General features: G+C 40.8%; 8 protein-coding genes across 15 annotated transcripts; 5 read left to right on the forward strand and 3 right to left on the reverse strand.

Annotated features, from left to right (window-relative positions):
• Positions 1–1,610: 1,610 nt before the first annotated feature.
• On the forward strand, positions 1,611–3,906 carry sowahaa (sosondowah ankyrin repeat domain family member Aa). The gene has a single exon (XM_084373400.1). The coding sequence runs from the start codon at positions 1,887–1,889 to the stop codon at positions 3,303–3,305; it is 1,419 nt and encodes a 472-aa protein (XP_084229526.1). The 5' UTR covers positions 1,611–1,886; the 3' UTR covers positions 3,306–3,906.
• Positions 3,907–8,075: 4,169 nt separating this feature from the next.
• Positions 8,076–42,851, reverse strand: shroom1 (shroom family member 1). Of its 3 annotated transcripts, XM_084374455.1 has the most exons (10): positions 42,673–42,851; positions 23,620–23,660; positions 17,481–20,352; positions 17,195–17,381; positions 16,475–16,536; positions 15,478–16,119; positions 14,680–15,273; positions 13,914–14,022; positions 13,155–13,427; positions 8,076–10,808 (listed from the first exon to the last, which is right to left on the reverse strand). In XM_084374455.1, the coding sequence occupies exons 3-10, from the start codon at positions 20,129–20,131 to the stop codon at positions 10,554–10,556; spliced, it is 4,773 nt and encodes a 1,590-aa protein (XP_084230581.1). In that variant the 5' UTR covers positions 20,132–20,352; positions 23,620–23,660; positions 42,673–42,851; the 3' UTR covers positions 8,076–10,553. The 3 variants fall into 3 exon arrangements, with proteins under 3 accessions (XP_084230581.1, XP_084230582.1, XP_084230583.1); XM_084374456.1 differs by lacking the exon at positions 23,620–23,660; XM_084374457.1 differs by lacking the exon at positions 42,673–42,851 and having other exon boundaries at positions 14,680–15,270; positions 23,620–23,907.
• Positions 42,852–45,411: 2,560 nt separating this feature from the next.
• aff4 (AF4/FMR2 family, member 4) lies at positions 45,412–82,291 on the reverse strand. Of its 4 annotated transcripts, none has more exons than XM_084373676.1 (21): positions 81,989–82,291; positions 66,047–66,176; positions 61,654–62,439; positions 61,270–61,308; positions 61,030–61,116; positions 60,579–60,606; positions 59,664–59,727; positions 59,356–59,448; positions 57,908–58,052; positions 56,984–57,716; positions 56,718–56,866; positions 56,042–56,127; positions 55,093–55,327; positions 53,799–53,896; positions 53,317–53,380; positions 51,395–51,531; positions 50,995–51,066; positions 50,757–50,850; positions 50,575–50,618; positions 50,016–50,233; positions 45,412–49,318 (listed from the first exon to the last, which is right to left on the reverse strand). In XM_084373676.1, exons 2-21 carry the CDS (start codon positions 66,170–66,172, stop codon positions 49,191–49,193), a joined length of 3,426 nt encoding a protein of 1,141 aa, XP_084229802.1. In that variant the 5' UTR covers positions 66,173–66,176; positions 81,989–82,291; the 3' UTR covers positions 45,412–49,190. The 4 variants fall into 4 exon arrangements, with proteins under 4 accessions (XP_084229802.1, XP_084229801.1, XP_084229803.1 ...); XM_084373675.1 differs by lacking the exon at positions 81,989–82,291 and adding an exon at positions 70,767–70,973; XM_084373677.1 differs by lacking the exon at positions 66,047–66,176.
• Positions 82,292–83,497: 1,206 nt separating this feature from the next.
• zcchc10 (zinc finger, CCHC domain containing 10) lies at positions 83,498–90,541 on the reverse strand. The gene is made up of 4 exons (XM_084373236.1): positions 90,441–90,541; positions 88,770–88,931; positions 87,498–87,539; positions 83,498–84,282 (listed from the first exon to the last, which is right to left on the reverse strand). Exons 1-4 carry the CDS (start codon positions 90,479–90,481, stop codon positions 84,045–84,047), a joined length of 483 nt encoding a protein of 160 aa, XP_084229362.1. The 5' UTR covers positions 90,482–90,541; the 3' UTR covers positions 83,498–84,044.
• A 1,672-nt stretch (positions 90,542–92,213) lies between these two features.
• Positions 92,214–106,020, forward strand: hspa4a (heat shock protein 4a). Its single transcript, XM_084373940.1, has 19 exons — positions 92,214–92,518; positions 94,566–94,623; positions 94,748–94,888; positions 95,769–95,891; positions 96,859–96,958; positions 97,911–98,044; positions 98,466–98,710; positions 98,979–99,055; positions 99,512–99,663; positions 99,829–99,935; positions 100,659–100,792; positions 100,947–101,128; positions 101,806–101,889; positions 103,487–103,639; positions 103,991–104,116; positions 104,222–104,329; positions 104,500–104,619; positions 104,715–104,876; positions 105,105–106,020. Exons 1-19 carry the CDS (start codon positions 92,412–92,414, stop codon positions 105,303–105,305), a joined length of 2,514 nt encoding a protein of 837 aa, XP_084230066.1. The 5' UTR covers positions 92,214–92,411; the 3' UTR covers positions 105,306–106,020.
• A 1,382-nt stretch (positions 106,021–107,402) lies between these two features.
• On the forward strand, positions 107,403–111,620 carry rnf14 (ring finger protein 14). Its single transcript, XM_084374062.1, has 9 exons — positions 107,403–107,662; positions 108,339–108,497; positions 108,636–108,766; positions 108,889–109,078; positions 109,231–109,613; positions 109,701–109,929; positions 110,283–110,455; positions 111,152–111,282; positions 111,384–111,620. The coding sequence occupies exons 2-9, from the start codon at positions 108,347–108,349 to the stop codon at positions 111,445–111,447; spliced, it is 1,452 nt and encodes a 483-aa protein (XP_084230188.1). The 5' UTR covers positions 107,403–107,662; positions 108,339–108,346; the 3' UTR covers positions 111,448–111,620.
• Positions 111,621–114,648: 3,028 nt separating this feature from the next.
• On the forward strand, positions 114,649–121,058 carry endou2 (endonuclease, polyU-specific 2). The gene is made up of 7 exons (XM_084373562.1): positions 114,649–114,834; positions 115,442–115,617; positions 116,954–117,065; positions 117,786–117,907; positions 118,445–118,557; positions 118,792–118,945; positions 120,695–121,058. The coding sequence occupies exons 2-7, from the start codon at positions 115,516–115,518 to the stop codon at positions 120,947–120,949; spliced, it is 858 nt and encodes a 285-aa protein (XP_084229688.1). The 5' UTR covers positions 114,649–114,834; positions 115,442–115,515; the 3' UTR covers positions 120,950–121,058.
• Positions 121,059–122,376: 1,318 nt separating this feature from the next.
• Positions 122,377–131,639, forward strand: LOC311269712 (NEDD4 family-interacting protein 1-like). Of its 3 annotated transcripts, none has more exons than XM_084374056.1 (8): positions 122,377–122,569; positions 124,349–124,436; positions 126,106–126,236; positions 127,463–127,525; positions 128,139–128,226; positions 128,992–129,116; positions 129,406–129,472; positions 130,480–131,639. In XM_084374056.1, the coding sequence occupies exons 1-8, from the start codon at positions 122,540–122,542 to the stop codon at positions 130,581–130,583; spliced, it is 696 nt and encodes a 231-aa protein (XP_084230182.1). In that variant the 5' UTR covers positions 122,377–122,539; the 3' UTR covers positions 130,584–131,639. The 3 variants fall into 3 exon arrangements, with proteins under 3 accessions (XP_084230182.1, XP_084230183.1, XP_084230184.1); XM_084374057.1 differs by having other exon boundaries at positions 122,378–122,569; positions 127,466–127,525; XM_084374058.1 differs by lacking the exon at positions 127,463–127,525 and having other exon boundaries at positions 122,379–122,569.
• The last annotated feature ends 11,741 nt before the right edge of the window (positions 131,640–143,380 follow it).

The following is a 143,380-nucleotide window of genomic DNA, read 5'->3' on the forward strand; positions in this document are numbered from 1 at the left end:
TGCATAGTTTGATCTACAGAAATACATCATATTCTATAAGATTATCATATTTTTGTAGCATTACTGTCCTGAGTAAACTTCATATCTCCATAAAGTCAAGTCAGTTGCTTTATTTAGACGTTTTTAAAACCCTAAAGGAACATTTGAACCTTCAGTTTATCAGAGTGAAATTAAATTTATAATAACTGCATTTGGAGATACGCATGGCTTCAACGGACAGGAGGGGTATGAACAACTGTAACCTCTAAAGTAACTAGTTACTAAAGTTGTCAGACAAATGTAGTGGAGTAAAAAATAGAATATTTGCCACTGAGATGAAGTGAAACAGAAGTAGAAAGTTGCATTAAAAATACTTCGTACCTCACATTTGTAATTGAGTAGTACTTGTATAAATGAACTTAGTTACATCCCACCACTGAAAACCAGTATGTCTGTATATTGTACTGTTTAAACCTGCAGGCTGCAGCCTACTGTAGGTACCCTGGGGACATGTACTACTTTATTTAGTGATTGGCCGAACAAACATTTATTTCTTTCTGTTCATCAGGAAACTCCATAAATCAGCGAGGGTTCAGGTAAAGCAGCCGAAGGACATTAGAGTGAAAACCAGAAAACATTGTCTCCATAAATATGATCCAGTTTCACACAGATCAGTGAATAAAGACATACATTTGTGTGTTTGTACAATAACCAGTGAGGCCCGGCCCCTGAAACACTTGGCTCCACTGGTGTCTTTCTGACATGTAGTCTTACATACAAAGAAATAGATTTTTTTTATTTTGATTTGTAAATATATTAAGGCTTTAGTAACCACAGATCCTATTTCAGGTATATAAGTAAAAATCAATTAAAAAATAAATAAAATAGACTTTGATATGAGGGAACCAGATGTGCTGATTTCCGGGTTTTAGGACTACAAACTACACCACACTATTGTTGTGTTGCAAAGATACCTACTAAAGTTAGCATGCTAACCAGTAGCCCCAGCCTGTTCCGGTCCAAAGCTCCTGTACTGCCCTGGTCCCTGAGCTCAGATAGCTGTTACCAGTGTTGGGCAAGTTACTTTCAAAATGCAATATATTACATATTACTAGTTACCCTCATTTTAAGGTAATATATTACGTTACAATATTACTGTCTGCATAGAGTAATACATTACTTATAACACTACTTTTAAATTACTTGCAACAAAATGCCCAAATAACCTATATAGAACAATTAAATAGCTTAGACCTTTTTAAATAAATGAGAGACTGAACAAACAACTTATAGGCTCGGCTATATATTAAACACAAGCATAGCCTGTATTAATATGGTCATGTGCAACAATAAACGCTTCACTTCGGTCAGTAATGCGGATTGTAACACGTTACATTACATAACTGTAGTAATACATTACTGAAATATTATTAGTAACGTGTTATATTACTCTGTTACCGCTAAAAGTAATATATTACTGTAACCACAAACACTGGCAGTTCCTATAGTGATTTGCTGCCTCCCATTTGTTTTGTTTATGAATCTCACAGGTGGCCAATTCTTACATATTGCACCTTTAATTCCGTTTAGTTTTCTTTTAAAAAATAAAAACTGACCCAGAATGACTCATTTCAAGTCTTTACTTTCACAGGGAAGAGAAAATCAGCCATAAACAACCTGCTGCCTTGTTGGTTTCAGGTTGGCACTTTGCCTCGCAGGGACACATCTGCATACATTATTCAAATCGTATCCACGTCTGCACTTTCCCCGGAAAGAGCCTCCTCCAGGTGAGGAGGGAGGAGGGAGGAGGGAAGGGAGCGCGCGGCCAGGTGAAGCCCACTGCGCTCCGCTGTCACCGGGACAGAGGTCAGACAGGGTACAGGGTTTCACCTCGAAAGCTTTTCACGATGGCTTTAACGCAGGAATCCATCCTATTTCTGCTGATAACGGAGGGGGGCAAACTCAAGAAGTCCGACTTGGTGCTGAAGTTCAAAGGCCTGATAGACAGCGAGGATCCGGCGGAGAAAGAGCGGAACAAGGAGCTTTTCAAGACTTTCGTCAACAACGTCGCTTCCGTGAAAGAAATCGACGGTGCCCGGTACGTTGTGGTGAGGAAAGTGTATCAGCATTTACTGGACGGGCACCGGTCTGCGGAAAAGACTGACAACGAAGAGATCCGGCCGGCAGGTGAGCAGCAGCGCCCACCTGTGCGGAGAGAGGAGACTGAGAGCTGCGGTGATCGTGACGGTGCGGGAGGGGAGAGATCAGCTGTCTCTGAGGCTGATGGAGAAGGTGGTGAACATCCTTCAGAGCTGCTGTCTCCCATACAGCTGGCTCTGCAGAGGAGCAAGCTCACAGACAGCTTCAGAGTTAAGAGGATGCTGAACTTTGACATCCAGAAGGACAAAAATGGAGACGGCCGCTCAAGAGTCGATGCAGTCAGCAAGCCCCAGAGCAAACCTTACGGCTTGCCTTTGAGAATGGCGCCCAGCAGAGTTGAGACCCGTAAGCTGAAGGTGGACCCGGACGACCCTCCCGGAAGCCCGATACTGGACGGCTACAGGGGCAGGAGGAGAGCCCCGTCGGTGGAGCCCAGCGTCGGCTCCCCCCAGCTGAGGGTGAAGAAGGCGTCAGAGGAGCCCAAGGATACAAGAGTCCCCTCACTGGTTCCCCTGGAGCAGGCAGAGCACGAGTGGCTGGTGAAGTGCGCCTCCGGCCACTGGAGCCAGGCTTACGGCCTGCTGCTGAGAGACAACCAGCTGGCAGAGAAGAGGGACTTCATGTCAGGGTTCACCGCCCTGCACTGGGCAGCCAAATGTGGCAACAGCGAAATGCTCGTGAAGATTGTCGACCTGTCCAAGCAGGGAGGGGTCGAGGTTGACATTAATGCAAGAACACACGGCGGATACACTCCTTTGCACATCGCCGCCCTGCACGACCAGGAGTACATCATGGCCATGCTGGTGGGGGAGTTGGGGGCCGACCCAAGGATCAGGGACAACTGCGGGAAGAGGGCCTACCACTATCTGCACAAAGGTGTTTCTGTGACGGTGAGAGAGATGCTGGGTGGACCCAAAGCCCAGCAGGTTCAGGACAGGGCCCGGAGCCAGGACCAGGGCCCGAGCCAGGAGAAGGAAGAGCTGGACCTCTTCATGGATCTCTCCAAGGGCCTGCATTCGATAAGTCGCCTGTTCCAGCCCCACATGACCGGCCACAAGAAGAAGCACAAGCAGAGGCCGAGCTTCTTCTCCCTGAGCGATGACCCCAGCGAGGAGCGAGAGGACGGCGGCTTCAGGCAGAGAATCACATCAGACGCTTTTATGTGAACTCACAACTCTTTGTGTGCTTATTTGCATGAGGAGTGGTGTGTGTGGACAGAAAACCTCACTGATGTTTCTCTGATTTTCAGGCCACCTTTATGGGAGCTCATACCAGCCGGTTAGAGAAAATAATGATATAAAAAGTTTAAATTATGAAATGGAAGTCAAGATTATTAGAGAAAAGTCATAATTATGTAAAAGAAAGACACATTCATGAGATAAACTGTCACAAATAAGATTAAAAAGTATTTGACAGACAACACAAAGATGAAATTTCTTCTGGTTGTGCGGTCAAAGGGGAGCTGGATGACTGATTCAGATTGAGACAGGTGGGGATATAGTCTGAGACATTACCTGCATGTCTGTGTGCTGTAACTCGAGGAGTGTTTACAGGTGATTCAGACGATATTCCAGAAGGTCCTGTGAGTCGTCGCGTTACTCACCGTCTGTGGCCTCGTGAAGACTCGTCTCTGCCTGCTGAGACGCAGAAATCAAAACTGAACTGAACAAAATCGCCAAAACAATGTGTACGTTTGATGCCTGATTGTTATGTTTGTTGTTCCACATTCAAAACGTGCGTGTGCTCTTGTTGTTCACCTGCTTTTGATCGAAATAAATCAACGCTAACAGGAAATCCACCTGTGACGTAGCAGAGATCAAGACTTGACTCGTTCCCCTCTTCGGTTTCACCTCTGAGTAAGAACTGAAGTCGTCACCTTCTCCGTTTCCAGAGGCACGTATGCCCAAACTGAAAACTGAGGATGTGACTGCCGACTTTGTGTGTGAATCAAACCCCTCGAGGCAGTTCATTAAATTATGAAAAGTGAAAATGTGACGACTGTTTGTCCCTCTGAGGAGGATGAAGAGGACACGTCTCTTCATCATCGCTCCACTTTGTAACAGATGAATCATTAAACACCGCGCAGCTCTTATGAGAAGCAAACATCCAGCTGAAACTGCCTGAGAGAAAACAATTAACTGGATTTTGCTTGGAAAACTAGAAAAGGTAAAAGGTGTGTCATCCGTGGAGGTGTGTGCAGGTGCTCCATAAATCATTACAGTCCCTCTGCGTGCCAAATGGGCTCTGAAATTTGGCTCAGACCCATCCTCCGGCTTGTTGAGACAGCTGTGATTCAGCAAGACGCGCAGCCGACTGGGAATGAGTGCGTGTGGCTGAAAGAGCCGACTTTGCTGCCGTGTTCCCCGTCTTTCCTGGTTCACTTTCCTCTACAGATGCTACTGTGTTAACGGTTAGGTGTCGACAGGAGGAGAATAAAAGTTTGGAGGATATGGGTAAAGTCGATGAAGTCGCTCTCTGACTGTCTCGTCTCATCCCCGCCTGGAGTCGTCTCCCTGCGTTCCCTTTCGTTTCTAATGGTGTCACTTCCCCAGCAGCATCCGTTGTCTTTACGTCAAGTCGATGTTTCATCTCCGAGCCTCAGGGTTTTATTAAGCCAATGTTCTTTTCTGCTGCTGTGAGGAGAAAAGGCTCTCATGAGGTCAGGAACAAGGCCCGGAGTGCAGGAGACGTTATGTTAAATCCTGTTATTAAAGCATCTGTGCGTTAAAGCGCTTGTTAAATAAAAATATGGAATTGTGCTAAAGGTACACCTTTTGTGAAACTGGACCATACGGGCATTAAGTATGGAGCTGCAACCGGGGGCAGTTAGCATAGCTTAGCTTAAAGACTGGAAGCAGAGGGAAACAGCTAGCCCGGCTTACAAAATCTGAACCTCTAGCACCATGACGTTGCCATGCAGGCAACAGATTTTGTCACATTTGGACCGAGCCTGGCTAGCTGCTTCCTCTTTTTTCCAGTCCTTATGCTAAGCTAAGCTAACTGGCTGTAGCTTCGTATTTATCCTACAGACACGAGAGTGGTATCTATGTTTTCATCTAAATCCCAGCACAAAATCAAGGGATGGTGTTTCCCAATATGTCGAAATATCCCTTTAACATCTGCTGAGTAGGATTTGATTTAACTTGTCTTCTCCTCTTGCTCAAGTATTGGACACAATCCAGTGTAAATTTTACGTCTCCGTATCTCTAAAGTAAAGTTAACACGGCACACAATGCCCGCCGGTCATATCTAGGTGAAGACGGCTCCACATAATCACAAACTCCAGTCGTAACTATTACTTTTACGCTTTCTTCTGTTGCAGAGACGTATAACGAGGAATGTGAGGAATGCATTTTTTGTTTTACTGTAAACTGTTATCCTGTCAGGTAGTTACGAACAAGGCTCAAGTCAGCCTTATTACAGTGGAGCTTCAACGGCAACGTCTTCTGTGACAAAGAGGCGATAGATCACGGTGATGGAAGTACAGCTTTACCGTCAGTATTTTGGCTCGAGGACAAGCCTTTGTTAGTCTTCATAACTGAGCTGTGTAAAGACTGCCAGAGGTTAGAGGAGGAGACCGAAAGGTGTGCCGACATTCCTGCGGGCGGAGAGGTTCAGGGTTCAGGTTGAGAAGTGACTAATGTGAGCACCTGGCGCAGTAATCACAGAGTCACGGACATGTTCGACCGCCCTCCTGACCTGCACGCACTGTATATCATTGTGAATTTAACGCTTATTTGGCGGCACGAAGCAAAATAAATCACACTCGCTTCCCAAAACGAAAGCTTATGTGTCTTCCCTGAGACAGAAGGACACAGTCGGTGATTATCAGCAGCAAAAGCTCCTCATTATACCCGGCGCTGTGCTCAGGCCATCCTGTTCCCTCCTGTTTGTTGTCTGCAGCACACACCACAAAACGCTCCATCACTTACACCGTCTTTGTAATGACGCTCAACCTAATTACCATGCAATTAGTGTCTGACAAAGATCTCACTTGTTTAGCATTCCCTGAGTTGTGTTTTATGTCCCTGGGAATCTGATTAAAAGTGTTTGTTAGAAGCAGAAGTAGGCTATATTAAGTGCTCTGTGGTGTCTCTCACTGCCCTCCAGGGGGTTTCCTCTGCCACTTGCCAACATGAAATCTTTTTTTTTTTGTTTTGTTTCTCTCAGTCCATTCGACGCCTTTTAACTAAAGCGTTTGTTATTGCTGAAAAACAAACTGGACGACATTCCTCTGTGAGACTGAACAAATGAGGACACGGAAGAGACGAGAGAAGTGGGAGCGCAACGGAAGCTAACAAAATCTAGCACCCCTAATGCTCGCTAATTAGCACCCACCTTAATACCTACATAAAACTCTTTGGGGTTTTGCACATTTTAAACAAAAAAGTAATAACATTTGTGAACTTTAACGCTACTGCTAGGCTGATTTTGTGGACAGAGCTAGGTTTGCTGTTCCCCCCTGCTGCTAGTCTTTCTGCTAAGCTAAGCTAACTACCTCCAGCTTCATATTTAGGCTAACATTAATCCACATGATAATGGATATAAATCTTGCAAAAAAGCATGTAAAACTATTCCTATAAGTATATTTTACCTGATGGCTGACTATATACATAGGAGCTACCTGTCCGTTCAACTGAAGCTGGAGCCAGCAGACATATAGCTTAGCATAAGACTGGAAAAAGAGGAAAAGAGCTAGCCTAGACAAACAAACAAGATTAAAATGATTAAAAAAGATGTTTTAATTTAATAAGTGAGCTTTAGAAGTATCAGTAGTGGTTTTGCCAATTTAGCTGTCCCTCTGCTTCTATGCTAAGCTAACTGCCTTCCTTACTCCATCTTCATATTACTGTGATGTGTAGTCATGACCGTGGATTCAAATTATGGCAAGGACGTGAAATGATACCTGTCCATTCGATATCAAGTTGGAGCAGGCAGACAGTTAGCTTGGCATTGGCACTGGAAACTAGCCTGGTTCTGTCCAAAGTCAACAAATGTGCCTCCCAGAACCTAGAAAAGCTCACATTTTATCTTTGTCTGTTTGTTTAATCTGTACAAAATACATCCAACCAACAAACAACAAAACAAAAAAGATATCACATTTGAATTAGTATGACTAAGAGGTGCTGGTAGATTGGTTTCCTTAGCAAGCTGTCGTCCTGTTTCCAGGCCTTCTGATAAACTGTCGCTTCACATTTTTGAAGGTGTTACTTCACCTCGTTTCAAGACGTTGACACTCTAAAGTTGCACATTAGCATTTCTTTTGTAATGACACACATCAGTATTAAATATGAGACTAACTTTGTCCAGTGAAGGATTCAATTATGTAACAAAATTTCCCACGTTATATAAAACACTATTGGGATTTCTGAAGAGGAAACATTGCTGACATTCAGTTTCCCCAAACACGAGATATAAAAAATAGTTTCCTTCTTCCGTGTGCTGACAGATGACCCATTTCTATTATCATCCCCATCAACCTCTTTCTGCACAATTCTCTTCTCCCAGGAGTAAAACACAGATTTAATGTTATTGTATGATATTGTTTTTTTCCCACAGTTCAGTGGCCGTAAATGATTGAACTCTCAGAGGCAGTGTGTCGATGTGCCTGCAGAGGGCAGAGACGATCTCTGAGAGGAACAACCGATCCAGGAGAGCCTCAGCTACTGAGGAAACTTCAGATTTTAAGTAGAGGAAAGCCAAAATATGACAGTAAATAACATTATTTGTCAGGTTTAAGAGAAATAATGTGACTAAATATCCAATGTTAGCTGTTCTCACAGCTTGAATATTTCAGAACGTAAATCACTCTTTCTATAAATATTTCACGCAGCCTATATTTGTACTTCTATGTATAGTATCCTGCACGTGACGTGATGCTCCTGCACCAATTGTTCTTTACTGTTGGAAAAATAAGAAATGTGGTACACTTGAAGGAGAGGGAGAGCTTAATTTATTCACAATATTACAAACATCGTGGAATTTACAACTCCAGACAGGCACAAAAGAAACAACTCAAACTCTCAACTGGAAAACAGGTGTGAAACATAGCAGAAAAGGTGGATTTAGAAAATGTCTGTGCTGTCATACCACCAGCTGGGACTCGCTGAAATATGTCTTTCCTTCTTGGCTTTAAAACAGATTCTGTTGTGTATCAATGTCACAGCGTGTGAAACGAAATCCCCAACTAAATAAATGTAATCCTACTTCAAAAACAGACCCCACTTTTTTTCCGGCAACCTCAACAGAACGAGAAATGACTCAGGGAGTTTGTTAGTATGCACACATAGCGAGGACTAAAATGAGTATTTATCCATGTGCTGCTCCTTTGTGGGAACCTTTTTTCACACTTTCTCCTCCCCTCCAGGCTTTTCTTTCTCCAAAACGTTGGGCTTTTGCATACTTTAGGAATTCCAGCAGGCTGCAGGGAACAACATAAGAGTATTTTCTAACCCTTCAGGCCTGCGTCAGCACAAAGGCCAAAACAAACATACGCTTGTTTAGCAAACTGAAGCGGGGCAGAGCTGCAAACCTCCAGAGAAATAGCTGAGGAGGTGGTGAAATTGTTTAGCGAAAAACATGAAAATGTGTTTCAGAGAGGAGGGGTTTCTAAGAAACCAATTTTTTTGACATTGTGAGTTAGTGAATAACGTTTTTTGTGAGTGTGGAGGTTGCTGATGATGCTCTGCCTCTTTGTGGTCATTATTACATAAATATCATATACACAAAAGTCAACCCAGACACTGGATTATTTTTTTTTCAGTACAGCCAACAGGTAGAATTTCCTGAGGGACGATAGCATTTTGATCACTTCATGACTTCATAGGAGTTTTTGTTGAAAACGTACACAGCAAACACCGAGAGGAGTTCTGTCTCTCTGTTCAACAACTAATCTCTACACACACATAATTAAAGACATTCATGATTTCAAGCGCGTGCACACACACAAACACACACACGCTGCACATAATCTGATGTCGTGCGACAGCTCGCATCGCTTTCGACAACTCTGACGTGTCAGGTCAGAGATTCTGTAAAAAGGAGTTAATATAACTATAAAACTAATGACAAATGCAGGTTTTTAAAATGTGAGATTCTTTAAAGATTAGAGGGGAAAGTTATTTGATTCAAAAGTGTGTCTTTTTTCATTCAGGGCTACCTTTTACTAAAAGCTGTGTAAATTTAAATAAACTTAAAGGCTACACGTGTCTAAAAGTGGCTACTCTGTGGAGGTAGAGAAGAGAAAATGAGTTTAAGACACCTGAAGTGAAAATTTGTGGACTTTCCTCCTGACAAAAAAAAAAAGTATTTCAAGTATCACGTGTCACTTCTGCAACAAAGGGACATTGGGAGAAAATACTCAGTGATATAATTGCTTACTTATAATCTGCTTTAAAGAGGTTTAGCACCCCTGTATGAGGAACCATTCCAGCATGAAATCATCGAGACTTAATGACATTAAGTATGAAATTAGCTGGAAGAGTATTAGTACACAATCCTTAATGTTCCTGGGTGTGCTCATGTACCTTAAAAACATTATTTCGACATTCCTATTTAAAGATTCACGACAGAACAAAAGAAAAATAGAAATAAAGTTTGAACGGATGGAGTAAGGCTTTCGCTCGAGATTATTTTGAATCTGATCTGAAGAAATGTGCATTTATGTATCATTACAAAGTGCTTTTTTTCATTCACCCTTTTTGGTTTTTAGTGCCTTAATTTGAAACATTTAAAAATAAGAACATATTTAAAAAAAAAAAAAAAAAGATTAAATCTACTACATCTATTGTACATTTCAACTGACATGATACAGTACAGCGCTCCCTCTCTGGCTACTCTCTTTCACTGAAGCCCCCTCACTGGTCAAAAATACAATCTTAAAGCTTATAATAGGTTTACACAGGTGCAGACACAGGGCTGTAGCACTACCATCTTAATGGAAAGTGAAGTATTTGCTAACAGGGGACGCAACGTTTCCACCCAGCAGCTCTTAATGGAAAAAAACGTTCCACAGCAACACCAATATCAAGGCACGCAGAAAAAACAGTTCAGTCCTCTCGGCGAATGTACAACAAAGTCTACAGATGTACTTTGCGGATTGTGCAGACAGACAATGGGCGGAGATCGGGTGGGTGAGCGTTCTGGGCACCCTCGGTAGACGACAGAAAGGCCAGGAGTCTTTATAGCTCGTCTCATGTGCAGTCTGTAGTTATGAGAGGAAAGCAGATCCTCACAAGCCCTCTTCAAAAGGGCAAAAGAAAGTCATGACAGGGTGCGCAGGGTTGGGGATACCAGCTGGACCACTTATAATCCACGCCTTGTGTGTCTAAGAGCCAGAAAAGTACAACCAAAACTCTGTCTTTTTGAGCATCCTCCTTCAAGGTAAGAATGGAGAAATCAGTGCTTTCATCGCCTCACAGATTGAGGCTGTTGTTGAGAGCCTCCAGCTGCTCCTCTCCCAGCCTCTGCTTCTCCTCCAGGTCCTTCTGCCGGATGAGCAGCGAGGCCTTGGTCTGCACGAAGCGCCGGTAGTCCTGCAGCTGCTCGGCGGACAGCTGGCGCGACAGGAAGGTGGAGACGAGGTTCTCTCTCCGGTCCAGGTTATCCTTCAGATCTTTGGCGTCCTCCCTCTGTTTGCACAGCAGACGATGGCGACTGTCCAGAGATTGCTGAGTGCAGAGACAGAAGACGATAAATGACACCTTATATCTTTAGAAGGTTGAGTTTCCTCTCTATCTTACATGAGTTGACAAAGAAATATGTTCAGGTTGTTATTGAAACTTTAACCCCCTTTCTTCTGGTGTTGGATTCATGCCTTGCAGAGCATTTAGGCCCATGTATGGAAGCCCATTTCTGCCATTTAATCTCACAATTTCGACTTTTTTCTATCTTTAAGTATGAGTTTTTGTCTCATAATCATGACTTATCTCACAACATTGGCTTTAATCTCATAATTATGACTTTTCAGTTAAAATACATGACTTTCAATTTCATAATTTTGAATTTTTATCTCATAATGTCTTTTTATCTAATTATGTTGACTTTTAATCTCATAATTATGACTTACATGGTCATATTTTTTTCTGCAAGCTTTATTTTCATCTTTAACTGGCAGAAATTAGCTTCCATACCACTGCTCTTGATATGAGATGAAAAAGTAAATACCCTGCAGTAAGCGTGGAGGATTGCTGATCTGCAATGTAATCACATCAAAAACCTTTTTCTTTTCACAGCCACAGTATACTTTTTTTTTTTATATGATATCATAAATTTATATGATATGGTGTTTAATGCAAGAGAGAGATGTGAAAGTTTTATGATCATGTTTCTAACAGCCTCAGGACATGAGGTGCAGTGTGTTCTTGTGTCAACAGAGGGCAGGGTATATACAAATGTCACCGAAACCGGGCTGGAGTTTCGGTGAGTCAGTGTAAATACCAGCGTTGCTGATAACAGCAAGAAAACAAATGAGCCTCTAACAAGCCCTCAGTACGCTGCACGTTCATCCAGCTTTCTGCAGATGGACAAACCAACAAGGAGCTCTTTCAGGGAGTAAATCTAGAAATCTAATGCATCCGTGCAAACATAAACTGATGCAGAAAGCACAATGAAACAAAGCAAAGCACAGAGCTCAAGTCAGATCCCGTGACTAATATTTGTCATGATAATATTTGAGACTGCTGTCAGTCATTTAGGTCTTTATTAAAATATAATGTCATTAAACACATTTTATTTGAGTTACCTCAGAGGCAGCAAGTAATTATTTCTCAATATATCAAACCAGAGAGTGCAGTCCTATCAAACTGCAGCATATCCAAAATAATCTTCAATTGTGTGATAAACCATTTGGTTCAAACACAGATAAGCCATTATATTGGCAATTAGACACAGATAAACGACATTTTTGGAATTCCACGCAGTGAGAAACCTTGACTCCATTAACGCCGTCCTTCAACTTTTGGCTTCAAGTGGCATGTTTGCTGTTCTAAAGTAAACAGAGAGCGAGCGTATCGCTGAAGGCATGGGAGTAGCTTCGCACACTCATGGTCGTCCTTTCGCCAGAAGCTCTAAATGAACCACGGTGAATTATAAGATATGCACTGTGACATGACACAATGTTCCCTCAGGACACTCGCTCATAGTATGCTTTTACTCACATGCATTAGTGTGTATGTGTAAACAACTTCAGGGGAAAAGGCAGGAGGAGCGTAATGGGATTGTAAAACATGGAGCACATGATGGTGGATTAAAGTACTTTATCAGTTTGTATATCTAACCGATTCAGTTGACCTTTAACCCTAGAAATCAGTCAGAGCCATGTCAAAGATGTATTCACAATATTAGTGCTCTCTAATGAGAAGAAAACCGATGGATTCATAGTTTGATTTTTGTGGCTCCATGCTTAACTACTTGCAAGGTGACGTGAAATGTGAATAATCACAGCACTCTGACAGAAAACCCAAAGACAAACGAGAAGAAAGGATTAAAATATCCTTTTTTTTGTTATTATTATGTTAATTTGGCTAAAAAGGTTTCTCCCTTTAGCTTTAGAAATCGTGGATGTCGAACTGTCGAACTTTCTTCGCAAGTACAAATTACACACTTGATCATATAGATTGATGCCTCATCCATTTTTTCTTTGGAAAGTAATAAATACAATTGGAAAAAGCCTTTTTTTGCCTGTAATACAACTACCTCCTCAATGATAAGTATTGTTCTTAGTATTTACATAGCCTTACAGACTGATGGCAGTTATGTCACAAGCCGGTAGTTCAAGAATGTGCCAGCACAAAATTGATGAGACACATAAAGGTAAAAATTTAACATCAGCCACTGCCATCGGTGAATCTCGTGGTATCTGTCGATAAGCCACCAGCAGCCAACAAGGAGAATATCTGCCAATAATGATTTCGGTACATCCACAATAAAGTATTAACTGCAATGATTTACTTAAAAGATAGACAGACAGACAGAAAAGACAAGAACAAAGAAAAGAAATGATTTCCATTCCTCACCTTCTCCTCAGCATCTGTGTGTTGGTCCACAGTGCTCAGGGCGTTCTGTACCCTTGCCAGCCGTGCAGAGAGGCACAGCAGCAGGCTCACCACCCTCTCCAGGTCTCCAATGAACAGGTTGTACCTCTCCAGCTCCACAGGCTGACAGCGCTCACGGACCAGCACCTCCAGAGTCTCCCCGTGAGCCACGTTCTCCTGAATCTCTGTCTGGAGGGGATTGCGCATTTCTTCCAGTGAGCGCAGACGCGCCTCGATATAAGACACCAGCAGACCCTGTTAATTCAAGCAGAGAGGGTGAGATGTGAGATGACACTTCAGAACAGATACACATGGTGAAACTGGGCCAAATGGAAAAAAAAATCTGGAGAAATAAACACTTGTCTGCAGGTGAACCATTAAAAGGATTTATTTCATATTTGCTTACTTGCAGTCAGGAAGAAGGAGAGTCTTTGTGCTAAGCCAAACATTAGGCAAGTGGGAGAAACCGATAAGAGGCAGACAGTACATCGTGTGATAAGAGAGACTATCTCGGCCTGAAATGAGTCCACTTAAGGCCAAATAGCATCAAGATGGTATCAATGTGAAGTCACCACATAGTTCAGTACAAAGTGTGTCGTTTTAAAGTCCTGTTTGTTCTGCTGTCCTGTCATTTTTAATGTACAGGCAATAACGCTGACTCAAAGACATACATTTTTGCTACTCACTGGGCTTATTTTGTTTTGTTATGGCATCTTCTTAATGGCATAAATGAATAATTACCTTCTTCTCAGTGATGTCAGCTTTGCTCTGCGGGTCTGTACACTGAGGTTTAAGGCTTTCAGGAGCAGAGGGACAAGGAGACTGTTCAGCCCCTTCAGCCGGTTCAGCACTAGAAAGACAAGCACATGTTTAGGTCAAGCTAGCCATGTGATGCAGCCAGTTTAATTTGCATTTCAGCCGCGCCACGTATAGTCACATTGAGTATTTTCCGAGCAAATGCACCACTGTCATTTACATATTACACAATGATGAAACGCAACTGCACATTCTCTATGAATCTGAAGTGTGCTTACACTAGCAGAAATGTGACTGCATGCACAGCAGTAAGCAGATAGCCAGGTGCGTCTGTGCATGTGATGCAACAAAAGGTAACACAGCACTGCGGAGCTCAGTTCATTGGTCATTATGAACCGGTATCAAGTTTCCTAGAGAAACTGTAAACTAGGAATCCTAATTAACTTGACCTTTTCTGTGAGATGGATTATTCTTTCCATCTAAGCAGCTGCGTGTATACAAGATAAAGTGTTATGTAAACACCTGACGGGATGGGAAGTCCAGTCACATCTTAATTTTTACTATAATTGCACTTGGACTAGGCTACATGAGTAATTATGTAGATGAGGTAGAGATTACGCTGTTTTAGCATTTTTACAAGGTATTGGAATTCAAGAATACTTCAAACTTTAAAGACATTTTAATATGTCATTGGAAACTAGTAGGAGTGTATTTGTGACTGCCAGAGCTGAGTTTAACCTCTAACACTCACGTTTCTGCTGCTCCTTTCTGTTCCTGCTTCTTCTTGTAATGCTCCTCCATCAGCAGCGTGTCCTCTGACAGCAGCTGCTCCATCAACATTAGTGCTGTCTTCCGATTGGCCAGCGGGTAGAGCACTCTAGCCAGTGACTGGTCGGCCTTCACCACTGCTTCTACGAGCTCCTCCCACTGAGGTCTCTCTGCGGGCTTCTCCAGACTCTCCGTCTCTCCCTCTGGTGTCCCCCTCGCTTCCATCTCCTGGTTTTCTTCCGACTTCTCATCTTCCGTTTCTGGAGTTTTCTCCTCTTCCACCTGCTGACTGATGTCTGCGTCCGATACCGAGGTGCAGGGAGACACAGAGGTTTCACTTATCTGCGTCGGAGGGGCCGTGTCGGTGGACTCATCTTCAAAAACATTGTCTGTCAGCAGCGAGGTCTGGAGCTCCTCTTTGATCTCTTCTTCTGGAGGGAGGATCCACAGTGACGGGTCTGTGGTGACGCCGCAGCTCAGAGACACTTCATGATTTGAATCCGGCGGTGGGGCGTCACTGTTGGGTTCATCCACCGACTGCTCTTTCTCCGATCCAGTCACAGAAGTCCGGGCTCTACTGGACGTTAAACAAATTATGGTTACATTTGCAGAATAACAAACACCTGTTTAGAATTTGTTCTTGTTTACTCAGGTGCCTGATGGGTGATACATTCAAATGATGACGATACAATGAGAGTCAGGAAGTTGTGGCAGGAAAGTTAAATTAGTCAAATCATTTCAGAGAAAACAAACGATGCATTGGGACGGAGTCTAATCTTACCTGGAGCTGGGCCTGTTTTCACAAGGAAGCTTTGTCTGGGTGGGGGTGGATGAGGTGGAACTGATCTCCCTCTCGCCGGTCTCTAGACTTCTGGGGGAAGGTGGGTGAGATGTGGTCTCACTGGGCGGCCTGCTGGACCTGAACTCAACCGTGGCAGACCCAGGAGGTCCAGAGTGAACCCTGGCCCGGGAAGAGGAAGAGGAGGCTGGGGAGGTGGATCTACTTGAGTTCCTTGTTCCCATTGAGGCACTATCCCCTGGTTCTGAGTTCTGCTTCAACAACTTCTTCTGGGTTTGGTTTTGCATCTGTCCCTGAGTGTTCTTCTGACCAACAATCTCTGGTTCTTGTCCCACTTGCTCTGTTACGTGTTGTTTCCTCCTTCCTCTTTCCTGCCCCTGGGCTGACCGGACTTCGGCAAAGAATGAAACACTCCTCTTGTCTCTCTCCGGTCCACCTGGTCCAGTGGAATACCTCCCCACTTGATCCAGCTGCTCAGAACTTTTACTCAGGGCTGATGGTCTTGTTAACTTTGATGCCCCGAGCTCTTCCATGGACTTCCCCCTCTGTGCAACCACACGGACACGCTGCTGGCCCTCGGGCGCTGGCTTTATTAAGGACTCGTCAGTGGCATTCTCCTGGGGCCTGACAATGACATGCAGTGTTTTTAAATGTCTAACATAAGTCACTGATTCTACAAACGCATCATACACTAGCTCTGGAAATTTTCATAGCAAGACAGGCGGTAATAATTTGATATTCCTACAAATCACTCTGTAGTTTTAAGAAATAGGCCAGCTCCTCATTTTACAGTCCATGCATAAATCTTTTAAAAGGAATGTCGGTTTGCTGGAGCAGGTGGGTGTTGACTTTCCAGTGACACAATGAATCTAGGGGAGATTTACAGTCTGTGCCACAGCGCACACATCACTGACCTAATACTCTTCTGACCTGAAAACCAACAAAAATGTCCCGATTCGTCTGCAGTGCTGTTACATACCTCGAGGTTTCCATAGAATTAACTGGTAGAGGATCCTTCTCATCGTCATGTGCCTCCAGATCCTGGGGAAAAATCAAAAGACAACACGTTGAAAATAACAAAAAATTTGTGCAAAGTACTACAGGAACAGCCAAGTGGGGTTAATTCATATTTTTTCACTTTTGTAACGCTTATTGTTTTTTTTGACTTCACTAAAAACTTAATTTGATATACTTGTGATTGAAAGCTGATCAGGCACTTAATCTGGTAAAATATACCCCTGAGCTTTGATATTTGGGATTATTTAGGTGACAAGGTTAAGACAACAGACAGACAACACCTGATACTATAACAGGGAACAATGGAAAGCAGCATGGAGGCCAGTGAGAAACTTGTGGTTACATTTATGTACTTTTTTTCTTCAGTCTCTCTTTCAAACGCAACAGTGACTGAATAATGGTCAAGGGCTGTTTGAGCCGCACGGAAAATTATTAGGCACCAACTTCCGTTGGCATATAAAGGGGCAAAAGTTAGTGTGTCCACCCAGGTCTCATGTTTCCATCACTGCTAATCAGAGATGGAGCCGATAAATACTTGTGTTTGATGCAGATTGTACCCTTTCCTACTAAAGACAAACGCTAAATATTAGTGGGTGTTACTGTTTTGCTTGTTTTTGTCGAGTGTGAATAGGTTCTGTTGTCACAGACATATTTTCAGGTATCTCAGTTCGAACCAACTTACCTCAAGTGCATGTGGTGTGGATGTGGATCTGTTCCTGAAGAAACTGGGTGGTTCTGGCTGGTCCAGGAGACTCTCAACTGAGACGGACTTCCCCTGAGATGGACCTCTGCTCTCCCTCCATCTGAGTTGATTCGACTGGCCAGCATATTGGCCTGAACAAGACTGAGCTGAGAAGAACTGGGCATACCTGTTTTGTGAAAATTTCAATATAATGTTTGATTTCATACTTTCAACAAAAAAGCATCAAATGAATGTTTTTCTCTCTGGCTCTGCTTCTCTTTTGTACCTGATGGAGCTGGTGGAGGAATCAAGGATGCGGCCTGCAGAGTGTGGCCTGTGGAGTTTCTTCTTGGTGTTTTTTCCTTCATGACTTGCTGATAAAGGCCTGGGACCCCAGTCAAATGGTTTCTCTCCCAGAGAATGCCTCTGTCTGGACGGAGTTGGTAACTGAAGTGCTGGTTGCTGTGGCTCAGCCACCCTCTGGCCAGTCTTACGCTCCATGTACTCCACCAGAGCCTTGTGTTGCAGATGTTTTAAGTTCGTCTTTGAAGCACTCGAGGCTGAAAGGGCTCGACCTCTTGTCTCAAACAACTTTCTTCGTGATGCCACCAGTCCCTGCTCTCCTTTCTGCACAGGTTCCTCTTCCTCGCATTCAACGGCAAACAGGCTGTCACTTTCGTTGCCAAATGAGCGGCAAGCAGAGTGGACAGGGCCGCCACCAAGCTGGTTAAGTTTGTCTGGTTCTGAGTAGCACATCTTCTTCTGCTCTGGAGTCAATCGTTTCCTGCCTCCGATGCGTGCTACCTGGGGCTGCGCCACCTTTTCTGGTCTCCCGTTTTCCTTTTCAGTCTCTTTGTCCATCTCCCTGTGACTCTCCCTGACTTCTTCTTTAATGCTCCCCTTCTCTGTCTCCTCAGAGGCCACGGAGGGAGTGAGCGTCTCTGTGGAGGTCTCAGAGTCCTGTGATGAGGAGAAAGCGTGAATCACTGTAGGCCTCATCTCAGGTTTTTGCCTGATACGGTGTGGCCATGACAGCTGCAAGTCCCTCCTTTTAAATGATGTCTCACTTAAGACTTTAGACTGGGCATCCTTCAGCTTCTCCTTGTAGTACTTTTTAAATGAGTCATCCAGGGTGTTACAGGCAGAGGTGACTTCCCCTCTATCGTTCTTGCTTGTGTCACTTTTTGGAGGTCTCTCATTATCGTTGACAGCCAAGTCTCCATGACCTGTTTTGTTTTGGACTGCTTCCTTGCCCTTTACACTGAAATCATTCTTTTTAGGCTGTAATGCTGCTCTGTTGGCTCCGGTGAGGTGGTACAGAAGCGGGGTTGTTTCTTTGTTTATCCTCTCGCTGGCTACATCCCCCAAGGGCTGCCGTTTCCCTCTCTTTGCCTGCTCCTCTCTCTTGTGATGGTTAGGTTGTTCATTGCTTATCACTGAAGTGACCTCCTTTGTTGGTGTGGGGCAGTTTCTGTCAGGTCCACAGTAGAATATAGGGTTGTTGGCAGTGTGGCGGCCAATCTCTCGACTCTGCATCATGTCGATGTCTTCTAAGGCTTCAAAGCTTCGAGAAGACTGCATCGAGGTGAGGGATAGTCTGCGATTCTCCTGGTCCTGGCTCCTGGAGGACAGGTCCTTCCCGTGGGACACAGAAGTGAAAACCTCTCTCTCATCTGGAATCATACCACTGGAAGTGCGAGAGCTCTCTTGGAGAGGTCTAAACAAATTATCCATTGTGCTGTGGCATCTTTCTTTCTCTCTGAGCTGATGTGTCTCCAACACAGTAGAGCTCTCACTCCCAGCCTCAGACCCACACACAGATGCTGATTCAGACAGCTTACACACTCCCGTGACGAAGTAGAACTGACCTTTATGCTGGATGCTGCTGTTAATCAAACTCTGACCAGCATTCCAGGGACTGGCAGCTCTGGCTGGCTCTGAACCAAGCCAATCATGAGCTGATTGCGACCTTTTGCGCTGACTCTCAAAATGGCTACTGGGTTTGTTGTGATGGTCTCCATTACATGCAGCACTGCTCGAGGTGTGTCTGGGTTTCAGGTGCTCAGCCTGGCTTGTGCCTCGGGGAGGTGATCGGTTTAGGATGTTTGCTAACTTCTGCTGCTCCGAGGCAGTTTTGTTATCTGTAATGAAAAGATATTCCGGGTTCAATGGCACCCTGGTCTGATCATGAGGCTGGAGGTGGGGGCGGTAGCTTGGTGACTGTTGGGCCTGAGGCTGTTGCTGTTGTGGGCCCCTCCAAACTGAGTACACTGGGTCAGAATTGACGCTCGGGTTGCCTGTATCTGGGTTAGCCGTCTCCAGTCTTGGGGCTTTCAGGCCATGTGGCTGTGGATGGAGTCGATTGTTGGGTCTGGGTTGTTGTTGAGGCTCAGTACCATGCCGGTGGACCCTGCTGTTCTCCAAGTTTTTTGTGGCTATGAAACTATCCATGCGTGTTGGGACTGGAGGAGGACGGACAGGAGGGTAGGCTCCTTGGGAGGGTACCTCTTGTTTAGAGAGTGCTTTGTTGTTAGAATGGAAACTGTCATTGCCATTGCGGTGGTTTACTTTGATGTTGGTATTGTTGCGGTACTGCTGTGAGATTGCTTCCACAGAGCGATAGAGCTGGTCCATGGTCTTTGAGTCGGACTGCAGAACCTGGGTTGGATGGTAAATGGACTTTACGTACTTAAGATCATAGTGGCTGAAGGAACTGGACTGTAGGTCGTCTGGGAGGAAGGGAGAGGGGTAGTCTGGGGCAGTGGAACCGCCAGAAAAGGAGCTGTAGGCGGAGTCTCCTTTGCCGTGTTGGTGATGGGCAAGTTGGTCGGCAATGCTGCTGTTGGACTTGGCTGGGGAGAGCCGGCTGACAGGCAGGCTCAGAGGATGCAGGTCCACGTTGCTCATTCTCTCAAAGTGGAAGTTGTAGGAATCCATGGAGGACTGGGGCGGATGGCAGGAAGGGAAGGGCAGGGTTTGTTAATGTGTTGTACGTGTTTGTGCACTGATGCATGTGTCCTCCTTGTGGGTGAAACTGGGGAAATTACCACCAACACATTTGCGCCAGGTTGTCCGTCACGCTTGTCGCTAATTAGGTCATTTTCCTGCCTTCCTTTTTGTTTATTCAAAGCCTCTTGAAACAGTCTTCTCAGTAGCTCCTGGAGGGAGAAAACATAAACACAACACTGACTGGTTATTAGCCTGAAATGTTGACCAAGGACTCATGCTCTTATTACATATCTTTGGCAAATGGCTACTCACAAGTGAAAAACAAATTGAGAAAAAAAAAACGTGCAGACACTCAATATATCACGTGGATTAGTCTTCACAAACATCCCACTGCATAGCTGTTTTGACTGCTTTGCAACACCATGACAATCTGACAATCTAACACAAACAGGTGTGTTTCTGTTTGATTGTCAACTTGGCATGGCAGCTCACATCATCACATAAAAGAAAAACGCCTTCCTATTTAATTTACACTGTACGCATGGAAGAAAATTCTCTATCAGCTACAGTATGTTTGTGAAAAAGTCCATGGGAAAAAAGATCTGCTATTTTTGCAGGGTGTACTATTAAGATGCCAGAAAACAGTAAGTCAGCACCACTGATAAATCTTTGCCTGGCATTTCTAGGTCAAATTCCTCTTGTGAAAAATCTTGCTCCTTCTGTTATAAGTTGTTGAGACAAATCTTATACAGCCTTGACTGAAAAAATGTTAATTTTTCTTCTTCCAGTAAAGACCCAGCAGGGTGGAGCTCAGAGGGGGGAACCATTTCACTGTCCTAATTATGACTCCAAACATATTTTAACTCCTTATGTTTGAGTCTTTTTTCCCCTTTTAAAGCTCTTTGTCGCTTTGTTTTGAAAGAAGCTGTGCACAGTTTATTGTTATTATTCATCCATTTGGGATTTCTTCTATAAATCATATAAGTTAGTAAAGTATAATTACAGCTGCAGTTAATAATTGTTTTCACCACTGATTAATCAGTTGACTATTTTCTTGATTAATCGATAAATTATTTGGTCTAAAAACAAAAACCACACTGTCTCAGAGTGACCTAATCTTTGTTTTGTCTGACCAACAGTCCAAAATTCAAAGACATTTAATTTAGAGTAATTTACACTAATTAGTTGTCAACTATTAAATTAATCGCCAATAATTTTGACATTCAATTAATTAGCATCTTTTTAAGAGAAGTCTAAAAACAAGGAAAAATTCTCTGATCACAGCTTCTTAAATTTGAATATTTCTGGTTTCTTTACTCCCCTATGACAGTAAACTGAATATCTTTGTGCTGTAGACAAAACAAAGCATTAAAAGACAACATTATTCCTCATTTTCTGACATTTTATAGAACAATCAACTAACTGATTAATTGAGAAAACAATCAGAATTGAAAGTGAGCAAATCTTCATACTGAAGAAGGTGAAATCAGATAATGTTTTGCATTTTTGCTTGACAGATATAGTTGTAGATTGATTTTCTGTCAATCAATCAATCAACCAATCATTGCAGCTCTAGTCAAAACAGTAACCTTATAGCAATGTAGGTTTGGGAATTCTTCATCACCTCCTCTTTCAAGACATACAACTGTTGTTTTCCTGACTCACACAGTATACTGCAGCTTGGTTTTGTAGGTCAGCACAGTTAACCACCTGTTGAAGGAGCCTGTCTGCCGGTTTGCATCAATGAGGCCTCTAATTAAGAGTCTTGAGGTTGGCGGTGCACGTTGCAGCATACACATGAAAAAATGTCAGGAATCCATATGGAACTACAGAAATCTGTGAGGATTAATCATGTGACGGACGTATAATGCCTTGTTATCCAGCACTGCGACCCATAAAGACTTCCCTAACTTTTCCCCTTTCTGTTCTGCCATCAGCTGCTTTTGCTTTTATCTATTTCTTGTCAAGATTAAACTTTCACTTAACTACACAAACACTATATCTGAGGCCATTATCAGGAAACCTTTAGAGGCCATTATGCTGTGGTGTTTTGCAGATTGTGCTGATTATTTTATTTGCTGTAAATGAAAAAAGGTAACGCCTACACACTTACTCGAATATCTTACTTGAATACCGACAACATCTCCATTTCCACCGTTCTGACGGAAAGAGTATTAAAATTGGATCGAAAAAAATGGTATAATTGCTCTTCACTCACTTATATTTACTATAAAAACAACTTTCTTTCCACCTGAGATACAGTAAAGCAAAAATACCTCTTGATTAATAATCTTTGGGCCTTCCAAACTGGATCTGCTGCAGCACTCATACTTTACAGGCCGGGTCATCTTTTGATGAACAGAACCTAATTTACTTAAATTTTTACGTGCACAGCCTATGGTGGGTTACTTTATTCAAGTACACAGACTTTAAACAGATACAGATACAACTCTAAACATTCCTCAACACATGGAAACCTGCTATCATCATCAGCTATCCTGCAAATCTCCATCTTCATCGCAGAAACCAGCCCCTGCAAGTTAATGATAGGTTTAGGTTTTACTGTGGACTCTAATGACAGAGTAAATGTAGGCTTCTATCTCCCATGACCTGCATGCCTTTCTCGACTTGGTCATCAAGCTGAAGCTGCATACCTGTCATGCACACACAAAGGTTGATGTTGCCAATAAACCAGTTAATCAACTCTCACGCTGCGGTATGAAAAGCTTGGCCTCATTATTGATGGAACTGCAAGAATAGACTTTACATCTTTTGTTTTGGAGCTTTTACCAACAAGAACAAGAAATATAAGAAGACGTCAGTAAATGACAATTGAAAACTGCTTTACAAGTCAATTGCAATGAGCAACATTTTCACAGTATTGCCAAGTTTGCTGGCTAAGCTGAAAAACCTGGATCAAACATGATCCTAGGTGGTCGTTTTGCATATACACAAAACCCACCTCCCAGGAGCCTTTCAAACTACAGTATTAAGGGGGATTCCACGTGTTTATGAAGGGCCTTCTGATCTGTGGTGTGTCTGTGTGTGTGTGTCTCTGTGTGTGTCTCTGTGTGTGTCTCTGTGTGTGTGTGTGTGGTTTCCAGCCCTCCTCTTCCCCCTGCGAACAGAGAGAGGCTCCCAAACAGGGGAGCGCTCAAGTGGAAGTGATGGAGGGGACAGGCAGTGACAAAATGTACAGAGGGGAGAGAACGAGAGAGCGAGGGAGGGAGGGAGGGTGAGGCAGAGGGTGACCGGCCCAGACAAATACCCTCACACGCAAACCACAACAACAAGAGACAAGAGAAGAAGTGAACAATGACAGCAGGAAAAGCTGAACACAAGTTGGAAGGCTGGATCAACAGTCACAAGGCCGACTGGGAACGACTTGAGAGCTCAACCACTTGCAGACCGGGTTTGAATGAAAGTTTTTAAACTTAAGAGAGCACTGATTGCAAGACGAAAGTAGAAAAACTCACCCAAACTCTGAATCTAGGTTGCTGAACTTCCTGATTTCCATCTGAAAGAGAGAAAAGTTTCCTAAGTTTCACTTAAATAGGCTTTGCTGAATGATTTCCGCCGTTGTTTCTCACACAGAACTTCCTCTAAAGAGGGACCGGACCAAGTAACCAGGAGAGCTAGATATTAGAGGGAAGACTTCTAGCGAGTCCCTTCTCCCCCCACTGAGACCCGAGGCTGCCTAGCGGGAGCCACTGATTGGCCAGCGGATGACGTCCGGCTTGCCGATGCACAATGAGCGCAGCGGAGGGAATATTTCACTGCCGCAGATAGCTGCTAGTGCTGCCGGCCGCCCGAACAACAGAGAGAGAGGGGAGAGAGAGAGAGAGAGAGGGAGAGAAAAAAAGAGGCCTTGCATTCCTGGCCGGCTTCAAAGACGGAGCACAGCCCGGGCGCCATTCATTCCCAAGGCCCTGAGCCCTGCACATGGAGACTAGCCAAGGCAGGAGGGAGGACGGAGGAGGGGAGGGGGGTAGTGGTGGTGGTGGGGCGAGTGGGTGGACGGGTGACCTCCCAGCCTCCACCCGAAAAAAGAAATACCAGTCACAAAGACTAACGATCCCCCACCATCACTCTCAGTTTTCCCTTTTCTCTCTTATATGTGACACCTATTAGTCTGCCCTTTATTCTTCTATTCTTTACAACCCCTGTAACTAAAGAAGTAACAAGCTAATCATTAATCAACTGCAGATATCTCTTATAATTACAACTGCAATCAGACTGATATGAAGATCAGCATCACTGTAATTCATCATGTGTTCACTCTTCAAAGAAAAAACAATCTCCGCACGATAAGCGAACAACTAAAGTATGTAGTGAAAATATAGTGCTAAACTCATACAAGCTGCCATACACCATAGTGAGATTTTTAATACACTATAAGATCACTGATGCGTCTGTTTCGTGGGTTAAACTCACTCTCAGTAACCTCTTGTGTGATTGTCTAGTATAAGACAAAGAACCTAGTTTCTCTCTCTATTGTTTTCTATTGTGACTGGCACTGCTGGTGCTCAGCTATGTAGAGGTTTTGTTACTGTTAGCCAGATATGTGGACTCGAGTTTAATTCGACTTGCAACTGCTACTAAGGACATGATGACCCGAATGACTTGACTTCAGTTTAGTTTTTTTTTTTCAGTCTTGCTGTCAGTATTTTATCGTTTAAAAGTGATGTGAAAATAAATAAGCTCTATGAAGTTATTTGTTTTTGTGTAATTATGTTTATTTTAGTGAATATCAATAATTATAATACAATACATTTTCATACAGAATAGATCAGGCTCTGGCCAAAATTGCCCCACCCATAGGGATTGGTCTGGCCCGCCAGAAGTTTCTAGCAAAAAAACAAAAAACAACAAGCACAGCGCAATTTGGACAGGAAGTTAGTCAATTAAGGGAACTTGGGATCCTATTTCTTACAGAAGCCCTAAGAGGCAAGTGATATAAAAGAAAAAGTGGAAAGATTATCTTGGCAAAACAGTTTTTCACCTGTTCTTAAATCACAACTACAGGACAGAAAACAATACAGATCAGACTTAGACAATACAACACAACACAACAGGTGCTTGCTTTTTGACCCTTGTCAACCATTAAGTTTAATTTTTGCTGCTCCAAGATAAAAGGTTTAGGCATCCCTGGATTAGATACACTGACCAATAATATTATTAGTAAGACAGATAGAATACTGCATTAATATCTTGTCTCTTCTCTCTATAAAGACCAGATACGACAAGAAAGATTGCAGTATCTTGGGGGAGAAGAAATTACTTGACTTGGAAAAAACAACTTGGAATTTGCTTGAAACTTGAACCAAATGACTGTTGTTAGCAGACAAAGTGTTGCAGAGAGCAGCATCAGTGTAATGTTGTTGGTTTTACTCTGCTAACAGAGGGGGAGAGGCATTTTAATCAGATTACAAAACGAATCTGTTCAACTGTAGCTTTGATGCTATTTTCAAGGTGCAAAATAATCTTGATATATAAGGTTTAATCACAGTAAGACGTATGTATTATAGGATACGTTTCCCCTTAAGTGATCTTCTTTATTCAGAAATATGAAGGTCAGACTTGTTTACACGCAACCTCCAGGGGTCAACATTAAATAGAGATGTAAACAAGGATAAGCTCATGATCACTTTCTGCCTGGCAACTGAGCTAAGTACTACATGATGGTGAAGGGAGGAGAGAGAGAAAGCCTTAAGAACTGCAAGAATTTAAAGACCATAAAAAAAAAAATAATCCAACGTGGTCAGGGAAGGTGTCAGGCGAGGACAGACGCATTTTTTCGTATAGAAGATTGGATTTATTAAACCCATGAATGAGGGCAGCGAACAAGAAAGGGAGGTATGAAGGATGGGAGGGGGTGTTAAATTCTTCTCAAATTCTTTCAGATTTTTTTTTTTTGGTCTTTCATTGGTGATTATGTGTTCCAGTGTGACCTTCACCATCCAGCCACGAGACTGGACCACCAGGCGTCTGAGTAAGAACAAAAAGGCAGAAAGTAGATCGAGAAATAGAGAATACGAAGACGGATAGCACAGGATGACAAAAAAAGATGCATCAGAACCGCAAGAACGAAAGGTTAAAGACACCGTTGAGACTGAGAGAGGAAGATGAAAGAGACAAGCAGAAAATTCGGAGTCTATGGTGGCTGATGTCATGGTAGCCAGCCAACCAACTAGTGAGCCAAAACCAATAAGCTTGTTAGCTCTGCTAAGTCTGTTGATGAAGATGATGATGGGTTGACGGACCTTCAGACCTCTGACCGAGGAGCTAAATGGATACTGTTGCTCTTGATCAGAAGCATTTAGCAATAACAAACAACACTTTAAATCTGCCCAGTAGAGCTCAGACACAACCTTTTGACTCATATTAGCAGGAGAACCACAGGTTTGATGAATAACATCATTAATAACCAGTTTAGGGATGGTTGGGTCAGACTTTATTACTTTATTAGGCTAATCTAGAGCAAAATAAAGACCTATTTTATAATGTTGTGGAGCAAGTAATGAGAAGAGAGAGACTTTTTCGAGACTGCAGTAATGGTTGGAAATATCAGCAGTATGACATCGTCAGTCGTTTTCATTTAGTCAAGAAAACGATCCTGCGCATGACTGATGAGTTAGCTTAAGTACTGAGCCCTGAGCTTTTTTCGTAGACACTCTTCGCTGATTTTTCACAGTAAAAAAAATCCTCGTAACTCGTGAATTCTGAGCTGAGTGGATTGATGTGGTTGCTCGATCAGCCATGTCTTAATTTACCCAGAATTCATGGAAAATTTGTCCCTTATAAGTTAAGAATAACACAACTTGAATTTATCACAAACAGCTTATAAGATCTACTTTTATTGTTCTGTCTGTCTCTTTAACATTCAGACTGATTCAGGTCCAGACAGATCCTCACAATTATCAAGACGGCAGGACCACATCTAAATCGTTAAGTCATAGATCAGTTTTAGATCAGAGGGTGAATCATGTTAGCAATGGAACAAGCTTGAAGACAACTGTCAGGATGTGGTTGCATGCAGACGTTTACTGCCCACAACTCTTATTGTGTTAGAAAATATTTAAACTACACATGTAACACATTCCTTTAGGACAGGTCAGTCACTCGGTTAGAAAAAGTTCAACCATAACAAATAGATCAGACACTCAGACGGCAGAAAGAGACAAAACTGCACATCGAGAGGCACCACTCTTGCTTGTGTATTAATGATTTAAGCTACCTGCTGTATAGAATTAAAATCTTTTCACTTAACTTTTGGACCATGAATTCTTCATCAAAATATGAACCATTATATTCTTTACTCAGCAGTGCTTGACCCTCCATTATAAAACAACTGAGGTGCCCCTAACTCCCCTGAAGAGTCTTAACTCAAGCCACTAGAAACATATCTCGAACATTTACCTGGTGTCTTGAATCAGAACTCTTTTAAAATCTTGAGTGTAAAATTGAGTGTACAACCCTCAATTATGACTCAAGTCTCCCATAGGACCTGAAAGACATCACTCCCATTGTCCACGATCAAACAGAAACAGAGAGGAAGCTGTGTTTGAAAAGGTGGAAGTGGTCGGGTGTCGCGCACTGACAGACCAAAGCATCCAGTAGCGGGAAAAGGAAAGGCTGTGTTGCAATGAAGTGTTATCTCCAATGAGATTCAGTGTGTGTGTACTGGAGACAAACAGTGGCTGCGTGTTGCTGGGCAGTGCTCACACCACTGTCTAAAATCTACAGCTGACCAAGACAAGCTGTCACACTCTAATAAGCTCCGCATTCCTGCCCCGATCTGGCTTTAATACTTGCTTGACAATATTAACATGCAGTCTACTCGATTAATGTTGAGGTTATATGAAGCTGTAGAAACTGCTACTTCTGTATTTGCAGGGATGTAAATGCTAATAGTGCTCCCATTGTTAAACAATTCATGCTTACATAATGTCACACAAACAAAATGCAACAAGGTCAATAGGAATATATAAATAACACTCTCCACTATAAAAAAATCCCTAGTTAAGGATTCAATATCCTCCTTGGTCAACCATTAACCAGGAACTGCACCATGCCAGCAGCATCGAGCTTACAAAATGAACACAGGCCTCTGCGAATGATACACTTCTTCCAAGCAGCTTTGAGAAGACAATTACTTTTGTATTAAGGACCCCCTGGAGGGCCGCAATATGATCTAGTCACGGTGAGTTTAACTGGATACTGTAGGAATTCCTCCGCACTAGAATAGAACAAGGCTGCAGGCGATGGAGTGTTGTTTGTGTGTAGGTGCGTTTGGTCTAAAAATGGGCCGTGCAAATTCATCATTACTGCGGCATACAGTTTTCAGTCTTAGGTATGTGTGTTAAAATCAGAGAATATAGTGATCTGGGTGAGTTAGATGTGAAAAAGGGACCATTATGGAAGCAAATGGACAGGAGTAAGTGCTGCCACATCTCGCCCACTTTTTGTTTAATACATGAATTGAAGTTGTGCAGTAAACATGTCTTGTGCTTTGCAAGCACCTTGCATAAGTATCCACAATCTCAACTTAATGCAAGGTGGTAACTCCTGAGGGAGGATAGGGATGGGCCATCTGGCCAAAATATAATATCACCATCCACCATCTAAATTGCGTAAGCCTTTATGATCGATCACAATCTGAAATCGTCAGGTAAAATAGAGGAGAGAGGACATATGACCCAGGCCTGAGGCACGAACGGCCTCAAGGGTCACATGTTTCACTGGCTCAACAGCATCTTACAACATCTCCACAAAGCAGGAGATTACCTTATTCAGAGCAAATGTGTGATACCACCACCAACAAGGGAGCCATGGTGACAAAAGAGGGCCAGGACGAAAAAAATTATGAAAGAAAGAAAAACATAGAAAGTGAGAAAGAAGAGATGGCCCGGCAGGAAGCTTAAGACAAACACCACAGGAAAAAAAAACACAATAACAAATGACCCACTTCCTGTTCAAAAGGTGGGAAAAGTCTCAATGACTCCATCATTACGGGAAAAAAAAGCTATTGTTCTTTGGTCCCCAGTGTCTCCTAAAGCCCCTAAAGACACACTGTCTGCAGTCTTGGCAGGACAGATAATACAGAGCTCAGTACATCCCTGTTTTTTTCTTTAGCTAACATCATCGTCAGTTCACGCCACTATTTTTGCATAGTTGTTGTTATTCTCAATTAGTTATAGTCCCAAAATTGTGAAACCTGTCACAGTCTCCCAGAGGCCAAGCTGACTTCTTTACATTGCTTGTTTTATCTGTCAAACAGTCCAAAATCGAGATAATTTCAATTTACCATCATAGAGCAATGACTGAAAACAAGACTTTTTACAGTATGTACTGAATACCTACAACAGTGTCTAATGATGTAGACATGTATTTGTACCAGGGGGCACCGAGGTACCCGTGTCATCTCTTGCCTATGGCTGTCTCTGCTCTGCCAGGCTGCTTTGACCATCTCTGTCCTGTTATGTAATGAGCTGTGGTCCCACCAGCTGACCACAGACACATAACAGATGCAGGAATTCACCCACGGTGGCCCCACGAGCTGGTACTGCGTCACCCACCGCGATACTGCATGACTTCACCAGCAGCACATGAGATTTAGCACATGAGAACGAGACTTCCCAGGGAGACGCTGACTTTTCAGTGCACATGTTGTTCATTAGAATCATTAATTCTTTAATTAAATCTCACAGTGACTTCTATCTCATCATTACGGGTCTGTTTTAACTCATCCAAACTGTTGTTTTTCCATCGTCTGAACCAATGAACAGAGCAGATTCTGGCTTTATAAAAGACCAAGAACAAATGCCATTAACAAGTGATTTAGCAACATTAATGTACATCAAGCTGGCAAGAACTAAATCTAAGCAAAGAGGTCTTACCAGACAGAGTAGCGAACAAAGGAATCATTGTGAATATATGTGCAATACATGGAACGTATTACTGCTGGTAAATCCGTGACAAAAGCTGTTAATGGACTTATTACACCTTATACAGACTGGTGTGGCATAAAGGCCATATGATATGACCTGGTTCTGTTTTTCACAATTTGTATTAAGCCCCTGCATTTAATACTTCTGTACTTTTACTTCTGTATTTTTTAAAATTATTTGTATTTCCAGTGTTACATTTTTGTTCAGCACGCTTACTTATCCAGAGAAATGTCTTGAGATGAATTTCATCTAGCTCCATCATCTAGTCATTACAATGGTTCGTTACCAAATAAGAGCAGACAGCGACTTTTTGCATTCATGCTTTCGTCACACAATTTATGGCCCTGGAGAAAGTCTAGAAAGTTTTCCCGTAACAATATAAAAACCATATAAAACAATCTGCTGATACCAAACACCTGACTCTTTATGGCAGCACTCTGACCCTGCCCTTATCACTGATAGTTCGACTGGTTTGGTTCTTTTGGCGGTGGCACACGGAGAGGAATGTACGTGATAAGCAATTAGGGCAGGTAGAGCAGGTAAAACAAACAGGTTGTTCTATTCCTAGCTCTCAGTCTGAAAGCTTAAAACATAACATGCAAATCTTGTTCAAACATTCAAATTTCCAGCTGCTAATGCTGCTTATCTAACACATCTATACTTCAGACTATAGCCAGTGTTCAGTTATCCTTTAGATAAGTAGGTCTAATCCAAACGGATCCCAGTAGCAACATTTGCACTGTTGTCTGCAGGACACATCTGCTCTCACTTTCTACACTAGTTCTTAAAAATACTGTTATTTGTGCTTAAACATTATCGAGTACCCTGCGGCATTCAAATATCTCTTACATAACAGACATTCGACTATGCAGTGATCTCACCAGTTATCTACCGCTCTGTGCAGATGTCACAGCAGGTGAGTATAGTGTACTTGATAAGAGGACAGTCTGCAGGACACTTCCTGGTAGAACAAACAACTGTGCATAAAGGAAAATCACAGGAATATACACCTGTGGGGTTACGTTCAATAAAGCAACAAGGTGACGAACTGCAGAGTGATATTACTTTAAAAGGAATGTTTTTTATAACAAATTATTATTTTCAGTATCAATTTATCTGTCGACTGTCTTCTGGAGTCCAAGGTGACGTCTTGACGCCCAAAGATATTCAGTTTGCTATCAAAGAGGGGAAAGAAAATCAGAAAATATTCACATTTCTGCTGCCATTTTTGCTTGAAAAAATACTTCCTGGTCATTGGGGGCCCCTGTCTTGCATGTTTTAGATGTTTCCTTGTCTCAACACACCTGATTCAAATGAATTGTTTGTTATCAGGCTTCAGCAGAGCTTGATAACGAACTGATCATTTGAATCAGGTTTGTTGGAGCAGGGAAACACCATAGATATCCTGTCCGATCAACTAATCATTGCAGCTCTATCTACAAGCCTATTTTGTGAGAAACAAGCTCAAAGGAATCAAAAACTGCTATCAGACTAAACCGCCCTTTTTCCAACCAAGTCTTGCTCTATTTTGTTTTGCCTTTTTAACATTTGTTTGTCATGTAATGATGGGAAAAACAGGCCTGGATCAACCCAATCACCAGAAAAAAGATGAGTTAAGTACGTTTTCTTTTCTTTATTTTGCAATGACATTTGTTAAATTTTCTATTTCTCTCCTGACACAACGATGTGCTTATTCTCTGATTAGGTTTAGGCAGAAAAAACACTTGATTAGGGTTTGAAAAACATAATTGCTTCGATTAAAATACCTGTTTTGGTCACAGCAAACACGGCTGGAAATGTCCCATGGTCTCCTTAAAAAAACCCAGTTATGTCGCCACAAACATGGTTGGATATGGCCCGACCTCCTGTGAAAAAATATCCACTTTTGGTTGCCAAAAACACAGCAAGAAATTGTCCTGAGTTCTCCTCAAAAATATCCACCACTGTCAAGCTTACAATAAAAAGTAGTTCCACACGTACCTAAACCCGCCTAAGCGCAGACTCGAACTGCCGTCACCAGTTTGTCAGCCTTTGGTGCCAAGGGCGTTTTTTGCAGAGAGATACTTTCACACCAATTATGAATGCATGAATTGCCAATGAGTGATTACTAAAAGGCAAAGTGACAAAGAACATTTAGTTAAATCAAGGCCTCCTTGAGGCATTTTCATCCATTTCGCTGCGCATATTGCATATTGCACACCAACATCTTTAATGGGCAAACACACAAAACTTTACCCCTGTCCTTCTGCAGCCACATAAATCTTAAGTCTTTACACCAATAGACACTCCGACAACACAATTAGAATTGGGTGTCCTCGTCCCCCCCCGTAATCGTTCGACCTCCTGCAGCGGCCAAAGTCACGTTACAGTACTAAATGACCTGCTGAGCTCCAAGACAAACTGCATTCCTCGTCTGGCCTTATTGCTCCCCAAGAGCCATCTAATAAGAAGCAATTACTCCCAATGAATGGACATTTTCAGACCACCAAATGGACAAGAAGCTATACAGGGGCTAGTTTTGAAGGGGAAAAAAAACACACATTCCAGTCTCCAACAGTATACAGCCATATACACTTCAGACATCATGCATAGTAACAGCACACCTGCCCAAATTATCACAGATGCACATGTTTAACCAATAATTAGAGCAAGTTCCAGTCATGCGTGATTGAATCCTTTTGGTTACTTGGAATGGATGAACAGTAGGATAACACATCATTTACGCTACAAGGAGCAGCATACACACAAACTCTACATATCCACTGACGTCAAAGGAGAAGGCTCACTGAGAGCAGGAGTCATTCGTGCATGGAGGTGCTGTTACAAGAGTATGTCAGTGACATCATGTCAGCTGAGGAAGGCGAAACTGAAGAAAACAAAGAGAAATGTGAGGATAAATAGGAAAAAAGGTGTGAGAAACTGGATCACTGTCTACTATCTAATATGGCGTGATGAAAGTGAACAGACATGCCTCTAATCTCTCCTTTTATACCTGCCAGGATGCTTTAAGAGGCATGAAAAGGACAGGAAAGATACACGATACGCTGCCCTGTAGAGCGGCGGCAGCTGGACAACAGGGAAACATTTGCTCAGTGTTGCAGCAGAGATTTGAATTGCAAAAGAAGCCGGCAGGCAGACGGAGACACTGTGTGAGGGCGAACTGTTAACATTCACTTTCCACGTTGACCCCAACATGGCTGCCGCTGAAGTTACTGACAGATCTGAGCCAAGAGAAAGTAGATTTTGATCTTGTTGAGGAGAGTGTACTTGCTCAATGTGATCTGCCAGTATCCGGTGATATTAAACAAATTACCATGTGGCCAGCAGTCTCCGCATTTCTGTTTTCACCCTCATAGAGCGAGGAGAGTAATTCAAGTGGAAGTGATGATCCATAATTAAGCAGATGTGGGTAACAGGTGTCCTCACATGCCTCATGTTACCGTCCTTCAAAATCCGCTAATTTATTGGCCTTGACAGCCTCAAGATCAAATCTCTTTCAGTCTCCTTCTCCTCTATTTACACTTTTGTTTCCCACTTATTCCTCAGACACAGGCAAAAGTTAAAGAATGTGAGGGGGAGTCTTGACACTTTCCTTGTAGAGAAAGCTGAGAAAGCTGAAAGCTGAGTTTCAGTATTTGCGAATGGCTTTTCAACTCTCCACTTTGCAATTTTACAGTCTGAATGAAACACATGAGAGAAATATTGACATTGCCCGATTTAGTTTACTGTGAAACAACAGAGTATAGCACACAAAAAAACTAGGGCACACAAAAACTGGGGCATGTCAACTCACTGGTCAGAGATCACTTTAAGTCTGACTTTGGGTCTCTATTTGTCTTAACGAGTGCTTTAGTTCATGTAGACTATTGAGACATTAGGGAGATTCACCTGACAAACAGATGCTGATTTAAGCACCTAAAAAATGTTAACTTATTAGTCCGGAGCAGACCACAGCAAACATTTTGCCCCTACCTTGTGAGACAAAATTTGATACGGAAAAGGCCATAGCACACACAATAACAGATGGCTTGCTCACATCTCTGAAGTATCCATTTTCACCAAGCCTGCTGTTTTTTTGATGGCCTGAGCTTTTAAATTTATGTCCAAATACCCTCACTGAAGTGGACTTTGTTGCACCAATCTCAATTTATGCTTGAATTTAGTTAAAAACATGGAGTCGTTCCAAATTTTAGGGCAGACTGTCCTTGGCTTCGTACGTCCTTGCACAGAAACACAAGCATCACCAAACATTATCCAAAAGATATGCAAATAAGAACAGAACTAACAACAGGATCTAAATGACTCAGGATGAACAGATGTTATTATAAATGAACATGTATTGCAAAACAGCCTTTGTATTACCCCACATAAAAAAAGTGTTAATTTGGGCTCCATAAAAACAAAAGCAAAGTTTGAGTAACTAGTTCCTCTCTCCTGTTTCTCGCCCTCTCAATCTCCACATCACGTCTACAGGGGGAATTTTTCTGTAAAATGAACCTGGAATAAATTAGATTTCATGGACAGGTTTTAGCGCGAGAAAAAAGAAACTGCAGTTTTAAATTTTATAGTGCAAAGAGCTCAGCTTTCAACCTGTTCCTCAATGGCTTTTCCATGCCCACATACTGTGCAAACTAGTTCTGCTACAGTTTCAAAATCACACCGTGGGATAACAAAAAGAAAAAAAATGTTTTATGGCATTAAAGCACCAATAACCAATAACATCTGTTCCAGATGGAGTTACCATTTAGCTAGTTTTGTCATTCTTCAGGACGTTATGAAGCAAGTGATCAACGCAACACAGCCAACCTATATTTCCCTAAACAGGCTCATAAGTCTCTCAAACTGAGTAATCCTGGGTAAGCGCTTTTTCTCTGAGAAGTTTGCTTTATGCTGCAGAAAGCTATATTATGATAATAATGTAACAATGAAAAAGAAAATTATTATTTTATCCACAATACAGTAGTTCTTTGTTAGCTCGCAGCGCTATTACCACGTGGATCGTGATTTTGCACCTCCACCTCAGTATATTTGACGTAAAACCACATGTCGGAGCTGTATTGAAAGAACAGATGAGTCTAATGTGCTGATAATTACAGTTCCACCTACACCTCAGGCTACAGACGGTTACATCAACGCCTCTGCAGAGACCAAATGCTCGGTGTTAACTTTAAATCGTCCTGCTTTTGAAACATATACAGTCACCTAATAGTACTGATCATCGCAGTCAGGAGTCAAGTGGATTCTAATCTCCATTGTGTTTCGCAGCACAGAGTCTGCCCCCATGGTTAATTTTGGGGGAGGTAATCACAATGGGCTCCTTTTTACTGCTAGCAGCGCAGGTTTCCTACCTCCGAGCAGGGGAGGAGAGGGAGATCAGGGGAGGAGGGGTGGTGAGGCAGTAAAATAAATCACACAGAGATTAAACTTCACCAGAAAACAGTGCAAAACGCTCTGGACTTTGTAACCTGGCAGAGAGAAATAGTGTTGTAGCCCGATATGGTGCTGCCAGAGGAAGCAGTGGCATGACTACTAGAGGCAACATTACTCTTTCTAAGCTAGTTTGAATGAAAAATATACCCTTGCATTCAATTCACTGACCTCATATAAATAACTGTATGTCTTGGCTAAATGTTTGTACATTTGAGTCACATTTTTCTTGCTGATTTCTGGCTCATTTCAGTCAGTTCATAGATTAGTGGTCTCAAAAAGTCCAATGGGAATCAGACTTGGTATTTACTTTTTCCTATTGATTCATGGTAGGTGGGCTGCGAACAATGATTATTTTCATTGTCAATGAATCTGTCAAATATTCTCACGATTAATTGATTAGTTGTTTGATCTGGAAAATGGTAAGAAATGTGTGTGAAAAGTGTGTCAGTGTGTCCACAGAAGAAACCAGGAAATATTTACATTTAAGAAGCTGGAATTAGAATTTTAGATTTCTTTTCCTGAAAATTTACTCAAACCAATTAAATAATTATCAAAATAGTTGGCAACTGATCAGTTCATCTTTGAATCTCCAATTGTCAGTCTATTAAATGGCAGAAAATAAGGAAAATCGCAACTTCTCAGAGACCAAGGGAAAGTCCTCAATAGATATTCAGTTCACAATGATATTAAACAAAGAAAAGCAATAAATCATTTCATTTGACAGGTTTTGCTTGAAAAAACACTGAAATGATTAATTAATTATCGAAGAAGCTGTGATCATCGACTAATCATTTCATTTAATCTAAAAAAAATCTAAAAAAAGGACTTGCTGTGCCGCTATAGCTGAGTCACAAGCTCTGACTGGACACACACAGATAGACACACACACACAAAAAAAAGACATCAAGCCTCTACTTCCCAACATGTCAGACAGCTGTAAATGCCTCTTTTTATTAGTCAATATCACAGCCATATTACTGCATCTGTGGTCAGCTCAGGTCTCAGTGACAACCCCTCACCCACACCTTTTCATCAGGGGCTATGAAACCTGAGAAGGCCCTCCAGCAGACCTGTTAGCACGGTGTATTATGGAGGTACAGTACACACACACACACCCTATAGTCTGACTTTCTTTATTTCCCTCTCAAACACACAAAGGATGAAGGGTTGCAGCACAGTCCAAATAGTGAAACAGGAGCAGCTTCGGAGAAAGTCTGATTCCTTCTCTGTATAGGCCACTTTTTTGACTATCTTAACATCGGCAGTCTAAAACCTTAAAATCTGTGATGTTTTTGTATTTCAGCCAAGCGGTGTGGCTTGGATTTGGATTAAATTTGGTCATTTCCGAATGGACTTTCTATAAGTGGCTTTATATTTGTTGTTCAGCCATTGTAGCTGTTGCTACTCATGCTAACTGAACACGTTTTAGTCGCAGAATCCTGACAGATGAGTGTAGAGTATTACTTGTTGAATCGGTGACGGAGAGAGACGCAAACTTGTTTATTACTTAAAGGTACCCAGTGGACTTTTTGACCTCAAGAAGGGCTATGAAGCACATGTCTTGCCAGCTAAGGTCGGAGAGAAGAAGACTGCTAACTCATAAACATTTATGGAAACAATGCAGGTTTCAAAATATTTTGCAAATGTTCTGTAAGGGATTAAAATTTCTCATATTTGTTAGCTCTCAAGGATCATACCGCCATCTCAACAATACCATATTGTGTTCAGATAACGTGTGCACGAGATGACTTTCTCATCAGAAGGAGGAAGGGATGGTGGTGGCAAGACCGCGAGACGGCTGCCAAGTGAGAGACCACTGTTGAAGATCGTGCAACCAACCTTCAACCTGTAAGCGGAAAACCACGGGACGTCGGGGGACATTTTCCAGCTGTGTTGGTGGCTATTTTTGATGAGATATTAGACCAATTTGCAGCCAAAAACCAAGTATTTTTTAACAAGACATTGTGGCGACAGAAGCCGGGGAGCCAAAACATGATCTTTTCCTAACCAGACTATAAGCGATAAAATTTAAAATTTAAAATTGAACCTAATGAGACTTAAAGTTAAAACACAAAGAAATGTAAAGTTTCAACAAATCTGTGGTTTGTACATTGTTGCAACACTTATATTTTCGGTCCATCTACATTTTCCCCAAAAATAGGGAAAAGGATTAGGACATAGTTTTAAAAGCTGCCTATACAAATAGGTTACTCACACACACATACCTACGTGACATACGACACTGCCATATCCCAGTGAGGGTCCTATAGGGCCATACAATAGTAAAGGTGTGGTCCTGTCAGATAACCAGAATAGGCAAGCAGACAGACACACATAACCATACACACTTTCCAGCCATCCCTCAGGGGGTCTCCCATTAGCCAGTGATAACCTCTGTCAGCCATTTGTCTCCTTTTCATCCATGTGCTCTATAGGACCTGAAGAGGACTCTCTGTTACTCTGACAAAAGAAGGAGGGTCTGACAATAACTCAAAACTGCAGACCAGTGAGTGGTCAAACCCAGGTAAAAAAAAAACAACAAAAAGCCCCCTGGCCCTGCCAGCACAAAAGAGCTCCGCAGTAACAACTGAAGAGAAGAAACTAGACAACAGGTGAGGAAAGAGAGAAGGGAAGGCTGTGAATGTGTGATGGATGGTGTTAGAGATAGTTTTGCCAATGTTCAACAAACACAGAGCGTTTTGAAATCAACCCATGTGCTTCCTGTCTTGGCAGTCTCTCTGAGGAGGACCCCCGCCACGTCTGGAATGTCAGTGAGGTGAAGTGTGCACACAGATCCCACCTGTTACATGCAGGTGTTGCCCAAAGTGAAGGACAAGATGAAAAATATATCCACATCCTTGAAATAATTCACTGAACCAGGAAGGTGTTTTTCCCTTTTGGGTCAATTACTGACAGAATTGGTGATTTTTCTGTCAGATTGCAGATAAAATAAACTGATAAAAAAATAAATAAAATATCTGATTAGTTACACTTCACAGTTAGTAGCCTATAAACACTGAATAATCTGAATCTGCACAGTGACTAGTAACTAAATGTATTAAATTGGAGAGGAAGAAGTAGTAGTAGTATTAATTTGGAGTTGTGTTTCAGTGACTAAGTCCAATATTCACTTTCCTTTTATCTCCGTTAGCTCTTCACAAACCCCTGAGAATAATGTCGGCTGTCTGGCGCTCGGCAGGTAGCTTACAGTGGGTTTTTAGAGCTTTTTTACTGAAAACAATACTGATGAGAGCAGTGAGAGAAAACCAATAAACTGAAAAACGCTAAGAGCTTAAATGCTCTGCAGGGTCCGGTCATAACTTTCTGCAATTTTGTTATTTTTTAATGGCCCCTTTCAAACTTTGCATTGCATATAGTAATTTCATCTATTGTTTATCCAGAAATATTAAGTATAGCACTTTTAGGTAACAGCCACAAACTACTTATGTACCAGCAATCTTTGTCCCCATTATCATTTATGGACTTCAGAGGAAAGCGGTCAGATAATGCGATAGTTCAGTTGTAATCTTTATACTAGGGACAAACAGACAATTATCAACCATGTATCAACCATGAAAAATACCAGTCAGTCGATTCATTAGAAGAAAGTCTTCACTGTGATTATGGACATAAAGTTTCTTAATTCGGCCTCACATTACCTTCACATCTATGACTACCACAATAAACACCTTCACAGGTTTATGCCTGTGACAGAATACACACATAAGCTCATCGATAAGCTCAAGTTCGACCATAATGACGCACTGTTAAAGTAATATTTACTTACTGCGGCTTTTACTCTGAAGTTGAGGATTGATGTTTCCATTCACAGCAAGCCTGCTAATGACAATAACCTCATATTGCGTTCATTCTTTCCTATTACTTATTAACTCAAGGGGGAAATTTTCACTTGAATATGGCATCTTAAGCAGGCTGCACGCTTCCTCATCTGTCTTCTTATTCAAGAGAATCAAATCATTCACTTTGATCGTCTTATCAGTGTTTAAAGTGACCTTCCTACTTATTCCTGCAATGATGTCATATGACCTGCCTGAATACCTGCATGTTACATTCATGCACTTTAAAATGTGCATCCAACGTCTTATCAACGTTTCCAAGGTCAGAGGATGACATCACAATGACTTCACAAAAAAGAACGCTACACCTGTTGCTAACTAGCCTCCATGCTAACTAAAGCTGAATTATAATGTTATATCACCACGATGACACAATGTCCTGACTTTATCTCCAATACGCCACCCTGAACAGTCTGACTTTATTACCCATTAAACCCTTGATAATTAGAGGTCTGTTGGACTTTGGTCAGCGACTGGTCCAAAACGCCACTGAATTCCCCATTCCCTCACCAAGTTAGCTATTTCCTTACTGCTTTTATTTCCTGGAACGAACAATGCAAGTGAAAGTCTTACATCATGCAGGTTCAATGGAAGAAGTGAAATATCACACTTCCATTACAGGACAAGCTAAACAATGCAGGTACAACTGACAGAAACCACAGTCTGTTAACTGATTTATAACTCTGACAGCTTCCTGCTACATCCTTGCGTATTATGTCACTCTGACAACTTAATGACTTCAAACTGACACCGCGCAGAGTGATGATTTAATAACAGCGGCGTTATGTAATGTGATGTTTCATTCAATTTTTAAAACCTCAACTCATCAGTCAGTATCAGTCGTGGGTAGGGATGTGCACGATTGGTTGACGAGTTGATTAAACGTTTAACATTCATATACACATTTTAATTCTATATTGACATTTTGGACTGAAATTTCATTACGTCCTTCCTTCTCCTGACTCCTCCTAACTTTTATTTAATGAGTTGTTGTTATGTTTTGTAGGATAAGGATAGGATTGTGGGGCCACACATTTCAGCAGCATTTAAAATAAGATTTGGTCATTGAAGAATGTGATTAATGGTTTCAAAGGGCTTTTATAAACTGTGCTCAATTTTGACTGTTTTCTGAATGTTTTTTTACTTTAAGACTAGTCCACAAAAAGTGTTTCACTTGTGTTTAAACATCATGGAAATTGGTCATTAGGAACATCCCTAGTTAGTGAAAATTTCAGCATTTTTTTAAAACGCAATTTTTACTCGGCAAGTAATTTTTCATTATGAGAATCCTTGTTGCTGCAAAATTTGTCTGAACTCGTAACCTACATACCATACTACCATAGCCAAACCAGTTAGTCCATCGTTTTAGTGGAAGGCTGTGTGAAAGGTCACTGAAAGAATGTAAACATTCAACTCAAAACCACACATTCGAACACACTAAGAGTAATTTTCCACTGTTAAAAACAGGCCACAAGCCCCACCAGGTCAAACAACGGCACATCCCGAACCCTGACCCCTGCTATTGTGAATTAAACTTTATACATTTATACTATTTTGTTCATCAATACAATGCACATATTTCTTGTTACCTTAAAAGGAAAGAGAGACAGCAAAAGACAGAGAAAGAGATCATGTTTCAACACCTAGTTATGTCCTGTGGCTTTGTGACCCTACTCTTCTTTTATAGCCTCGCCCTTCTGTTTCCTCCATCTTTTGTTTCCTGTTCCCTTTCTTCTTTAATCTTCCTGCCACCTGCTACTCAAGCTATCATACATAAAACCACCTGTATGCAGCAATTCACAAAATGTGTATTGCTTGTCACATTGCTTTGGCTTTGTGTCAAGTCATCATGCACTGTGCACGCCAAGTCCAAACATCCTTTGGTGCATGACTACGCAAGCAGTGCAACAATAGATGAGCTTTGGATCAACAGGTGTTTGAGTTCCTGTGCTTAGTTTGCGTCTAGTCTTTATGAATTACACCTACATGCACGTCTACTCTGCGCTAACATCTCTGCGAGGGTCTCTTCGCAGCCTCCAGGTCAGACTCCGTGGGTGCATCGGAGTCAATCCGGGTCAGCGGCCTGAGCAGGATCAAGATCGCACAGAGAACCCAGTGTGCTCCTCCTGCTCCCACCATCTGACCAACGTACCGCATGAGTGCTTCAGTTTCAGCCACAGCACAAAACACCAGTGTCTGGTTTCATCCCAAAGCAGCCCTGCCACGGCCGTGGCGCCTTTTGTTCCCACTTTAAATAAAACATAGTCCAGTCATTAGGTAGAAAGGCCCTCCTGTGCATAATTCAGGGCCAGGTATCAATTTGAGGCAATGAGATAAGGCTAGGGAAGGACAATAGTGTGTTGTTCTCACAATACTGGCAAACAACAGACATTCACCGTAAAAACTTGTACGTGTATTTGTTTTATTTCTAGTCAAAATATGTACTTAAAGGTGCACTATGTTGTTTTGGGGCAGAAATTCTAAGATCTTCATTGACTGTTTTTTTCATGCCTCATCAAACTAAATGTGTTTATATTTGGCGGACCCTGCCACCTTTCTAGCTTCTGAGTTTGTATTATAACCTCATTTATATTGTAAACATTAAAATTCTGAGTTGGATTTTCTTCTCCAAAAACTACATAGCACCCCTTTAATGTAAGACACTATAATCTAATGTGTCATACAGGGACTTCATCTTAGGGCATCTTATTTCAAGTAAATTTCACCTTGTCTTCATCCTGATTTTGAAGTGGCATTATTTTTCCAGTGTTGCATAAGTAATGTACAGCACAGAGAGCATGGTAATGGCAATTAAATGTGATGAGAAGAGTAGTCTGGGCTGCTTTTTGTCCAATAACCCTAGTTTTCATCATTAATTCAACTGTCAGCTGTGTTCCTCAAAGCCCAGGGTGACAAATAGGCCCACATTTAAGGATAAAAACAATTACTTAACAATAAATATCGTAAATATGAGCATAATACTCTAGAAAATGCAACAGGTGACGTGCTGCGTTCAATAACACGATGAGCACTAGCTAACGTTCCTCCTAGCTTATTAAAGGACGGCGTTTATTTAACTTCACACGCGTTACAACTTTTAAAAACACTACACCTACAAAGAGAGGTGCACATAAAAATTAAATAAACCGTTAAGCTTCCTGAAACCATCATATGTTCTTTTTTTAGACGACATTGTATTGTAAAGGATGACAGTTGACAACCGAAACTGAGCAGCCACCGCAGCGATACTAACCCTGCACCTGCTGCTATTACCAAAGTCCCCTTCACGTACCTGCTGATTCCCGGTCACTTCGCGCTCCTCCACTTGTAGTCCTTGCTCCTCTCGGTTGTGTTTCCCCTTCTCGAAAGAGTTTCAGGTATAATATATAAACTTGACGGGATAAGATTCACTTTCTAGTAGTTTGCTGACGTGCCTCGCATCCCTCGGTAATGAGCTTTCCTTTTTCCTTCGCTCCGCAGTTAGCTTACCTTATTCCCTGGAGAGAGGGAGAAGCGGATGATAGGTAATAGAACGCCGCGTAGACCAATCAGAAGCAGCGGGGGGCGGGGATTGTGGGAATACACGACACCTCATTGGCCAGTCCGTGTTAATGGCGGAAGAGTGAAAACGGGATTTTCTCTGTATTGTTTTGATGATCTTGGATCAAGCTAAAATTAAACAGACATTAACTACTTTACTGAATTCACTGACAGAGACACGTAATCAGTGTTAATGAAAAAAATGTGAATGTGAATATGATAACTATTTAAAATAAAGCTAAATAAAATGTGAAAAGACAAAGTGGCCTTGAAAAAAAAAACCCCATCAGTCTACATAAGAGTTAATGTTCTCAGGGCAGCACAATGTGGATTGAAAGGCGCTAATCATTTCTAAGAGGCTCTGCAATGCAAAGCTATATAAACTACTTTGAATACCTTTGTTTCATGCACAGAAAGATTAACCCGGGAAGGTCTGTTTCTTATTGGAAGTGACAAACAACTGAGGCTACACTATTTGGGTTATTTTATAATAAAGTAATAGAATATGATCATTTACCGGGCCACCACCAATGCCAATTGGCAATACTTATTACTCCATAATCAATCAGTGTTAGACAGATTGGAAGATTCAGGAACACATGTTAGATTAACATTTAAAGTAGGCTATTATTTTTAAGGACAGGGTGACAATATGTTGCATGTCACATACATAAAGAATGAAGCATTGGTAATATAGTGAAAAAGACTGATGTAACTTGGATCCAGTTTTGTTTTGTTTTTCTAAAATGATTGCAAATTGTCTTCAGATGAGAGAGCAAGAACTATTTTAACCTTGTGATTTGTACATGTTTGTCTTTAAAACATCTACTACACTGGTTTGTTTTGCCTAAAAGCTTCCTTATCTCTAATTTCATTAGCCAGGAAGCCTTTAAATATCACAAATAAGACGATTAAACTCATATATTTTTTTTTAAATCTCATTTCTTTCTGTTCAAGTTGTCATTGGTGATGAATTAGTGATTGTAAGGCTCAAACTGATGTGATGACAGCAACGACAATAGCAGCTCATGACCACTTGGTGGCAATTTATTCACAGGTTGGGCCTGTTGACAGCAGCAAGTATTTATTGGAGTATTTTCATTTTATGCTTTATAGTTCTACTTCTCAGAGAATATAGTACATTTACTCCATTACATTTATTTAACAGCTTTGAAAATTAAGCTTCTATATAAAAAACACTTATAATGCATCACTAACACTAACCCAGTAATTCTTACTGTATATAATAAAAAAACACAAAGAGAAGCGATTTGTACTTTTGATACAGTGAGTATATTTTGTAGCTAATACTTGTGTACTTATGTATGCAGAACCATTACATGTAATGACATATTTATACATTGAAATATGGTCATTGACATTTTGCTCTTAGGCAATAAACCAATATGAAAAATATTTTAAACTGGGTATTTCATGTGTGTTTATTAACATTCTGAAAGAGTGTTACTTAGGTTCCAGTTGTGCACCCAAAGGAACATCAGTTTCAGAGATAAAAAGGGCGATCTTGACCCAGTTTTTTGATGATAGCAGCATGGCTTACATGGGGATGCTCATACACCTCAGGGATACAAACAGTGTGTTTTGTTGCGAAACACTGAATGCAAAAACAACTTTTGTTTGCTTAAAAGAAAACTCCACAGGGAATCTCTAAGTTTACCGTTGAAAAAAAAAGTCAAATTTTCTGTCCTAAATAGGCATTTTATTTGTCTTATTTATTTCGAGTTCTACTTTAGTATTCCCAAATATCACCTGAAGCAGTATATCGCCTTGGAAAAAAAATATTTCAAGATAAGTTAATTCACAGTTACTTCATACATGAATTGATATGCTTCGAGATGGCTGGAGAACAGGTACTGTTCTGCTGTCAGAGAGGCTGAGCAGATGCATGGGTCTTAAATAAAGTTTTATGTGACTGGCATCCATCTAATTTTGGTCGCAACTAGTCTATGAGGTAACTGTTGATCTAGTAAGATTCAGATTCAGAAAACTTTATTATCCCACAGTTTTGAACAGACAATATTCGGAAATGGAAAACATGTAGCAGGTACTAGCAATGGCTATGTTTGTTGTTTATGTTCAATATGATAATATTAGGTGTTTACTTATAGGTGAATGAGACATGAGGTAGCTACTTGTAGTGAGATGATATGATGAAAAGGATGCACTGATACACTCTCCTTCTCACCGCTTGTGAGGACTCGGACTCCGTCGGCAGTTGTCTGACAGTGCGCGTTCATGGTTTCAGGGGGAGTGGCTTCAGAGAGAGGCCTGAGTGCAGGGGGTAGGGTTTAATGGCGAGTACTTTCAAAATCTAGCCTGGTCTTTTACGGTTTTTCCAACTTACCGACCCCAGCTTTAATGGATTCTCTGGCTGCATTTTTAGAGTTACACAAATACATTTTGAGACAAGACATGAGATGTTTGAGTCAAGCTGGCTCATGCTGCTGAAATAAAAGTAAGTAACACCCCATTAAACATATCCATATATATTTTATTCTCAATACGGCAAAATACAAAGAATATTCAGGACAGACTCTCATTAGTCACAATTAATACTCACTTCACAAGAATGCTTTTAAATTACATAAACTAAGTTTGAAGATCAAACTCAATGAGTACCTTTAATCATATTGCATCCATCATATATAGTATCTCTATCATCAGTTCTCTTAAAACTAATCCAATTTAGACTATTGTACATAGTGTATGCTGCTGGTCTCACTCCAGAGACAACTTTTAGAAAAAAAGGTGTTATACAACATACTGTATAAACTGCTACAACTGTTTTGACCTGTAGAGAAATACCTCTGTTTCAAAAGACATGTTGGACCAATTGTTCAAAAGGGACAAATAGTAAATACATCTCTCTCATGAGGACGAAAACAGACGCGGTTTTACACAACGGACTGTACACACCATCCATCCATTCATCCATCCCATGAGATCAACAATATACATTTCATGAAAAGTACACGCCTCCATATCAAATACAGAGAAGACAAAATATTCGCACTTGGATCTAGAGACATTAATGATTATTTGGCGACCATGATACTGAGAGACAGTGAAGCAGAAGACAAAGAATACGAGCACGGTAAGAAAAAAGACTGAGAAATCAATCTGATATACAGTGTTAAGAGACTGGGATGTCGTCCGTAACAACTTGGAAGAAGAACACAAAAGCCCACAGAGGAAAAAAAAAAAAAAAAATGTGCATAAAGTATCTCACAAATGTATTTACAGCATTTTTAAATTTCAATAAAAATGTCAACCTGTAGTAGAAATTCACCCTTAAAGAAATGTTATATTTACAATTTATACATTTGTATTTAAATAGAAACATGCAAGTGTTAACATCTTCCTACTGAATGTCAAAAAAACTCATCTTACCCTGGATTCTTTCAAGTTAGAATTAATATTAATCACTACTTACAATGAAATCTCATCATGAACAACCCCAACACATTTACATCTTCCTATTTCATAAAATGGTACTCCTTAAAATGGCAAAAATAGAAAAAAATATTAAGCAAAGGGGCAGAAAAATAAATAAGTGTGAGTAGCAAACTGTTAAAAATTATTCTAATGCTAAATTTTGTACATTTTGACTACAAGATAGTGTAGGGAACACAAGGCGCGGACCTGTACTTACAAAGTGTACCAGTGTATGAAGACATTAACTGGGCTGGCAAAACCCACAGAGGAATTCCTATGAGAAAAGTGGCCTCCAGCTTTAAGTACAAAATGGCTCATGCCATCTGTGTTTGGTTATAAAAACAGATCTATATACACATATATACTAAACCAGTACACAAAAATTGCAAAAAGCTAAAGGCATCGGACACTTGAGTTCAACAGGTTTCTCACTGAGGCGGAAAAAAAGGAGCGGGGGAAAAAAATCCCAAGCCTAAAAAAATTAAATCTTTTCCACAGAGACAGATCTTTTAATTTTTTGTAAAAATCCTGCATAGATTAAAATAATACCTCCTCTGACTTTTCTCTTCTTCAAGTGCAAGAGGAAATAACAGTATCCCCTCCTACGATAAAGGCCAGGGAGCCAGTGAAGGAAAGAAGAGACAAAACACAACAAAAAAGGTAAAAACCTGGGTCAAATAGTAATTCTTCGGATTTGTTTTCTCTTGAGATGAAAAACAAAAAGTGTAAGATGAGGTTTTGACTGTGAAAAAACACAAAATGTTTGAAAAATCAAAGAAAAGTACCATAAAGTTACAGAATATCACAGGTCGGAAACTTTATGGTAATTTCCCTTTACAACAAAACCAACGAATACTTGTTTCCATGAATACTATTTGGGCCAGGCTTTAATATTTCCAGCATGTTTTAGTCGGAAGTGGGCTGAAAAAAAAAACCATACACAAAAAGAAAAAAGAAAAAAAGGCCATCCTTCATGTCATTGACGATTACCAAACACCCCAATGTTAGCTGAGATCTTGGGTGTCGTGTGTAACGTCTTCATTCAAAACCACCACCACCTATATTCCCCTTGATGACAACCAGTAATTTTAAATAACCAACAGAAATGTTCACACCTGGACAGCTGACACGCACCTTTACCCCGCCTGCTGTACCACGCTATGATGCCTTTCTTATCTACCGTCTATGATTAAGATTTAAAAATTTAAATAGGAACAATTACACATACAAATACTTTGCATCTTATAACCCTTGTTCAACCCTGTTTTACAAGAATGCATTTGAAAAGTTATACTTCTGCTTGGCCAGAAGATGAAAAAAGGAAAACAACTGCTTGGTATATAAATAAAATCTATATTGGCCGTTATATTTTTGAAATATATAAATCATAGATTTAAAACTCTTTGTTCTATAAATGCAACACTGCTAATGACTCTAAAAAAAGACATCCTTTCTTTCAAGATGAATTTGCTTTAGTTGTGCCAATTTAGTGGTCACTCAGGCCCAGTTTTTATTATAAACTGCAAATGTGAGTAACTGCATTGCGTACGTGGAAATGATTTCAATACTTAAGACACTCCCTGCTGTTCCTTAGAAAAATACACACTGAGCAAACAAAGGGGATCAAACATGAATAACACTGTGTGGAAGTGACTCACCCTCGAGGAAATTTCTCAATGAACAATGTAGCTACGAGCGTTAAAAACATTTCATAGGAGGAGATTTGTATTCTGGAGCTTAAAAGACAGCAAATCTCTTAGAGAGAACATTGACATGATCAATTTTATTAAGGCCAAGTGTCTAAAAGCTCCTGCTAGCGGCCTCTAGAGGCCATGCTGCTCCTTACATCAAGCCAGACCAACCAGCAGGGCCACAAGAAGTTCATGATTGTGGGAAATTAAATTACACTGATCAATAAAGAGAACATTTATAAATACATGTGAGTCAGAAGTATTAATCTGCTGTGCACAGTAGCCCTTCTACAGTCCTTAAAATCTTGTGGGCTTGCTCCAAGATTAACCTTTAATGACAAGAAACTTTGAAGGAAATCATGTAAGGTATCGTAATTTGTGCCCAACAATCTGTGATCTAAAATGACTGGCATAAAAAACATAATTGTCACCAGCTTCCATCAACTGCTAAGTGTTTTAAAATGCAATGAATGAGTTAAAGCAAAAAAAAAAAAAAGAGGAGGAGGAGAAAACAAAAACCATGTATTCAGATATGACGGGTGGCTGTTTGTTTTCCTGGAGCTCACATACAAGGCACAAAAATGATAAAGAGAAACCTTCATTTTAAAGCACCTTTGGTGTTCATGGGAGGTACTTTGGTGAAACAAAGTCAAATAAAAAGTTAAAAGCCAAAGTAGCCTAAAAACCAAACCCCATTTTTAAGCAAATTCATAACACGCTTCCATGCCGAATAGATAAAAACATGGCCTTCGAAGGTTTTTGTAAGAATGCCGATCCATGAAGCGTGGCGGTAAGCTCTTTTTGTTCCTGTGCTGCAAGTTTGGATGCTTCTCCCTGTGTGGTGCCGTCGACGGTGTGAGATGCTTAATTGCTCAGTATTTTTGGCAAGCTGGTGTAGGAAATGGACACAGTGTTGGAGATATGTCTGAGAAGTTCATCACGTGTGGAGGAGGACTGTGTGTGTGTGTGTGTGTGTGTGCATACAGTACGTAATTGTATGTGTGTGTCTGTCTGTGTGAGCATGCTTTCGTGTCCTTGAGCACATGTTGCTGAACACACGAGGCTGAGGTGTGTGTGTGTGTATGTATGTGTGTGGAAGCAGCGTGCAGGGAGCCAGTCCTCGCTAGGGAATAAGCTTTGCGTCCAGGCGCAGCCAGTGTAGGCCCTGCCGTGTGTAGCGCACCAGTTCTGTCATGCTGCTGGTGTTGAAGATCAGAGGACCCATCACCTTGTCCAACTCCAGGAAGAACTCTGAGGAAACAAAAGACACAATGTCAGTTTGAAAGCCGGTTAACTCGGGGCAAATCTATTATTACTTTCTGCTTCCACAAAAGGACAACGCATCTGAAGTTTGCAGAACTACAGTTATCTTTTAATCTGTTCTCTATTCTTTCAAAATCAATTATTTGTTCTGTCTATTAACATGATGCTAAACATGTACGTCACTGACACGAGGTATTTTACAGAAAGAAAGAAATATCTTTGTGTAAAATGTTTAAATAATTAACAGGAAGACCCATACAGTTAACGATTAGTCAATAAATCAATGAATTGTGACAATAAGCGGCAGATTCATCAATAATGAAGATAAGTAAGTTGCAACCCTAGTGCTGAAAATATAATAATCAGGTCATTACGTCCAAGTCTAAATCTAACCTGTACTCATTTTTAAAAAAATGATATTTTGTCATGCATGTCTTCCTCTATTAGATAGTGTAGAGAAGTGACAAGAAGGCAGGGTAGAGGTGAAGACACACGACTAAGGTCTCAATTAAATGTTCAGACTTTACTCACTTATGAAACTTCACGTACTGGAATTAGCGTTATGGTCTAATTGTGAAAGTGTAGCCGTGCAACAAGTGAGCACAAGTGCAACACACCTCAGCAACAAAGACCAAAAAAATCTCATATTTAGTGAAGAAAAGCAAAAAGCGTTTGAGTAATTTACCCTTCTGCTCCTTGGATAGCTGCTCAGCCTGGTCCCAGACCTCAGTGGCGTACAGGAAGTTGGAGGTGACCTGGACGTAGCTGGCAGCCATCTGGTGGATCCGCTGAGGGATGGTCACAGACGAGCTGGCGCTGCTGCTGCTGCTAACTGCCGAGTAGCCACCGGCCGTGCCCGGTGAGAGCTTGGGAGACACCGGAGAGGGCATACCCGCTGCCTTGCTGCGATAGGAAACAGAAAAATCGGGCAGATTCGGTCATGAGAGAGAGTGGTAACTGGTTTAGAAACAGCGTGGTAAATGGATAAGTTATTTACAGAAGTCAAACAAACACCTGTGACCACATGACATATAAAAATACTGAAAATAATCATTAATGGGAGTGTTGTGTAATATAATTGCTGCCCAGTATGATTCAGGAGCTTAAAATGTTTTTCACAACAAGATGTAAAAAAACAGGTGAAAATACAGCAAGTCAACAAGTGCTGATATTCAAAAAGAAAAACAATTAATGATATGTCTTACAATCACTTTTAATCTCTGAACAGTAAAAAGAGGACTTACTTTCCCATTCCAGGAGAGGGAGCCTGGGTGTTACTCAGTGAATTCTGTCAAAGAAAACAAGAGGAAGATCATTATGCACTCAGTCAAGATGCAGGTTTAGCATTCTCAGAAAAGCTACATGACGTTGAATTTACACTGAGTTCATGAAAGCAAATGTAGATTTCAGCTGCTAGGAAACAAACCTTTAAGTGTTCTGTGAGTGTTTTGGAGTATTTCAGTGCGCTGTCTTTCCTCAGCTTGAATAACCGCAGGTAGAGGAGAGACTGGCATCGTAGGCTGGAAGGAGAAATGGGTTAGTATTGATCTAAAGCCGGTGATATGTATAAATACATTCCTTAATCAAATAGCCTTCATCTCAAAGTACTCAATATCTTGTCTACACAACAGGACAACACCTAAGATCTCAGTTAGCGTACTTACCAAAGCACAGCTAGCCTCTTGTCTGCTGATGTAGCATCTGGGGCCATGTAGCTTTTTAACTTCATAGTGTATCTGAGCACAGAGAACACATTTAGTTTAGTTTTGAGGTGAAAAAACAGTTACAAGTCATCGTAGAAACAGTTTATTTGGAGATTTGGGTGTGTGGTGATAGTAGCGGCTAATGTAGCCTTGAGCTGTGGACCTAAAGAAGAGATTAGGAGCAGGGGACAGAGGTTTGGTAAGCTCATTTGTTTTGTTTGTCAACTACACTAGACTTCAGCCCTAACTGATGCAGCCTCAAGTGACATATAAGCAACAACAAGACTAGGGTGTGTAAAATCAGTTGAGTTTAAGTTGCAGATCTGTGACAGTGGTGATGGTATTTATGTTTGTTCCTTACTTGATGAGCTCCACCGTTTCAGCATACATTGGGAAGGGAGACTTGGCCTCTTGGGCGCTCTTCTCCAGAGCATTACCACATTCAACAAACGACACCACTGCGTCCAGGTAGTAAACCGCCTTCTCAAATCGGTCCAACTGTAACAGCAGGGAACAGAAAATGAAAAAAAATCAATAGGTACAAGTGTAACATTGCATTTCTTTCTCAAACTGTCACAGCAGTAGAGGACTAAATGCTGTTCACATGATGTTTAATTTGATGTGACCCGGTTACATAACTGACATGGTTTGACCTGGTGTGGATTATGCAACCTTTTTTCATCAAATAACAGCAGCAGCAGTTAAACACACAGTATGTATTTTCTGCTGCTGCTGCTATAATAACAAAAACAAGATGTAGTTTTGTGTCGGATCATGACAGTTGTCTTCATCGTTAAACAACCACAGTTGCAGATGAAAAGCTATCTGACGTGACTCAGGCAGATATGTTCACAGACGAGGTAATGAATTAAAGTTTTATTCACTTCACGTTAAGACATGTTTGCTGAATTCTTTCCTCACTCTGACATATCTGGTGTTTCCCATGGATGTTATAGCGACAGGCGGCCAAATGAAAAGCGCCTTTATCTTGTGGTGTCACAAATCATAATAATCCCAATACCTCTGATATTAAAAAATGAACTATTCATAGTGTTAATAATACAAATATGGTAATATCGTCTGAATGATCCAAGGCAGATCAGCCCTGCAGCTTTTGTTCATGAGTTCATCTGGCTGCCTTTTCACACCTGTTACTGAGTAGCAATTGTTATTTTTGTACACTTTTTACAGTTATGGTTACAGACTCTCCACTTTCCTTGACTTTTATGTTTTTTTTGGCAAATAAAATAGAGATTTTAGACAGATTTGCTTGCTAGCATTTAAAAATATATATATTCAAGATACCACTTTAATATCGTTATCGTGATTTCACTGGCCATGATAATCGTGTAGTGAAAATCTGATATTGTGGTAACTTAAGTTAGAACACTGTTGGAACCATTTGGGATAAAGCAAGTACGAACCTTCTAGTGTGGTTTAATGAATTGTAATCCAGGTACATCTACAATGGATAGAATGTAAAATATTTTTAAAAAGAACAAAAATGAATGTTGGTGCCTAATTCTCAGCAACAAGGTGCGTTTGTTTGTATTATTGGTTTGTCTAAATGTGCATTCACTTGAATGCCCTGTCAAGTTGGAACAACAACTTGGAAAGAGAAAACTGTGACGACAAGTTACCGTCATACGATGCTGAAACATGGTGGATGAAAGTAAACATTGGATTACTGATGAGAACCTTTTACCAAAGTCATATAGTGCATCCTTTGTTTCCTTTGCTCTTCCTTTTCACTCAAATACTGGACAGCTGCCAATGTGTTGTTGAAATGCTCTGAGCGATACAATGCAAATGAATTCCCAGAGTTGGCTCGCACGTGAATGCAGCATAAATTTAAGTATACGTTTTTTTCTGTTTTGTTGTCATTTTGCAGCAACAAAGTAAATGAAGAACATTTTGAGTGGGAATAACATGCAGCAGAGTCAGGTATCTCATAAGCCCCAGGTAAGTAACCGACACCAGAGCTGCAGATACATACAGTCCTGTTCATCTTTCAGTGACCCAATAACAAAAGCATTTATGTTTGTTTGTGATCTCAAGGTTTTTGAGCATGAAATCTAAAAAACAGAGACCTTAAACTTTAAAAGGTTAATTTACAAGTCAGCGCAATGAATACTAAACTGAAATTGTGTTGCGATAGAGCAATCAGCCCCCTGCAAAATCCCACCAGGATGTTGTTTTACTCTCCTCTCACTTCTTTGCATGCAGCAACTGACACCAACATCTCAATTTCATATGCAAATACCCAAAGGCGCTTGCTCTTACCAGTGCATCTGCATTGTGTTTGAGTTTCTTGGCCTCTTGTAAGTAGTGATCTGCTGAATGGACCCTGAAACACAATAATTACAATTATCAGTAATCATGAAGTATTCTGAGCCACTAAAAACATTTTAAGAACAATGTCAGCTTCTACATTCATTCCTCCTCACAGAATATTTTATGTTTACTTTCAGGTTCTGTGCTAACATCCCTATTCTACAATTAAATCAAATCCTGAAACAAAAGACACAAAAATGAGAATAGACTGTGTTGTTTCTTCACCTCCGCATGAAAAGGACACAGACTCCCAGCAGAGAGCCTTTTAAAATGGAAATTTACGTCATCTCTCCTGCACGCAGGCACGTCTATTCACGACCTCCCCAACCTCCTACAGCTTTATGCATCAAAGGCAACCCTAGATCCCCACAGCAGTTTCTTTCTGCATACCCTGCTGAGGGGTTATCCACAGTGGAAAAAGCTCCTCTTACCTGTCCTCAAACACCAGCTTGGATCTCTGAGACTTGGAGCCGTCCGTGGAGAGCGGAGGAACGGCCAGCTGGTTATCGCAGCCCTTTGAGGATTTCTCCTGCGGAGACAGCAAGCGAGAGGGAATAAAGTTTCAGGAAAAAAGGGGCCTGGTGTTTGAAGTGGAGGATAAAACAGAGAAAAGGGTGAGACTGAGGGAGTCTGGAGGCAGAAATGTGTCCATGGATATACAGAGCCAAAGAAATACTTGACTCATTAGTGACGTGAATCTGATTAAAAACAAGCATACCCCCTAAGGAACAATTACATACAAATACCCTTTTAAAGGGTAAAATGCAAGCACTCTCAATGTACCTGAATCAAATGTTTCTAGAGTCTGGAAGCCTTCATTATCACATCTAAATGAGTTAGTTATATATATATTATATACATACAAATGCAAACAGAATTCCTTTATACCCTTTATTTACCTACTTGGTTAATTTCAACTACAGGAGACAAACAAATACAACTATTATATTATTTTATTTCAAACATTAACAGATTTTTGGTTCTCATGAATGATTGTAGAGATGTTACACCAGATTATGTTGAAAATGAAGCATTTTTAAAGGAGTACATTTGAATTAAACCGTTTTTCTAACCTTGGAAACAAAATGTTAATAATTTAGGGGTGTCACAATTCTCCAAATCAAATAGGATGATTTTATCCTGGTGTCTTTCCGCAGGTTGCGATTAGACAGGTTCAAATACTATTCACCCAAACTGAAAGATTCTAGAGTAACAACAAAAAATACCACCCGTCAGTGATTCAATATAAACAACAAATAAACAACAAAAGATAGAAATTCAGTTTGATAAAGTTTGGTTACTTAAACCTGCTCAGGGTAAACCATCTTCTCAAGTAAATTAATTAAGGATCTTTGGATACGTTATCAGTTTAGTTCTGTTTTTCCTCTACAAGTGAACCGTCTTCTCATCAATAAAAGATCTCTGAAACATCTTGTTGATATTGGATTGAAATTGTGACACCCCTGTTATTAAGCTTTTTCCAAATTTTCAAGACTTTATAGAAAGCCTGCATGAAGTACACATTAAAATCCATAAGGCTGTGTTGGCTGTGTTGTTGGCCCTTTTTTCCCCCGCCATGCTTGCTTTGTTATTTAAATTCCCTGGGGTACACCCTGCACAGTTGGCAAACATGATGAAAGATTGCACTCGCACTTCACAGTACACACAGAGCCTGCCAGGTATTTAGACTCCAAATGCCCTGGCGATAAAGTTACTCACACCCACCTTTCCATCGCGCGTGCTGCGTCCCTTGTCCTCTCCTTTTCTGTGTTTGGAGGTGGAGTTGCCCTTGGTGCTGTGGCTTCCCTCCTTCCCACTTCCTGTCCCGCTGGACAAAGAGGTGGAGGACTGGCTGACCGTCCTCTTCCGACTTGGATGCTCTGCTTTGGGCGTCCGCTGGAGACCTGACATGGAGGGAGAGGGGACTGGCTCCTCTTTCTTCTCCAAAGACCTCTTAGATCTGGTGAGAATAATCATTGTAAAACATTGAGGCTAGAGCTGAAGATTATTTTCTAGATCAATCGATAATAGTTAGTCTATAAAATGTCGGAAAATAGTCAGAAATGTTTATCCCAGCTTCTCAAACTCCACAAACAAAAGTCCAAAACCCAAAGATATTTAGTTAAGGATACAAAACAGTGGAAATCAGGAAATCTACATATGCAAGAGGCTGAAAATAGCATTTTCTACCATTTTTACATGTAAAATGACTTCAACCAGTAATCACTTATCAAAATAGTTGTTAATTGTTGCAGCTCGGTCTATAAAACATACTGTATTATTTTTTTAAAATCACTTAAATGGACCAGTTTTGTGTCAGGAGTGCACTCTGCATCACAAAATATTAACACTCAAAGACTAAATATTAACATTCAAGGTGTTTTAAAAACATCGCCAGCAGTGTCATTTAAATAGAGGTTAAGAGGTGCAGCTTGAAGAGGCTGCAGTGTAATAAACAAGCCACGTGACTGTGCTTTTACACTTTTATGATGTTCAGTAGAGTTCAGAGGATTTATTTTATGAACTGTTAGAACAGAGATAAACACACCTGGCAAGCTTTGTTTTGCTTGTAACAAAATGAAGTACTACTGTCGCACCAAGTGTGCCAAGAGTTCCCGCTGTGCAGAGGGTTCAACTGTGAATGACAATTAGGAGGAAAAGGTAGAATACTCACTCTTTACTGCTGTTTTTATGATGCGATAGAGACTTCTCCTCGAGCTTGATTCTCTTGTTTTCTGGCTTGGTGCCTTCTTCGTCGTTCTAAAGATAAACAGATTGGAAAAAAATGAAAAGCAAAGACACGTTAAATGATTTTATTGGTGTGCATACATGAATCTGTAGCAACTTGACACGAAAAATTTGCAACCAAGCACTTGAACTTTTACAAGGTAAAGTGCAACCTTCTGCCAATGCTTAATGATTGTCCAAGTTGATGGATATCACATCAGATTCTAAGTCTCTTTTCTGGTAGTTTCACAGCTATGATTAAAAAAATTGCACAATCACCTAATGGTGGTTTTTCCAGTTCTGGATCTCTACCAAAAAATGAATCAATTGTTCTTTGGCCCGGAGGCATTTTCTTGTTTTAATGAAAATCTGTTTGGAAGTCTGAAGAGATACGGTATCCTGTTGGAAGGCTATGACAGTAAAAACAATAAAGCTCCAAAGAAATCGTCATACAATGTGCAAGATCATACTGGAAACATAACCCTTTACAAAAAGGTGGGTGCTATTTTATTCTCCTTGTGCTCTTCTTAAAGCAAGAAATACATGTGAGGAAAATGTTTTTGACAGGACTGGAATCAAAACAGCAGACAACAGACAGGAACCTGCTCTGTCGAGTCCCATACCTTGTGTTTCCTCTTGGCCTTACTAGAACTCTTCTCAGAGCTCTGCTTGCTGAAGTTGCTGTCCCTGTCTAGAGACTCATCCCTCTCCACTTTTATCTCGACAGGCTCCTTGTAGGTCCGCCCTGGGATCCTCGACAACAAGCTGAGATCTATAGGAAATGGGAAGGGAAGGGAAGGGTTTAATTCGATCCAAAGTAAAGAAAAGCTTAACGAGTGTACACTCCACAGCTACACAAGTGAGAGTATAAGAATCAGTGTCCACTGACCTATCTTCACTAGTAAAACCTGCTGCTGAGGCTGCCTCACAGGGTATCGCTCCTCAGGGTCGCTGAGCGGAGACAACAGCTCTTTCTCTTCCATTGGAGAGAACACGCACACAGGGGTCCTGATGCTCTCTGTGTACTTGGGCGTCTGCGACGAGGACGGGATGCTGTCATTCTCCTCAGAGTCTGACGACGATGAGTCCGTATCAACAAACTCCCGAGACTTCTGGGAAGTCTTGGTGGGCGCCTTGGCCTTGCGTTTATCTGCGGTGGTGGTGACGGCAGCCGCGGTCGGCCTCGGGGAGGATTTCGGCTCTTTTTTTATGCTCGGTTTGCGGGAACCCTTGGTAGCAGCTTTGGGCCGATGAGGAGGGATCTCCGGAGCCGGCTCGCTCTCCACTCTCAGACCCCCCTTGGGTTCCTCCACCACTGGAGGCTTCTCAGACTTTTTAGGCTGTTTTTTACCAACACTCCTTCGTGGGTTCGTGCCCCCCTCGCTCTGGGCGGGAGACTTTTGCCGGCCACGGCCACCCTCTGCACCCTTTTGTGCTGCCCTTAGGTCCCTGCTTGGGGTGGGTGCCGTTGAGTCTTTTGAGCCCCCTCCCTGGCTACCATAGCCTCGCCCTGAGCTGTTGTCTCTGCCCTCTTTCTTGCATTTTGTTGGAACATTATTGTCCACCGGGGCCTTCTTGAACCAGTTGTCCAGCTGCCATTTGTTGGCCGTGGGTTGTTCAGGCTGAAGGTGAGCAGGAGTCAACACAGAAATGCAAGAAATTATCTTAGTGGGCAAAATTATTAGCAGAAAGAAAACAATCGATATCTTTTATTAATCCAACCCCAAAATAAGGGTAGATTTAGGAGTTAACAACACTAATGTTTGATAAATCATCACTGAGTACTGCTTTAAACAAAATTTACTGTTATTACTTCAGGAGAGGCGGGTCGCGGGTGCTCGTTGGCTTCGCTGTCTGTCGTGCTGCTTTCACTTTCGCTGTCCGAGCCCGAGCTGCTCTCTGAGCCACTGTGGCTGCTCGAGTCATCCCGCGATTGCTCCGCTCCTTCACTGTTATTGCTGTTACAGAAAAGAGTCAAACAGCATTATAGTGAGTGCAGAAAATACACTTTTGTACATGTATAGCATACTGCAGAACGCATCAAGTCTTGTACAGTTGTTCAGTTCGAAACCTCTCTGGTCAAACAGACAGCAACAAGTTTAAAGCTCAGGATTATTTTTAATCTTTACATACAGCTCAAATGTTTTTCAAACTGATCCATACTGGATTTGTCACTTGTACATTTTTCAGCTGTGTTTTTCCAGAACTGAGAATTTGCAACCCACTGCAGTACTTGTCACTGATAACTCACTGTTGGCCTTGGGGAAGGTATGGATGTAATGTGTGCAAAGGTTGACGCTACCCCCCCGGGATCACACACAACTCTGCATAGAGGCCCTGATAAACCAGCTACTGCAGTGACAAGGACCAGTAGCTAACAACAAACTGAACCCAGCACAGTCTTTAAAGTTGTTTATTGGTGCAGAAAGTCCTGAAATGTAGAAAACTTGACATTTCCCTATTTTTTAGGTTTGATTAAAAAATGCAACATATGATGACTTTTTGATAGACAATCAAACAAACCTCCAATATTATGCAATCCAGTATCTTTTAACTGTGCCGCTAAGGTGATGATTACCTCCGCCAAGGAGGTTATGTTTTCGCCTGTGTCCGTCTGTTTGTTGGTTGGTTTTCTCAGCAGGATAACACAAAAACTACTGAACGGATTTCCATGAAACTTGGATGGAGGACGAGTCTCAGCCCAGAATAGACTCCATTACCTTTTGGAACGGCTCCAGACTATGGGAAAGAGCCAGGAGTTTTTTCCTCCTCGCTTTCGGTAACATAGCGACATGTTCAACATTTTCTTTAATTTGTGAAGGAATAATGCATGGCTCTTGAGGAAGAAAAAAAATCAGTTGCATTTAGGTGGCTAGTATTTATGAGGAAGTACAATTTGATGTGCATTTAAATACGTCTTATTTTATATTAGGCTTGAATTAATTAAAGTGGACGCTTGGGCTTTGGCGGAGGTGCTACTCTAATTCACTTTTAATTTCTGAGGCTGTCGTTTGTGGTGCTGTTGGATTGCACCACCGCTGACGGAACATAATATAAAATACAGAAATAACTTGTTTACGATCCCTCTCAAGATGAGCAACATAATTTAACGAAGGCCTTTGAATATAATGCAAGCCATCACAAAACAACCACTGCATCAAGACTTAAGCTGAAGTCAACATCTCTCTGACACAGTCGCAACAAAAACTCTGTATCCTATTTCCGCAAACAACATTAACAGCTGTCTGTTTTGTGCTTTACCTTGCTGATGTGTTCCTTGAGGCATTCTTGGCAGAGTCCTGTTCTCCATCACTGTCCTCGCTGCTGCTCAGCTTCAGGTCATCTTCCAGCATACTGAGACACAGGAATGAAATTAAATCTCTGGATTTTATTACAGCAGTGTAATTGCTGCTGTTTGGGGCATGCTGGCTCTGCATTTACTGAGGCCATAGATGCATGTCTGGTTTCTTTAGGTTTCTTAACTCAACATTAATACGTGTTTCAGTAGACTGCCCTCAGTTACCGGGAAACTTACAAACTTTTGATGAGAAAAAGGATGAAGCACTTACGTTGGTGGGTCATCGCAAGCTTTGGGCTGGTGGCTGCTGGAGCTCTTGGAAGAACTGCCTCGTTCTAAAAAAAACACACAAACAAGACTGATGAGCAATAAGCAGAGGTGGGAAGTAAAGTACAAATAATGTCTGTGACTGTACGTAAATAGATTTTTCAGGTATCTGTACTTCACTTGTGTATTAACGTTTCTGACAACTTTTTACTCCCTACATTTCAACACAAAAATCTGTACTTTCTACTTCTTACATTTCTAAAACAGGCACGTTACTTTAGTTTTAATGCATTATTATCAATCATTTGTATTTTTTGTCGTTGCACGCCGCCTTCCCATTATCACAAGACTGCAAATCACGCATGGCAGACGTAGCAAGACGAAAAACAATATAAAAGACGTAACAAGACAGAAACAGACAGAGAGGGAGACTCAAATGGGGAGGGAAGACGCCTTAGTGTCTCGGTTCTGCAAAGACACTGCAGCCCCATGCCAGTATCTTTTTATTCTCTCAATTTGTTGCTGCTACGGATGCTTTACCAATCCAAAATGTTCGTATTTGACATCCTGGGAATGAGACTCAACTACTAACTACCTTTCTGGTGCATTTACAAACAGCTCGCACAAATCCTACTGATTCTACCTTTAAGTTTAATAGTCTTTGAATTATATTAATGTGACGTGAAGTTCAGTTAGCTTTGCACAGAAACGGCTGCTAGAAATGACCTTCAGAGGGATACTCTTTACTTTTATTCTTTGAGTACATTTCAGTGCCTGTACTTTGTTACTTCTACTTGAGTAAAGATTGTGTGCACTTCTGCCACCCCTGGCAATAAGTATATATAAACATGTTTATCAGAAATATATGAATACATAATTGTTTTGTAAAGATTTAACTGAAAATGTGTGTAATACTCACTGTGTCCACTTGGAAAAGGGTGAGAGTCCTAAAGGGAAAAAGAAAGAGACATATTCTTAATTTTTTGTGCTTTAATCCATTATATAAATGTGCTGCATCTGACAAATCACTGAATAAGTAAACACAAACATGAATCAATCAATTAAAAAGGACTTATTCCTCCTTCATTTGTGGGCTGTTTATACTTACATGCAAGCAGTAAGTGAAATAAACACAAAAACAGGCTGTAAAGCACTTCTACTTCCATCACATTAAATATTCATCAATAATAAGTGCCATCACGCATCATAGTTCCAATTAGACATTCACCAAACAAGCTCTCCCTTGATTGGTTGTGTGCATGTGTTATGTAAGGTCTGAACCATACAAAAGTCATAAACAACTAATTAAGCCTAATTAATTCATCACGACACATAATCATTTTGAACAACAAAAACAGGGTAATGCTGACCTTAGTGGGGAATGGAAACTTGGAGGGCTCAGTTTTGCAGGGGGTGTGGATGGCTGTCAGCGGAGGGGGCCACGTCTGAGTCATTTCCTGCAAGACGGAAAAAGAAAAAACACGGGGAAGGAATGCTCAATTTAGTTGTAAAAGGTGTGAGTAATGTTAAATGCTCTTTCATTGACTCGAGGCAGTAGGCTGAAAAGGTTGAACTTTTGGTTTTTAGCACAACATAATGGAGGCACATACCTTCAGAATCTCATCAACACAGTTGGCGTCACCGGATCCCTGCGGACAGAAACATCAAGTTCAGCACATGTTCACAAACAACACAGTGCAGCAGGTGAGCATCCATTTTCAGTAGCATGAGTCATTCTACAGGCATTTTATGAGACTTAGGAGCTCAGTCAGGCCAAGTGTAACATGCTGTGAGGTAATTTATTCCAGTTATTACATCATTATGAATATATGCTTCAAACATAAACACAGCTCTGCTATTCTCAGTCTAAATCCTGCATGTAACTTTCAGAAGATTTATATCTTCAGTGACACATGTGCACAGTCCACCCTCTCTGTGTACATAAGCTGCAGGGTTCAAAATAAGCTAAAAATAGAAGGCTGGACAAGTCGTACCTCTACGGGCTGTGAGGGGATCTTGAGTTTGGAAAGTGAGGCCTTGCTGTTGGACTTCATCTCTCCCATGGTGCTGCTGTGCGACTGCCCGCTGTAGCTTTCTGCTTGTGAGCTCTTGGGTTCTGCCGTTTCCTGGCCGTCCATAGGCCGCACATACGCTGTGGGCTTCTGCTGCATGGAGCCGGGTTTGGACATGAGAGATGGTGGAAAGGCCTGACTCGAGTGCTGTCCACTGGGGAAGGAGGTGTGTACCCGCGAGGGCGAGTCCCAGTTGGCCTCTCGGTCGCGTGGGGACTTGGAGCGGTAGCGCTCCTTGCTGTGATGCTGCTCCGCAGACAAGGAGCTCCGCAGGTGGCTGTTGCTGCTGGAGGAACTCAGGGAGCCCTTGGCCGGACTCGATGTGTGCGACTTTGAATGCTCTGACCCTCCACTGTGTTTACTTGACTTCTTTTCCCGCACCTCCCCTCCGTGTCTTTGGCTACTGCTGCTGCTGCCGCTACTGCCGCCGTTGCCCCTCTGGCTACTAAGTCCTGAACGTTTCTGGGACTGGGATGAAGATCCACCTGCCGCGGGGCCGACAGGAGTCCACTTACTGCTCTGGCTGCTGCTACCGACGCCGCGCTGGTCCCCGCTAAACAAAGGTGGGCCCGATTTCTCCTCAGAGGAAGACGAGCTGTTAGAGGGTTTTCCGCTGAGCTTTGGAAGGTCACCGATCGGCTCTTTCATCTCGTCGTAATTGCCCAGCATGCTCTGAATACGGCTGGACAGTTTATCTTCTTTGCTGGACTGAAGAGAGAAGCAGAGAATGGGGGAAAGAAGAGGTGAGGGAGAGGACAGTGTGATGATGAAGAAAATAAAAAAAGACAGGCATAGAGAAGAAAATAAATGAGAAAAATGAAAAGAGGGAAAGCAGAGAGGAGAGAAGGGGGGCAGAGAACACAGTCATTATGGGCACAAGTTCAACACTTGGGTTAATTGCTTTCCATCAAAAACATAGAAAATGGAGAGAAAATGCTTCATTTCTACAAAGAAAAACTTAAAGATCTGACAAAAGAAACAAATGAATCTTAGTCCCATGTGCCAATAATTGACTGAACATTGATAAAATAATCAGTCGAACATAGAGAGAGGAGTAATCAGCCAATCACGCAGTTAGATTGTTCAAACTCAGGCCCAGATCAGCCCACACCCATCTGTGAACACAGATAAGACTCTTCCCATAGTTACAACACAGAGGTTAATCAATCACTTTGAGGCCAAAGATTCCAGGAGACCTGCCTGCAATCAGCCCGTGACAGACGTCTGTACAGAATATCCAGTTTCACATGCAGCCTCAGACCTTCATGTTGTTTGACAGATTCACACAGAGGGGGAGGAAACACAAGCAGGAAATGTTAACTAGCTTGGTCATAACATGCACACCACTAGCTCCTGCTAGCAAAACCAAGCTCAAACATGTGTAGTTGTGTAGCATCACCCATTTTTCTTAATAAAGAGTTGGTTTCACTTTGTTGTACGGGCATAAATGACGCGCATTATTATGATTACATTAGAGCTCCAGGTCTCCCTCTGCTTTTGAAAATACGAGTACTTAATATGTGTGTTTCAAAAGGCTGATGTTATGGCTCTACACACATTCTGTCGGCCGATGTTTAAAACATGACTAAAAAGAAAGTTCTCAAGGTAAATTGGAAACAGCTGAACTCATTCCACAGTTTGCTCAACAAACTCAGTGTTTACAGAGACTGTGATTGCAGCGCTTTTGTGAGTTGGCAGAATAAAAACAAGAAAGTTGTACTGTACTGTAAATATTGTATTATAGTAACATGATACTAACACTGTGCCATTTTATATACCTGTCAAAACTTTTTGCTACAGCCTTTCGTCCACAGGACCTCTCTCAGGAACCTGTTCAAGAACTCAGGAACTCCGCCTCCATGTTGACAAGAGGAAACCTTGATCAAGTTTTAGTTTCTGCCAAGCAAAAACTCCCCAATCCTGACCAAGGGACTATCCTCCTAACATTACTTCAAATATTGGCTTTCCACAACAGTAAATTACAAGGACCATAACACTGATTGCTAGCTCTTCCAACTTTCCTCTGGTAACTTTTCCCATGCAAAAATGACAAACCTAACCATCAGTTTTTAATCTGATAACCGTCTAATTTGCCTAATCTTTGTGGTTCTTGATGGATTTTGATTTCCTGAGTTATGTTCTTTGCTTAGTTTCTGCGACAAGTTTGATCTTGGCACAATTTGGTTCAAAAAGCCTTCTTAAAAAGCTTCTACTACTTACACTCAAGCAGATGGAAAGTATGGTGAAGTTTCATAGTCCTCAAAACATTTCTGGAGCTTCACTGCAAAACAGTTGCAGCATTCTCCTGAGCAACTGAACTAGACAAGGACTTTTTTCAAAACATAAAAAAACAACTGGAAAAACCCCCCACAAAATGGCTCTTGTTTTGCTGTCCGACATAATTCAAGTCTCCAAAAGCCCAGAGATCAAATTGATTTAAAAAGACATTATTTAAACGCTTTTTTTAAAGCTGAAATCTTCACTGTAGCTTCTAAGCTAATAGTGCTAGCACACACCCTGTCTAAAGTGGGTGCACGGGTTACGACCGATGAATTGTACGCAGCCATTTAATGTTTTTCCAGTTGTTTTTTATAGTTTTAAAATTACTCCCCATATACTTCTGTTGTTTAGAGAATGCTGCAATGCTGTGTGGCTGTGAAGCTCCAGATATGTTCTGTGGATTACAACACTTCACTCGACTTTCCATCAGCATGAGGATGTGCAGATAGTGACTTGATAGTTCATTCTGAGGTGAATTTATCCTATCCTAATAATCGCATCCAATGAATCTTTGATTAAAAAAACCCATGCACATATATACATACAATGTGCACGTTCTGTCACCAAATATAAAAATAAATAGTTTATAGTTTATTCTCCTACTCCCTGAAAAAACCAACAAAAAAACCCCAACATTACGGGGCTCTAATTTTCTTCAGATAATCTTGTGCTCTTCATTCTGTGCAGCTGAGTTACAAGTGCCTAAACTCTGCACCATAAAAATGTTACTGCCTTGCTGGTCTACATCTGGGAGGCCACAGCTGCAGCTGCGTGCACACATGGCCTTTAATGCAGAACACAGTAAACTTGCACTTACTGGAGCATGACAGAGCGAAGGGAAAAAGTCGTACTGAAGCTTACGTAAGGCTCAGAGAAGCAAGAGATAGGGAGATAGTGTAGAAAGGCCAGTGCCTTAAACAGTTGGCCTTTTCCTAACATGTGTTGCGCTATAGCACAGTATGCCATCCAGAAGAAAAGATATGCACAATAAAATTATTTGCTGCTGATGCTTTTTTTTTTTTTTTTAATCTTTGCAAAAGGTCAAGGACTTTCTCCTTCTTCAAAGTCAGCTTTCACTTGTTGTGGTCCAAAACACACACCGCCTGCACTCATCACTCACCTCTGGTAGCCTTTCAATTCCCAACCTGTCAGGACACATTCTTCGCTGCGTCTTTGATGGTTAGCTCTCTCGCTAAGGAGAGGAGCCATTTACCTCTACTCAAATCTGGTTAGTGGCAAAGATTAGACCTGTGCGGAGAACTCAAATCCTCTTTACAATTACATTGACCAGGGCAGGAGCTGGCTGGCCTACATCTATGTGTGCCTGAGCAGGAGGAGGAGGAAGACATGGCTGGCGTGTTTCTTATGTTTACGTTCTTCAGCTGCACTACAAAACAGCTTACCAAAGACAGGTGCTGTCATTCCAACTGCCTCTTTTGTATTGTGTGCAGCGTTAGTCGAGAGCTGACTATCTGACAACGAACCCATTATTTAATTTGGCTTTTAAAACCTATGATTCACATAACCACATGCCGTTTTGGCACACAGACCGGCCAATTACATCTTGAAATTTATGTGAGATCATACGAGGACTGTCGTCGTCAGTGGAGCTTGTTCAGACATGTCACATAAAACAGCTCCCGCATGGGTATTAAAGCACATCTCAGGCTTGCCCCATTTAGCTTTCATCTCACAAACTGTAAACAAACCCAGACTGCAGGATCCTGAAGGTCACTGTGTGAAAGAACAACACGCAATCCCTTCTTCTTCGTTAATGAAGCAGGAACAAACTGTACTCTCAAGCATAAATCAAATAAAAGGATTTTCTTGACAACAACTGAGGAAAAACTAATCGACTTACAGCTAAACGAAAGAAAGGGTTTCATAAATGTCCCCAACAAATGTGCTGACTGAACTGCATTGACATGACTCTCCGTGTAGTATGTGCACTTCTCGCTTCCTGTCAGTCACAAATTCCTCGTTACTGACTCATAAATTACACGTGAAAAACTAAATGTGAGGCAAAGACATTTACCACTTTGTAGGGCTCAGGAAAGAGAGGGGAATTCGCTGGAAAGGCCTCTCCTCCTCCCTGCTGGATTTCTTGATTTCTCCTTTCTCGTTCTTTCATTCGGAGCACATTCCGGTCCTCACGGTTCATGTTGCTGATAAACACAAACAGAACGACAACAAGTCAACATAAAAGCACGCTGAGAGGGGGGGGGGACAATAAAGACACTTCTTCTTATCTCATGGCGGTACCAGGAAAAGAAGGAGCGTTATGAAAGTGAGACGCTTGTGAAAGAAACACCTGTGGAGTCATTTCTGCTATGATTTCTTGGTTTGTAAATGACTACCAGCTCAACTACCAGCTCAACTCTTCACAACAAGCTCATACAGTCAGGCTGGCATCGTCTACGTTGAGTCACAATTTCTTGGGTGAACCACAAGTCGGACCATCATTATCAAAACCCCACACATCATAATATGAGGGGAGCAGCACAGGGATGACTTGTGGAGAAAGTAGTCCCTAATAGGCTTAGACTAGTCTAGACAACGTGCAGTAGCCTACTTCCACTGCAAATAATCTCCTTGTACAGATGGTCATGGTAAAATTGTACCCCAGCTGAAACTACTACTATGGTCATTTAATGTTGTCCTACATTGAGAGGTTTATATACGTAAATGTGTTTGGTTTTTAGCTAACCAATCCACTGAGGGGGAGTTCTTGTTTACACCGTTAGCACAGGAGCATGCTACACAGAGTATATTAATGTCTTTGACACAAGTTATTCACATTCTGTTGATAATTTTAGGTAATTTTTGTATTTGTTATAAACTAATTTTTTTTACATATTGCAAATTAAAAGCTAATACTTTTAAATGTGTACTTTATTGTAACATGCTGTACTCAATTTAATGCCTTTTTTAAATCGCATTGTTTCTTATTTTCGTAAGAGCCCTTCTAGGGACAGGTGTTGCAAATTAGCATCTGATGTAAACACTGATACTTACAGCAGACTGATAGTTGTTTCAGTGTGTTGATTTATATTTTATCCGATCCTTATCAAATAAACAAATAACCATTTTTCTGTCGATCAACTATTTGACTAGGACAATAATCGTTGCAGCTCTATTTGGGAGTAGACTATAAAAAGCGTATACCCACCACCACCACATGAAAAGGATGAACAGCTTGAAATGAATGAAAGCTTTCTCAGAAACCGCAAAAAGCCGACTGTAATTAGGATTAAATAATAACCTACTGCAAAAAAGATATAGCTTGAAGCCATAGGCACATGTTCCTGCCATTTACTGTACTATGGATCATAAAGTTCGCAGTGCAAACATTAAAGGAAGGAGCTATCTGAGGACAGAGACCTTGCAAGTGGTTGTAAGGATTCACATCAGGGGCAAACAGCACCAAATGAAAGGACATGTGATCAAACCTCTAAAGCGGTTAAACAACGATCCAGCTTTTCATATTCACCAGGAACAAGCAGCCTGGCAAAGTGTGGCTTCTGCCTGTCACACACTGTGGTTAACAGAAAGCACAACTACTGTAGGGAGCTTTTAAACTTGAAACAAGTCAGGCGTGTCGCCTCGCGGTTTAAGAGGACAGCGCTGCCAATGACAACAATGATTTTAAGGCTGTTGACAGGGCATGATTAGGCAGCAACAACCAAACAGCCTCCTCCTAGATCATAAACACAACATACAAGAGTGTTTTCAGTCTTTACTATATAGGACCAAAAAGAATAAACTGATTTCAGAGCGGAAAAACAGGACAGTCAAATGACAAATTAAGCTATTCATTTAAGACTATTAAAGTCTCTGCTCGTACATCAATCACCTACTAATGTTATCAACTAAATCTTTCCAGCACTTAAGCAAAACAGTACCAAGTTTTTTATAATTCATCTGTAAGCTTATCAGAAAGTCTAAACAGTCATATCCCAACCAACCTTTTAACAAAGTTTCTGCCCGTTTTACATCATCAAACAACACCCAACTGTGAGTCATCACTACAACTAGGTTACATTACAGCAAGGTTTAGGAAGAGACCAAGGCCATAACCACTGTGAAGCTGTTTGACACACGCCATTAACACCAGTTTTATCAGCAGAAGTGTAAAGAAAAGAACATCGTTTAGGCTATCCATAAACCAAACATCCATCGACGCTGCGCTGTTATCACCTCTGGACTTTATTTGACTTACAGCACAGCTAAGAGCCAATTCTCAAAATGAAACAACAGATACTGTAAGAGTTAAAATGCACAACAACAAACTTGCTTCAACCAACCACTGTCTACTAGAGTGACCTAGGTTTATTGCAGCCACATAATAAATTCTGCTTGAAGTTAGTCATTTCGCTCCAACTATCATTTGAAGGTCTTTCATGTTATAAATGTTACCTGTGGTTCACGAAAGCCCCGGTTTCATGTCCTGGAAATAAAACTCTTTACATCTAGACAAATAATCAGACAAACCAATGATGTTCTAAGGGTGCACATTTAGTACACTGGTACAGCTTTAACATGTAAATGAGCCTGTCAATGTCAGTTTTGGAGTGGGGCTGAATGTGTGAATGGGGCACAGTTAGCATAGTGCTAAGTGGTCGAATGCCCCAGGCACTGGATCCTTTGTAAACACTGCTCGTGTCCATTCTGCACAACTAATTGACCTGATCTGTTGGTTTTTAGGAGGTGAACTGGGGGTTACACCCGGTCATCATGTAGCACAGCAGCACTAAAAAGAACATCAAACGGGAGGCTTTTCTTGGTTTCAATGATACTAGAGCTGAAATGTTTGTTTGTGCCTTTGCAACATCAGAAAAACTTAATTAACAAGTTCCTCTGTCGTTCTTGGCTAGATCAAAAGCCAAACAAATGATTCATCTCCTGTTTTGTTTATCAAATAATCACTCTAGTCCTCGTTACGGACGAAAATAAAGTGCTTTTTGCTTTGAATTAATAAGCCCATGACATACCTGAAAGAAAATCTTTGAAGAATGTGAAAACTTGTCTTCACTGTATGAATATGGATCAGGCCTCTGAGCCAGACCGGTTTTTAAATTGGCTTTAGACCAGCCTCAAAGCACAAGTGAAAGCCTGACGCTGTCGGCTGGCAGCACGAGTTGGACACCAAGCCAAAGAGTCAGTATTTGACGATCTGGGGATGTGACTCTAAAATCAACCATTGTACTATATTTCTTCAGGAAGTACATTTTTGTTGCTTTGATGATTAATCGATTAATCAGCGTAAAGCATTCAACCTGTTAAAAATGTATTATATTATCCGTATTATCAAATATATCAAAATACTGGAATGAGAACATGTATTCATTCAAAAATACAAGTCAATACAAAAAGACATTTATACAAAGTAATATTATTAGACTTAAGACATTTAGTACCCTCAATAGGGGTTAGATATTGCTGTGCAAGTTGTTGAATAGTGACAGACAACTCCTGATGTAGCCCACTCTGATTTTGCACCAAATATAGATCATGTAAGTGGTTAACACAAATCTAACATGATTCACTGATTGTTATGGCAGCCAACTATAAACTAAAAGTGCCTTAAAATGTGCATTCCTAATTAAAAAATAAAGCCACAAATTAAAGTTTTCTAAATAATTAAATGAGGGAATGAACTTTATTAGAAGCACTTATTAAGAAACTTTCCATTTCTAGTTATTGATTGCTGAAAAACTTTGAACCTACTGCACGTCTGTCTACATCGGCGGTTCTCCACGTGTCAACACACACTGTTTACAATAGAGTGGACAGAAGCTGCTGTGCGCAAGTGTGGCTTTACAAAAGACAGCGACGGGTACAGAAACATGTGATAGCTGCTCCAAAAAAATCTTGTGCTGCTACTACTACAGCATGGTGGAAGGGATATCCCCAACCACAGCCATCAGCTAATGCTACATACCATACAGCATCTCCAACTTACTTTCAAGTTGAATCCCAACTTTTCTAACCAACTATTGGGGGATTTCCTTTACCAAGTGGGGCCCCATATTGTTTATTTCTTTTCTGAGAGCAGTAGCAAAGATGTGGGCTCTATATGTGTAAGACATGACTCAATAACCTGCGGCGTTCTGGAAAACCACTAAGTAGCACCATATCTCAATAACAGCTTGGTTGGAGCAGCACTCGGTACAAGCAAACCTTAATTTTACTAATTTGAAGAGCAAATGTTAAAGGCACAAATCAAAAATGAGCCTTTCTTTTAGCCTGAATCCAGGGCCCAAGCCAGAAAAAGCCATTCAGCCAACATAGTAAGGTAGGCGATGAAGATTCAAAACAAAGAAATGGAAACAAGCCTAAGCAAATTACTTCTTACACAACGTGAGTTTAAATGGCACTCATTATCATCAAAGTGTAATGGCCAGCTATGTTTATTGTAATCATTCAACAGTGTGGCAGACTGAAAAGGTCAAAGTCTGCAGAGTTGAAAAGACAGCTCGCTCTGTACCCAAATTAATCAGCTCATCTGTCTCCAACTCACAACATAACAGCCAGGTCACTTACTTTAACATGATCATATTAAAAAAAAAAGGGAAGAACTGATGGTCATCTGAGTAACATGAATTCAGGACTGGGCTTCTGTGACAACCATTATATAAGGCCATCCAAAAACATTTACAATGGCATGTATGACACTGAACATTAATGAAGCGCTTTATTCTTCCCAGACACCAAGAGAAATAAGTCAAGCAGCCAACTAGCCGAACATTTCTTACCCTGACTGAGAGGCCATGGCCCCAACCACTGAAACATTGGAAGGAGGAGGGAGGAGGGTTCACAGGATCTCCCAGGGATTCAGAAGTATTCTCGTCATGACTTGTCAGCCTAAAATTTCTACGCCAACCTCCTCCAGTGAAGACAACCTGGCCCCCTTTTATCCCCTAAATGTATCTGTGGGTGTCCAGCTGGAAGAGTGTAACTACAGTTTCTTTACTCGACTCGAAGGTACAGTGTATTTCCTTGGAGCGGAGACAAATCTGACTTAGGGAGGGGAGGTGACTGCTCTCTCGCGGGAGATACCACGTCGGCAAACAGCGGGGGTGGTCACATGCTGAGTGAAGTCTAAGAGCGCCGCAGCTTTTTGTGTAGTGTTTTTGAGGTTAAAGCGTGTGTGCAGAACAAGCGAGGTGATAAGAGGCTGGGGGCGGATAAGTATGAGGGTGAGTGCGTTGGGTGTGTAAATGTTAAGAGGGAGAGTGAGAGAGGAAAAAATGGGAGATTTGGCATGTCTCCTTTTCACAAGGGTGCCAGACAGTTCTGGTGGTTCCTCTTGCCTTAAATGCTAACGGCGCTGTGAGCCAATTTTAATCTTCAGCTTTGAGGAAAAACGGCCCAGTGAGGAGAAGAAGAATCTTTTAATTTGGGACCGGCTATTCTTTTGAGGGTTGATATGACACAGAATACTGGTAATCAAGGAGACTGATAACCAATATTTGAAACTGGTTTAGTCAAAAATACCAAAATATCGATACATGTCAATTCGGAATATTTGAAACCGTTTCAACGCTCATTTTTCGCAGGATCAATACACCGTCTCTTAACTCATATGCTGATGTTCTTGACACACAGTAAACAAACCTTGCTATATTCATCTTTAAATGAAAATCTAAAGTTTTATGCCCCAAATGTTGTGTCAATTGTGACCTGATGTATTGAATATTCATATTTTTATAAGGTATTTTATTAACACTTACACAACATTTTCTGCTATTTTACCCTTCCACTCCACAACATCTTTCTGCGATTTATTTTATATTTGAAAACTATAGTTGTAGCCTGTTACTCGTGATGTGTAATCAATCAGATTCTCTTGTGGAGAGAGTGGTGGTGACTATCGGACAAAAACCATGACCATGAAATGGCCAATACCATACAATGCATGAATCCCTTGAGTTGCTCTTCATCATATTGTATCTTTTATCAGTTATTTCTTATTCATGTACTTTTTCTTAATTTCTGGTAAATTAAATTAACTTTAAACCTTTTATTATCTCATCATTGTATATACTATATATACTTCTATTTTAGCTTTAGCCAAGTCATTTTCCTAAATCTAGCTTGTTTTTATTGGTTTTCTATTTGGCACTAATATCAGCATTTACTTCTTTTATACTTTTATAATTTGTCTATTGTCTACAGTTCTTTCTTATCGTATTTAGTAATCGGCCAGCCCAGTAACTGTCTATCCCTACTTTAATCTCAGTAAATTATGAATGAAAATATGCACACTGCTCAATACAACAAGGCATAGTGATGATGAGGCATTTGTAAAGACTGCAAAAACATTAATGTTTAAAAAACTTAATCTGAGTAATTACTCCCTAAGGTATTGAATCGATTCCGAGAAACTGGGAGAAAAGAGGGGAAGAAAAGTGTTGAGGCAGTTTATTTCAACTTCAAACCTAAAAATTAAGAAAATTAAAACAAAGATAATAAAATAAGAGGCAGAGGATAAACACTAAATAAGTAAATTATCTTGGAATAAACTAAATTAATTAATAAAACAGCCTCACAGGCCAATTAGGGAGTCAATCTACAGAGACAAGAACAGCACTGAGGGAGCAGCGAGAGGTGAACTAAAATTTTACCTCTCTCCGAGAATGGAACGCTCCAGCTCGTCCCATAAAAGGAGATGTTATTTTACACCACAGGACCTCTCCTCCATGTGATGTCACTGCCCTGAGCATGGCCCAGCCAATCACGTCCCGTCTTTCCATCAACAACCTCCCTTTCCCTCCCTCCCTCCACTATGCCCCGAGCACAGGGCAAAGCACCAGTGCGGACTGTTAAAGAGACAACGCACAGTTTCCGGCTGTAACAACCAGGGAGATGTTTTCATCAGCCGAACACGATGATGATGACACGGGCTGGCAAATGTGTTATCATCGCATGTCGCGAGGATTGTTATCTAGAACAAAAACTGGCAACATCATGTCATTTCACATCTGGTAACTCTCTACAGGTTTCCTGTTATGTTTGGGTTGATTTTTAGATCTGGCTCTGGCTCCTTGATATACTACAGATAACCATCAAAGAGATCCCTGCGTGTTCCCTTCAGCTTTTTCCAAAAGTTTTTTACATGCTGCCTGAAACTTGGTCCTTCTCAAAGTTTATTTACTTAATTTAAGTTTGTAGGTTATTTTATTACATATTCCCCCAAGAAAGTTTAGCACATTTTGAAGTGATGTGTGATATGTGCTAGATTAAAGGATCAACATCAAGTGATAGAGGCTTTGTGGCTGTACTTGAATATAACAACCGTGTGAAGTGATGTTGAATAATGACTAAAAGGCAGAGACTAGATGAAAGGGATGGTACAGTAATGATTTGGGGCTTATTACTGTGGCATTGCCGTCACACACTTTTTAATGGACTTTAATAAAAGGTCACAGTAGGTTACAAACAGCAGTTTTAACAACTTTTACCCTAATAATGAGGGAAAATACTCCACCGACATGCATACATGTTCCCATATTAAAAGGACTACAACAAATACACGGCTTGGCTACAGATCAATTATAAGATCGCTTTCTGTGCAGCTCACAATCAGTAGACGAAATTAGAAAAAAAGCGCTTGAAATTGTGCTTTAAACCTATTATTCGTCCGGTCTGGTCATTTGGTCCTAACTAGGGTTCGACTGACAGCTTTCACACCAGCCCAAACGGAGCACACTAACCTGGAAAATGCACCGGGGTCTGTTTTAACCGACACACAGTAAATCATATGTTTGACCGCAAAGGACTTTTGTTGCAATGAAGCACAAATAAAGAAGAGGAACAAAGATTATAGTTTCACGTGACTTCTATGGTCATTTAAAATATTTCACGACAGGGAGCATGAATGATGCTGTTGCCAGAACATTCATGATCTTTATGATGTGCTGTTTAGTTTCTGTGTAATTGACAAGATAATGCAAAGTCCGGACATAAAAAGATGAGGTCCAAACTTGGGAAACTCCCTTTGACTCAGTTCACAATTGCTTTATTGTGACACTTTGAAATGCATAGCTTGTCTGAAGATATAAACGTCAATGGAAACTTTACAATCTTGAGAAGGCCTCCATGTTTTTACGCCCAGGGCTGATGTTGTCTGAAATAAGACAATGAATCTACAACACAGCCTTCTTATAATCTCTCTCTCCGTTTAAGTTCATAGTCAGTTATTTTCAGCACATCAATTATATATATCATTTCCTTTTATAAATAGAAGCAGACTGCTAACCATGGTTGATTTAATCAATGACAAAGCTCGTAAGTAGAGTACCTACAACGCTATGCGATAGCATTGCATTGCTACAGAATCTAACATCTTAACACTCTGCACCAACCAACTTGCTCTAACTAAACAGCTCTGAGGCACATCAAGTCATTTGCATGTGAATACTGGATGTTAAAAAGTAAACACAGCATCACGGTGATTCAAAAATTTATATAAAATAAAAACAAACTTTCATGTCACAAACTGAATCAATTAATTGTCAACTAGGGCTGTTACAATATCAGACATTTACAATTATCAAGGCCAATTTACTGTAAATGGTATTATTGCAAAATCTACACGCACTGCAGTTAAATATTGTGACATGATCTTGTGCAGCAGTTGTAGCCATACACAAACACACAGATCAGTGCATCATCTGGATTATTTGCTCAATATTTTCATATGTGTGTTATTTTGTTAGTTTCATGTTACAACTTTTAACTTGGAAAGTTTTATGCTGCTGTTTTTACTCCTCAATGTGTCACAAAATGTCATAAAAACATAAACTGAGACGCATAGTATATTCAGTTAAGCTGTTTACCTGCTACAATTAATTTTGTAGTTTTAAACTATTGAATCCATCACCAGCTATTTTGATTACTGATTAATCTGTTTGAATAATCATCAAGAAAAAAGGTCCAAATTATTTGTTTACAGCTTCTTAAATTTTTCTAGGTTCTTTACTCCTCTATGACAGTAAACTGAATATATCTGGGTTATGGTCAAAACAAGACATCTGAGGGCATCATTTCTTTTTTTTTATCATTATTATTTTATGACATTTTATAGACCAAACAACTAATCAATTGATCGCCAAAAATCATCTTTACTTGCAGCCCTAGTCATAAATGGTTTCCTGGATTTTGTACAAGTGTGGTTTACAAAGATAACAATGTATCTGAACAAATACTCAGTAGTGGGTGCAGATGGGCAGCGAGTGCCACCTACCCTGGTGCTTTTGAAGCAAACCTGCTGACAACAGACATTCCAGAGGGAGTGTCCATTCAAATGCTGCAAAACTGCCTCATATAAGCAGCTGTTTGGTCGACTGCTGCTAGGACAAGGACTACATCAGAAACTTACCAAAATAATAAGGGTTTTTGAAAATGGAGAGACTTTAAATCAGCCCTCTTAAACTACACATATTCCTGTGCCAGTATGAAGAATTATCTCATTCCCACAATAAATAGGAGTAAAGAATAAGCCTTATTTTCTATGTGCCTTTCATGTCAAAGTATTTAGCTGCTGAGGTTTGTTGAAGACAATGTCAAAATTAGGATTAAGTCTGAGGTTTCAGGATCCTTTAGTTCCTGCTTGAATATTTCTCCTTGCCTTCAGATTAGCTCTAATTAACATATCAAAACAAGTCTCTAAATCTTGATTGGCATGTTCTCTAAACAACTGCTAACATCCTTTCATTCAGGCAGGTTTGAAGTATTTGAACTGACTCACTGGCTGGAATGCCTTCACTCAGCAGGCGTGCATTATCCCCGAGTCAGGGGGAGCTGGTTGCATTTACCAATCAGGGTTGAGTGTTGTGGCTATCATGCATTTTAAAAGAAAAAACTAACTAATGAAATATCAATTAAGTAGAGTTTACATATTTGAAATCCAGTGAACCAGTTTACTGAGAAGCGAAGACGTATTGTTGTCAAAGAACACATAGCTCTGATGCTACCATCTAAATGTGAACGTCACTTTATTCATCTAGGACTGACTCTTTCATGCCAAGAAATCAGTGTTTATTTTGTTAACGAAAATTATGATAAAAAAAATGTTGGTCAACGACCCTTTTTCATGACGAGCCAAAATTATATCTTTGATTATAAAAACAATGATGAAAAGCATGTTTCGCTTTCCTTAAACTCTGACTAGAAAGTTGACAAAAATGTAACAAGTTTTTGTCGACTAAAACTAGACTAATATATTTTGACTTGAGCTGAGCTGAAAAATGACTACAGTGTGACTAAAAAGTATTTTCACCTAAAAACTTGACTGAGACTAAACCTTAAAATAGCTGCCAAAGTTTACAGTTTTACATTATCAAATTGAACTAAAAGTGTCTCTCAATAGTTAAATAGCATATGTAACTAGACTGTGAGCACCTGAGGCGTTCACGTGGATTTCGACTTGACAGATAATGTCAGAAGAGCTCAGGAAGAAAATGTTCTCAATTGCAGCACATTTGACACCGATAACACAATGTTCAGGTCACTTTTTTCTGCTACATTGTTAGTGGAACATGACACACAACCCTCAATTATGTCGGCAACGTTTCCAAAGAGCCTGCGTCATTCAACTTCTTCAACGTGCACACCAAGCTGGTCAAAAGGCTTTACTTTTTCTGCATGACTCCATTCACCCGTATCTGATCTACAGTAGGATTTGAACAATTACAGTCACTCCCTTTGGCTTTGAGTCAATATTCATTCAACACACTACAGTGTTGAATGTGTATGATGCACCTACAGTTTAAGCTCAGCATGTTCCAGCATGTTCAGTAAACACCCAATGTTTACCAATGTCCTGTTAAAATCCTTTAGGTGAACAGACTTGAAGAGTAAACAAGCTTTACAAGCAGGAACACTGGACAAAAGACTCATCTTTAAAATAAAAAAAAGCTCTGCTGAGGGACGTCTGTGACTCTTTAATGAGACGTATGTGTTTAAAATATCACTTCTAATAAAGCCTTTAAGCACAGCATTCTCATAATGGTTCATCTTGTTTAGCAACTACAGTATTAGTGGGAGAATGAGCAGCAATTATGTGTATAAGTGAGTGACACCTAATTAATTTGAAGGGTTTTCCCCATTATAAGGCTTAGGTGCAGCACCCAAGCCGTTTTGGGCACCGCCAAAGTAAATAATCAGTTTCATTATGACACAGTATTATTCGAAATCGTTGGACAACGCTGCAATATTTGCCGATAACACAAAGTCTGTCATGACGCGATTATGATTAGGTTCAATTCAGTGGCCTGCGATCGATATGAGACGATATTATCTGCCCATTTATCACAATCAGTTATAGAAGAAGCTGCCACCCCTTTCTCTTCTGCTCCTGTCCATAAAAAACAACACATAAACAGTTGTAAATAACTTTAAGCGGTTATCTGCAGTAAAATGGGCTTTAAACTGGCTACACTAGCACAGCTTAACAACAGGAACATTTAAGAAAAGTGTCAAATCTGGCACAATATAAACTGTCACAAAGACAAAACAATTAAGCCTGCAGCAGACTCAACTTAACAAATTACACATTATTTAAACTTTTTCCTGCTCACTGTTGGTTTAAGTCTCCTGGCAAAACATGAAGGTTTTTTTACATTTTACAGCCTTACATTGTTGAAACAGAGCAGCTTATATTGCCATAACAAGTGCAACAAGTTATCGGAAAAGACGATGAGGACATTAACTTCCTTCTCTGAAAATATTTCCAGACTTATTCCTGAGAAGGGAGTTGATGTCCTCATCGTCTTTTTCTTGGTCGCTTGCCATTACCTGCCTGCTGCTAGTACTGTTTGTGAATGTTTAGGAAGGAGGTGTGACAGATAAGGTATTCTTTCACATGTATGCATTTTGGATGCCTTTAGACTTAAACTGATTGCTGATCATTAAGATAAGGAAATTGCTTAACATTTACAAGGCCTAATACGAAAGAAACACATGGCTTTGTGATACAAATCAACCCTAAACTTTGTTATATCAGGGCTTCTTTTAGCCTGAAACTTACTTACATGAAACACTCCAAAGCAGACTTAAAATAGTCTATTACACACCCAAAACATGAATCGCTCCTTAATCAGGGTCATTTTACCTTCGAGAAAAAACTCCTCCGATAGCTGAAACATGACCTAAGCAAATCAAAACTGAGAGCATCATACAACCTATACATCAACAACATGCAGTCATTCCTATTTAGCACATGTGATAACAATAGTCAAAAATCAACCCAACCCTATTTATCAGTCAGCATCTTATTACTCAGGGTGCAGTCTGGACTTCATCTGACACTGAAATATCTGCCTGCCTACAAATAGACACATGCAACCTATAGCTTACTACTGTGAACCTCAAAATAAACCCCATGCACCCCCAGTCCAGGCGCTTTGATACGTGCTGTGGCCAAATGTGGATGAAGACATCAGCTGATGAAAAATTAAATTGTTGTCTTTTTAATCATTCATTACAAAGTTGTTATCTTTATGTATAACATAAATGAATAATTGTTATATCGTATAGTGTTCCTGCTAGCAATGCCAATGCATTTCATTGCTGTTCATCCTAAGTATTAGTGCTGCGATAGACTACAACTGATGTTTATCATATCCTGATTGATATTACAGAGCAGTATCTCACAGACTGGATGTATGCCAGATCTGTAAAAATGAAATGACCTTAATGAGCTTCACCTACACCTGACTAGATACCCACATGAGAGCTTAACTCTGAGAACAAAAGCTGAAGAACAGATGCACGAGGTCAGGACACAGTGAGTAGCATATTTTTCTGCTGTGTGAGCAACAGTACAGAGGGATAAAAAAAGAGCTGCTGATGTCTGATTAGATTCGGGGCTAATTAAACTGGCTCTGACTCTGGAAGACAAGCCTTCAAACAACTTACTTTCGACTTCTCTTTGTAAAGGAAATGAGATTTGATTATAAACTTATAGGCCTTAGCTGGAGACACAATTAGCTCCCACTTTGGATGGGTTTATAGAAAAATGCAGGAGAATCGGCACAATAAACAAACCAGATGATTGCCGTGATACGATTCCTTTTTGACTTTGCTTGATAAATTAATTTCAACCATCAAAGGCAGAGGAAGATGAAGGTGATAAGACAAGATAAAGGAGGACTTTTGGCTTATTCAGACATGGACGTCTCAGTTTTGAGAGGGCTGCCCTACAATCTTGCACAATAACTCGATGTTGTCTGAAACTGCGTATTGCTCATTTTCCAAATATCCAGACTGCTAAACCACACTTGCACTACAACCACGCTGTACAACGGACGTGTCAGAGCTAAAGAAAACATGTACCCACTCCTCTGTCTGGAAAGGACAAAACAAGTGACCAAAACATCTCAACCAAAAATGTGCCCTTCGCTTGGCTACAGAGGAAACGGTAACACTAAAGCCGCAGAGCAAAACCTAAACAGGAAGTGGAGAGGATTTCACAGCGAGCTGCGTCACGGGGAGCACAAGAAGACAGAACAAACCTTTTATCTGCCTGACCACCATTAGATTGACTGCATTAGCTTGACTTTGTTTACTTTGAATTATTAAGAGAAGTGTTTTACTAATATTGACACAATTAACCAAAATGACACTGGGAGACCCCTCATATTTTGCTCATGTCTCATATGACTGTCTACAACTACAACGCCCATTCATCTTGCAATCACATGCTTCCACCTCATCTCAAAGTAAAATAAACTGTGCAATAAGACGGATAAATGTTATTTATACTTACACTGATTTTTGTCCTAGCCTGATGAATCACTGAAACAGCTCTCAACACATCAGCATCGCTAGGTTCTCTGATATATCGGTTAAAGTTTTTGACACATTGCTTTCATGTTACACCTTTTACGCAAGTTTGGCAAAGGCCTTATGCTTTCAGATTTAGTTTTTTCTGCTATAAATGAATTATATTCACATGACATCTATCATCAAACGGTTGGATCGCCTTCTGTGTCACAAAATGGCGAAGCATTTTAAAAAGGTCCTAGTTGATTTCAAAGTTTTTAAGGAAATAAAGAAAGTCAAATTTCTCTGGTTGCAGCTTCTTAAATGTAAATATTTCCTGGTTTCTTTTCTCCTCTTTGACAGTAAACTGAATATCCTTTGTAACAAAACAAGACATTCGACAACGTCTTCTTGGGCTTAGGGAAACCGACATTTTTACTAATTTTCTGTCAGTTTACAGACCAACAACAGATCAATTAATTGAAAAAAATGATTGACAGATTACTCGACAATGAAAATAATCATTAGGTACAGCCCTAGTTTACATGTGTTTTAAAGGTCCTGTGAGGTTATAGATTGCAACCCCTCGTTTCACCACCCCCTACGCAAGAGGCCCTGTCTAGAACAAGTTTTTTGGATTGTCCGTTCTGGGCTACAGTAGAAACAAGGGGGTGCAACATGGCGGACTCTGTGGAAAAGGTCCAGCTGCCTTTCTAGCTATAAAAGGCTCAGTCTGAGGTAACAAAAAACAAGTTACAGACGATTATACCCCAATAAAAACATAATTGTAAATATCGTGTTGCGTTTCGCCTCCTAAATCCAACACGCTGGACCTTTAACACTGCGAGTTGTAACGCTTGACACGCTTACTCAAACTGAGCTTATATCCAATGGTGTGTTCAGAAAATCCTTCTTACAGAGAAACACCTTAAGCATGCAAGTACTACAGCTGGGTGTCGTGTTGAAGAGCAGAAAGACGTTCAGATTTTATCATCAAAACAACCTAAAAAAAACCTCCATCTACCAGCTGACAACTGATGTTGTGCCAATTCACAGCTACCTGCAATAAACGAGTTCATGACCTCAGGCCTCCCCCCACCATGGTGTGTCAACCAAGATAAACAAGTTGATAGCTCAGTCCTTGTTTCCCTGATGTGCCAAGTCTACCCTGCACAAGTAGCAGGGATATTCAAAACTGTTAAGAGCTACTCCGGACTTATGATGCATTTTCTGGCCCTTCCCCCAACTGTGGCACGTAAAATGGCTTCCTAGAAAAGCATATCAGCTGTCCTTTTTCCTAGACCAAAGCTTAACACATAAGACTATTCGTAGTTTTAACAGTAATTGAGACTCATTAGGGTGAAGATTTAAGGCAGCTAGGAGTGGCACCGAGTGTAATGTGACAAAATAAAAGCACGGAGGCTAACGTACAGGAAAACAAACCCAAAAGTTTTTGCTAGTCACTGTGGGGAAACTAACGACTGTTATGGGCCTTGGATTAGTTAAATTGTGCTGTTTACGGCACAGAAACTGCACGCAAATACAATATTTGTTGATCGTTTTTGAGTAGTTCAGCTTTAAGAGTCCATCCACAGCTTGTTTCACGAAGCTGAATTGGGTAACAGTTATTTGCATGATAAACAAACTGTGCGCAGCTCGTTTATCGTCTACACTTAACGTGAATGTCAAATAATTACGTCCCTGTCGATCACGAAAATTAGTAATAGTTAGCAAAGTTAGCCGTGGAAGTTGTGTCAACGATGGCTAAATACAGAAAACACAAACATCAGACGTCATGACCTGTTAGCCAACATTACATGAACAGAAACATGACCACTATCACTACGATGTTTGGCTTGCTTTCCGAGAACGGAAAGCCACCGCACGGATAACAGTAACGTTTAGCGTTATCTTAGTTTGAACAATCATTTTTTTTGGCCGTCAACAGAACTCACAAATAGCTACAAGGTCTACCCATTTAGCAAGAGCTAACACGCTACCTACAGGACTACCTGCATCTTTGCTTTAGCATACTGTTAGCTAGCCAAATCTGCTAGTAGCGGTTACAGGCTAGGCTAGCGGCTAGCTAGCTATGAAACCATTGAAATTTTCTGCGGAAATTTAAAATAACATTCGCTCCAAATGTCAGACATCCACCAAGTACAGTTAATCACCAAATGGCATCTTTTGTGATGTTCGGCATCCTTACCTCTTGTCTTCTTTTTAGGCCCAAACCATTCTAGCTATTGGAAAGCTCTTTTCTCTTTGTCTTTTCCACTTCCAGTTACGGGCAAAATGGACTCAGCAAAACGCTTAACAGCTAAAACACTAAAATCAAATGGATGGTCTCCATCTTTTGCTTAAAATGCAACTGCGCATCGAGCGGAAGACAAAATAAAATCATTTTGTCTCTCGTTCATTTTGTTATTCCTGAACAGAAGTGACTGATAGGTAAGGCTGCTAGCTAAGTTAAGTAGCCAGCAGGTACCACAGACAGGACTGGATGCATGGATGGCAGCAAGCCGTGCTGCCTTCAAGAGCTGTCGGAATTAGCTCAAACCAATCACCCGTGCAAGTAAACATGATGGGGAAGTTACTTTTTGGTAAACGTGACAGAGAGAGGAGATCATTTCTGGAGTACTGTGAACGAAAGACAATTTGAAAACTTAAGTTAAATCAATTTTTACAACTTAAGAGAAATCGTTATTTTGACAGCGGGCATGTTTGTCGATCACCGATACGGAAATAAGTAAAATGCAGTGAACCGTGTGTTGGACAGTGTCAAGGTAAGGGTCATTCATTTGATCTTGACAATTCCGACATGACTTGAATGCATCATTCCTGTGACGCACAGGTTGTTCAGACTTGACGTTCAGGACGGAAATCACGGAGGGCGATTCATTGTTCCCTGCTGTTGGCTGATGCTTAGGAGTGTATGCACTGCACGCAATTTGCAAGTGTAAAGTCGTGTTATTTGAACGCAGGTTGAAGGAACTGGGTTAAATTTTAAATATAACTATATTTTTAATGAACATAAAGTGTAAATTCAGTGTCACCTGACTGATTAGATTAGTCTATATTGGATATTTTAGGCCCCGACTTCAAGGAAAGCAAGCCAAAAATAACTACACCTCCAAAAAGCAGATTAAAAATCATTGATTTCTGCAACTTTAGCCCCAGTGCATTAAAAAAAAAAAAAAAAAACAAACATCTCTGCATTTTAAGTAACTCAAGCTGCAAACACACAACACACATCTTGATGAATAACCTGCAGCACTGTGAAGTTTTGTGCCGTTACCATCATCCAGGTTCACAATGAAACATTTCCAAACACCTTCACTTTATATTATCCAAGCAGATGAAAACATTATCAGAACTATCCTGCACATTACCTAATAAAAATTAAATCTACTGTCATCTTATTCTCAAATTCATATACACTACTCAAAATAAGTTATAGATATTGGGATAGGGGTGCACATATGTGTGTGGATATGCAATGAAAGTCAGATGTCTCATTATTTTGGGGACCAGAAATATTCACAAAACAAAAATTCAGATATGTCACAGAATAAACAATCAAGTGAAACACTAAACTATCCCAGTATCCCTAAGAAATTTTGAGTTGTGAATATATATATATATATATATATATATATATAAAGTCGTCATAATGTGTTTAAACATTTTACAATAGTGAATACGCAAGAGTCTTAAAAACAAAAGCAAGTCATGTTTATTTTACAACGAAAACAAGCAACTGCAATATCACAGAACGGAGACCTTTTAACTTCAAACTAATGAAAAAGTTAAGAAACAGAAATTGTATACAGTATCACTTAAAAGGTCTCGCATCAATGTCTTTTCAGCACTAGATAAGTGTTGCTTTCTTAAGGTTGTGAGCTGTACAGATCGAGTTTGACTAAAAATATACTTTAGTACAAAATCACAAATTCAACATGAATATGCACATTAGTTTCCTCACATATCTAAATTGTTTATCCTCAGTAGACCTAAAAACATGAGAAAATATCACATTGATAGAAGAAACGAGGGAGATAAGTTTTGAAAACAAAACCTGATAACATCTTTCCGATCTGCATTTTTGCTAAAACCAATACGAGCAGTATGCAACTGTAGGATTTACAGCCCTAAAGGTGTCCACTCAGATCTGATCAAAAGGAAAAAAAAAAAACTGTGGATAGCTAAAATAACTTTGGGAAACAAACAACAACAGGAAAATCCGACTACTCCAGTGTATCTGTTCATTTCTTCTTTTTCTTCTTCTTCGGAGGTCCCTGATCTGAATCGCTGCTGCTTCCTGAGCCCGAGCTGTCAGAGGATGAAGAGGAGGAGGAGGAAGAGGAGGATGAAGAAGAGCTGTCGCTGTCACTGCTGCTGTCGCTGTCATCTGAAGAGGAGCTGGAAGAGTCACTGCTGTCTGACGATGAGTCACTGGAGGAGCCGTCTGAATCACTGCTGCTGTCGCTGGTGTCTTTAGCCCTGAGAGCAAGTGGCGGAGCACAAAGAAAAAACATGAGCGCGGAAAACAGAACGGTGTCTATTGTTATTAAGGTCTCATGGTGTACCTGTCACAGGGGGAGATGAGAAGATAAAAGATGTGCAGTGATTTTGAACTACTTTTTACCTCTATGGCTGTTCTTCAGTTACACTGACACGTTCTGTTTACCTACTTTACAAACAAAACTCTCCATCTACAAGGTAAAAGATGTTTATCTGCCAAGTTTTTCTTCATTTGTTTTACTTAAACTAAGAAAACCTTATTTTTCTTTGGATGTTGTGCACACCAGTATAGTACAGCTCACTACTCAGATCAGTTTCACCCATCATGGCCTTATCATTGTCTTTTATGAGGGGGAAAGTGACAGCTAGACCTCCTCATAGTCACCAGCCATCACTTGACTGACGGCATCTGCCCCTCCCACCTATAGACAAGCATGGCATGCCACTCTAATACAAATTCAGCAGCTACACACAACACCAACTCTCTACAGAGATGGTGAAGTCCACACTGAATAATGGGTGGTGTGTAAACTGTAAAACCCATTCCACATTATTGTGACAACACCACAGGTCAAATACAAATCTGTATTTATATATCTGTAATGCAATTCAGGCTATGTACACACGTAGCCGGGTATTTTTAAAACCTAATATCTCCCCCCCTCCGTTTATAAAATAAATTTTATCCACACTACCTCGTTTTCGAAAAAAAACCCTTCCACACATAACCGAACATCTGCGTTTTCAATCACACTGACGGGTGATCGCATGACAGTGGACTGCCCCTCGATATGAGGACGTAATAACTCCGACAGCGACAGGAGTGAGGACCGGGACATACGGAAATTGTCACGCAATGTTATCCGTCGCCTGTGCTCTTGGAGCAGTAGTTGGGCTTGTAAAATCAAAGAGGTAAACAGCGCCTGCACAATAGTTAACACCACCACAGTTTTCACTCGGAGCCATGCTTCTGCAGTAAACAAAGGTCGCACGTTTGATGTCAGAGCAGATTTGTTGTTGTTTTGGCGCATATTGTGACGTTCGAAAACGCAAAACTCCGGTTATCTCTGTCTACACGCAAATGCATAAACGGAGTATTCGCAAATCTTCACTTTGCCCGGAGTTTTTTTAAATATTCGTTTATGATGCGTTTTCATGTGGATGACAGGTCCAAACGTAGAAAAATATATTCGTTTTAGCAGATACCCGGCTACGTGTGTACGGGGTCTCAGTGGTTTCCAAATAACTTCTGTCATACAACAGGGAATTTTAACTTGACAAACACAGGTGAGGCTAATAACATTATTAACTTGTGCACAGCACTGAAATAACTGCTGAAACTGAGCCGTCGTTCAGGCTATTAGTTCCACCTGTGCCTTTCCTGTTGCGACAAGTCAAACAACGGCTGCTGTGAGAAAGGTCTATGAATTTGATTCATTTGGGAATGATAAAAAAAAAAAAAAGGGGAAAAAAAGGCTAGCAGTATCACAAATCACAGTTTGTCTCGTAGGGCTTTACAGTCTGTACAGCTGTTAAATAGTACTTAAAAGTATGGGCCATTTTGACATGCCACAGTAGGAAACGCAGAGCTGTAGATAAAAACATTAATGCTTCAGTTTCAGGGTTCTTACTGTGCATGCTGGCTCGCTGTCACGGCTTTGTGAGAACGAGCCATTAATGTAATTAGTAACACCTGGGTCGTGAAAAGGGCCCTTTCACGGCAGACGTTTTGACTTGTCAAAGCAGGAAAAGCACAGGTGGAATTTATCATATTAATGATGGCTGCATTCCATTTAGGTGAGCCGGCTCCATGGCTCTGATACTGTGCATAATCACTCACGGACATGGCTTCCTGACACACTTAATATGGGATGGAGCCATCATTAACATTATTGGTCACACCTGTGCTTTTTCAAAACACACATATATATATACACACACACAGACACACACACATGTACACACAAATATTTAGATGATATCAATAACAGTAACTTTCCCTTTGAGAGGCTAAACACAAAAATTAAAAGCATATCATTGCAAGTTCTAAACATTTTATAAAACTGATTAGCATCTGCACTCATGACCCTTTGAGACATGAACAAACCGCACATAAATACAGCCACATTAGGATTTTTAAAAGCAGGCACTGAAAAGCACTGGATTACAACTAGAGCCCAAACGATATTGTGGTTGGCAGATATTGGCCTATCACAGATATATAGGTATCTGTGTATATGTTTTCCGATATGATCCAATATTTAAGAGGTTAAAATGCAGGAAAAATGCTTTGGGTAATGTATAATAATTAAATTCCCAGAAGTTGACTGTTTCAGTGCACTGATGCCATTTTGGATGATAAAGTTTGATGTCACACTGTAAAATATCCTGCCTGCCTCCGTCACATATCTTTGTTGCAAATGTTTGAGGGATCATTGCAAAAAATGTGTATATTTTATGCTTTACTTCCTCATATTGATATTGGCCCCAAAAATTGAGTATCGGACGGGAAAGTATGTACTACTACTGGTCTATAAGATACCTGCTTAAGCCATTTTAACAAACTGTAGATGCTCATAGTCATCAATTCGAGGGGAACTGTTATGTCACACTTTTGTTAATAATATTCAGTCTTCGAAACAAGAACGGGACAGTAATACTGCCAAGGAGACCCTCTACCATCCAGAAATATCCTGACATCCTTTCACAGGCAAGATTAGATTTTCACACCAATTTAAACCTGACACACACCCGGGTGCGACTCTCACGTGACTTTCATGTGACTCACATGTGACCTTACTGACCCCTGGGGGACATCATTCGAACGACTGAAACAAATTGAAATTCCCAAGGACTCCTCACTAGTCAGCAGACCTGGAGAAGCTTCTCTGATGAATGGTATCTATGTCAACATTCATTATAAATGCAAAGCGTATTACAGGGATATTTCTGAAATAGCTAGCTAAACAAGGTAATAAGAACAGCAATGTTAAAGCCTTCATGTATCTTTTTTTTTTTTTTAATTACATACAACTAGGTATGAATACTACTACTTACCTGCTAATAAATACATGTAACTAAATTAGATATTCATATTAAAAAGTAGCTTACTTGTTCCACATCAAAACACTTTAATGTATGAGGCCAAAACATTCAGCATTGTACAAAGATGGTTGAATAAACGTCCTACTTACTTCTTTTTTACTTTCTTTTCACCGGAGCCTTCGTTTCCTGGTCTGTAAAGGGAGAGAAAAGCAACAGCATTAACAGCCTTGACATTTATTTGACATTAAGCTTAGTGATGACTGGGACTCATAAATAATAAAGTTGGAATATGTGCTGTAGTAGTACAGCATAGAAGTTGCATACAGTACAGACTGCTGGTTTTAAACAGGGATACCTTGTTAATACCAGTATAAGCACTGACAATAATGGTGCAATCAATTCCACCATGTTAAAAGGGAAATATTGACATTGAACAGTTGTTAACACAGGATTCTGTATTTATCATTACGTCCTCTAGATGGCGATAAAAAGCAACAACAATGTCGTCTGCTAATGGGCCAGTTATTGTACAGTGACGGTTTTAAAGTATAGACTTAGTTACTGTCAGTTTGCGTCATTTCCTGAATAAGACAGTGTCCCCGTTTAAGATGATATTTTTAACGCCCCATGGTACACAGTGTCTTACAACATGAAAGCTTAGTGTCAGAGCCAAATTACCAACCATAAAAATCATACCAGTGTGGACACACACCTCATCCACACTGTCTAGCAGAGCAGATAATTGTATGGCCTAAAAATGAGAACACCAGCTTCTCTCCTGTTCAGAGGCGTCTAACTCGTGACCTGATGATTACTGAGCCAAAATGGCAGACACAAAAAAAGACTGGGCAGTCCAAGTGAACAAATGAGGCTCTCTACCATCGAATGCCAGAAACTGTACATCCTATAAACAAAATTCTGTCATCTTCTGAACACCCTTGTCTGTTAGTTAGTCAAACTTGCCAAATGGCTGTGCTGTGAGCTGAAAATAACCCATTACATTAAACATCTTCCACAGCCCTCCCACCGGAGTACTCTTATGTGCACGCAACCACAACACAGTGGCAGTGAGAGAAAAAATAGAAACAATATCACAACTTCTGGCCCCATAGTGTGCCATTCTGCCAACAAATAATTTGAACAATGCGCCACAAGATGTTTGGAAAGATCTGAAGCACATTTCGTGCACCAACTGATCTTATTAAGTTGTTTTTCTAAGAAGAGGCTGTGATGAAATTTGTGGCTTAATGCAACTCGATGCATAAAAACACTGAACAGCCTGGCAGATAGAATAACCCCAGAAAGTGAGTTCTGACCAACTTGATAGCACTGCAAATGTATGTTGTGACCTTAAACATGGATCTTAGTGGCATCGGCACTGTCTTTTTGTCACAAGCAGTGAACTCATGGAGACACCTTACCCAGTAATGCTGAGGGGTTTGTTCTCATTCTCCTTGAGTTTCTTTTTCATCTCAGTCGTTCTTGACGGTCTGTGCACATATTTCCTCTTCCCTGTGCACTCATAGGTCCAGTGTCCCATCTCCAAACACTTCTGGCAGCGGACATGTTGTTTGTTTGCCTCCCTGTGTGTAATAAAACAGTCATATCTCAATGAGGATAAACAAAACAACCACCTCCTCTAGTAAGTAGCAGTAGTCCTAATAATTTCTTAGTTAAGTTGAATTCTTCTCCACCGACAAGATTTTCCTTATGGGCATTTCACATTATAAATTAGGTTAATGCAAAGGATAGTTTATTTATTTCTTTAGCAATATGAAAATAACACTCACAGGCTGCCTAATGTCACATAGCTTAATGCTTTTCTAGTGATCGCAGAACTCTCTTTACATTGTTTTGGTCTGTTTAAAGGGGCACTATGAAGTTTTGGAGAAGAAATTCAAACTCAGAGTTTTAATATTTACAATATTAATGAGGTAATAATACAAACTCAGAAATATTCATATGTTCCATAATGGAAGCAAGGAAAACGGTTGTGTATGAAAAGATAACACTGATTTAAAATGTAATTTGTTTTAAAAGTAATGAGGTAAATGCTAATAAAATAGCTTTATTTAGAAGGTGGTCTGCGTCAAACCTGATACAAGACCTTTCTTAACATTTGGTTTTGATCAGCGATGTCACTACCCTTTTCATATTGGTTGTAATGAGGTTGTTAAAAGGGGCATATAGATTTCTTTTCACCAATATTAATGAGGTAATAATACAAACTCTGAATTATTTATCTTTTCCATAACTGAATAAACAAGCTGTTCTCAGAGGAGAATAAGGTCTCCAGAACACTGTTTGAAGCCAGAAAGGTGGCAGGGTCCGCCACATATAAACAAAGTAAAACAGTATGAAACTGTGTTGTCCTTTAAGGTCAGTTTGTTTATTCAGTGTATCCAGTCATGAAAATGAAGAGATGTTGTTAATTTGGTTTGTCTAAGCATTAAAAAAAAAAAAAAATCAGTTAATGAAGACCTTTCTCTTTTAATTAAAATGTCTTCCCCCAAACTACATAGTGCTCCTTTAAACGCCAAAATCATTCTGTAACAGGACACATTAACGTCATCTAGCTGTCTAACTCTTCATTTTCTCAGGGTGGGGATGCTATAATCATCATACACACACCTCAAGTTATATATGTCGATATATAAAACAAGAATATCCTGTTGTTTTTCTCGACATGATTACTTCTTGAAAAGGGAAACGTTCAGGAAACAAATATTTCAGTCGACAACGTGTAACTTGAACCCACGGTTAGTTACAGCTACTTGCCATATTTTGAATCGTAATCTCGAATAAAATGAACTCTCGTCGGTTATTAGTGTATTAAAACCTACAAATGACGAGTTGAAAGCCTAAACAAGAGTTTCAGAGCAGGAAAACAGTACGATATCTTCGTGATTGTGTACTGTAGAGAAAGACCGCGGCGCATTTGTGCTCCCATGAAGCCCTGAAGGTGTTCGTAATTCAACCTCCTAACGTTTTATCTAACACGAACCTCCATACCACCCGAGTTTCAAACACCACAGTGTTCACAAAACAGTGAAAAAGACACATATTTATATAGTTATCTAAATTATACTCACGCTTGTCTTCTGGCTATTATTCTATGCATGGGAGTCGCCATGTTGCACTACTTTTTCTTCTTCGTTGGTATCGGGGTAGGTACGTATTTCCGGCAGCCTTAATGCAACTAATGCCCCCTATTGGCAGAGATGGTCTACTGCATCTATGTATTTGATCGAGTTACTAACTGATTGGTGTTGAATTAGTGGAATTAATTAACAGTAACAAATTAACATTTATATTGTATGACAGCAGGAAACCTAAAAATATAATTAATTAATAATAATTTAATTTAAAATATGATTTAATCAAAGCAGAGGCAAGATTTTACATAGTCAAACAGTCAGCGCTTCAGTCGTGCACACAGTGACATAAAACACAAACAGAAAAAAGTAGAAAGAAAGAAAGAAAGAAAGAAAGAAAGAAAACAAAAGCATTTCAGTTCAGTTTGAAGACTAGCCTATTTATTGAGACTGCCTCTTTAGCTGTTCATGTGTTAATTCATTTTCACTATAACTTTTTCAGGCTATAAACTTTATGGTGGTGTTGTTCTGGACTGAATTATATTAAAAATTTGATTATTATACCTAAAATTCAGTCATCTCTGTGCTCAGCATAGAAAATATTTAATTTCCTTTCACAGCGTTGAAAATATGTCGTATGACAGAAATGTATGGGATTGCATTCAAGTGCAGGAGATTTATTGTCACTCACCATATATCAATCAGCCAGCAATAGAGTATGCAGACATTCAAATCTGGTGGCGTTTATCCATTTGATCCACATATTGACCACATTCAGTTTGTCAGAGACTTCAGAGGTTTTAGGGCGTACTGTTTGCCAAACACCTAATCCTTATAGTTTACTGGGAATGTCAATGCTTGGCACTCTTCATATTTCATATTTGGATTTTATTCCTCATCAAATCCAACTAGGAATTCAGAATACTTTTGTCAATGAAAAAAAAATTAATTTCTTTAGGCCTGACAGCTGTAAATGAGCATCATGACAGGACTATACACATATTTTGTCTTTGGCGTTATCTCCATATCTTCAGCACTGTGCAAACAATTGCTAAGGTTGAGCAGTTGGCTATCTGTGTCACCAACGCAGTGCACCCTCCCACACTCAACTGTCATCACACCCACCCATACTTACTTTCTGTCAGAGCTGCAGGTAGCCTAGATGTCGTCTCTGGTTTCTTAAATAGTATTTTCATTCCACTAACACATTTTTTCAGAAAAATGCATAGGACGTAATGGATCTACATGTTGTATAATTAAGGGTATACAATAGTTTAGTTCTTTCAAAAAGGTAAAACACTGCAGACATATATAATTTAACACCATCCTGCACAAAACCTCTTACATTCCCTATAACATGATATTTTTTAATTCATTTATTTCATTAGATTCTTATACCTTGCCCTTGCATGTCTTGTCCCATGTTGGACCACATTAGTGTTTTGTGTTATAATGAATTATTGATATAACAACAAAAACATAATGTGAAGTTGTGGCTAGTTCACTAAAGCATGTAAAATCTGACCTCATACATTCAATACCCTCATACAGCACAGCCTAGAGTTCATCCCAGGCATCATCAACTAAATAGCCGTTGATTTATTTATGCAGTTTGCGTCCACAGTAATCGAAACCACCAGTATTATCTGGCAATAGTCAGGCATCTCAAGAAATTTCTCCCGAATATTGGAGAACAGTCTTTCACATGGTTATAGAAAGGTCCAGAGATATCCAGAACTGTGTAAATCTCGCGATATTTGCAGCCGGACAGTAGCGATCAGAGACACCGGTAATAGTCAGCGGTGTGGATTATGACTAGAAGTAGCCCTACTTAACACAGCGCAACACAACTACTTCCCCCGACTTTTACATCCCCTTTTAACCTGTAGCTGGACCTTACTTTTATTTTTCTATATATTCACCCGTAGATAAGGTTATAGCCAGAGGAAGACAGTCGTATCGCTGAAGATGTCAGTGGTGGGATTTGACTTGGGCTTTCAAAGCTGCTATGTAGCTGTAGCCCGAGCCGGAGGAATCGAGACAGTCGCTAATGAGTACAGCGACAGATGCACACCGTAAGTACCTAAAGTACAGGCATTATTTATACGACTTGTGAGGGAATGGCTACGACAGAGAGGGATATAATGTGTTGTCTTCACCGGTGTTGGGGTAATGCACGTGAACACAGCTCTACAGACTAGCAACCGTTAGCTAAACTTGTATCTCTGTGTTGCGATGGCTAATCAATCTTCCTTTTAGTGCGAATACATTAGTGACACGTCCCTTAATGTACACATGGCGAACATGGCTCCATCTAGAATTTATCCTCAATTTACGCAGTTTTTTAATTATTGCTTTCTTCAAACACCAGCCACTGAGCTAGCTGGCTAACTCAGCTCATGGATTTTTATTAACGGTACTGTATGAGCTGAAAACGGGTTTTAGTTGCCCGGCGAACACGGGCGGGCGGTGTTCCCCCCTGTTCTAATTGCTGTTCACGTCTTGAAGGCGAAAGCTCCAACCAACCGGTGTGCCCCGTGTGGAAAGCAAGCGCCTTGCCTACGATGACGACAGCCAGCTAGCCAACCGCTTGTTGGAATATTCTAGAAAATTGTAATGACTTGTCCAAAAGATGTGGTCTGTTTTTATATTAACAAGCAACCAAAATGTATTTATTTATTTTATTTAAATGTTGTCTTTAAGGTGTTGTTTTTAAATGGTCTAGCATTGTTCATTTGGCTGTCACGGCACACTTTGTACCCACACTGGTTGTACGTCCTGTGACCAAATCTAATGAGAAATCTTCTTGATGAATTTCAAGGGGACCTTTTGGCAGTGAGGGTCAGATGTTGACATGTCTCCATGTTATGTTAAGGAGACTTTGTTAGTGTGTTTAAAAACAGGAATGCTTTCAATAAATTAGTAAAAGACTGTATCTTTATAAAATATTCCTTTTTAAAGAGGTGTCCTTGATAATAATGTAAACAGGCCTCTTTATGCTAATTGGATTAACTGATCAGATTAGTTAATGGACAGTCAGATACTAGATTGTAATTTATTTGACAAAAACAATAAAATAATCTTTAAAATAATTATGTGTGTTTTAAAACAAAAAAAAACAACAACAACAAAAAAAAAAAAACCTAAATCAAAACAGTGAAGTGGCTTGATTTTTTTTTTTATTTATTTTTTTTATTTTATTTAATTTTTACATCTGAATACTTTTGGCTTTTGGTATAATACAAGAAATGCAATTTAAGACATCAGATTGACCCTGGTATCTTGTCATAGGCATACTTTTGAACATTTTAAGATGTTTAATCCAAATAATTCTCTATTGATCATAGAGTGATAAAAATCTGCCCTCAAACTAGTCAACCATTTTGTTAAATAACCCCTAAGAGTGTTGTGAGTTTTCTCTCAATGGTCTTTTGTTTCTGTGTACTGCCATTCACTAACAATATGCAAAAAAACGCTGCATATTACAAATTACCACTCACTTCTATATGTAGTCGAGTGCCTGCTGAGACCAATTTTCCCAGAGACATGTTGCTCTGACCCATCATTGACATTAGCAACTGGGCGTGTGTGTTGATGGCGTCTGTAGCTCTGACATCTGTGTTTGACAGGACGATGACAAGTGGACCATCCACTTCAGTCTGTGTTTATACAGTACTGTTCGATTAGTAAGAGATGGGTCTTAAAAATCCTGCGTGCATCCACAGTCCAGGCTCCAGCAAAGCTTTATTTGATAAATTCATGATCTGTCATACATACTGTACATTATTATACATTGTGGAAGATTTCACTTAAACACAAGCTACTACTACTACCACTAAGGCCAAACCCTCATGATATTACACACTTAATTTTACGTAAGCACACAACAACAAACTGCATGTGTTGCCACTGCAGACATGGTAAAATGTCTGTTCAGTTTCATGTGGGTTAGGCTCTTAAATGTCAAGTCATGTGTAGGCAAGACCGTGTGATAACAGACACGTAAAGCTGTCTTGATTTTGGGTGTATAAAACAAAAGGTGGATTATACAAGAAGATTAGACTGCCTGCTCATCATAGAATGTGAAGCCGTAGCTTAACATTTTCTTTTGCTGTCTTGCAGGTCATTTGTATCATTCGGTCCACGAAATCGATCAATAGGAGCAGCTGCAAAGAGCCAGGTAAAATCAGTTCAGGCATCCTGCTAACACACTTGTTATTAAATGCAAAACACTGGAATTATTTCATTATTTTAACATCATTCTTTTATATTTTGTCCTTTTTTGCCTCCCTCATCATGTCCAGGTGGTGACCAACTGTCGGAACACAGTACAAGGCTTCAAGCGATTCCATGGCCAGGCTTTTGCAGACCCCTACATCCAGTCAGCCAAGTCTAACTTGGTGTACGACCTGGCACAGATGCCCAATGGATCCACCGGTATAAAAGTAAGACTGAGGATTTTACTGTGCTTCTGCTATATTAGAGATTAGCTACACAGGTTACCTTAAGTAGAGGGAGGAAAAGAAGCAGTGATTTCTGGAAAAGAAAAAAAAAAGTCAAGGTATGGCTTAAGTTAATAGCGGTACTGTATGCTGAAGTAGGGCGATCAAGAATAAAAAGGGACAGCCATAAGAAATTTAACAGAGAGAAAGCGAACAGCTTATTCTTGACTATATTGCTTCCACTTCTGTTACCTGCTGTGCTCCAAGAAGGGCCTCATGTAATGCTCTTTTCTCTGAATCATTGCTCTTCTACATTATCTTCACACTCTGTCCAGTCCTGTTTGCTTTTATCCTCTACTAGCTCTGTCTAAATTTGCCATATTTATTTTCTTATAGCATTAATCTGTGGTTGAAATAATCGTAGCACCAGTCTCAGACCCAGTTGACTAAATGCTTGAATAAGAAAAATGTAAGTTGTGTAAAGGCTCAAAACATTCCCAGTGTTCTTGCACGCTGCAAGCACACAGCCTGGTGTGTTTTTATGTGTCCCTGTGGAGATAATTAATGTGAATCCTCGGGGCAAATGCTAGCAGAAGAAATGACAAATCCAAGACAGTTGCATCGACCTGTTGTTGCAAAATCACCCCTCGCATGAAACGTTTCCCAATTGCGTATTTACATATTTTATAACATTATCTTTCTAAGTTGTTAGGGTTTCGTGGGGACCTGTTTTGTGAGCTTTCAGTTAGTTTTAATGCTTTCAATGAAACTGTCATGGCTTTTTCCATCTTTAACGAAAAACATTTCTTGTTCATAGCTGTTTAAAGCTTTTTAAACAATCGGGCTGAAGAGTAAAAATCTTCCTAATTCTTGTCCACTGTAGGTGATGTACATGGAGGAGGAAAAAGTGTTCAGCATCGAGCAGGTCACCGGCATGCTGCTGACCAAACTGAAGGAGACTGCTGAAAGTGCACTGAAGAAACCGGTTGCGGATTGTGTCATCTCGGTAAGCATCTCTGCAGACGTCTACAGCGGTCTCACCCCCTCAGCAGGATGTCTTAAAATCTATAAAACTTCTAAAAAAGATTTGCCAGTGCAGCGCACTCGTTTTCTGCTTTTCCACGTCTGACTAGATGCCTTTTAGGCTTATTCTTGTGGCAATATATCTTTTCTTGGGGGCTTTAAATGTCTACGGAGGTGCTAATTTACTTGTTGGATCTTTGCACACAGCTTATTTAAAAGAGGTGACATTAGGCTGCACTCTTCTTACTGTACTTTCTGCCATTCTCTGTACTTAAATGCAATATGGCTTTGCATTTACATCCTAATATTTTGAGTGGAAGCTACTCATGTCACCCTCTCGCATTTTTAAGTAGTTTGGGGTGAAAATATGCCTGGAGAAAGCTGCCTCCCAGGTGTATAAATGTATTACCACCTGTTCATGTGACATTTTGCTCCGAACACTTCACCAGATGTCTTGTCTGAAAGCTTTATTTCCTCCCTTGCACGTTGTTGGTGAAGAGTGGGATGTGTGTGTGTTTCTTGCTGTGGTTGGTATATGAATTCACCAGCAGCATCTGTTATGTAATGTTACAGATCTCACACAGAGAGGCTGTTACTTTCGCCGGTCCTAAATCCACACTTTGCATCAGCTCTACAGATGGACAAAATGTTATTACCACTGTGGCCAATAGCTAATTTTAGCCCTTGAACTTTTTCCACAAGGAGATGTTTTGTTTTGGCATCCAGAGAAACGGACACGGTAACGTTATCCAGACATCTCGTGATGCAGCCAATTAATTTCAGACATCGTTGGCATCTTTTCAGTGCCTTACAGTAATAGTATGTGTGTTTGTTTCTTACTTAGTGTTGGTTCCAGTTAAATCCCTCATTCCGAGACGGTCAACACTAATATCTTCACTCACTGAGACTGGTTTATGTTTTGTATTAAAATTGCATTTTTCCCCTCCCAGGTCCCGAGCTATTTCACCGACGCAGAAAGAAGGTCTGTGATGGATGCAGCTCAGATCGCAGGCCTCAACTGTCTACGATTAATGAATGAGACCACTGCAGGTACATTTATGTAAAGATCACCAGATCGTTGGTTTCTGGTCCTGAGAAGCGTCATTTAGATTTTCAAATTAATTATTTAATGGGGACATTTTAGTTTAAAACATCAAAAAACTGAACTCACATTATGAAGAAAGAACAGTGTTGATGTAATGTCAAAGTCATTTATGTACTGTCAGAGAGATGTCTACTGAAGTGAGCATATTAATACCAGCAAGATCAAGAGTTGATTGCCCGATAGTCCTCATACCTTCAGGCAGGAATTGTGCTGCATGGCTCTATTGGTTCTCCGTCGCTTCATGCCTCTTCTGTCTCTGCCTGCTGTGTTTCTCGTCCCCGAAGTCATAGTCCTGGTCAGAGCTGTGATAAATCACATCCATACCGCATCAATCTGTCATCAAACTGTCATCTGTCAGTCTCAGAGGCTGTGTTCAGTCCCAGTCTGCTGTCGAGCTGTGTTCAGTGGGTGGCCCTGTTGCCCGTGGTGACACACCCCATCATCCCAACTAGCAGACAGACTCCCCTCAGCTAATAGGGCCACTTGGCTCCACAGCTAATTGACCTACTTGTTAACAGCAGCTAGTCCCTACAGCCAAAGATAGTTACAGCAAAGAGTAGCAAGTCAAGTATAGTGAGCAGCGGTAAGCACTTTTGCTGTTCCCTATAGTTTTGGAGATACCTTTTAAATTCTGTCCATTTATTACAAATAACTCCTTTTAAAAAGATAGGCTTCTCCATCTAGATGGATTTTTCATGACATATTTATCTTTTTATTTTCATAAACATGCTGAAACTCTCCTTAATGTTTTAGTTTTTAACTTTCTACAGCAGTTACAGTAAAACAAATGTCATAACGCTATGTCTACATGTTATTTGCTAGCATTTAGAGTTTGGTAGAGACACATTTCTCAACTTGTACTTGTATGCTGATGCCGATTTTGCCTGTTTGTTGCAGTGACTCTGGCATACGGCATCTACAAACAGGACCTGCCAGCTCCAGAGGAGAAGCCCAGGATAGTGGTGTTTGTGGACGTGGGCCACTCGGGTTACCAGGTGTCGGTTTGTGCCTTCAATAAAGGAAAGCTCAAGGTGAGTGATGAATAATTTGTACCCATTTTGAAAGGCAATACTGAGGGAGAGGAATGGTTTTAGGGCAGGTTATGATGCCACAGCATTGTTTTGCTTGTCAGTTTTGCCAATAGTAGTTTTGGTAGTTTGTTATTCTCATGTGGGTATAGATAGACGGAACGGGAGGCAGTACAGTCAAGGATGAAGCCGGTTAATTGTTTTAAATGTGTTGGTTTATTAGGAGTGCTCTTGCCACATGTATGTGGGCTGAACAAGGCAAAAAACACAGTGATTTATTAAAAAAAGTAATTTAAGAATTTCATAGATGGACCTTCAGCCGTTCTAGATGTATAGATATGTGATGATATAAAACTTTCATCCAGTAGTTTGGTATTTTGCCATCACTTCAAATATCTATCCTCTCCTCTTCCTCCGCTGTCAGATCCTGGGTACAGCGTTTGATCCCGAGCTTGGCGGGAAGGACTTTGACGACATCCTGGTCAACTACTTCTGCGAGGAGTTCGGGAAGAAGTACAAGCTGGATGTCAAGTCCAAGCCCCGGGCGCTGGTGCGACTCTACCAAGAGTGCGAGAAGCTCAAGAAGCTGATGAGTGCCAACTCCTCCGACCTGCCTCTCAACATTGAGTGCTTCATGAATGACATTGACGTCTCCAGTAAACTTAACAGGTGCGATGCAGACTTCAAAAATCAAGATAACGACAATATGTGTAACAGACATCATTAAGTGAAACTTAAGAAACATTTAAGATGAACTAGTGAATATAAAGCTTCTTATCTAGCCTATTTATTGATTATGTGGACTAGTGTCAGATGATAAATTGTGTTGATATAATTAGAAAATGACTCTGAGAGGTACCCAGCATCCATCTGCCTGCCCCACACTGTTCCTGAGTGTGTGTGGGTCTATTAATAATCTATGACCATGTGTCCCCAGAGGCCAGTTTGAGGAGATGTGTGCAGGGCTGCTGGCCAAAGTCGAGGGTCCCCTGCGCAGCGTCATGGAACAAACCAGTGAGTACATCTGACTTTAATAGCAGCTGGACTATCCCCTTCAGCATGTGCACGCTCATGTAGACAAGGTTCAGTCATGTCATGTGCTTTCGCTGAGACGGGCCTTCCCTTCGGACACTGGCAGCACGCCTGCCTTCTTGCCTCCCTTTAATCATTCTTTGCTTCCTCTCTATCTCTGCTTGCTCTTGCCAGACCATTTTGAGCAATGACATGGCAAATAATCAAAAGAAAATATATTTGGGTACATCGGAGTTGTCGTGTTAAGAGTTGTTGAGTAATGTGCGTTCACAAAAAGATTTAGTTTTGGAGAAAAAGTATTGTGGATGTAATTTTTCTGTCAGCACACGTGTGGCTTAAGCTTAACATTTTATTATCAACAGTTGAATGAAGCTGTGATTCTGTACACTTTCACAAGCCTGTTTTGTGTCATGTTCATCTCCATCTTCCTGTATCCAGAGCTGAAAAAAGAGGATATCTACGCAGTGGAGATTGTGGGCGCGGCCTCCAGAAGCCCAGCCATTAAAGAGCGAATCAGCAAGTTCTTTGGCAAAGAGCTGAGCACCACCCTGAATGCAGACGAGGCCGTGGCCAGAGGCTGCGCTCTGCAGGTGAAGTTCATCTGTCACGACTAACAACTTTGGTCCAGTGGGAGAAATATCCAAATGAAATCATGTTTTTCTTTTGTCACTGGGATTGGAAACTCTGTTGGTCAGAATAAGAAAGCTCAAGACAAAACTTACACTAACTGTATATGTTTCTCCTCTTCTCCTCAGTGTGCCATCTTGTCACCAGCATTTAAAGTCAGAGAGTTCTCCATCACAGATGTTGTCCCCTACTCCATCTCCCTAAAGTGGAACTCAGCTGCAGAGGAGGGGCTGAGGTACGATCTCTGTCAGCATCAAATACCAGTTAATGCTTGAATCTCTATTGTTGATGGTGATGTGGCTATCAACGGACTGTCAGGAGTTAGTTTTTCAGGAGTTATTGGATGTGTCTGTACTGTATTTAAATGTCTAGAAGCCATTGCCACATTAGTTTAATGTTTCCCTTACTCTTATGTTATTTTAGTGTGTTTATACTGTAGTTACACAACTGAAACTACCCAGAAGCAGGCTTATTGTCAACAACTATCAATATAAAATCTTCTTGCAACCTGTAGTTAAGACAAGTTAGAAGTCTACATGGGACTGGACCACACCTTTGTGCTGCAACTATCTTTCCAGACGCATTCACCTGTACCTGCAGGGTTTTCTGCCAAACCTGCTGCACACACCCAAAGTATGTTTCTACTGCGTGTGTTATCTGAAATCAGTGCCAGGTGCATTCATATTTTACTAAAGTATTAGTGCAAGACACAAAACAGAACATTGACAGGAGAGGAAAACAGAAAGTTTTATATGAAGAAGTCTATAAAGTGCAACTGTGAAGAACGAGGGGCAAGTTGGCGAATCATGGACGAACAAAACAAACACATTTTTACTAATATATACACATCTGTAAAATATTTGCAACTGAAGACAGTTTCCACACATCACTACAAAACCCTGATCTAAGTTTTCAGATTCTGTCTGTTCACTTGTTGTGTCTTGTTGACTTTCCACAGTGATTGTGAGGTTTTCCCAAAGAACCATGCAGCTCCTTTCTCCAAAGTTTTGACCTTCTTCCGGAAAGAGTCCTTCAACCTGGATGCTTACTACAACAACCCGAAGGAGCTGCCCTACCCCAACACTTCTATAGGTACCGCAAGTTCAGAAAAGATGAGCGGACAGTAACAAGCATGGCATAAATCCTCTTTTGTTTGTTTTGACAGAAAAAAAATGTTATACTTATTATACTTATTACATATTTTCACTTCTGTTCTAAACTGTGACCCTTTCCTGCGGCTCTACAGGCCAGTTCCTGATCCAGAATGTGGTTCCTCAGGCATCTGGAGAGAGTGCAAAGGTCAAGGTGAAAGTCCGGGTCAACGTTCACGGGGTGTTCAGTGTCTCCGGCGCCTCGCTAATAGAGGTCGTGAAAACGGTGGAGGGAGAGGAGCCAATGGATACAGACCAGACAGCGAAGGAGGAGGAGGTGTGTACTGTGTGTATTTACACTGGGTGAAAGAGAATGACATGGTGTGTGTGTGTGTGTGTGTGTGTGCTCTTTGCTTTGTGGTTCACCTCACAGATCCTTTTCACACAGACAGCCTCAGCTCAGCCACACCTTAGCTTTTTAATAGTCGCTCATCTCATCACTCTGGAATTTAGATGTTCTGCCTTAACAAGCTTAAGACGCCTTCAATGGGCTGCATTTATTTCTCTCCAATGCCTCTTTGTAATTTGTTTGGCATTTTATTTTGGGTTGCAAGTCACCATCTGCGCTCCAGAACCAACTGTCGAATCGATTTGCATTCATTCTGGCCTTTTTCCCCCAAAATAATGCGTCATAATTGTGGAGAGGGCGGACACTTTTATCAACACCTGGGCAATTAGTGTTCAAACACAAATCCTCTGCATCAAATAGTGCCTGTGAAAAGCTTGAAAACATGCGGGCGTTGTAGAGCCTCCCCTGAACGGAGGGAAAATAACTTCATATCTTCCTCAGACAGAAACTTAGTCTATCAGTGTTTCAACCTTGGTGTCTGACTGGGGGCGCAAATGTTGAAATTTTGGGAAGAGTTCGGATAAAACCAGGCACAAAATATTATGTGTTATGTCAATATGATTTGCATTATGTACTATGTCTTTTCGTTTGTTACTGTGTGTCAGAACAAAATGCAGGTGGACCAGGAGGATCAGAAACATCAGTCTGGAGACAACGGAGACAAGAAATCAGAGGCTGAGGAGATGGAGGTAACCTTGTGCTGGGCGATAGGGCGTGATGTTAATATATCCTCCTCTCCAGTGTCAACAAATACATACTACAAAGTCTATGAGAGCAAAAATCGGCAAGTTCAACAAAACGTAATGCCATTGTAGACGGGGGAAAAAAGCTCCAAAGACCCATCCCTATATCGCCTAAGTGTGCGAGAACCAGAGCGTTAAGTATCGTTGAGAAACCAATGGCTTCGGCAAGTGTTCGAAAAAACACCCGTCTGCCATTGAAACAGGCATTAAAGGTTAAAACAATTAGATTGAAATGGTGTAAATGTAATAGTATACATTTAAACAATACAAACAATCCTCAAAAGTCCATTGATCCAACACAAATGATATGTGGGAAACATAAAATATGTTCAGGTTAAGGACTGAAAACATTACATTGAGACGACCTCGACACAGAACATAAAAACTAGAGCTGTTAAAGTTTTTAAAGTTCTTATCAACATGGGAGTGGACCCATGCTGCTTTATGCAAATGTATGTTTCTTATTAGTGCAAGAATCCAAAAGAATGACCGTCCAGAATATTCTCCAGAGTAACCTCAAAGGTGACATGGCAAACTAGAGCCCAACAAGCAACAACAGATGGGCATATTGACCTGAATGTAACATTCCTTAGTAACACTAACACAATGTAGTGTCCAACTTTACACTTTTAGCTAAACGATGTTAGTCAGCCTGCAAGCTGTAGCCAACCATTTAGCTATAGCTGTTGAAAGTTTGTTTCATGTCGAGTTGTTCAGGCGTCTCCGTTGCAAACTATCCTGCGTGGTCTGCCTCTGGCTCTCTGCACCAGCTGTGTGCTTGAGACTCAATGTACTTCGGTGGTAACTCGGTTCACATCGCCAGTAATTGCAAATAATTGTGTTCTTGTCGAGAGAAACATCCGGCAGGGCTTTGAAGCTGAACTTGCCTTTCAAAAGAACTTTTTCTTTATCCATTTCTGCTCAAGGAGGTTTGTTTCTGCTGCCATCCACAACGTTACTGCTGCTGTGTTATAAAAATCTGACAGCCCTAATAAAAATCATTTGTAGCTATATCGCCCAGCACTAAGGTGACCATTAAGTGTACTAATGTATATATTAACATCATGTTTGACACAGGATGATAAACATTCGGGAAAGGTTGTTGTGCATTTCCACACACACATCCACACCCACATTACTAAAAGGATTGACTGTATTTAAACATTTGAGGGATTTGGCTTTTTAGTATCACTTCTGGATCTGGTGACCTACTTATTTTAATAAAAGACATGTTTGGTTGAGTTCAAGGGGAATCGGTAACACTAACACCACCAAGAAGAAAATAAATGTAAAATAAATCCATGTGAATCTAAACGGTATATAAAAGGACGGTGCGGTGGTTAGCACTGTCGCCTCACAGCTAGAGGGTTCAAGAAAGCCGGTCAGCGGAGGGGCTGTTTGTGCGGCACTTGAATGTTTCGCAAATATAATAAGTTAATGTGTCATAGCAGTACATTCCTATTGTAGCAGACACTCCTTTATAGTGTAAAGGGCCTCTTTTTTAGAATAACACAAGCCTAATCTTTCTGTATTCGTTTTTCAGACGATGGAGGACACCAAGCAGGAGAAGAAGACCGACCAGCCCCCTCAGGCCAAGAAGCCCAAAGTTAAAACGAAGACAGTGGAGCTGCCCATCCAGAACAGTCTGCAGTGGCAGCTGTCCACTGACGTACTAAATACGTTTGTGGAGAATGAGGTAATGCTCTAAAAATCACCAGGAATGTCCGGCACTCACTCTCTGAGTATTTGTCTGAGCAATGTTATTGTTGGACTTACTGGTCCTGGTGTCACTTGCTTTCAATTTAAAACGATGAGAAATTATTGTCAGCCACTTTATAATTAATGGTTGTAATATAATGGCTTATCTGATGAAGGTTTTTCTTCTGGTAAAGGTGTTATCCTCATTGTTAATACCCAGGAGGTTCTTTGGATGTGAGCATCCATTTGTTTTCCTGTTTCGATGTCTCCATCCTTGTCTGGTTTGATTATCCTGTCTTCACTTTGCGCGTGTGTCACACCACATTCACCTTCATTGCGTTTCTTCCAGGGTAAGATGATCATGCAGGATAAGCTAGAGAAGGAGAGGAACGACGCGAAGAACAACGTCGAGGAGTACGTGTACGACATGAGGGACAAACTGCACGGCGCCCTGGAGAAGTTTGTGAATGAAGCTGTGAGTAGAGATTGCACTCGAGGCGTGTCGATGGAAATGTGACGCAACTTTCAGTGCGTTTTTGATAAATTGCGAATTTATTCTCACTTCTTGTTCGACATGCAGGACCGTGACACGTTCTCATTAAAACTGGAGGACACAGAGAACTGGCTGTATGAAGACGGAGAGGACCAACAGAAACAAGTTTACATCGACAAACTGGCTGAGCTGAAGGTAACCAGGCTCGTAGCGTGTGACGGGACGGTTGTTTATAAATGAGATGGCGGTACTCTCCCTGTACAGCTTCTGTAGCTTTGATGACTGGTGTACAATATATATAACAATATATGTTTTGCCTCGCTCGATGGCCGGCTGACTAAACCTGATGTTGTCTCTTTATACAGCAACTCGGTCAGCCGATTCATGAGAGATACATGGAATCTGAGGAGCGGCCCAAAGCATTTGAGGAGCTTGGCAGACAGATCCAGTTGTACATGAAGATCATTGAAGCTTACAAGGCAAAGGTGACCTGACACACACAGCTAGTTTGTTGGCCTACCAAGTGTTACAGTCAATGTGGTTGCAGGTGTTATAACTAACATGCGCTTCTCCCCAACAGGATGAGCAGTACAGTCACCTGGATGAGCTGGAGGTGACTCGCGTGGACAAGCAGGTGAACGACGCCATGGTCTGGATGAACAGCAAGATGAACCAGCAGAACAGTCAGGACCTCACTCTGGATCCAGTGGTCAAAGTTCAAGAGATCCAGGCCAAGACTAAGGTACGGAGAGCGCAGTTAAGGCGCATATACGACCGTAGAGATACTGGAGGATGTAAAAAGATAAATAAATAAATACCAGATAACAGAACAATGCAGACGTCAGCTGCAGTTTTCTGGGAAAATAATAAAACAAGTCTTCATCGTACAGGTTGGTTGTAGAAATCGTAACTTTAGTAGTAACTTCTTCTGCGATCACTCTAACGAGTGCTTTGTTTTTCCCCTGTTCAGGAGCTTTATATCGCCTGTAACCCTGTGGTGTCCAAGCCCAAGCCCAAGGTGGAGCCTCCTAAGGAGGAGAAGACGGAGAACGGGCCAGTCAACGGGCAGGAGGGAACAGAGAACCAGCAGTCCAACCCAGACAAAGCCACACCTGCAGGCAAGGAACAGGGAACAGCAGAGAACAAGCCCCCCGAAATGGACATTGACTAACTGTCGCAGCCGTCGCCCCCCCTGAGTTTCACCTCCGTTCGTCCTGCTACACGCCCCCCCCGATTCTGTCGTTCGTCTGAGGTCGTTCTCGACGGCGCAGTAGCCTCTCTCTCGAAGACAAACAGCAGCATCCCTAATCAATACTGTTCATCGGTCAGCCTCTTCGGCATGTCGTTTCTCATTCTCTCTCTGATGAGTACAAAAAATATTGCATAATATTAATAGTGAATGGACTACTTTATGACATAAAAGTTGTGGGATGGAAACTGCTTTTTCTCCGTGTTGCTTTGACGGCAATTATGTTTAAACGATTGTTTTGTTCAGCGTCTCCTGAGCGTGTTTACGCTAAAGAATGTCAGATTTGAGGAATTGTAAGCAAAGTGGATGTGCAGAAGAAAACTAGTAGCACATCCAGGAAATGTAAAAAAATAAAATAATAATGCAGTATGTCTAAATAAGGTGTAGGTACAGTGGCACATGTAAACGAACACGGATTGTTCCAAGTTGTACATGACAAATAGTGCATTTTTTTCCACTACAAATAATTGTAACTGCTGGATTATAATGTTTAAAGTTTTAAAAGGTGAGAAGGAGTTTTTTTGTTGAGTTTACCTGTACTGTATGTTGAAACTAGATACTACAAGTCACTGTCATGCAGGATTTCATTGGCTTCAATGGCTTTTTCTCATACTAAAGCAATGGTCCGTTGGTTGTTCTCTGGTAGCCTTGTATTGTTTTTTCTACTTAAACGGTGTGAATGCTGGTCCAACTAATCACCTTCTGGGTGCTGCTGTTGCTGCCACATCACCAAAAAAAAAAAAGCAAAAAATAAATCTTGACAAACAAAAAACAATTGTGATGTGAGAAATGGCTTATTGACAAATAACCATCATTCATTCAGACAGAATGAATGGAGGCTTAACTTTAATTTTGGGTGTGAAAACACTCACCTTGTAAAAGGCCTTTTAATAGTTTATTAGTCGTAGAAGAATTTCCTCCTGCTGAAGCACCAGGACACCTGTTGGCAAAGATATGGTAACTATAAAATAGTTCCTGCGAGGCAGGTCCTCACTGCACCTGCCACTGTTTACATTAGCTAACATTGCTGGCAAGCTTAACTAGCTAGTTTTCCTAGTTTACTAGCTTAAATGTTAGTAGTTAGTAAAGAAAAATATTCAGGAATAATTAAAAGTAATAGCGACTGTTTACTCTAGTTTACATTGCTAACAAGCTTGAATGCTTTCCCGAAACAAGCTAGTTTCTTAGTTCGCTAGTTCAAATGTACAATAGGCTAGTTGGTAAATTTGACACACTATGATATAGCTGAAGTTAAAATAATCAATAATTGGACAGAGAAATATTTGGGAACAATTCAAAGTAATAGCCACTGTTTACAATAGTTAACATTGCTAACTAGCTTGAATGATTTCCCTATTGCTTACTTGCTAGTTTCCTAGTCCTAGGCTAGTTGGTAAATTTGACCAGGAGGACAATTGATTGTAAATTTAACACTATGATATAGCTGAAGTCAATTAATCAATTATTGGACAGAAAAATATTTGGGAACAATTAAAAGTAATTGTTAACATTGCTAGCTAGCTTGAATGCTTTCCCTACTATTAAATAGCTAGTTTCCTAGCTCGCTGGCTTAAAGGGTCATCTTGATACAGCTGAAGCTGATTAATCACTAATTGGAAAGGAAACTTTTCAGTAACAATTCAAAGTAATTTTTCAAGCAAGAATGGCCAAAATTAACTGGTTCCAATTTCTCAAACGTGACATTTTTCTGGTTTTCTTCTATGATGGTAAACTTTATTGAATATTACTTTGGTAAAGGAGAAAGTCACCCATAAAAATAGTCTTAAAGTCTTAAAGTACCTGAGATTAAATGTACTCAAGTATCAAAAGTACAATTAAGAGTAAATTCCACCTTATATTTATCTGTATACTGTAAACTATGAGTTTACAAATCAGATCTGATATTCAGCATTTTTTAAATCTGAGTGTTGAAAAAGTTAATTGAAAAATGCACTGGGTCCTTAATTTCCCATCTTGGGATCAATAAAGTATATCTATTCTATTCAATGCAGCATGAAAAATAGAAGTACTCAAGTGAAGTACAAGTACCTCAAAAGTGTACTTAAGTGCAGTACTTGAGTAAATGTACTAACTCAAACCTATTAATCGGTTATCAGAACCGCTAATCGATTAATTGCTGCAGGTTTAAAAAATGTGACACAGTTTGAATGAAGTTGTTAACTAACCAGCCTGCAGGGGGCGCTGTCCCGCCCACATTGCCTCCAGTCATGAACCGGTCAGAGTGCAGGAGTCACTAGTGCTGCTCGGGGTCGGACAAGGTAAGAAACGCGTTATTTCCCACGTTATTACTGTGTTATCGTAGTTGTGATAGTTTCCCTCAGACGTACAGATGAATTGTTCTGGTTTAAAGCAGCCACAGAGGAAAAGTCAGGGCCGAGCTCCCTCTGTAGCCATAGCCACTCTGTTTACATTAGCTAACATGGCTAGCTAGCTAGCTTCCCTACTGCTAACTAGCTAGTTCCCCAGTTCGCTGGCTTAGCTAAAATGTCTCCTGGCGTGAAGTTTTCCAGCTTGCCTACGTACACAACAACACCCACATTTATCCAGGCGACTATGAGCTACATTGTCATTAATAACGAGCATGTCTAGTGGTGGGTAAAGTTTACTTCTCCTAGCTAGCGTGCTAACTTTTGAGCCTTGCGTCAGCTAAGGTAAAGCTTGATGTTATGTCACAACAAAGTTATAACATCAAGTAGCTTTATCTTACTGTTACAACAGTACCTCTTTAAAAGTGTTTAACTAACATTAGATCAAACAGTTAATACGCTGAAGTGGAGGTAAAACTGTCAAACGCTGATTTTCTGTGTCAGTATTGACAGCAGCTGGTGATAAACGTGATTAGCCATAGCTGTATCAGTAGGTATGATGTCTGGTAGCTTGCTTGTTTGGCTTTACATATGTGTTTTATGTCCCTTTTCGTTGTTGTCATTGTAGGAATGTAAATGTCTGAGGACAAGGAAGCCCAGGAGGATGAGCTGCTTGCTTTAGCAAGTATCTATGATGAGGAGGAGTTTCACCGGGCAGACTCTGCACAGGGGGGAGAGATCCAGTTCTGTCTGGAGCTCCCTGCTGATTTCAAAGTTGTTGTCAAAGGTACACCTGTCAGTAAGCCTTGTAAATGAACAGCTCTATGTTGTATACAAATCTCTTGAAGTTACTCCTGGTCAACCCCCTAAATACCCATTTAGTCTCACTCCCATTGTAAAATGCAATTTCCTGTGTCTGTTGCAGGAGAGAAGCAAACTGAATATAATGTCTGCTTCTTACCTCCTTTGGTGCTCAACTTTGAGCTTCCTGCCGACTACCCCTCCACCTCCTCGCCTATTTACACCCTCAGCTCTAAATGGATGACCAGAGCACAGGTAAGAAGAACGCTAGCTCACGTTAATCTTACGTTAATTCTACATGAAGATGCCGTCGGTATCACTAAAAAGAAAATCCTGACCATTCATCCCTCTTGTTCTTTTCCATTTTCCCTCCTCAGATGAGCTCTGTGTGCAGGCGCCTGGACGAGCTGTGGGAGGAGAACCAAGGCTGCGTGGTTCTGTTCACATGGATCCAGTTCCTCAAAGAGGAAGCTCTTGACTTCCTCGGCATCCAGTCTCCTCTTGAAGTCATTAGGGGAGGAAGTAAGGCAGGTGGCGAGCGCAGGAAAACCGACCCTGCAGCCACAGGTACGGTATTATTGTTTGTTCGTGTGGATCCATCTGCAGAAGCTTAGGTACCTGTCTAATAACCATATCAGCATGTATCTATAAAAGGTTTATTATATCTTAATTTTCTATAAATAGTACAACTTTCTAATGTTTTTTTCACTTCCGTTCAGCTCTGCAGTGTGAAAGTCATCCTGAGAACACAGAGGAGAAAAAAAGAGAAGTGAAGAAGGAGAAGTCTGAAACGCAGTTGTCTTCGTCTTCTCAACTGGACCCGCGTGCTGTTCTTATAATGGACCCACGTGCCGACCTCCTACCTCAGCTCCTGGACTTTGACGAGGCGCAGCGGCAGAGGGTGTTTGACGCCAAGGTGTTCTGCTGCGGGATCTGCTTTTCGGAGAAGCTGGGCTCCAACTGCCTCTGCTTTAACGAGTGCCAGCACGTCTACTGCAAGGCCTGCATGACTGAATACTTCCAGATCCAAATACGGGACGGCAACGTTCAGTGCCTTAATTGCCCTGAGCCCAAATGTACCTCCCTAGCTACACCGTTGCAGGTAAGAGAGTTGGTTAAGAAGATGTGTTTTCCCCCACCTCATCACTTGTAACGAACCCCTTTCCCTCCGTGCGTCTTCATTTCTCAGGTGAAGCAGCTGGTGAATGAAGAACTGTTTGCCCGTTACGACCGTTTGTTGCTCCAGTCCAGTCTGGACCTCATGGCCGACGTGGTCTACTGTCCCCGGCAGTCCTGCGGCACCGCTGTGATGGTGGAGCCGGACACAACCATGGGCATTTGCTCGGCCTGCCAGTATGCTTTCTGCACACTGTGCAAGCTGGGCTATCATGGTCTCTCCAACTGCAAAATCAATGCAGGTAATGTCACGTAAAATGCCGCCATTGTTAATGCTGTTTTGTCTGTGTGTTTGACAAATCTCCATCAACAGCCATCCAAATACTTTAAGGTTACACTGATGATTAAGTTACATTTTTGAGATACCGTTTTGAGCGTCAGAGGAGTTTATTTGCTCATGAAATAAACTAAAACTAACTATTTAGTTGTGATCTTTGTTTTTTTTCTAAACTTAGCCCACATAAAGCTTCTTTCGGAGTGATATTATGAATAATAATTGTTTTCTGATGCTGTATTGGTAAAATATTACCCAAAAAATGTTTAAAGACTCAGTTCGTGCCTCATATTTCTCTCTGTTTCCTGTCTTGTTCTGCAGATGAGTTGCGTAACCTCAGAGACGAGTACCTGTCAGCCACAACTGAGGGGAAAAAGTTCATGGAGCAACGCTTTGGGAAGAGGGTGATCCAGAAAGCAGTGGAAGAGTCCTTTAGCAGAGACTGGCTCAATGAGAACTGCAAAGGCTGCCCACGCTGTGGCACTAACATACAGGTCGGGCTCCCCCTGCTGGTCAGAGTGCAGCACGACAAGCTTTGACTTGTATATGAAACAAGTGGAGAGTTTATTTAATCACGAACATTTTGCAGAGATTTAGACACAATCGTCAGGTTAACACAAAACTGACTGCACACTGTGTTTGGTCGACAGTATAGATGATTCATATTGTTCGACCTGGATCGTATTAAGTGATAAATAGAGACAAAAACAAGCACTTTTGGTGGACTCACTTTGACTTTGTGAGGGATTAGGGATTACATTGAAAGCCTGTTGTCGCTCGCTGCCGGCTGAGATTGGTTGAGTCCACTTAAAGGGCTTGTTTTTGCCACCGAGAGGCTCAGATAGTTATTCAATGTCTGACAGTATTATGGAGAGGATCCCTACAGAGATCTTTTTAAGTATTAAAATCAATTTCTGTTTAACCAGAGACAGCTGCTGTCGCTCTTACCACCAGACTCCATTTGAGAAATAGTAATTTTATTGTCCTAAATCACACGTCAGTCAAACCTGAAAGAAAACAAAATAAAACTCACCCAAACCACCTTGGTTCATCTGTACATTGTTCTGCCAATCACATACTCTGGTTTGGTTTAAATTAACCCTCAATATGACCAATCCCAGCTTATGTCAGTTGCTATTGCTATGCTAATGGTTGTTTTATTAACGCCTCATCTCTCTGTGTCTCTCCAGAAAGTGGACGGCTGTAACAAGATGACCTGTACCTCGTGTAGACAATATTTCTGTTGGTTGTGCCTGGGCCTGCTCAGCAAAGTCAACCCGTACAGCCACTTTAACAATCCTCATTCGCCCTGTTACAACCAGTGAGTGATCCGTTTTTCTCTTTCCTTTTCCTCACTGACGCTTACTTTTTAATCTATAAACGTACTGATTCAAATGCGTCTTTCCTTCCCCCACGTCGCAGACTCTTCCAAGGTGTGGATCTCGATGAAGAAGATGCCTTCTGGAGCGACGAGGAGGAGGACTGACTCCAGCGCAGTGCCTCACCGCTGTATGCTCCGTTTGAATGCACTTTATCTCACATAACCATCACTCATCATGCCTGCGTTAGCATGACCGTGCCACTACAACCATGTACCATCGTTTCTGTTTTGAATATGGTCAGGAATCTTTGGTATAAAGCAGCCGAAGCCTGGGTGTAGATGGTTCGTATTTTTGAACATATATATATATGACAGATGTCAGGTATAACATTTTGATCAGGAAGAGTAAGAGCAGTTTTAGATGAATACAGGGAGGTCATTTCTTTTTGTTTTTTTAATCACTCTTTTGGTTATAAGCATCAAGGAAACCTACAAGTTCATAGGACTCGACATTAAATCAGAAAGGTGAAAGATAAAGTTGAATTCCTCTTTGTTATACAGTTGATCAGGTGAAAGGATCGCTGTAATGATGAGTTTTGACATCTCGCGCGCTTATAACGATCAAGAGATGATGGTTGAGGTAAATTTCAAGATGTTTGCTTTTCAATAAGCTTTCAACAGTGAACCCCTGAAGAGTTGCAGGGAAAAGAAGGACTGTGCATTTGTCATGTTAAGTGTCCTGCTTCTGAAAATGAAATGTCGACCCCCCTCTGGCTTTCTTTCACGTGTCAAAAGCTAACTTTTTGCCACAATCTAACTATTTTACACACACACACACACCACTCATGGAGGATTTAAGCAATGAAGACAAACGTGGAGATGAGTTAGGTTTCGTTTGTTTCAGTTGTGATATTTTATTTTAATTTCCGGTCTCTCTTTTAGGAAATGTTCTTTTTCTTTTTTTCTCTGGAGATGATTTTATTAACAGAGGTTTGTCTTTTCACATCATGTAATAAAAGTCGAGGTGGGCTGAAAAGAAGGATTTTGTGAAGGATTGTGTGGTGGGGATTGTTTTTCATAATTAGAAATCACATGCATCGTCTGTACAGAATGTAATAGTGGACTGCAGTGAATATTCCTCTGATGGGTTTACTGGGATTGTGATAATATGTGTGTGTGTGTGTGTGTGTACGTGGACAGTCATTGAGGGACTGTCATGTGAGAAAGGAAAATCCTCACTTGGTAAGCAGCCAAGACATGTAGGAATCATTCACATCCTCCTTTGTACAACATTTATTTAAAATGTTGCCAAACACAGGTGTCAAAGAGGCCGCGGGAATCTCGATAGTGTGTATAGATACGAAAAGTATTTTGTATTATTAATTTATTTTCTTTTTACACATTTTACCAGAACGGAGATTAATTCACGCGAGCGCTTCTGTTTGAAATCAAGCTCGAACATCAGATCTGTTTTTTCCAGCGTTGAATGATTTTTGCTCCTCACTACTTTAAAATGTACAGACTATTTTCAGAGTTTATTTTGGTCTGGAATGGTGAAAAAAAAAAAAGTCAATCTCTTGGTTCAGTCTTGAAATGCACATGGATTCACTTTTCCTGTCACTACATGTCTCATGTGGAAAAAAAAAGTTTGAACACATGACCGACCTGCAGAATCCTGTTAAATTACATTCAGCATACTGTTCCTCAAAAATAAATGTTCCCACCTAACTTCTTGTCTGTTGCATTCATTTGACCTGAAGCTGAAGCAGCTGTTGATCATTTGCTCTTCGGTTAAGAGTCAACAGTCGGTAACAGGTTTTTCAAAGATTGTGAGGGTGATGGGTCCAGTCGTATGTGAAATTAACTGTGGACAGATACACAGGACACACACACATGATCAAATACATGATCCACAGAAAAATGAATTAGGCTGCATTGTGCTTTTAGGTCAGGAAGGAGTAAATCATCACCAATGAAAGATCAACATCAAGTCCTCATAGGAAGTACAGCAAATTGTTTAATCCAGTAAACATGCACATTTAGTCCACAAGAGTAAAAGACAAAGTACACGGCAGCTAACGGTTAGCTCCACACAGCTAAAATCTACCCTACTAACCACTTTCATATTTAAAAAATTAACTAAATTCAACCAGGCGTAAATCCCTAAATCAACAATCACAAAACAGCTGTAATAAAAGTGGCATCAAACCTACAGGACAGAAGATAAAATGTGTCTGTCAGTATGTGGTCGGTCACAGATCAGACAAAATGGTGGCTGTAACAGTTTAACGGCTGTGAGGCTGTGCCAGTGGTGGTTGCTACGAGCAACAGGATGTTCAACTGAAACCAAACTGGAGCAAAACGGCAGCACTGTGGTCATGAGACTTACAAAACCAGGGTTTCAAAAAATAAAGTAGGTTTGTGTGCTTTAACGCCACATTCATAGAAAAAACACAAAAAACAACACAAAAAAGTAAAAGCGGGGAAAAAGGTCATGTATGAGTAGATAAAACTGATTTAAAATGTTATTTGTTTCAAAAGTAATTACCTAAATTCTCATAAAATAGCCTAATGTAGCCTGTGGTCTGTGTCAAACCTGATTTTTTTTAAAATTTGGTTTTGATCAGCGATGTCACGACTCTTTTCACAGCGGTTGTGATGAGGTTTTTTAAAGGGGAACCGTGTCGTTTTGGTGAAGACGTACTGATACAAACTCAGAAAGATTTTTTTTTTTTCCATAACTGAATAAACAAGCTGTTCTCAGAGGAAAACAAGGTCTCCAGAACACTCTCTGACGCTACAAAGGTGGCAGGGTCCGCCACGTATAAACAAAGTAAAACAGCATGAAACTGTGTTGACCTTTAAGGTCGGTATCTTTATTCAACTTGCTCGGTCATGAAAACATGAAAAGAGGTTGTTTATTTAGTTTGTTTAGGTATAAAAAGTCAGTCAGTGAAGATCTTTCTCTTAACTACATAACACACCTTTAATTTTTTCCCTGTTTCACTCAAACATTTAGTCTTAAGAGTTGAAATCATTCAGAATAAAATGAGAAGTATTACCAAACCAACGTTAAGTATTTTCTGTTTGAATGTTTTCTCTCTGTGGTGTTTTAAGTAGCCTATTCTCTGAGCCTCTACTACACCTTGTTACCTGAAACGTGACCCATATTTACCCTGTAATCCAGAGGTTATGCTGTGACAGACAGAGAAACAATGAAGTACTAAAGAAACAAAGAGCCCACGTTTTAGCCTGAGATTGAAAAGAGACGACAACATGGTGTAATCCCTTTGGCTAGAGTTGCTGACGGGGGATAACCTTTTAAAATGGCCCCTCTCTCCTGTCCTGCCCTCTGTTCGGCGCCCCCCACCAGCCCCTGCCTGTCTTTCTCCATACACTGACCGACAGACTGACTGAACTACTGTTACTATGCCCGTAAAGACACCTGCTGTCACAAACACAGGAAGCCACCGGCAGCAGCACCTGTCCGACACTGAGGAGCTTCACTAACACCTCGAATCACTTGTCGCTTCAACCGCAACCGGGGAAAAGGTAAGTGGGGTTTTCTGATGTGGTGGCTGATGGGATGCAGGTCTGTTGGGGCTTGGATGGTTGATGGTTGATGGTGATGATGATGATGAAGTATCCTGAGCACAGTGTCATGGATGTGCGATCCGCTGTCAGCCATGTTTTTGAGGAATGCGGTGTTGAGTCGAACGGATAAGCTCTGTTATTTTTTACAATCCTGACGATTATCGCAGGCCTACATCAACGTCATGACGACATCGTGAACCACTTTTTTGTGATTATGTGAAAAATATTTACTTATATATATATATATAACTATCTATATAGCACCTTTAAAACAGAGTAAACAAAATGCTTTGACGTATAAAAGCAAAAGCAGGATACTCAGAAAGGCAGTGTGACAACAGAAGTTCAAGTAAAGACATCACATAAGATAAAAAAACATACAAATAGAGAGAATAAGAGCCTAAAGCAATAAAAAAAAGACAAGCACACATAAGAGCAAGTCTATAAAAATGGGTTTCAAAAGATGAAATAACTCATTCTGCGAGGCTTATCTCCCCAGGCAGGTCGCACCAGCTGAGGGGCCCTAATAAAAAAGCTTTATTAACTGCTCCTCCTCTCCCGTCAGAGACACACACCGAGGCCAAAACCATCCACGGCTCATCTACCGCGGGACCAAGAACACAGCCGAGCAGTCGCATCATGATTGAGAGTGACAGGGAGCTGTCTGCCATGGTGCAGGAGCTGTGGGACAACGACGTCAACAGACTCAAACCTGGAGTGGACTACAAGATCTCTCTGCAGGTGATCCACACACAGACCCCTTAAACACATCTACACTGGTCATCTGTGATTTAAGATTTTATAGACCCATAGCACTCAGTGTGAGACATTAAGAGGCTGAATGTAAAATGTGTATAAGCATACAAAAGGGCAAAATGAAAAATAGAAATGAATAAAATTAAATGAAAATGTAATATACTTGTTTTTAAATGTACATAATCAAACAGGAAAATAGATCAACATGGAAACATCTGTATACATACATGTGCAAAAAAAAAAAATAGAGGTAAGTTATGGGTTTCTATCGCAAATCACATTGTAATTTGTAATCTATTACTGCAGAGTAAACAGTTTCATCGTTTTCATAAATGCTAGAAATGGTTAACATGTCTTATAAAATTCAATCTGACTTGTACAAATGTACTCAAGTATGACAAGCAAAAGTAAATATATATATATTTACATGTATGTATATAACTAGGGTTGGGAAAATGTATTCGGATACAGTTACTGATTACCCATCAAAAAGTTTTAGCCAGTCTCTTAATCCAAAAATCCCAATATTAAAGTAATGTAACTTGATTACCTTCCACTATTTTAAAATTGTAACCCTGATAGTAATCCCCTTTTGTACTAAATGTATGTGTAATCTAATTAAATTTTTTTATATCCTAATTATGTAATCCCATTACATATGTTCATTTCTCCCCAAGCCTATACCTTATACTATGGGTTTGACTGATTATCAGATCCATTATTCAGCTTTTTTTTCTGATTAATGTAATCAGTGCTGTTTTCATCTGATTGCTGATAAAATAAATGTATTAAAAATTCACCACTTTGGCTCAGATGCAGCATAAAATCTGTAAAGTAACTAGTAACTAAAGTAATCTAATCTAAACTGCTATTTTTTCTTATTTATTATTGTTTATTATTTCATTCTGTCTTTGTTAAGCAGTTTGGGCGCCTCTTTGCATGAAGGATGCTATATTAATAAAGATATTATTATTATTATTATTATTATTACATAAATGTAGTGGAGTAAGAAGTACAATATTTGCTTGCAAAATGTAGTGAGGTGGAAGTATTAGCAGAAGTAGTAAAAAATATAAATACTCAAGTAAAGTACAATTACAGTACCTCAAAATTGTACTTAAGTACTTTTTTAAATACAAGTTACATTCCATCCAAGCCTCCTGTTTTCACCTCAGACGTCCTTCATAAGAGTGTGTCCTCTGGCACTGCATTCAAATGGGGAAGTCAGACAGCGTATTAAGATATTTATGGGAAAACAAAAAGCAGTGAGCGAAAGTAAAAATCAAATGTTAAAGTTTTTGTGTTTGTCGTCCTGCTGCAGGGCAAAGCTGGAGACAGCATGCCCACCAACAATGATGACAACAATGATGGAGCGGGATATCCTCTGTTCACATATGTGGATGAGAACATTTTCAAAAAGGAGACTTTTTTGGGTAAGTGCAAAGCGCACAGAAGCTGAAAAATCACCATCATCTGACTGGGTTTTAGGTGAGAGTGAGTCGGCTTTTCTCCATGATAGTGACGCCCACAGCCAGATTGTCTGGATCTGCAGCTCGTTACTGCGTCTCACACAACTGCCCTGTCAGAAGTGTTTGAACTGACGCAATCTCTTCACACATCCCACCGCGCCGTTTGCTAGTTCATCTACCCTCCCCTTCACCTCCCTTCAGAGTAAAGCTAGTTCATCGACTCATAATCTCCTTATGACGAACAGTGGCGTGTTGCATAAGCACATAGCAGGCAGAGTTCACTGAGCTGGGTGCACAAAGATGCTCCTCTACAACCACTTGGCTTCTCCTTCACATCTTCCTCCGCATGATAACTGCTGGAGCACGTTTCCCTCCAGCGATTTCTGTCTAGTGATGTTTTCACAGACTCCTGTTGTAGGAGAAAGCTGTATAGGGAGTTATGTTATGTAATAGTTGCTATTCAGAGTTCAGCCTGAGGCTGCTGTCCCATTGAAAAAGGAGGATCCCTCCCTTCTTGCTATCTATAGTCTCTGCTTCACCATGACCTGCCTGCTGGAGGGAATTGTTCATGTATCCGTGTAAACATACAAATCTCAGTTTTAGGACTCTTTCTGTCTTTACAGTACTTCAACATATTGCATGTTTTTTTTACTTTTTGAAGAGCATTTATGTTTGTGTCCGCAGCCTTTATCTCCCTGCTGGATAACTATGAGAGTGACACCGGTGAGCCAGAAATCGTGACCCCCGAGGAGGTGGCGGAGAACCACAAGTTCCTGGACTCCATCATTAAGACTCCCACTATGAAGGTACCTGTGGGGGACCTTCCCCCTCTCACTGTGGCTCATAAAAGCTCATTTCCACTGAAGAATTCATGGGAACATATCTGTAGCTGCAACCATGAAAACCCATCTGGTCGTAGCATCAGTGCCAAAAAAAGAAAATGCTTCATAGCAACAACTGCTGAGCAAGAATGCAGATCCCAAACCAGTTTTTCTCCTCAGTTGGTCACATGATAGTAGATTGGACCACTGATCCCAATTCAGCATTGAGCCTACAACCATGCTAACGGCTCTTTGAGGTTGTATAATAACACGATAACACGATATTTCAAAGCATGAGTGACATTTTTGACTTGCTGGTGGCACTAGAGGTAAAGTTACTGGATCACTAAGTCATTAGGAGGCATCTTCTGGGGACAATGAACGTCTTTTATGCCAGTCAAACACATATTTGTTGAGACATTTCAATGTGGACCGATGTGCGAAGCCTGAGTGGTATTTCTGCCCCCACGCTGCCAGAGTGGCTAAACATGTCAATAAAAGGAAATTCTTGTTGTTTTGCAGATAGCTCATAAATACCTGGTAGAGAAGAACCTCTCTCCAGCAGATGATACAAAATTCAAGGAGCAGCTGTACAGGATCTGGTTTGAACTCTACGCGAGGAGAGGATCCAGCAGGTGGGTGGATTTGGGAGGCGCAGTGGAATCTGGCACTACGATGGTAACCGTCTCCCTCTGAGAAACTGGCACATCCAACCAGCACCACTGTGATAAAAAAACTAAACAGAAGATATTTTTAGCACGTTCAGAATGGCAGCAACCACTGAACACTATGTTTTGTTCACATTGCACACGACTCTGATCATTTTAACTGTTGATAACAAGAGGGCACGTCTCTGTCCCCACCACCAGGCCGGACTCTTCAGGGTTTGAACACGTGTTCGTCGGAGAGACGAGAGGAAGGCGGATCGTCATCGGCTTTCACAACTGGATCCAGCTCTACTTACAGGAAAAGCTTGGACACATCGATTACAAAGGCTACAGCGTCAATGCACATTCACCCCAGGTACCACGTTATGTGTTTAAATGACTATTATCTTTAATGTTTTATAAGATGGGATGAATATTTTTGTATTTTTCAGGTATTTAAACATCTATTCACCTCCATCTCCTCTGTTTCTTTCAACAGCCACCATATAAAATGTCCCAATCACACATTCATGACCATATCTTTGACAAATCTCTCATCTGTCTCCCCAAATTGACTCGCACTCTCTGAAGCTGTGCTCTCAGCATCATTATTGCACACTGACGAGAAACCTCACATCCTGCTATGACCGAGTTTGCCCTCTTGCCCTTTGAGCAGCTCTCTGTATTCTGTCTCTCCAAACCACAGCTCATGTTCTGGGAAATTAACTTGCTGGTCGTGCCCACGTTGAGATAAAGGCATTAATGTTTAGTAAACTAATGAAAAGAAACGTTTTATGATCTCTGCACACATTTTTAAGGTAGCTGTAGCTTATGTAGCCAGGTCTATCCCTGGAACTAAGGAGAAAGGAGTCTCATTTTCATATCCCCTACATGCAGTCTCTAAAAGTCAGTATTTAGTGTTGGTACATTGGACCCAAGGGACACGATTATGGTCAGCTAATGGTTGACCATCAGTTGACCATTAGGGCAATCTGACAAGAAAGTGGATGAAAGTTTACGGATGATAAACAGAAAGATATGAATGATAAGCCAACGTTTGACTGACTAAGTCGGTATTGAGCAGCTCTGTATTCCTACTGTAATCCCTGTTAAAGAGTGTTTGGTCAGTGATCCATGTCTCTCCTTCTCCACACTCTGTTTTCTGGTATCCTTGCCCACTTAATCCAATCAGGAAAGAGGCGGTCCTGCACTTTCACATGGAGACGGGATTGCTAACCCAAAATGGACAGGAAGTTAGCTAACACTACGACAACGCTTACATTAGCTTTAAGAAATAAAATGTCAACATTATGAGAAAAGTCAAAGATTTTGAATTATAAAGTAAGAAAAAATTATAACATAGTAAGTTAAATGTTTGAGACAGTCAATATTTCGGGTAAGTCAAAGATTTTGGCTTATGAAGTAAAAGTTATGCTATTAAAAGTCAAAATTCTGAGATAAAACTGTAAATTATGTCCAAGGAAGAATTATGAGATACTAAATCAAATTATTAGTCAACGATTGACTTATTGTTGTATATTATCTTGTGTCATATATTAGAATTATAAGAATCTTATTAAAGATTATGAGATTGAAGTAGATTAATGGATAAAACAATTGTGAGATAGTAAAAAGTACAAGACAGCAAGTCAAAAAAGTACATAAATCAAAGATTCTCAAAGATATTGAGGTAAGATGTCAAAATTATAAGATCTTAAGTTAAAATTATGAAATACTAAATAAAATGAAGATAAGTTAAGTTGATGATCTTGACTTGTAGTAAAAAATCTTGAGATAAGTCAATATTACGAGCTAGTATATAAAAATGATGAAATAAGTCAATGATTTTGACTTACTAGTGCATTGTTGTGAGAAACTTAAATTATGAGATACAAAGTCATCACAATCTTCTAAAAAAGTATTTTCTTTTATCATAATAACATGCAGACACATCAAACAACATGAGTTTATTTCAGTCTCACATCTTGCACACTGTCTTCCTTTAGTTTCTGTCTCTTGTCCTCAGCCTGATGACAACGAGCCCACTGGTGATGCTTGTGTCACACTTCCTAATCCCTCTCCATCCTCTTCACTCATTTTTTTTCCCCTCTATCTCTCACCGCAGCCCGACGAGAACAAACACATCCTGGCACTACAGTTCAGCTGGAAGAATGGCATAAAGCCCAAGGGCAGCATCTTCATCGGCGTCAGTCCCGAGTTCGAGTTCGCCCTCTACACCCTCTGTTTCCTCAGCTCGCCCAACGAGCGTGTCAAAGTCCAGTTCAGTTTCTACGATGTGGAGATTGTTTGCCACCACTACAACCAAAAGCACATAGGCACCACTTACCCTGTGCTCATGAAGTACCAGAAGCCTCAGTAAACTCGACGAGATCAGTTTGAGATGGAACTTCTCCAACTCTTGAACTTGCATACAAAGTGTCACAGGTATTGTTGTTGTCTTTTTATTTTAGATAAAGATACAATAAAGCCTTACAAGACCCAGTTGCATTTGTTTTTGTTTTTTTGTCCATAATTATGCCTATTCTGACAGAATATATAGAGTCATATATACGTCACATCAGATACAAAGACAATAGGCTTCAAAAAAGTTAATTGGCATTTATGTATCTACAGCTTTGTGTTTGTTGATGGGGTTCACAGTTGTTTTCAAGTCAAGAACCAGATATTTGTTCCAAGAAATATGCATATAACATTTACGTTCCCATAGGACAGTAAAGTATACGCTGATAGAACGGATGATGGCTAACTTCTTCTCAGTATTGTAAGTTTCCTAGTTAATTTTGTCCTTTTTTCTGCCAGTCAAAGAAATTACAAAATAGATGAAAACGTAGCCTTGATAAAAAAATTAATATTCCCTTGGTAAGTCATAATTATAAGAAAGAAAGACTTAATTATGAGTTAAAGGTGCACTATGTAGTTTTGGGGAAGACATTTTAATCAGAAGAGAAAAATCTTTTTTTTTTCCTCAGCAAACTAAATAAACATACTCTCTTTGTTTTCATGACTGAATAAATCTGAATAAACTACCTGACCTTAAAGGACAACACAATTTCATACTGTTTTACTTTGTTTATATGTGGCGAACCCTGCCACCTTTCTAGCTTCAAACAGTGTTCTGGGAAGCTTAATTTCCCCTGAGAACAGCTTGTTTATTCAGTTATAAGTTAAGTTTAACATCTGAGTCATTGATTTTGTAGATATTAAAATTCTGAGTCGACATTCTGATATAAAAACTCTAACTTATTAGATAAATGTTGACTGATGATTTTTGTTTCTCATAATTGTGATTTTTAATCTTGAATTTCTTTTAAATCTAATAATAACCTTTCTAATATGACTTTATATCATATTTATGACTTTTATGTCGTAATTATAACTTTCTATCTCATATTTATGACTTCTTTTCTCATAATGTTTTACTTTTAATGTCCATGCTGTTTCACTTTGGTCCATATGGGGGCGGTAGAGGGTTTGTTGTGGCCAATGACGTCAATCACTTGGTGAGCAAGACGTGGGTCAAGTTAGCAAGAACGAAGAAGAAACTGGAAACGTTTTCTTTCACAATAAAAGCGCCGGAAATGTCGATTTTTTAAAGATTAAAACAATATCTGTTGTACTTGAGGAAGAGATGACTTAATACACAGATTAGTAATAATGCAGGCTATTTGTACTTCACTAAAAATCACTCTATATGTTTAAAACTCTGCTGCCTATGAGCCACAATAATGGATCTTATTTTTTAAAACGCTTACAGGAAGTCTTGTGCTGTATGCTAACCAACCCGGTAGCTTCACAGTCGTTTGGAGCACAGTCGAGAGAGACAGAGGGTTTATTGTGGCGAGGGAGCGTTGAGTTTACAGTTTGTACTCTGTTATATAATTTCGTTTTCGTTGGGTGTCTCGGCGGCGTGAACCTTCTCCGTTGTCGATCACCAGCCGTTCAAATCGGAATGGCCGAACCGAGCGCCCGATATCAGCAGGTATGAGGACACTATCAGTGACTAGCTAACACGTTAAAGATTTAACACAACACTTTAACGGCAGCTTGTGTGGTGTTAGCGCTCACACTCAGTCAGGTGTGACGGTGTCACCCTCCTGACAGTGACGGTTTCCTATTCAACAGAGCTCTTTGTCATTGTCGTCATTTAAGCCATTTTTGCGATTAATTTTATTATCCTGTCGGTTGAAGCTGGCTTTTTAACAGCACGCTAACTAGCTAACATTAGCCTCCTCGTTAGCTTTTTTAGTTCGAGCTAACGTTCCGTGAATGTGGACTTGATTGTCTGTTCTGGCGTTTTGTCTCCGATTGTTTGTGGGTGTGTAGCGTTGAGTTATGTCTGGTTGAAGGCTTGCCAGCTATGAATGTCCCAGCTAGTTGGCATTGTTGGACACTAACGTCAGCAGGAAAGGTGTAACTTCGCACAACTGACACTTCTCCTAGATGTATGCTAACGTTAATGTTTGGACAGCACATGACCTACAGCGGTGGGTGTGTTCGCTCGTCATCCCGCTAGCTTAACTGTTAAATCCGCCAGCTAACCTGCTTAGCTAGCTTTTGGTAGGGCAGACAGTTACGTACCCATTATTACTTCTTAATTATTTCCTGGAAACAGTTATTTCCGTTGGTACTGCCTGTAGACATGTCATATTTTTGCATGTTCAGGTGATCAGACCGACTGAGACTCTCTTACTAGCAAGTACATTGTAGTTCATTTGAATTAAATCATTGGAAATGTTCCCTTTACTTGTTATTACTGTCCCTATTTACCCTGTAATGTAATCTCATGAATGTAAGGAGGGGGAAACAGTTCCTTTTATAGGAAATTATATGAAATTGTGGGACCTGTTATATCATTATCATATGAGATGAATGTCTTCAGGTTTTAAAGGCTGCATTACAGTAATGTGATGCTATTTTGGTTATTGCTCATGATTATTTATCAAAAAATCTCCCTACAGTATTGTCCCAATATCGATATTGAGGTATTTGGTCAAAAATATCATGTCATTTGATTTTGTCAGTGCTTTTGAAGACATTTAAAATATTGAGATGTATAATGTGTATCGTGATATAGCTTAAAAATATCATAATATTATTATCAGGCCGTATCATCTGGGCCAAAGGACCTGTAAAACTACGTGTCACCCGCACCAAAGGGAACAAAAGGTGTTGTGAATCTGTAATTTATACCTCTGCTCTGCAAACCCAGTTTTGCAGATTGACTCCTTGTAGTCAGTACCACTTCAAAGTCCTCAATGAAATCAGACACTCTAGTTAACCAATCAGATGTGCTCGGTTTGCAAACCTTGTTTAGCTGATTCAGGAGTAAGGAATAGCTGAATCTGGCTCCAGTGTCTGAGGGGACAGAAAAAAACCCCTGTGATCTTGTGTCTTTTAATTGATTGCCCTCCTCACGTGTTTCCTACTTTAAATGAGAGAAAAAGATCCAAGGAGAAACGAGAAACACACTGTGGTTGGTGGGTGCTCGTTTCCTCTTTTATAATGTTCATATGTGCTTGAAAAGCTTGTTTGATGCGGTCAGGGTTTCCATTCCTGTCTTGTGATCATTTTTATTGATGCTGAGCTTGTGAGTTTTTGTAAGCAGGCCAGGGTGTTGCGATAATCATTGAACACTACGCAGGAAGTGTAAAGCTCCTTTTCGGTAAAAGCATCTGTTTCAAATGGAGAGCAGCCAGTGTTGCCACCAGAGTATCGTAGCTTTATATGAACATGGAAGTGCTTTCTCTCCTCTCCACAGCTGCCCAATGAGGAGGACCCAGAGGGGAATCCACAGGTAGCAGCCGATGCTCCACCCCCATACAGCAGCATCGCAGCGGACAATGCTGGTAAGACCGTGACTCACCCAGATGTTTCTCTGCTGCTGTGGCGAATCATATATGTGTTGTTCTGCGCAGTATGGGATATGAATATTGATATCTTTTATGTCTGCAGTGTAAACTTTGCATTTCCAAAAGGATGATGTATAGATAGGTTAGAAGTAAATGCTTCCTATCTGCTGATACTAATATTTACCTAAATGTTAATTAAGTATGTATCTGATATAACAGCTGTGGCCTACTAAATTTGGCACACCTTGTTTTTCACAAGCTTCTTGATCCATATGCTGAAGGTCCTGATATAAAACTATAGAGCTGATCAGCTTAAATCATTGATGAGATATGAATAAAAGTTTAACTGAGAGAACACTTTTCTCTTAATTTAAGTGAAGCCTTCTAAATCGTCTAAAAAAGATCAACTTTTCCACCAGTTATTACACAATTATTACTATTAGAATATTTTTTGGTTGAACAAATGCCTTATTACAATAAAACAAAACATATGTGCACAGACACAGTAACCAACATGTCTAAGAACTTTATATAAAGTTGAAACACCCAGTCTGCTCGTAGTTGGACAGAGTGACGCTTCGTTTACTTCCTTAAAAAATCTTTGGTATTGTAGAGACACAAACCCACAACAGCCAAGTTGTCAAGTTGTGTGCCATCACTTGACTCGTGGAAATAACATGACTTTGTGTCAGCTGATGTGTTGTCATTATAACTTGGAAAAAGTGGCAGTCGGAGACCTCATAATTAGAGCCCGGCTGATATCTCAGTATCTTAGAGATTGTAATAGAGAGAAAGATACCTTGGGTAGTTTATAATACTTAAATTCCCATGAAAGTTTACTGTTTTTGAGCACTGATGTCATTTTAGACTGTTGCATTTAAACTGTAAGACATCCTGACGCTGATATAACGATAATGGAATTTTTTTCCAGTAGTATCGGTGTCAGCATTGGCCCAAAAATGGAGTATTGGTCGGGCTCTAGTCATAATTGTTTTTGATAACTCTGATCCCTCATTAGAGGATAAACTGGACTGAGACCAAACACACAGGATTCATTCTTTCAACAAAAGCTAGTTGCTTTCAGAAAGCCTCTTAGTTTGTTATAATAGCTGACTCATGTTACATCATATCACTCGAGGATATGTGGATAAAGGTGTTTATAGTGTTCATCCTGTCACTGTCTATTTTTAGTCACAGTCGGCTTCTTGATTGTTTGTTCCCACATTAGTATTAGAGGTTCATTGTTAGATCCCTCATGTGTTACTAGGGGGTGGCCTATATAACATGGTTCTATGTATTTCAGTGCGTCTTGATCTTGAAGAAGGCCTGAGGGGCAGAAATATCATCTAATTAAAGCAAACTGCATATGGAGCCAGAGTGTGCAACAGTTTTTCACTTTCTAACCATACGACCATACTCTCTCTGTTATATTTTGATAATCTAATAAGGTCAAAGAGCTGGTTGTCCATGGGGATCGGTAATAAAGTCTAGTTAAGAGTTCATTATTCATTAAGTCTTGAGTCTGTTTCCGCAAGCACATGAACAAAAACACTTGTTAAATAGTGGCTTTACATGTTGCAGCTGTCAGCTGTCAAAATACAAAATTAGACCGTGCACCAGTAAAACCTCTGCTTTTGTGTTTGAAACTGTGCTATTTCGTCTTCAGCCTACTTTGACTACAAGGAGGACGGGGCTTTCCCCAAGCCTCCATCGTACAACGTTGCGACTACACTACCTTCCTATGACGAGGCAGAAAGAACCAAGGCTGAGACTTCTGTTCCCCTGGTAACCGGAAGAGTGAGTGTCTCATTTTTTCTTTTTTGTTTTGCATGTGGTCACATTCAGTGTGCACACTCGCACATAGACACACACTGTAGCTTGTGCTCAAACGCTTCCTGTGTTGTCTGCGAGGCAGGAAGTACGCATCGGAAATTTTCTTTTTGTTTTGTCTTCAGAACTTTGTATGCAACTTTCTTTCTTAGTATTTCCCACGTGAACCGCTGTCAGCCTTCGATGCTGCTTTGAACAACAGATAATGATTTATTATCACTCATGTTAAAAAGCATTTAGTGATATTTAGTAATACCACAGTGTGTCTCACAAATGCTCATAGGTGCCAGACTTTTTTCTGAATGCTTCAATCCTCCAGGCCCCTTTGCTCCTGGGTTTGTTCGACCTGAGTAAATATCAGTGTAGTATATGAAACATGGAGGGAGCTTAAGACTAAAACAAATAATAGGAGGTATTTAAAATGTATTTTCCAGTGTTTCCAATGGTACTCCCACTGTGTTTTCTGTTTATGATATGCAGTCTCTGGATTTCTCACTCCAGTGAAATCTCCTCTCCTAATTTGCTTTCAATTTCATTTCTATGAAAACAGAGCTTTATTTGAAAACTTAAACAGCTTTGAATTAAAAAAAAAAAATGACACTGTGTACAGCCCTACATTCAAAAAGCTGTGGGTGTTGTGGAGGAAGACATTAATAGTCTGATGATGCAGTTCTCCACGGCTGCAACTACATGTTACTAGACTCTTTTTCACTGATAGAACATTTAAAAATGTAGCTCCTTTTCTTGACATATTGTTTCTGTTTGAGACGTTAAAGTTTGTGTGTATAACCTTTTTCCTTTCCAGTTATAATGTAGTCGTCCTTTTTACTTCTGACGAAGGGCAAAGCACGCCTAATCTTCTACAGCATGACGATAACCTGTTTTAAATGCGTGAGGGGCTGTTTAAAAAGGACACCAGACCAGGACACCTCTGTGTGTAGGCTCGTCACGAGCAGCTCATAAAAGAAAGCAATCTTTTTTAAGCAGCAGAAATTCATACATACCTGAAGTGTATAACTGAAAAATTGTTTCTGTTCAAAGTCGACAGGAAAAGTGTCTTATCAAATGAAAAATGACAGCTCTAACATCTCTGACCTCTAGTGGTCACTGTGATGCCTTACTTACTGCATGTGGGGCCACCCTGTTTGATTTTTGGTGTTGTGTTTCTCTGCCACACACTGCCTTGCGCTCAGCAGCAGCCTCAGCACAGGGAACGCCTGGAGACTTTTGACGATGTAATTCGCAGTTCACTGGAGGTAACTGGAGAGTGTATGATGAGAGGAAGTGTATTTGGTCCTGGTTTTTGTGTGTGAAGACACAGATGTTTCAGTATTTCAGTGTATGTATTCAGCACCCCGCCCTTTCTGTATGTTTGTGTATGTAGAGTGTAGCTAGTGCTTAGTAGATAGTCACACAAGATTTGCTGGTTGTCCTGATGTCCTACATTGAATTTGACTGCCTCCAGACCTTTGGGTAAAGTGACAATAATAGTAATTCAATGGGCTTGCTGTGTTGTGTCGGTTCCATTAGTCTGGTGGTTGTTTGTGTTATATTTTCTCTCTGTTGCCAACAAAGCTTGGTTCACATTAGCAGGTGCTTACCCGTGCTTAACCACAACTCGCTGTGACCTCAAGTCACTACACAGTACATCCAGAATTACAAATACACCAGTATGAATTGGTTAAAATAAAACAAAATTCACCCAGTTGATTGATTTGACTGATCTGAAGACTGGAAACAGTTTCATAGGAGTGAAGTAAAGCCCTGGAAAGCTCTGCTACTGCTTCGTTGTGCCGCTGTGATGAAATTGTTTGAGTGCCTGAATAGCTCACTTTTTGTTTTGCTCTTCTGTCGCTTGTTCGATCGCAGGATGAAGACTTTGTGACCAGAGACGACTTTGAAGATGCGGATCAGCTGAGGATAGGAAATGACGGCATCTTCATGCTCACTTTTTTCAGTTAGTTCCCCAGTCTACTTGTGTCTGTTTATTTTCTGGAGTATCTCCAAATTTTCCCAATCAATAAAATCTGTAGCGTCTAAGCTAGAAGGTTATGTAAGTCAATCAATCGTAATAATTGAAGTAGTACTATAAGTAAGTATTTCAATTGTGACATAAATTTAAAAAATACAAAACTCAGACCTGTTTTTTTGTTTTTTTTGCTAAAAAAACACACAAAACATAAATCAAAACAATTCTGAATGTAGAAACATGAACAAAATATTTTAACACTTTAAAAGATGTCATTTTTTGTTTTTATGAGCAGGCGTTTTCATAGTTTTCATCTGTACTTTTGCCTGTTGTTATGATTTCTCTTAAAATACTTCATATCCCTTAAATCTGAGCACAAAATGAATAAACACACAACACATACGTATCCAAAAACAATTCTGAATTTAGAACCATGTGATGTAATTTCCCATATTCTCTTAAAATACTTTATATCCCTAAAGTATGTACCATTAAAGTTAAAAGTCTTTGTGTCATTAAAGCATAAGGAAGGATACAAATATTAAAGTGGTATGATAAAAGTCGACCTGCCTCTCCTCTCTCTTCATTAAGTGAACATCTAGCTACAACCATTTTTATTTTGGATCGGTTTAAACAAGATCATGCAAACAACATCTCCCGCGGCCAGTTGGGGGCCTGATTTCATAGGGTTAATAAGTGACATTTTTCCCATGGCTGATGTCTAACTATCTTTTTCCTCCATCCTCTCTTCAGTGGCATTCCTGTTCAACTGGATCGGCTTCTTCCTCTCTTTCTGTCTGACCACCTCAGCGGCCGGCCGCTATGGGGCCATCTCAGGCTTCGGTCTGTCCCTCATCAAATGGATCCTCATAGTCAGGGTACGTACGCACACACACAAACATAGACATTACACAGCGCACATACAAACACATAAAATGTGGTTTTATGTACGCACAAACAACTCAAAAGCCCCAAACACCACTCTGGTATTTTAATGTTGGTTCTGTAGTGGTTGGCTTGTTGGCGCTGCACTGTTTCCTCAAAGATCTCTTTAAAAAGGCCCTGTTTCCTTCGTTCACTTTAAAAATGCAGGACTCATTTGAGTTAAACCATTGCAGGCCATATTTATTCTAACCAGTCATTTCTGTCGTTCTGTTGGGTTTCTAGTTTTCCACATACTTCCCGGGTTACTTTGATGGACAGTACTGGCTGTGGTGGGTGTTCCTGGTGTTGGGTAAGTAGCCAATTTAAATCAATCAAATTGGGAATCAAATGCTTTTTACCCTGATTGTGACCCAGTTCAGCTCCGTGGAGCTCCGTTGCAGCAGGGTTGAGGTTTCATAGGCTGTAGTTAAAGTTACAGCAGGAAAACTGACCTTAGTTAACCTGTTATTACAAGATAATGATGGAGGGTAATCTTTAAATTCATGATTTCAGTGAAACGTAGATCCAATTTTCCCTAACCCTTAACTACTGTATATAGTAGTTACTATATAACTAAATAACCATTGATGTTTGAACCAATGGTTATTGAGTTATGGCTGATTAATTCTGAGCCCCGCCCCTTTTTGAGGATATTTTGATTGATAGCGGCAATGTTTTTCGACTGCTCTTGCTCATTTGTTGATGAAGTGTGTATCCTATTCCCACAAGGCTGTTTACCCAACTTGGTGTGTATTGAATCGAATTTGAAAATAGTGCCACCATGTGGCAGATTTGACCCGTATTTCTTGGGAAGCATTTGCACCCTAACCTTAACCCAAATTTCATGTCCCTAGCTCTTTTAAGCTCACAGCAATTTGAGCTGCGGCAATAGACAAATAATTATAAATAATAATAAACTGGTACAAACTTCATAGCTATTTTCACCTCACAGTGTTGTTTTTGGCCGCAGCAGGCACCTGTTTTCAGCAAAAACCACAGACATGTATCTATAGTCTTTATTTCTTATTTATGTTATGCTATTTATGTTTATTAAGTTATGTTTAATTTTATTTCAAACAGCTTCTTACTCTGATGTGTGGTAAATTGTGTGTTAGTACTTTAATCTTGTGCGACCTGGCAAATGAGAGCAGTCTTATCTGTAGGTTTTTCTCATCAGGGTTTATGGTTAACCTAAAGACCCAGTCCGAACCTCTGAGTCACACCTACCGCTCCTGCCAAGTCCTAACATGGAGTTATAATGTTGTTCCCTCTAGCACTTCTAGTTGCGTCTCACAGTCTCATCCTTTCACTCCTCAGGCTTCCTGCTCTTCCTCCGAGGATTCATCAACTACGCCAGAATCCGCAAGATGGCCGACACCTTGTCCACCCTGCCCCGCACCCGAGTCCTCTTCATCTATTGAGCTCACACTCCATCGGTTTTCATCATCTTTTTCTTTTCTCCTTTTCCGTGAGACATAACGTCTGGCTCTATCCAATCCAAAAGGGAGAAGAGAACTTTTTTTTTCCTCCTTTGCTTGACATGACTCGGACAATGTGAGGTCTATTGTCCCCTCTTGGTGTAAAATAGTGAATGCTGACAAATCTGTAAAACCCTTCAGTTGTTAGTGGTGAACTGTCAAGTGCTATTTGCAATTATGAAGTGTGTGATGTATAAATTAATGCCTTATTTACTGTTTTACTATCTGTTGGTACAGTAGCAGAGGCATGCACTGTCTCCTGTGCAGCCACCAGGGGGCAGTGTTGTTTGTGTTATTTTTCACCAGTCTTCAATACGATGAAGTCATTTGTATAGAGGGGTGGCTCTCAGCCCAGGGGTCAGTGGGTAATTTTGGGGTTATGGGTTGATTTATGGAGTGTGAAATAATATATTTCGAGTATCAACTTAATGTGTTTTTAACCTTTCTGACCAATATTTTGTGTCCCTTGTGAAATAGTATATAATTCAGGTAATATAAGACTGAAAGAAGGGAAATTTTGGAGGGGTTCAGGGGCTGAAAATGTTGAGAACGACATGTATAAAGTGATCAGCGGTCGGATTTCCCCCCAACAGCATTTTTCCTCATGTATTTAGGGGTTGTCCATACTTACACAAGCTGTAATCGGGAATAAGTTTACCTATTTATGATACATGTATGTCAGCAGAGAGGTGACGCTGCAGGGATTCGGTTTCTGGTTAAATAGATGAGTCCTCCTCCCTGTCTTAGTCACTTGCACCCCGTTGATTTCCACTGTAGAAGAAAATATTGTATTGCCAGATGTGATTTGGAAACCCTGTCCTTTGAAAATTATAAATATATTAATACAGAGCAGAGATTTTTCTTCTTTTTTTGACGTTAAACTAAAAGTGATTTCTTTTTGTTTACCCTCATTCTAGTCAAAGTGGAGTAATTATTTTTTATTGCAAGAATTTTAACCCTCCGACTTGGAAAATGTTTGGAATTAAAGTGTAAAAAGTGCATTTTGTGTTCTGAGCTATTTAAAAAACAACAACAAGCTTCCAGTAAAAGTATCACATGACGTAACAGCCATTTTGCTCATTATTCAGGTTGCAGGGTACCACTTTCTCTCAGCTGGCTCGCCACAACAGCTTGAAATTACAGCGTGTTGTCACATATACTGACAGAGAGCTGTCACTGCTGGAACGTACCCATTTACATACACATTTCAGTCCACTTGCTTCAAAAGAGTCACAAGATCTCCCCTTCCTAGGATCATTAAAAGGTCCAGTGTGTGGTATTTAGTGGCATCTGGCTCAACTGAACACCCCTCGCCAGGGTTGCCAAGTCTGCTTATTATAAGCAACTTTAGGCTTGTTTTTCTGTGAAGTCACTTCAAAATATTGTTGGAAGTTGTGTTTTTTTAGGGGGGGGGGGGGGCTTTTTACTCAAGTGTAGCTGCTCCTTCTGTCCCTCCCCTTATACACAACACAAAACTCGGGTGACATTTTAAACCACGTAGCACTTTTAGCTAACAGTGCCAGAGACGTGGGCGAAATATGGGAAGAAATATATAACCAAGAGTGGGAGAAGGAGGCTGTATTGAGAGACTGTTCAAATGCACTCTGCAGATACTGAACGTTTAGTGTGAAATATGAGCACATGCAGATCTTCATCATGTCAGTTTATGTAGGTAACACACAACATATTGAAGCCCCAGGTAGTGGATTAAACAACCTTGGTACTGTTTAAAGTCATATATTACTGTTAGCCCTAACAAAGTTCACTGTTACACTTGTGAGTACATTATGCAGCTTCTTTACTTTCATTTTCATTACTTTATTAAATCCAGATTTTTCTGTAAGCCTGTTGAACTTCTGTCAATGGAGCCTCCTAAATCCTACACACTGGACCTTTAAGATGTGAGACTTCAATGTGTTTTTTTCTGTTTCTTCTCCAACATGTCTAAATTAGAGAGAAGAATTCTATAAATTTTTTTTTTAGACTTTGATCAAGATGAGTATGAACTCAACCTCACCCTCACGAGCGTACCGGGCCTAAATAAAAACATAACCACCATGTTTAGTATTTTAGAGCGTGGTCTCAGAAAGGTTACAGCCACAGAGGAGAGGAAGCCTCGTTGACCATGATGTTCAGTTACTGACATGAGACGTGCTTTTAGCCGTGCTAAATTTAACACAGGAGACGCGTGCATGTGTGTGTATGCGCAAGACTCGAGATGATTTACTGGTGGTGGCTAATTATACATGTCAGCGGTGTGTTTCCTTGCAGTTGGAGCAGGAAGTGAAGGTCACCCCACCTGGAAGCCGTGTCACAGCAACTGACACAGCCTCTGGTTTCACTGGAAACTTTTATTTTTCAGCGTCAGTGTCGAAAATCATCTCTCCGGGGCTCTTCACCCCCATCATGGCTGGATGGATATTGGCCTCTAGTGGTGCTCAGTTGATATGACATTGGCTCCATTCAGGTCATCTTTCACGGGGCACAGGGGAGGAAATGTCACTTTCAATTCACATAAATGATTATTTTACAAGAGCGGCGCGCAGGAGTCGAGCAGAGCAGATTTTCACGCGTGCGTAAAGGGGTATAAATGTTGTGACGGGAAATTGACAAACGTATACATTTTCTCAGTTGCTGCTTTCATCAAATCAGATATCCTGAAGTCATTCCTTCTTTTGCATTGTGCACTTTGGCAAAATAGAAACAGCTGTGGTTCAGAAATTACAGAGCTCTAGGCTCAGTAGCTCTAGGCTGAAAATTTGAACTTTAAACTGCCCAAGCTTCACAAAATTGAGCGCGTTAAGATAATTTTTTGTCCACTTCTTAGGGCACAAAAAACACATAAAGGCTGGAAAAGGAATGGGGGGCAAAGGTTATTTGCCAGACCATCAACACCAGTCTGCTGAACCACCACGTCACCAGATGACCTTGGATCAACAAACCTCATTTTGCCAGGTGCAGACGGGTTTAACCGCTGACAGTGTTTCAGCTGTAAATCCTGGCAAAGCACACAAACAACAAAATTCCTTATCGTCCACATCTTACACAAATTCAGCCTCGGTCCGCTTGAATCCCTCCGTAACGTCATCCCTCCTCTGCTCCAGCAGGGTCACCCAGTGCAGGTGTTCTTGTTATCCAGATGTCATTCATAAAATTGCTCCATTGTGCCAAGAGCTGTCTGTGTCTTGTCAGCTGCCCTCGATTTACAGAGACGGAAGTATTTCTTGGAGTAATTGATGGGAATTATGTGTGCTAGGGCAGCCAAGTGCCTGCACTGCTTGCATGTTTTAGCTATCAAAAGATAAGAGGAGGCTTTTTGATTTACAGAGAGCCTGGGAGTGAGCCATCTTTCCAAAAGAGAGATGCTTTACCTTCCTGGCTTCTGTTAGACAGACTTTTTGCGCAAAGACAATTTGTATACGATCGACGGTATGAAGGACGAAAAGACCTTTGAAACAATAGAGAGACTGAACTGCTCTATGAACACTGGTCAAGTTTGTTCAGAGGTTGTGTTTTCTGTGGCTATTTCAAGTAAATACTAGACTAGACTTTTAATATATATATTAATATATCTGTGATTAACCTGACATATCTGTAGGATTTAATAAGCACTGAGTTGGTAAACTCCTTGCGGGCCTCAGACATAATTAAACAAAATCAGTTGTTAAAAAACTATTTACAGCTGTCCTTTTCCTACTGAGAGATGTCAAAAAGGCCCTTAAAATTATTTTAGTACAACAGCAGCACGTACTGTGTAGGACCATGTGAGTCACAGGTCGTTTGTGCGATTGCGTCCTCAGTTTTTGGACCTGAAACTGCAGCTTTTCATTGACTTTGTGTAAGTTAACATCTCCAGACTCCAGTAAGCTATAGAAAGAAAAAAGTTACTGAGCAAGTCTCGCTCTGATTGCTCATCTTTAATAACTTCCTGTCATTCAGGATTCTGCAATTTCAAATCTCTTGTCAGCTATTATCTGATAATTGCGTTTTGTTGCTGTTGGACACAGAGAGACCTCCCGCCCGTTTACCAGTATTTATGCTAAGCTAAAGCTAACAAGCTCTTGGCTTCAGCTCACAAACATGACAGTGGTATCGATCTTCTTATTAAACTTTCATCGAGAAAGCCGATGCACTTGCCAGAATGTCAAACGATCCCTTTAATTAAGCCTGGGGTGAACAATGGCTGAGGTTTGAAATCAGAATCATGTGGTATGATCATTACTTCCTCTATTTTTAAACTTTCACCTCTCATCTACCAACACTGCTGGTCGAGACAGCAAGACGCTGATCGTTTAAATTGCTCCACTAAAGTTGCCCAACAGTGTAAAACTGGCTAAAACTACTACATGAAGGTAAAACATGAGCATTTATAAAAAGGAAAATTCCCTCCCATACATGGCACACCAATTTGGATTTTTAAAACAATGATTACTCTGACGGACTGTCACTTTATCAGACAGACAGACAGATGGATTGATTTTGGAAATAATAAAAAAAACCCACAATATATAAAATAAAAATACATTAGCATAGGTGCAGAAGAAACAACACAGCAACAAGCAGTGCAACATTAAACACAGCACCAGGGTGTAGTGCTAGGAGGAGCTCCAGAGGGCGCTGTTGAGCACAAAGGGAGCTGAGGCCTGCAGAGTTTTCTCAGAAATTCAGATGGTGGAACCAGTGAAAGGCGGGTGGAAAAATCACTTGTAACATGCTTATCCCCCTAGCCAAGACAAAGATAGATAAGAAAAAAACCTCTGGCTTTAAAAAGATCCATTCTGCTAACAGGAAGGGGTTTCTGGGAAATGTGGTCTAAAGTCTGAGACGCACGAGAACAACTCGTGTGATTTGGAGGCTGGCGATCATCTCCACCAACCTCCAGTTATAGCAAGATATCAAAATAAATTGACATGAGAGAGTGTGGGATTAGAAACCCTTGAGACATACCGCTGCAAACTTTTCACATTTTGACTTCCTCCTTCTTTATTTAAAGTCAGAGCACCCTGCAGGAGAATTCCCATCACCTTAAACAAACTGCAGTCAGTCGGAGCCTCCTGCTGTCAGTCTGAGTTTCAGATGGGAGGTTCCTCAGGATGTGGGGAGGATGTGGGTTGCATCCAAATGATATGTCCTTCTTTACTTCTTTACTGTGTGTGCGCGTGTGTGCGTGTGATTGGGGCAAGGGGAGGGGTGTTATCATTGATGTGTGAGTCATCCTGACCCTCCCCTCCCCTCTCCCTGCACTTCATGTGGCGTGTGCGTAAGTGTGTGCCTATACGTGCATGTGCCGGACCGAGCGTCCTGTCGGTCGACGTGTGTTTGTGCCGTGTGGAAATAGGATTGCTTCTAATGCCATGAAACAGGCTGTGTGTGCATTGCATGATTTATTTATTTATCTTTTTTTTCTACGTGTGTGTGTGTGTAATGGCGCATGACGTGAGCATCCCTGTGTATTTTGTGTGTGTGTGTTTGTGAAGTTGGTAAAGCAGTGGTGAGTCATCCACAGGCCAGCATTGCCTGTTACCATGGGTCACACACAGCAGGTACCCCACCTCCCCATGTAATCCTTCTTCTTTTTTTTTTTTTACCCACCTCTCTTCCTTATCCTCTTCCTCCTCCTCCTCCATCTCCTCCTCTTCTTTTTCCTCTCTGACTCACAGATGACTCCCCCACCACCACCGATGACATCACCACCCCCTCCCTAACACTTTATTGTGGTGAATCATACTGTACGTTGAGATTTTCTCTCCTCCTGTCTTCAGCCAACCAGCGGGGCAAACCTGAATGTCAGCCATTCATTCATAAAATCAGGCTCGACGCGCTGAAGCATTCATTCATAGGTCGCTTCAGTGATGTCAGCCTTTATAACATGTATAGAGTGATGTAATCACAGGGATTAGACAGACAGATACTCTGCGTACGTTCAGGGACAGATAACACAGTCGAGTACTCGAATAACCGTCGCTTTTCTCATAATTTATCCACAATTTGTTATCAGGATTGTCCAATTTTTATGTCTCTGTGTGCACTTAATGGTAACATGAGGCCAAGCCGAGTTACTGGAGGTCTATAGAACCAAAGGCATGTATGATGAGAGCTGCAGAAAGGTTAAACATCTCCAAAGATGGAAGGGGAATTGACCACTAGTATAGAGCAAAGCAAACAAGCACAGGGATGTGCAAACAAAAAAAGGAAGAAGAAGAGAGCAAGGTAGCAAATTTAGGATATAAGCATTCCACATTTTGAAATATTCCTTTTTTTATATAAGGAAAGAGAAGCTCTGGATGTGTTTGTTTGACCTCAGGGATAAAGGAAGCAATGCCGACTGAGCCAATGAGGTATTTTTGACGCTTGATTTGTCCATTTGCAAGTGGGTTTATTATTGACGCGAAGACAACTGAATTGTTTCCGCCGCGTCGCCTGTCAGCCTTCATTTCCCCATGAAATGGTGGCAGACAGAGCTGCGTCATGAAAGCGAGGCTCATATGGAATCAATCTAAATGCAGATGGTGTCAATACTTTATCGCCGTTACGTTGCGCAATCAACATTTACGTCAAGTTGATATGTTAAAGGCGCAATTATGTAAGCACTGGCCTCCTGTCGAATTCATGCTAAAAAGCAAATAACTGCTAACTGCTGCTCAATGGAGGTGCTGTTAGCTAGTTAGCTCAGTTAGCCCCGAAGCTAGCATTCTGGACTGGGAGCTCGGGAAGTGTCTGTGTATCACATCACTTGTTAAATACTGGTTAAAGCTTTTTTTAGTTAGTATTATTCAACATGCATCATCAATTGTATTGTTTTCTTCAATGCAAGGTAGGCTGCATATAAGAATACCTTATATCAGGCCGATGCAATGTGCTTTCTATGGCCCTTTCAGTCATTTACCATGAAAGTATATCAAGATTTTGCAACTTTCAAATAATGGTATTTCCGGTAATTCTCCATTGACAGTAATGTACTGTCATCACATGTCTCCCTTGAGTTTTTATGCTGGTTGGCAGTATTTAGTCTATTATATGAAAAATGACCCTTGTTTCTCACTTTACGCCTCACCTCCACAGACTGCTGACCACTTGAGTTCCTGCGGACGTTTCTGAATGTCAAAAACGAAAAAAAAAAATCCGCTGTGTTGTCTGTGTTATGAATGTCTGTGCACGCCGGCGCTTGGTTAATGAGATGCCGGCGTATCAGGCGAGTGTATCCATGACTTCATCCTGTGGTGATGTCAGAGATGAGGGAGTGCAGTCACCACACTGTTTATCAATTCTGAAGATAACTGGTTAGAAGCTAATCTCCCTAACGCTCCTAATGGTTTTTAATTGGCTAAATCTACTGTTGTGTTGCGTTGCATGATATGGGACTATATTCTGTTCATCAGTACCAACTATTACAGTGTATCATGCTGAATTTCACATTGTGTTTTTATCCTTTTCTATTCACAGTTTTTAGATTCTGAGCTCATTCTTAACTCGGACTTGTCTCGGACACCTCGCGCTCGCACACACACACACACACACACACACACACTTCCTGTCAACAGTTTAATTACTGTTACAAATCACTGCTCTTGGCAATCTAGCTCATATTTGACGGCACAAGCTGTAACCATGGCAACAACAAACCTTGCACAACCTTAACGGTTGAACCCAAAAGTCATGGTGAAACTAACTCCGAGATATTCACTCCATCTGCCAAGAATTTCATCTTTTTTTTCATAATCTGCTCTCTTTGCTGAGCTCTCGCGGTTTAAGCGCTGATCATTTATGTACACGCACTACTGCAGTGTTGTGTTATTATCTGTAGTTGTGTACTGTGTCATTGTACTGCGTAATATTCTATAATATGGCGTGACACAGTTTGGGTTCGTTCTGCTGGTGTGGATCCACCTGCCGTCTCTCTCTCGGCTCACACGGGGCTTTTTTTTTTTGTGAATGGAGACTTGCTGTGCTATGACGGGAGGATGGATGAATGGGAGGGAGGGAGGAGGGGGGGAGGAGGGGAGGTAGCGACGGGCGGATGAATGGGAGGGATGGAGGGACGCGTGTGGCGAGGGAGGGAGGGAGGGAGGGATGGAGGCTACGTCACATTACGTTTCCGCAGTGCATCAAGGGAACTGGTCTGTCTGTGACTCATACTGTCGGGATGGGGAGGGGAGGAGGTGATGGAGAGGGGAGAAAGAGAGAGAGAGAAGGGCAGAGGGAGGAGGAGGAGACAGAGAGGAAGAGGATGAGGAAGAGAGAGAGAGAGAGAGAGAGAGAGAGAGAAGGAAAGGATGGGTCTGGTCTTTTTTTGTCCTACCTTTGTTATTTTTTTTCCTTTTCCATCGCTCCATCCTCCATCAGTGATGTAATACAGGTGACCTATTCATCACAGCGAGGAAGCCTTCCTCCTCTTCCTCTTCCTCTCCTCTCCTCTCATTTTATCTCTGTCTCCCCTCCCTCCCTCCCTCCCTCCCTCCTCGCTCAGCTGACTGGCTGAATGCATGAATGAACAGGCCTCTCTCCTTTTATTGCGGTGGGGGGAGGGGACGACACAGGAAGCCGTGAGGCAGACGCAGAGCAGGAGAGGAGGAAAGAGCGAGCGATAAAGAAGAGAGAGAGGGAGGAGGAGGAGGAGGAGGAGGAGAGAGAGTTCCCATGGCATCCGAACAGATACACACTGACTGCTGATCTCATCCTTTACGTGTGGAGCTGTTGCCATTGTCTGTCTGTCTATGCGCCTATGTGCGTAATGTATGAATGGACGCAACCTTGTTTCATTCATTGAGAAATCCATGTGCACATTCTCTGCCTCTGTATAGAGCGGACACTTCCTCCCTGTGTCACCTTCACCTGCTTTACAGGAAGAGTCTAGGCTAAGTATGAATACAGTGAGAAGTCACACAGTTTTTCATGTGATAATTAGGTCAATCAACACGAATCTGATGGATTTGTTGTAACTGGGTCACATTTTTGGCTGTAATGCGGCGGTAACGTGACTTTAACAGAGCAGTGTTCATTAAAATGTGGCTTTTGCAGCACACGCAGGTAAATATGTTGATATTCATCACATATATTTGAAGTTTATCCAGTGACATTTTTTGAATTTCACATTTCTAAGGTAAGTTAAAATGTCCAAACCCAAGTAAGCGATAACTGAAACTTTACATTTCTTTATGTTGCAACTTCCTATGTTGTGACAGCGCTGTGCTTATGGTCTGGTCAGGCACCAAAACCACTTGGTTAGGGTTAGATGTCCCAAAGTCTTGTCGAAAACACCTGCTTTATCGCTCGAATACAGGGCTGGCGAAGTCCCAATTTCTCGTAAAAATTACCCGGTGTTAGTCACCTCGAACACGGCTTGAGTTTGTCCCTAGGTCTCCTTAAAAATATCCAGTGGTATCATGCTTACAAATGTTGAAATGCAGTCTCACACTCGGGCCACTGGCAGTCATCTGGCCTGTGACTGCACCGCCATCTCCACCTCATGATTAGACATTCAGGTCATAATACACTACAAAGTTCCCTGATGGACAAAAATTATGGACAAGGCGGAGGCAGGCTACACTGACGTGAAGCAGCTGCAGAGTCCGTTATTTTCTATATCAGCACATCTGGATGTGCAGTATCACCCAAAGCTATGTTTATCAGTGTTTTTATAGCAACAATGTGACAAACCCACAGAGATCCATCAGTGGACGCCTTTTCTAGCTTAGCTGTTGTAGTTTTACGGCCCACAACATACATCCTGGAGCATTTAGCCACGAAAGAGAACAGCTGAGGTGAAATCAATAGCCAATAATAATATTTAGTGTCTTTCAGCTCATTGTTTTGGTTCGGCTGCCCACAACTTTACTGATTTGGTGCAGACTGTTTCAGCCTGACATATCGTTGTACATAATTTACAAAGTTAGTGATGAACAGAGGGAACATTTAGCAACTAAAGAGCAAGACATTTCCCTGTGGAGTTTGTAGAGACCAAAGAAAAGCTAAAAAGGAGAGAGAACAGACTTACATCTGCGAGGTGAAATGCTAACATTGCTCTCTGTCTGCAGGGTGTATAAAAAGCTCACATGTTAACCGTATCCATATCATCCATATCAAACTGGTCTGTAATTTGCTGTTTGCAAAATTCAGTTTAATATCACCAGATTTAAGCACGACACAAAGGGACGATCGAAGCCTGACCAGGGAGGCAACTTATGTAAATAACTACAAATACAGATATGTGTAGTAACTGATAAAAGTATGCACAGTGCTGTATGTCGCATGCATTTGTGGTACATACTGTATGTGCCTACATTATGTTCATATCTGGTTACTTTGCCATATAGACCATATGTATGAGTGTGTGCACGTGCGTGTGCACGCTCGTTGCCAGTCATCAGACCCTGGTTGTCTCTGCCTCCACCTTGTATGAGTCAGAGCTGCAGTACAGTGTGGGAGGGGCTGGGATTGGATATCCTCCTGGTGGCTCGTCCACACGCACACACACACATGCATGCACGCACTCTTAAGTATTATTATACTCGTGAGGACCCTCAGTAATAGAGTACATTCCACAGATACCCGCCGTGAGGGTCTAAAAGTCAAATTGGTCATAGATCAGATGTAAAAGGACACACGGGCGGAAACGAGCAGACGCCCTCCTCACATCCAGAGAGACGTATGACGAGACGAACGGCAAACAGTGAAATATACGTGTCTGCAGTTAACACACGCAAGCACACATACATACAGTCCACAGACACAGACACACAAACACAGCATGCTGTCACATCCGGCCCTGCGCTCCACAGCGTGGCCTATAATTAGCTGCCTGCAAAGCTGACTGCCTAGAGATGAGATGAGCTAACCAGAGAGAGAAGGAGAGGAAGAAAAGGAGATGAGCGAACCACATGGAGGTAGATGCTCCTCCACTGAGAGAGAGGACGAGGGGGAGGAGGAGGAAAAAAAATGAGAAACAGAGGTGAAGCTCCATGACGCTGAAGCCCAGATATGATGGAGGAGAGATGGAGCACATTCATAGGAATTTAACCCCCAAAGAGTGTTACAGTGCCGTCAGTGCAGGGGGATCAAACACCAAACCCTAACAGTGACACACACTCGTTCTCGACCCGTTCAGCAACACGACACAACCAAATAAGGGATTGGAGATGTGTGTGGCTTCTTCCTCTGCACATGCTCTGGAGCAGACTGGAGCATTTTTATGAATGGAGCTCCGAGCTCCAGCAGCCAGAGCGGTAAAGTATGTCAGAGCACTATAATGAGAGCGGTGATGGTCTCTTAAGTAGCACAATTTCATCTGTATAACAAAAGTAGGCTCGAGACTCGGCTGTGAATGAATGAGTCAGGATCGACGTAACCCGGCTACATCAGCGCTGTAGGCGGGGGGGTCGATGGCGGGGGGGTGCTAGGGAGAAAAGACAGAGAGAGAGAGAGAAGGAGAGAGGGAGGGGTTTGTGTATGACTCATACTCTCTCCTCTCTCATTGTCACTCCACTGCAGTAGCATTGGAGGACTTCTGGCCTGCTGTGGGTTCTCCCTACTTTATCTCCATCTCCCCGTCTGAGTCTCCATCGGCTCCACGGCCTCTCTGCACCGTCGCTTTGTCTCATCCACGCGTCTGCCCTCTCCTTTTTAAGATCTTCAACCTTCACTTTATGTTTCGATGCCACCGGTGATGAACTCTTAAACCCACCGACCCTGGTGGTGGGTCGGTCAGTGCAAAGTTGTGCAGTGCAGCCGAACAGAACTATTTCAGAATTTCAACGAGGGGGTCGAAAAGTTTCCAAAGATACCAAATATGTCAGGTTTTCAGTTTTGAGAGAGCACCAGTGCCACCTTAGTCTGCAAGTCAACCTCTGAGAGTGTGAGCTGCTTCTGTACCTTTATGAAGCAGATTTTAAAAGCCACCGTGACACACATGACATTTTCCCCCCAAATTCAAACATTTACAACTTGTGTGGACATCTTCGGATCAATTTCCAATGCTTCCAGGTGAATTCAAGTCTAGTTGTGCCTTTCACGTGACTTTATATGCAAGCAAACCACTTGTGTACTAGATTATCATTCCTGTGTTGGTCACTTTACAGGGATTTTATGATGAACTTTCTCTGATGATACTTTCTTCCAAGCAACTTTTTGCTTACTTCATTCAAGTGAAGTAGTAGAAAAATGACACCTTCCACGCATATATTGGTTTCCTGAGTCCCACTTTCACTTTGCTATTTCGCCTGCCACCCCGCTCTATCCTTCCCACAATACATAGGATGACTTACGGCACAAAGGAGGCGCGCCTGCCATTATTCAGCCGAATCAGGAAGAGGGATAGTTTTCCCTAGTTTGTATTAATTTACTGTACACCTTTTTTCTAACTTTTCTTTATACAATCGCATCTTTTTCTGACGTGTAATCATGTTTTTTCCCAGTGAAAATCCCAAAAGCCAGCTGTCGCTGCATTGGAAGTGTGTCTAGTTCGCTGCATAGCTGCGCACCTGCACACATGTTTGACGTTAAAGCTTCTGTCTGTCACAAACCGTCCGACTTCCTTCACTCAGTATCCCGACAGCACATGAAATAAATGCAGAATGATTTTAAAAAAAGTCTCATACCAACTCGTTTAGCGCCACCAGTGTGCAAAGCTGCATAGTAAAGCTGTGAGGAAATAATTTCCTTCTGATTTTCCGCTCTCTTAAATGTGCTGCTCGATCCAGCAGCTGCCTTCCAATGCCATTATTTTTGCTTTAGCGGTATTAATA

The sequence above is a fragment of the Pagrus pagrus genome (assembly GCF_965226575.1).
Source record: "Pagrus pagrus genome assembly, chromosome: 14".
NCBI classification, from domain to species: Eukaryota; Metazoa; Chordata; class Actinopteri; order Spariformes; family Sparidae; genus Pagrus; species Pagrus pagrus.

Bases quoted from the DNA above. Each gene is read 5' to 3' on its own strand.
- rnf14 (XM_084374062.1), top strand. From the start codon at position 108,347: ATGTCTGAGGACAAGGAAGCCCAGGAGGATGAGCTGCTTGCTTTAGCA. The intron at 109,079-109,230 runs GTACGGTATTAT...ACTTCCGTTCAG, and splicing joins AACCGACCCTGCAGCCACAG to CTCTGCAGTGTGAAAGTCAT. The intron at 109,614-109,700 runs GTAAGAGAGTTG...TTCATTTCTCAG, and splicing joins CCCTAGCTACACCGTTGCAG to GTGAAGCAGCTGGTGAATGA.
- hspa4a (XM_084373940.1), top strand. From the start codon at position 92,412: ATGTCAGTGGTGGGATTTGACTTGGGCTTTCAAAGCTGCTATGTAGCT. The intron at 94,889-95,768 runs GTAAGACTGAGG...TGTCCACTGTAG, and splicing joins ATGGATCCACCGGTATAAAA to GTGATGTACATGGAGGAGGA. The intron at 104,117-104,221 runs GTGAGTAGAGAT...TTCGACATGCAG, and splicing joins AGAAGTTTGTGAATGAAGCT to GACCGTGACACGTTCTCATT.
- endou2 (XM_084373562.1), top strand. From the start codon at position 115,516: ATGATTGAGAGTGACAGGGAGCTGTCTGCCATGGTGCAGGAGCTGTGG. The intron at 117,066-117,785 runs GTAAGTGCAAAG...TTGTGTCCGCAG, and splicing joins CAAAAAGGAGACTTTTTTGG to CCTTTATCTCCCTGCTGGAT. The intron at 117,908-118,444 runs GTACCTGTGGGG...GTTGTTTTGCAG, and splicing joins TTAAGACTCCCACTATGAAG to ATAGCTCATAAATACCTGGT.
- LOC311269712 (XM_084374056.1), top strand. From the start codon at position 122,540: ATGGCCGAACCGAGCGCCCGATATCAGCAG. The intron at 128,227-128,991 runs GTTAGTTCCCCA...TCCTCTCTTCAG, and splicing joins CTTCATGCTCACTTTTTTCA to TGGCATTCCTGTTCAACTGG. The intron at 129,473-130,479 runs GTAAGTAGCCAA...TTCACTCCTCAG, and splicing joins GTGGGTGTTCCTGGTGTTGG to GCTTCCTGCTCTTCCTCCGA.
- zcchc10 (XM_084373236.1), bottom strand. From the start codon at position 90,481: ATGGCGACTCCCATGCATAGAATAATAGCCAGAAGACAAGC. The intron at 88,932-90,440 runs GTGAGTATAATT...TATTACACACAG, and splicing joins ATAATAGCCAGAAGACAAGC to GGAGGCAAACAAACAACATG. The intron at 84,283-87,497 runs GTAAGTAGGACG...ACTTGCTCTCAG, and splicing joins GAAAAGAAAGTAAAAAAGAA to GGCTAAAGACACCAGCGACA.
- sowahaa (XM_084373400.1), top strand. From the start codon at position 1,887: ATGGCTTTAACGCAGGAATCCATCCTATTTCTGCTGATAACGGAGGGG.
- shroom1 (XM_084374456.1), bottom strand. From the start codon at position 20,131: ATGGATTCCTACAACTTCCACTTTGAGAGAATGAGCAACGTGGACCTG. The intron at 16,537-17,194 runs GTAAGTTGGTTC...ATTTTTCCCCAG, and splicing joins CCACACCACATGCACTTGAG to GATCTGGAGGCACATGACGA. The intron at 16,120-16,474 runs GTATGTAACAGC...TGTCATTGTCAG, and splicing joins AATTCTATGGAAACCTCGAG to GCCCCAGGAGAATGCCACTG.
- aff4 (XM_084373675.1), bottom strand. The intron at 61,309-61,653 runs GTACGACTTGTC...TTCTGTCCGCAG, and splicing joins TCCCCTCACAGCCCGTAGAG to GGATCCGGTGACGCCAACTG. The intron at 61,117-61,269 runs GTATGTGCCTCC...TCCGTCTTGCAG, and splicing joins GTGTTGATGAGATTCTGAAG to GAAATGACTCAGACGTGGCC.